Source organism: Apus apus, chromosome Z, assembly GCF_020740795.1.
Source record: "Apus apus isolate bApuApu2 chromosome Z, bApuApu2.pri.cur, whole genome shotgun sequence".
Lineage (NCBI taxonomy): Eukaryota > Metazoa > Chordata > Aves > Apodiformes > Apodidae > Apus > Apus apus.
Genome location: NC_067312.1, coordinates 44,695,596 through 44,839,774, shown reverse-complemented (window position 1 = coordinate 44,839,774; position 144,179 = coordinate 44,695,596). Strand labels below are relative to the sequence as shown.

General features: G+C 39.9%; 2 protein-coding genes across 6 annotated transcripts; one reads left to right on the top strand and one right to left on the bottom strand.

Moving 5' to 3' along the window:
* Positions 1-59,624: 59,624 nt before the first annotated feature.
* On the top strand, positions 59,625-69,818 carry S1PR3 (sphingosine-1-phosphate receptor 3). Of its 5 annotated transcripts, XM_051642435.1 has the most exons (5): positions 59,921-60,010; positions 62,545-62,684; positions 63,887-64,125; positions 65,375-66,684; positions 67,712-69,818. In XM_051642435.1, exons 4-5 carry the CDS (start codon positions 65,547-65,549, stop codon positions 67,978-67,980), a joined length of 1,407 nt encoding a protein of 468 aa, XP_051498395.1. In that variant the 5' UTR covers positions 59,921-60,010; positions 62,545-62,684; positions 63,887-64,125; positions 65,375-65,546; the 3' UTR covers positions 67,981-69,818. The 5 variants fall into 5 exon arrangements, with proteins under 5 accessions (XP_051498394.1, XP_051498398.1, XP_051498395.1 ...); XM_051642434.1 differs by lacking the exons at positions 59,921-60,010; positions 63,887-64,125 and adding an exon at positions 59,625-59,683; XM_051642433.1 differs by lacking the exon at positions 63,887-64,125.
* Positions 69,819-79,136: 9,318 nt separating this feature from the next.
* SHC3 (SHC adaptor protein 3) lies at positions 79,137-136,706 on the bottom strand. The gene is made up of 14 exons (XM_051642439.1): positions 135,829-136,706; positions 135,234-135,373; positions 133,753-134,634; positions 113,710-113,780; positions 101,479-101,542; positions 99,489-99,608; positions 96,392-96,445; positions 92,243-92,294; positions 88,362-88,488; positions 87,655-87,808; positions 86,568-86,664; positions 85,477-85,671; positions 82,365-82,660; positions 79,137-79,315 (listed from the first exon to the last, which is right to left on the bottom strand). The coding sequence occupies exons 3-14, from the start codon at positions 134,290-134,292 to the stop codon at positions 79,187-79,189; spliced, it is 1,899 nt and encodes a 632-aa protein (XP_051498399.1). The 5' UTR covers positions 134,293-134,634; positions 135,234-135,373; positions 135,829-136,706; the 3' UTR covers positions 79,137-79,186.
* Between the last annotated feature and the right edge of the window lie 7,473 nt (positions 136,707-144,179).

Here is a 144,179-nt window from a genome sequence, read left to right as displayed (position 1 = left end):
CCTCAAAACCCACACTGAGTGCAAGGGGCAGGCTTGTATCCCCATGTAGTAGTTAGCCTTTTCGATCTAGAAAAGAACCTTTAAGGGTTAACAAAATTTTTTTAATTTACAGACATCTCTTTTTGTTGTTGAATCTACAGAGAATTAATGACAAATAAGGAACAGACTTTACAAGATTATCTGGAAAACGAAAATGTTTATTGTTTCTCGTAGGTCTTGAGGGACTTCTCTAGAATTTTCAGGACTTTACAAATCAGAGTGTAATATAAATGGGCAAGTACATGTCCATTGTATTGTTTGTTGAATGGCACCACAACCTACAAGATAAAAATCAGAAGCAGCATGTCCAGAAGTATCAGTAGTACACAGAGAAATCAAAATAAATGCTCTTGTATCAGAATTTCCTGTATGGAGAACAGACTGTCATATGAATAACAAAACAAAGTGTTATTATAGTATAAATACGCTTTTAAAAGGTCTGCTCTAAAATTCTAAAATCAATCTTTCTTCACTCTAGGTGTGCACATACAGAAATGAACAAATTGTAAGGAACTGTTCCCAGCACAACATCTTGTGGTGTATTCAGATATTGAAAAGGAGGTTTGAGTAATTTGTCTCTTGGCATTTTTCCAAGCCTGCACATAAGATTTTGCTCCTTCTTGTTTGTGTATTCGTTTTGTTTTGCTTTGTTTCATTGTTGTTTTGCTTTGTTTTTCTTTCTTAAGAGGCATTGTTCCCATTGCTTATTACAATGGAGATGCTTCATAGTTGATATGCAAAATTCTCATCTTCAGTGACACCTCTTGGAAAACATTTTGCTCAATCTGATGCTGTTTTGGGGGGAGAGAAGTTTTACCCAGTCAGCTCTGAAGCATCAGTTATTTAATTCCATGTAGCTGATGCCAGAATTGTCATGAAGTTTTAAGTAGTGAAGTCTAGAGTCAGAACATGGACTTGAGTCCTAGTAAAGGGTGACATTTGCTGTTTACCAATAGTAATTTTTACCTGTGAAAATTGGCAAGCTGGCAAAAGTGATAAAATGAATTCTGTTAGTATTTTATTGGGAAGGCAGGAATTGAAAGGGATTCTTGGTAGCTAGTAGAAAATAAGTTAAATAATTGATTCTTGAAAGGTGTATGCAATTTAGGACACTGTCAGCTATTTCCTCTACAATTCTTGACCCAAATTTCCATCAGTGTATATTGTTATAGAACTTTCATAATATAAGTGAAGACATCTAGGTTTATATCAGACAGAGTCTGAAGTCTGATATGCTAACAAGCAACCTCTACTAATGCAGAAGTATCTAAGAAACCCACATGGAAAAGACACCACTGATGCATTAACAAAAAATAAACTAATCCTCAAATTTAAGAACAGGTAATATTATTAGGTAATTTAATGCATTTTTGGCTCATACATTTGATTAAAAATCACTGGCTACATTGCAGCTGACTGCCAGGGAAGCTACAAGCACCTGTGCATTTCCCAGCCCCATGTCCTGTGGACAAGGAGGGTTTGGAATATGCTGTGGTGTCTCTGTGAGATGTAAACCTGGGACTTGGTGCCTGTAACCCCACACAGGGTAAGAGAGCATCCACAACAGTACCTGGATGCACAGCTAAGAGCATCCTCAGCTTTGTATGGACACAGTCCAGACACATAAACATCATCTTCCAAGCTGCAGCAATAGTGTTAATGCTATCTGCAGACTCATGTCTGGAATTTGTGTAGCTGCATCACCGGCATTTGTGTGTCCCAATAAATCAGTGCTTGCAACATTTCCTGTGGTCATTCCTACTTACTGAAGATTTCTATTTCCTTAAGCTGGTGAAAATGTTTCTGCAAAGTTAATATTTTGGAAGTGCATTTGACTGAGAAGTATAGAGCTGCATCACATGCTGACCACAATTCTGTATGCCTGTGTTTTCAAATCACACAGAAAGAACTGTATGGAAATAGTCATTGTTGTAGTGTGGAATAGATTAAGCATTTCAGAATTCCATTCCTAAGAACATACAGATTTATGGTCTCACATGGGTTAATCCTCTGCTTTATTTAATTTAAAGTTATTTAGAAATTCAGATGCTAAGCAGATGTGCAAAGAAACACTAAGCAATTTCCCATGAGAGCTGAGAAACTCACAAAACATAATCTTCCTGAAGAGTAACTAAAAGATGGTTTTTGTACTATGTCCTGTACTTGTCTCCCCATGGCATGTTTTATGACCTATGACATGAAAACAGAGGCAGACTGCTGTCAGATGTCCATGAGAACAACAGGAAGGAGATAAATGTACAAAGGCAACCCCAACTTCACTGAGAATTTTTTAGGCTTGCATTTGTCTTTAGCTTAGTACTCATAGTCTCTCTGTGGGAGCAAGCTGGCTTCGTCTTGCATTGATAGTCTGTGAGACAGCCTGCCTAGCCACCCCTCAGCTCCACACAGCCATCTGCCTCTGCAGTTCCCACCAGCCGCTGTGGGGAGAGCACATGGAAAGGAGCACCAGAGCCAGCTCTTCCCTCCCCTCCATCCACCATGCCCTTGGGAGACATGAGAAAATAGCCACATGTTTTTCTAGTGAGGCTCTTCCCCACAAGTGCTTGCCCACATCCACCACTGAGGGCATACTTGGTCACCAGTCTGGGTCTGCCCACCACGTCAAGTTCCTGCTCAAGTACATATGCTGAGCAAGCACTGCTAAATACGTGATGTGTACTTTGGGATTTCAGCCTGATCTCCATTTTTTTAACAAAGACATTGATATTCCATCCTCACATTGAGTACTTTAGTCTGCAAGTACCTAAGTTTATCCACATGGATGGCGGGAATGCAAGCACCAGAACCATGCAATAGAAAAAATTGTATCTACTGCACAAAACAGAAAAAAACCATTATTTTTATGCCATGTAGAAGTCCAGTCCCTGTCACTTAATCAGGCTGCATAGTTATCATTGTAAGTGTTCCTAAGAGCGAAAGATTGCAAGATTAAACCACTGCTTTTGAAATATCATTACTCTAACCATAACAAGGCCAAGATGAGGAAAATGCTGCTGGCATCAGTTCACCTTAATCATAGTTCACAATGCAATCTTCATACCATATGCTTGGGCTAAAAAGTCAAAATAAATTCTCAGACAGGCAAATGGGAAGATTTGTATCAATCCAAATATTTGGTAATCTCCATTTTTTTAATTAAATGTCATGGCTTATTAGTTGGAAAATGACAGCATTTCCCAATTTTTGTGTGTGTGTCATTATGAGCAATAGGTCTGTGGAATCATGTCCATCAGATATATGAGTTGATCACGTTCAGATGTGTAATACACTTGGAGAAGATGACCTGGTTCTTGCATTCTATCAACCCTGACTTTTTTATTTTTTTTAATCCAAGATTTATTACTCCACTTCTTGGGCAAGAACAGATAAAATCACATGTGGTTTGTCTTGAGTAACATAATTTTTAATAAATACAGTGTCACTAATTTCTCTGGATTGCAATTGTGTTATCTGAAGAAGCCAACATCTATCTATAACAGTATGTGCAATAGAGAAGTGCGAGGATGGCTGAAGAGAGGAGTGAAATGCTCTTCTTTAAACCCAGTGACCTTCAGAGAGCCTTTCTTTGACAAAAGAAGTTTTGCAGTTTGTGTTGCTGCTGCTGCTGACAATCAGTTAAGCTCCCAAATAGATCTTGTCTAAACCTCTACATCCTTTGTCTGGTAGGATGATTTTCTGTTGCCACTTTACACACATGAGTTACTGAAGAGCCACAGCATCAGTATTTTCAAGAAAGAGTAAGAGGGAACCCAAGGCACACTCAGAGCTTGAAAAATGGCTCTCCTTAATGGAACAAAAACCACATTTCCAAAGATAGAAAACCCCTTGAATTTCCTTGAAAGATTACTCATTATATTTCCAAACAAAACAGATCACATTTACAGCATGATAACATATATTTAGAAAAAAAGCTTTCAAGTACCAGACAACTGGTCATTGCTAGGCCGCTCTCCACTATCTTTGAAAGGTCATAGAGAAGAGGAAAGGTGCTTGAGGAATGGAGGAAAGCCAGTGGTGCTTCAGTCTTGAATAAAGGCAAGAAGGAGGACCCAGGAAACTACAGGCCAGTCAGCCACACCACCATCCCTAGAAGGGTGGTGGACCAGCTTGCTCTGCAAGTCATCTCTACGCATGTGGAGAAAAAGAAGGTTATCAGGAATGGTCAGGAAGGATTCACCAAGAGGAATAATGCTTGACCAAGCCAATAGTCTTCTATGATGGCATGACTGGCTGGGTAGATGAGGGAGAGCAGTGAATGTTTTCTACCTTGACTTCAGCAAGGCTTTCAACACAGTGATCCATAGCATTCTCATAGGATGGCTTATAAAGAGTGGACAATGAGGTGAATTGAGAACTGACTGGATGGCAGAGCTCAGAGAGTTTTGATGGAGTGGAGTCCAGCTGGAGGCCTGCAGCTAGTGATGTCCCACAAGGCACAGTACTGGGTCCAGTCCTGTTCAACATATTCATGAATGATCTGCATGAAGGCACAGAATGTACCCTCAGCAAGTTTTTTGATGACACAAAACCTTGAGGGGTGTCCGACACACCAGAAGGCTGTTCTGCAGCCCAGCATGATCTGGACGGGCTGGAGAGTTGGGCAGAAAGGTACCTCATGAAGTGGAGGGGCCTAAACCTAGGGAGGAATAACCCCATGCACCAGTACGGGTTAGGGGCTGAGCTGCTGAAAGCAGATCTACAGACAAGGACCTGGGAGTCCTGTTGGACAACAGGATGACCATGAGCCAGCAATGGTGCCCTTGTGTCCAAGAAGGCAAATGGCATTCTGGGGTGCATTAATAAGAGTTTGGCCATTAGGTCAACGGAGGGTATCCTGCCCCTCTACTCTGCCCCGGTGAGTAAACTGGAGCACCAAGTCCAGTTCTGGACCCCCAGGTTCAAGAAGGAACTACTGGAAAGGGTCCAGCAGAGGGCTACAAGGATGATTAGCAGATTTGAGACACCTGGGTCTGTTTAGCCCGGAGAGAAGAAGACTGAGAGGGAATCTTATAAATGCTTATAAATATCTATAGGGTGGGTGTCAGGAGGATGTCAGATCTTGTCACTTGTGCCCAGCAACAGGACAAGGGGCCACGAACTGGAACACAGGAAGCTATATCTGAACACAAGGAAAAACTTCCTTACTTTGAAGTTGACAGAGCACAGGCACAGGCTGCCCAGAGAGGTTGTGGAATCTCCTTATCCGGAGATATTTAAAACCTACCTGGACACAATCCTGTGCAACCTGTTTTGAGTGAGCCTTCTTTAGCAGGACAGTTGGACTAGATGATCTCCAGAGGTACCTTCCAACCCCTGCCTTTCAATGATTCGGTCTGATTCTGTGAGCAGCAGCATACTTTATTGTGAAATGCTTGCTATCTGTTTGGTAAGTCATATAAATGAAGTTTGTCCCTTTGCATTTGTTCTTCTGACACGTTTTCTACATTCATTGTCTATTTTTTCTCCTTCCTACTCCATCTTCTCCCTTAATTCTTTCTCTCTAATCAGCCTTCCACCACATTCTTGCTGCCATAGATTGTGTGGTCATTGTTTCATTCATTTATTTTTTTCTCTTTTTAGTCTTTTTATTCTGGTTTTAACTGTTGTTTTCTACCTCCATTAGCCATAATCTCATTTGTTCTTATTTTTCTTCTCTCATCATACTCCAATTTTATCCCCTTCCAACTTTCGTATAATCAGTAGGTGAAAAATAAGCATTACAGGCCCATGTTTAGGGCCAGAGATCCTGAGACTTTACATGAAAATTTTGCTTCAAAGTCTTAAACTCCTACCACTGTTGTTGCCAAAAGTCTTGGAAGTACTGCTACAATTAGTGCAACAGTTTTAATTGATGCAACAGTGATTGGCTGAACTTTTGGAAAGTCTGAAATACTACTCCAGAAGATTTTCTTTTGCTCTGTGTCTTGCACCCACACTGGCCTGCAGGAAGGGGAGGAAAAATAATGCTGTTTTTTCATCTCGGTGTATGGAAAACGTTTGCTTCCACATTAGTCTGGCTCGCTGAAAGGTAAGTACCACCATCTCTGCATATTTGGGGCCTTGCCTAGTGTGTCTGATGCCAGGCTGCCTTACTTCCATCCTGTTCATCTTCATACCATACAGATAGTGCAGGCTTTTCCCTACCTTCCGTCCTCCAAGTCCTCTGTCACAGGGACACACACATACACGTGGCTGGTTTCAGAAGATAGACAGAGATAGCTTTTGATGTGAGTACAAGAAGAGGTGCCTGAACACTCATATTAATAGATATTTGATAGATAGCAGGTGGTGCTCCAGTATAACTGGCCCTGTTTTAAGTTTTGTAGGGGCAACTTTCCTGGGCTATTACCTTTTCTTAGTTCTCACCAGATGTAGCAGTTCAGGCCCTGCTTGAGTCTGTGAAAAAAATAAAAGAAGCAGGGAGACCACCTATTTGGCAGCCAAAAGCTATGATAGGATGGAAGATTAGGTTTGTGCAGGAGTCTGGTACATAGCCACAGCTGACAGAGGAGGGATCACTGGGGACCTTTTTCTGTAGGTTACTGCCTTAACACATGGGAGACTATCCTTTTCCCCAGCAGTGAATTCTTGGGTCTGCTTAGACCTAGACACTCTACTTCATCATTATAAGGTTGAAGCTCAGGCATATCTCTGTGTATTGTGATAGTGATTTGTGCTTCTGCAATTTACTTTATTTTGATGAATTAGGGAGTTAGCAGACTCATTTTTTTCCTACATGTAGATTTGGCTAGTTGTGCTTTGTGTACTGAAAGCAGTGGGGTGACATGTCAGGGAGGATTCTACATTGTGTTGTAATTAGTGCACATACCAGCCTTTCAGACGATCAGCCAGCTGTGGTTCATCAGGATGTTGGCTGCAGCCTGCATTTCATTTATAAGCAATGTTCTCCCCTTCATTTCTTGTGAAATCCTTGTGAAAATAAACCTCAGCATCATGTCCAGGCATCACATGTGGAGTCCTTGGACCAGCCAGCAACACCAACCAAATGTCCTGGTATGGGTGCACAGACCCAGTCATTTTGATGAGATCCCCTGAAAAATAAGATTTGCACTGATCAGTGGAAATCCTGTCAGTCGGTGGGCTCAAGTTCCCAAAGTTGCTTTATTTTGAGGGAGCAGAGTATTGATTCTTTTGTTCTAATGCCTTTTTGAAGTCAATGCCTGCCCCGGCAGAGGTAGAAAAGCCTGTGTCCTGCTCTTTGCCCACATCTGCTAAACATGGCAAAGTGCAGCTTGCAACAGTCCCCAGCAGCCCACTTCCTTGCAAAAGACTCCAGTGAAGGGCAGAGCAAGGGAAAGCACCTAGTTTCTGGCTTTCTGACCTGCCACATTACTCTGTGAGCGGCTGCAGAGGAACTGAAGGCCATGTTATGTTTAACCCTGCCCTAAACTCTCTGGAAATCCCTGAGCCACAGGCACAACTGCTGGAGATTCCAATCCACAGAGCTGAGACAATGGCTTCTATATGAGAAGGTGCATGAAATGGCAAATCTTTCCAAAACTTCTCCAACTGCCGGACTGCCATTTGCTTTCTCTGGGATCTGTCCACAAGGGGATTTCCTGTACTACTGCTACTCTGTAACAGCACTCTGAAGGTTCAAAGGGAGTTGTATTTGTGCTGGGATTTCTGCAGCTGAGCTCAGTAATTGAGATGTTCTTTTGGCTGCAGTGGGGCACACTATAGAGTTTCATTAATTTATTCTTGTCTTGGATATATAAGAAATTGAGCTGGCAAACAGCCACTATAAACAAATACCAGCATTTGCTGAAGATAAAGCCAGGCAACCAAGTTGCTTTATTCTAGGGAAAAAACAGAAAAATATATGCAACTAACCCTATCCCTTTCATAGACTTTTAAAAACTATTCCCTCAAGCTACATAAGGGCAACTTTGAACCCATTGTTAACATCTTTAGAGTGTGTTTGGTTTCCTGGTACAGGAAGTAATAACAATAAAGCAAACAAACACCTTAATTAAAACAGCACATGAGAAGAGGCAAGGTTACTGTCATAATATTACATTTGATGGTGCTAGTAATATTAATGCAGTAATAGGTAATAAGTATTTTAAGATGTGGCAATAAGTCATATATAATCAGACAGGTTTTCTACTAGAAAAATAGCACATTAAAAGGTAGTACAGCAAAGTTCCCTGGGGTGTATAGGGCACAGAGTGCCAAATGTCTTCGTTGAATAGCACCTTGGTAAAGGGACAAAGACAGAAAAAAAATCCATGCTCCATGTGAGAAAGTGTAAAAGAAAAGGCATGAGGGGTTTCCTAAGAAATTAATTCTGACTAATACATGTATTCTGTGCTACTCTCTATCCATAGAAGCATGAACAAGGGACTCGGCATACCCAATATGGGTATGTTATACTGCATATTATACCTTAATATATACTGTATGCATAGTGTCATACATTCACATTCTCTGACCTCTGCCCAAGGTAAGTGAGCAGTACTACTTTCTGACTCAGCACTTTCTCAATCATAAGCTATCAATCAGTTTATTACCACAGCCAAGAAACTGGCCACAAAAAAAACCCAAGCAGGCTCATGGAAGGAAAATACTGCCATGTTCCACAGGACATATGCTTGAGCTATGACCTTTGGCAGAGCACTCAGCGTCCTGTTCTAGGCTTGTTTCAGAGCCTGGTTCTGCTGTTGCTGCACTTGTTCCTGCACAAACAACTGCAACAACATAAAACCATGTTTCTTTTCATGACACTGTGTAGAGATATGCCACTTACTGTGTTTTTTTTCATAGCTGGCTTTCAGAAGCTTAGGGAAATAGTGATTTGTGGGAACATAACCTAAAAATATAGCAGTAGCATTGAGAATGAGGTCTCAATGGAAGCTGTATGGTGGCTGGCAATTCCTCTCCCTCTCTGCATGCATAAGAGGACACAGAGCATGGCCTCCTTGTGCCGAGTTTGCCATTGTACCCTTACTGTTGCCTTTTACCCACCTCTGCCAAGTTACAAGGTCACACGTCTGCTCTAAGCTGAAAACATCACACACAAAACCCGAAGATTTTTCTTGCAGTGGTGCTTGTTTCACAATGCAGGGGCAGCAGAAGGCTTTCAATGAATTAAAAATCTTCCTCTGCTATGAAAGAAAGTAGAAAGCAATGTTAAAAACTGGCAATCTTGCTACCAGTAGGGTAAATATCTGTATGGTTTTTGAATCAATGAGACACATAACAAATATATTGAAGAAAAAGCTAGAGCTTGATCTATGTCCACATTTTTTTTTTATACTGTTCTGTGTTTCAACGAAGCTTTATGTGTCAAGCTGAAAGAATATTTATTCTTACTGGTTTCGCCTCTAATGGAAGCAGGGCCTGGAGAACCATGTCAGTAAATCAAAACTACAGCACACTACATTTACCCATACAGTCTGTATTTCTCTCACAGCAGTCTGACAAGTTCAAAATTTTTTTTTAGTTAGTTAGTTAGTTCGGGTTTTTTTGTTTGTTTGTTTGTTTGTTTGGCCCTGCATGTTAGATCAAAAAGATTTGATAAAATGCAGATGCAGGCCATTTTGTTTTAATCCAGACCACATGAGCCATCTGCAGACAGCACAGAAGTATTTGCAAATTTATGATTTGTAAGCAGCTTTAGAGACAATATCAGATTGCACTGTGTGGCTGGCCATTTTCCTCTTGCAGTTCTGAAATTCCCCTCTCTGCTTGAATGGAGAACGATAGTCTGTACTTTTACTGTCTCAGTGGCTGCTGCAGCACTGGAGGAAAAAGGCCATGTCACTTGAGATGCTAATTTAATTTTTTTACTTCAATAGAAGTTTACTCTGACTTTTTATCTCTTGAAATATTTTCAAAGAGTTTAGTTTGTAAATCATATATTCCTCCTTAAAAAGATATTTGACAAATACTGGAAAAAAAAAATCAGATTAAGCAGGAAATCTGATTTCAAAATATGAAATAAAAGCCTCAGATTTTTTTATGCACTCAGGTGGAAACGTTCTGCTATTGCAGAACAGTCAGAAAGGACAATTCTGGGAAATGCCATGACTGTCGCAACTTTGAGTTTGTTGGGATTTTTTTCCCAAATCAAGATCCGTCAGATTTTTGTGCCTGATCTTTTTTTCTTTTTTAATTTTAAAGAAAATGTAGGTAACATTTTAAGAAGCAGCCTTTGTACATGGAGTTTTTCAACCCCAGATAAAGGTCAGAAGTACTGTCACGGGAATTTACTCTCTGCATATGTCTTTGTGCATATTTGAGTTGGTGCAAGCTGTGTTGTATGGCTAGCTATTTGATTTGGGGTTGTAATGCAAGGCTTTCATTTCTTCTGTGCTGAGTAAATTGACTAGTAGCAGTACTCACAGCCTCCACTGGGCTAAAAAAGAGCAAGATACTCCTTCAAAGCAGTGCTAGATCATTTCAAGCAGAGCTAAAACTACAGTGTGTCTTTCCCCTTCACAATGATACAGAAATTTAAGATCAGTTACAGCTGTTAGAATATAATTTTAAAAGGAAGGGGGAAAAAACACAAAAAAACCAAAACCAAACCAAAATAAAAAACAAAACCAAACAAACTCCAATGTCATGCATATGAGCAAGTGCTATGAGTTTATTTTGGCCAGCAGGCAAAGAGATTCTCAGAACTAACATTAGATATGAAAGAAAAGGAAATGGAAAGGGGAAAGTCCTGGTCACAGTTATACCATTCAGCTTCACTGGACTTATTTTTATGTACAGTGATAGAAACAAAAGGTCTATGTCTCTCTGTGCAGGTATGTTTTACATGCAAGACAAAACATGCCTGGTAGAGACTCTGCTAGACTATAAGGTTTTTCCATAAGAGGAAGAAACTCATAGACTAAGATCTGATGTGAATAACACCCATTTTGGTAGAATACAGAATATACTTTTCAGTGGTTGCACCGTTCCACCTCAAAATGTACATAAAGAAAGTTTAAAGTAATCATCAGGACAGAAAGAGCTGCCAAAATGGCCACACTGTGATGTGACAAACCAGGCATTTACTTAGGCTACTCATGATTACAGGAAATATGGAAAGATGCTGGGTATCCGGTGGTATACTGTAATCATTTGAATTGCTGTCACCACTGTGAGGAGTCAACTACAAAGCTCTTGGGGAGAGCACTGCAAACTCAGCTGGCTGGACTGACTGGCACGAAGGTGATGGGGATCCTCTCTGCATTGCTTCTGCTCTGTTACTGAGACTGTCAGTCTCCTTCCCAATTACTAGCCATTCCTTACCTACGCACCCTATGTCTGCCAAAAGCTTTGCACTCATATCACTGTCGAAGCCTGGCAGAACTTGCACACTGAGGAAGGCATGAAATGAGTGCTCAGGTTGCACTGTCAAGCATCCACATTTTCACTCTTTCACCAAAAGCTCTGCTTTAATTTTGACTGACAAGGAGAGTGGTTCATTTCTTCCCACAGAACAAACAACCAGAAAGCCAGTACTGCCGTGCTGTGTGTGCTGGCCACCAGGAAGTGTTGAGCAGCAGGGTAAGTTCAGCTCTCTCACAGGGCTGGAGTGCGTCAGCCCCCTGACACATGCTTCCTCTGGAGCCCACTCCACCTCAGAGCATCCTTTCAGAAAGGCTATGTGAACTCCACCAACACACACAGGACACTGCCAAAAAAAACCCACAAACTCCTCACTTTGGGACAGAAACAGCATCTGCTGAGTATTTTCTTGATCCTGAACATTGCAAAGTCTGCAGTTTTTCAACAACTCTTTTATTACAGGAGGGGAAAAGTCTTCAGATCTTTTGGGAAATCTCCAGACAAGTATTTCCATTAATATTTTTTGAGGAAGGCTTGAATCCCTCATTGACTAGGATAACATTCCCATAATGTGTTCCAACTTCTGCAAAAGTCATTAACACAGACCTCTTTGAGCAACACATTGCTGTTGGCTAGAATACAACATTTACCTTGCAGAGCATCTAATTGGCCCCATGTAACTTGAAAGTGTCACAGAAGAGTTGGAAAGAGACTGAAATCTTTTACCATGCTCTGCTTTACTTTTAGATATGATGTCAATGTGGGACTTGTTTAAATATAAAAGGCTGCATTCTTAGTTTGTATTTCTGCTTGTGCCTCAAATGCTATAGATAAAACAAACAAACAAACAAAAAACCTCAAAAGAATGTGTTGCACACACTGCATTCCCCACAATAAAATAACAAATTAACAACATAAAATTGGAGCTTTGTCCACAGCCTTTCAAGTACACAGGGTGTTATATAGGCAGCAGATGGGTTTTCAAGTGCTGCAGCCAGGTTTTCCAAAATGTTTTCCAGAGCTGTAATTTGGCCATAAAGATTCTGAAGATATTGCAGATACCTGAGAAAGATCATCCATACACTGAGGTATCCAAAATGAGGAGCTACTTCTGAAAAATCTGAGTGTGCTTGGTCAATTTTTCAAGTTATAATGGTATCAGAAATGCAAAGAGAAAGGGATGATGACGGGGCTCTCTAATCACTTCCACACCCTCATGTATTAGCAAGACAGGAAAGACAGTAAAATAACACACAAGGGAGCTCTGGGACCGTATGAGCAACTACTACTCTTGATGGACCCTGTCAGAGGGAAATGAACAAAAATGTACGTTTCTATTTATAGACATACTATGAATGCTGCAATTGTTAAGAATTTTCCCTTATTACAACAACAAATCATTGCCTTTGGAAATGCCTTAGATATATCAGTTGTTTCTGAAATTCAGTACAGATTTACTGGATGCTAAAGAATGTCCACAAGTTGTAAGGTGATATAAACTTACTAATGGGTATTACAAAGAGCTTTGATCTGGAGCTTCTTCATAGCAGTCCCCCTTGCCTGTGATTACCATTACTGGTAATGGTATTGCTGCCTATGTAACTTCATTAATTCCACTTTAATATGCCTATAATCTAGTATGTTTTACATAAATCAATCAGTTTCAAAGTCATTAAAAAGAAATTGAACTGTTATCTACTAGTTTGCTTGCATTTCTATTCCAAACATGCTAATAAGACAGAGAAAAATTCAGATCAGATACAGTTTTCAAAGAGGTTTCCAGGCCAGATTTAAGTGCAACAGAAAATTAAAATAAAAACAATAATGACATAAATTGTATGCACTTTGCTTGATTGTTAACAATAAGATCTGAATCAGTCTGTGTTTCACGTGTAAATTCAGAGAAGTTTTATTAAAGTGAAAATACCAGAATAATTTTATTGTTCTTTCATCAGTTATGCTTTAGTTGAACTGTTTCCTTTATGTACAAAACAGCATGCACATTATCAGTAAGTGCCTGCTTTGCATAAGTAATTAGGATATTGTCTGGAGGTGCTCTTAAAGGCCACATTCAGCTCTTAGATAAATTCATTAACTTGTGCATGTAATTGTGTTGAAATCTGTGAAACAATGAATTGAATATTCTGTATTCTCCAGAAATCTGCAAACAAATTGCATTTTCATAAAGAAATTGTGATTAAGCCTTCCACAACTTATACTTTCAGGAGCAGCAATGTCTCAATTTCAGAGTAATGTAATGTCTGATTAGCAGAGTACTCACTTCCCACAGCGCTGCCTCTTTCTATTGTCCATCTCTGATTAGTTTCTCTCCAGGACTGCTAACAATGTATGACACCATGAAATTTACACTTTTGAAATTTACTCTTTTGATCTCTTGGGACATGGAGGTGCAAGCAGTAAACCATGAAATCTTCCAGAATTTTTTCATGGGGCATTCCCCTGAAAGGCTGTAATTCCAGAAAACTGGCAGTCTGTGTGAAAAATTGGAGTCTGTTCAAATACAGCATAATTAGTCAGTCACAGTTTTAACTAAATCCTTCTGTCTCTGCTCTGAACTGTTTCTCTCATAGGTGGTCTTGGTTTTTTGCTCTTCTAAACTTCTGTGAACTAGCTTGGTAAGTGCTGCAACAGGCACAAGTGAACAGGAGACCAGCAGACAGAAGTGGACATGAGACTGAGAGCAACTTGCCAAAGAAGGAAAACATAGAAGGTGAAGCAGTGTCTCAGTTACCCTCAAGAACTCAATCAAGAGAAGTAATTTGCCTTCTGAGCCATCCCTGATGAGCTCTAAGGGAGATTTTGGAACCAGTGACACCAGAACTCTCCCTGCCCTTTCTCTGCAGCCACTGAGGAAAGAAGTGGAGCACTGAGCATCAGCATTTAAGTCCTTCTTGCCTTCTGGGATAACCTTTTTATGTATCAGGCTCTGAATTAAATGGAGGCATAGGCAAAAAAAGGTAATGATTGCATCATATTGACAGATGTAGTGGAAGTCAAATAGAAGGAAGTGATTACAAAACAGGGTATAACAAGGTTCTGGCTGGAACCTCCAGGTGTGCTGTCTAAAAGGCAAGATCAGATCTTTACAAAGTGAATATGGACAATAACAATTTAGATACAAGTGATAAGGCAGACAAAATGGACTACAAGTTCAGCAATATGAATATTATGGTAGCATCAGCAGCCAAAATAAGTGATAGGAAGAAAAGCTTCAGAAAAACATTAGGAGCTTTATCCAGTTTATATTAAATAAATTGTGATACCTGAGTATTGAGGAAGACATCTCAGACAGAGATACCAAAATGAAGGGGTGATGTCAAAGGCTATGAATGAGCAGAAAAGGGAAGACTTGTGAGTCACTCATAGACACTCACTAGTTACTCACATAAGCAGATTAACCAACTCAAAGAAAAAAGGGGAAAGGCCTGGATGTTAATGGGGAAAAAAAATTAAAGGATGATCCATAACACTGGGGGGCTGCAGCTAAATGATCTTTAAGGTCCCTTTCAATCAAAACAATTCTACAATTCCACTAACACAGAAGTAGGGTTACTTAATAGTTTTTAGCAGAATTAAGAAGATCCAAGAAAATATATGTGCTTAATCTGAAAACTGTGTTGGAAGATCCCAGCACTCCCCATCACATCCACTCAGGCAGATCATGTTATGAAGTCCAGTGTCTTCCTGCTTCATTTGTGTTCTGCCTTTTCCCCAGAATATAGCAAGTTTTGTTTGCTGGCAGTCCTATAGTGTTCGGCAGAAGCAGATTTTTTTTCAATGTACTCTTCGGTGGCTGCAAATGCTTGATGTTTATTGGTATCAATGGCAAAACACTTATCAATGGAGCTGGGATAATTCTGTCAACATGCAAGAGTGTTACAAATCCCAGCTCATACTACATATTTCAAATTGGTCTGGCCTGAAGAATATAAGGCCTAGTTAGATTAACAGAATCATAAAGACCTTGGTGAGAGCTTTTCAGGGACACATGATAAATTTATGTGAGTAGTGGATCCCTGCCCCCCTTCAGTGAAGACCCATAGTCTCTAAGAGAACAATTAAATGCCCATGGAAATAAAGAAGTGTCTTCCTAACAGCTTCAACTCAGGCATTGGTTTCAGCAATATAAATGCAGCATATGGAAACTCCTGTACATTTTCAAGATATTGAAGGTAGCTCACAAGAAAGCCAGGTGATTTATATTGTACTCTGATCTGATTTGTAAAGAATGAACAGTCAAGGCTGTGTGTGTGTGCCATTGCTTACCAGGGAAATAATTCAAAATCAACTGCAGCATTTGCTGACCTCTGTTACCAAAGAGTTCATGCTTTCATTTCTCAGCATGTCCTGCCTTTATGGGAAGAAATTAAACAGGAAAGTATTCTTTCTCACATAATTATTATGACAGTGAAGTATATTTGTTTAGTTATTTTGCTTCTCAGATCTCTAATATTTATGTTCTAAATATTGCCACTTCTTTCAGTCTTTCCTAAGGTGTTAGTAAAACATTGATTCCAAAGTCACAAAACATGCATATCAGCTGGTACTTAAGGCTTGACAAATTAGTTTCCAGCTCACACCATACAGGAAACTGTATGCTCCAGTTCCCACCAATGAGAAAAAAGCTGTGTGATTATTAAAAAATAAAAAGTCTTCTGCCTCTTAGGAGACCCTTCTCTTCATCACAATGATGAGCATTCACTCTATTGTCTGCTGGGAAAATTGCTATTCCTCACACAGTATGTATCTTTCAGTGCTTACAGTGCCACCTTGACTAAAATATTAAATATATCTCATTGAATCTACAGGAGTTTAAGCACTGTAGCTTTGTCATGTTGATTGCTGTTTCAGTATGGCAATGCTTTTCCCACATAAAGTTTCAGTGTTGGCCATTAGTTGGCCTTTTGCTACAGACAGATTCTGGAAAGACAGGGTGATGAGAAGTAGGCAGCCTTCATAACCTACATGCACATTACCAACAAGCAACAAGTTGACTGTATTTTTGTACTGAAAGGTCCTTGGAATACTTGCAAGATCTTACTGTTTTGAGGTGCTCTTACCAGGCAGAGTCACTGTAAGAGACTGACACTGAAGTACGGAGTCTTTCCTGAGTTAGACTGAAATTTGTCCAAAACATCTATGAACTGACCGGTCTTCATCCGAACTCTTCTTGCTCTGACTTCCTCCAATGTTCTCCAAACTCACATATGCATATATTAAAGAAAATCTAGTCCAGCCATCAGATTTCAAGAAGGATACATAATATTGCCAATGGATAAGTCAGTAGTGTTTTAAATATTTAAAAATCTGTTTCCAGTGATTGCTTGAATCTTCCAAGCATATGGTCATTTCTTGGACTTCCAGAACCAGTATAAATTTGTGCTTAAATTATGTTAAGTAGCATAAATGTATATTAATGCAGGGATTCTGATAGATAACTGGCAGTAGTTATTTTAATTTTATATTGCATTTATATGTTTTAATCAAACACATTTCAGTGATAGCCAGCATTACAGAATCTACTTTCTAATTACTGTTGAAAACACAAGCTACTAGTCACTTGATACTAAACACTGCTTCTTCCAAGTTATGTCTTATAAATTCTGCTTAATGCCAGAGTCTTAGTCATTATCATCAGATGTAAATCTTGCAAAAATTTACAAAAGCTTATTATTCTCAGTGCACATAGCAAACATCCCAGAAGCAACAGAAGCAACAGCAGACATTGGGTTAAAAGTTTGCTTAGCAAGAAAGCAGACATCTTGCATCTAAGTCTTTGAGGCACAGCAGTATGACTCATTTAGAAAAAATCTGAATTGGAAAAAACAAGCAGGTCAGTCCTATGATACAGCAGGTTGCAGATTGTCATGTCCATCTCCTTTATTGTCAAGTTCCGAAACCATTCAGTAGTTCCCTATTCAGCTGTTTTTGGAAACACAGAAGTTATATCTTCAAATTATTGTTTTTTCTTACACTTCAAAAAAGTGTGAAAATGCACATAGCCCCTTTTATCAGCAGGTGAGGTACAGGACTTTTGATGTAAGTGCACTTTTTTGCAAATATCCAAGGTATGCTGTGAGCATGAAGCAGAGACAGCTATTGAGAAGGATAAAGATTCCCTTTACATGAAAAAAACAACTCTAAAAGACTGTGGAGTCACTTCTGTGGTTGATGATGATCTGCAGGGAAAACTCCCCTGCCTTTGCAGCTCAGAATCTGTAATGGTGACCTGCAACACAGAGACATCCTGGCAGCCATGGCCATCTCTTTGATCCCCTTGCTCTCTGAAGGGAGTCTGGTGAATGGCAGCTTTGATGGTACTGAAGCTGCTCTTCTTCTGTACCCATCCTTCAGAGAAAGCAGTCTTAGTTAATACAGTCTTCCTTGTAAAGCTGCTAACATCACTAGATAGAGAGATACTGCAATGCACATCTTCCATCATCTGTGAAGTCCAGAAGCACCTACTGACTTCTAGTCAATGGAGAGAGATAAGCTCTAATGCAGGGAAAACCAGACTCTGTTGCTTGAGTGCTCTGGTTTGAGAATCTCTTCCTCCAGGGGACTTAGCAGCCAAGGTCTTGCAGCTTTTCTCATAAACCCCTCAAGTATTTAGCTCATAAACCTACAGGAATTGTACCAAAAATTTCTCAGTGTTTCACATTTTGTTGAGCCAATTCTTCAGCCCAGGATCCTTCTCTTTGGGCACTAGGCTATTTCTCTGCTTCTGCTTGGCTCTTTGACTTGGTGGAATTTTCACTCCATGATCCTGGGAAACTACAGGAACTATTTTTACATCTACCAAATACTTCACAGATAGACTTCAGACACCTGAGCTTCCTGAGCTTGTCTTGTTTTCAAAATTTGTAAACCTCTACTTTCTCAGGAAAAAAAATTAAAAATAGGGTGATACTTGCTGAAAATAAAAGCTGTCACTTTTCCATAGTCAGATTATACACTCACTATGTCTGAATTTCAAGTACATCTTCTGCATGGAAGAAAAAAAAAACAAAAACAAAAATCGCAGCCAACTTGCCTCCTCAAAATAAACATTTCAATTTGGTATTTCATTATTTCGTTTTGGTTAATGCAATTGGATGTCTTCTTTTAAAGTTAGGCTGTGACTACAAGTTATGCATAGACAAGTAGAGTAAGGATCCTGGCTGTCCAGAGGAGCATGGGCCTTGAGAAGAAAGGCTGAGCAGGAAAAGCACTGTAACAAAAGGTGGTGAGAACAGAGCTTTAAAGACCAAGCACTCTCCTCTGTAGCACTACATTTCTAACCAGGAAAATATCTAGGCCAAAAGATTGTTTTGGTTTGCCTCTGCTTCTATCCCATTTTGTTTCTTTGTTCCTGTTGCTGAGGAAGGGAGAAGGAAATCAGGGTTTGTTGCTCTAAGTATCACGGATTTGGTTTGGTTTGGTGGTGGTTTGTTGGGGTATTTTTTGCGCTTTTTTTCTGCACTCTTGTTTTCTAGCTACCCTTTCTCTTTTTCCTGGTCAGCAGCAATGCACTTGTTTCTCAGGGATCAAACATCTGTGTATTCACTTTTGCTGGCTATGTTGTGTTCCTTACTAAGACTGAAAAGATGACAGCCCACAGGCCTGCACATGTGAGTGACTACCCTGAAAATGCTGTACCAAGACAGCTAGTGATTGCCTTCAGGGTACCAGGTCTGTTATAAGTGAATCATGAAGTTAATTTGCTGATCAAATGTAAATGTATATGGTTGAATGTTAAACTGCAATGTTTGTTAAATGCTGGAAGTTATGTTTGCTATATGTTGGAAGTTATGTTAAATGCTGGAAGTTATGTTTGTTAAGTGTTAAGAGTTATGTTCACGTTTGTAAAGTGTTGAATGTTATATAATGGTTATGTGAGGGTTAATGTTGGAAGCTATACCCTGTTATACAATCAGATGTATCGAACCATAAGTTATATAACATTTTGAGTGACTGTGCATGTCCTGAAGAGCGGCAACCACAACGCAGAGGATGGAATTTTCCAAGAAGGGGCGGAGCTTTGCAACGGCGGGAAAAAAAGAACTCTATAAGAAAGGACCCCGCGAGGAGCGGAGTGCGCGTCTTGGTGGAGCGGTGACTCCCGGCGTGCCCAGCGCTGTTTGCTCACTTACCTCAAATAAATAAATTAATTCTAATTTTTTTTTTTTTTCTGGCTGTTTATTGCCTATTACAAGGTCCCTCAAAATATTTGGCTTGTTTGACTCTGAAGTAAGACTAAGATGTGAGGTACGATCACACCGCTATATCCATATATGTAATTACCTCACTTGCACTGAATAGTGGGAGCTAAGACAAGCTGGGGAAGGTCTGCACACCATCCACAATCTGTTTTGATGTTTCAGCCTTGTCTGCACAAGTTCTTGCTTGTTAATATTTCTCATATCATATGTGATCTAGTTTCCACACTGCATTTTGGTGCCATCTGCTACATTGGTGCCCAAGGTGATATTATTCAGGGCATTCATAGTTAAAACCAAGACCGTTTTTGGACTAGCAAACAGCACCTATGAGAAAAAAATAAAAGCAAACCACAAAAAACAACCCATGTACATTTCAAAGAAATATAGCCTAAATTTAAAATAAAGCAAGTAACTATTTGTGATCCAGGACAGTTTTACAGAAGTGAGTAAATGCTTTTGTCCCCTTTCTAGCCTCACTCAGGAGGTAAGTAAGGTGAGCAAGTAATGACCAGTGACGTCTCAGTCCATATCTCTAAAGCTCTTTCAGAGCCTTAATCCCAATGAAATTAACACCATGACTATGCAGAAGAGAAAGCAAGGTAACCTTGACCCATTCCCGGATTTTTGAGAAAGCTTTTCTGGGTAATATCTGTTTCAGAAATATTTTTTGAGGGATAACCCAGGAACATTTATTTTTACTGTGCTCTCCAGTTTTCTGCTCCAACAGAGAAATATGAATGCCCACACACATTTTCATTCATAGAAGTTTTGTGGAAGTGCTTCTTGCTTCTCATTATCATACAGCTCCATGCGTCTTTATTTGTTACCCCTAGTATTAAATCTATGTCTATTCATTAACAACAAACCAGAAAAATCACAGATACACTGGGAGTAGGAAAGAAGTTTCTCACAGAGATCTAACAGTTTAAATGTAAATATGCCCTCTGCTGAGATGTAAATTCATACCCAAGTGCAGTGGATATCCTGGAAGACATTTGCAGTCAAAGCCACTTCTTTACCTCCTTCTTGCTGGACTGGCTGTGACAGCACCAGTGCAAGGTCCAAGCACAGGAAAGAATAATTGAGTTTAAAAATTTGGCTTAATTTTTAAAGTCTTGTATGAATATAGATTCTTCAGGAAAGAGCAGAGATGTACATATCTCAAAATATATTTTGAGACTCAATACTTAGAAAGACTTCATACTATGAGACTAAAGACAGATTAAGTAAAGTAGAGGCTGAGGCATGAATATGAGATATTATTTAGCCTGAGTTATTAAAATGGTATATGTCGTGAGCTGATACCGACTACCGCTGTCAAGATGTTTCTGCGACTTCCCCCCGCCGAGTGTGGAGGGCTTTTTGAGTAAGAGTGAGGGCTCACACGTGGTGCTTGGCTCTCACAGAGGAACAACCACTGTGAGACTGTATTTTAGGATGGACGTTAGAATAACACCCACACCACCTTCACAAATTGTTACTGAGGCCAATGTTTATTTTATGAATGAACTGCTTTATTAAGGGTTAACACAAACTGAGGGATGAGGTTTAGAAAAAAATGTAAAAATGGCAAATGGTTACCAGGGATATATGCGAAAGTACTGCGGCCTTCAGAGAAGTAATGCAAAAGTACTGTGCCCTTAAGATGTTCTCTGCGAGAGAGGGTTGTGGATCAAGGGACAGGGAGGGAGGAGGGCAAGCCCAACGCAGTCCTCCTTAAAGAGGTCGCGCTGTGTGCGCAAAAATGGGGAGAGGGAGAACATGTTGTATGGACCCGTTACGCTCCCACGGCGAGGCGGCTTCTTCCCCAGCGGCAGAGGCGGCAGTGATAGTGGGTGCCCCCTCCCAGCAGGCAGCAGCAGCTCCTCGCCTTGGCAGGCAGCTACGGCAGGGTCCTGAAGTCCGTGGTTTCGGGGGGCAGCGGCAGCAGTTTGGTTTCCCCGGCAACCGGCAGCAAAATGGGAGGGGGGCCTCCTGTCCCGGCCCTGATGGCTGCGGGAAGGACCCGGTGCTCCAGAGATCAGAACCCGGCACCCACCATCACGTCTCAGGCTCCATCCCCAGGGCAGGCAGGTCAGCAGGCAGGCCCGGCAGAGTCCTGGCACCAGGCTCAGCAGGGCAAGTCCGATGAGCAGCAGGGGGGTGTCCCACGCAAGAAACGTCCGAGCAGGCCCCTCTCACCTGCCAAACCTGTCATCTTTTATACCCCAGTGACCCCCTGTCCAGTCAGTGTCACCGCTGCAATGCATGGACATACTGATGTGCAGAGCTAATTGGCATCCGTGAGCCCCAAGTTACGGCAGTAACTAGCAGGGGCAATTCGTAACTTGCTGCCCATTCTTCCTGCCTTGTACCACACCTGTTGTTTTACTTTTGTTTGTCCTTGAAGGGCAGGCCTGTTTTTTGTCTGTTAGCTGGGTATAATCAGGAGAGGCCTTCGCTGACTTACAGGCATTTTGTTTAGACTTATGTGGGGAAGAACTGTTTCCCACAGGATAGAATACATTAAATGTTGAAGGTAAGCTGAAGAAAGTCTGGAGAAAACACTGGGATAGATAAGAAGTTAAGATAAAAAACTTGTCCTGTGAGGAAAGCTTGAGGGGAAAAAATGTTTGTTTCCTCTGGAAGACACAGAGATATGATAACAGTTGTCTGATACTTTATGGTTTGTTGTTAAGAGTCTGGTAACCTACTGTTCTCTTGTGGGCTTTGGGGAAAGCAAGAGGTAAATTTGATTTGGTAGAGATTTACAATCATCTTACAATTTTTTGCTCGTGTCAGGATGGTAAAACACAGAAATGAGCTGACTAGTTCAGCAGAGAAAGCTTGGTATATTTCAGGCATAATTAATGTAATCATGCCCTGTAAATACCCTTTTCTCCCTGTGGGCTGTGAAGAAGCCTGGAGTGACTAACTCTAATGTAGTCACCCTCATTCCATCAGATAAATCCCCATCCCAGATGTCCAGTTTGGCTTGATAGTCCCAGAGCACAGAGACAGAGCACAGGGTCTGTCTTGGCCCTGTAACAAAATACATGGATGCTATTTTTTTTTCCTGAAATTTTGTCAGGACACCAGACTTTCCCTGTCTCTTCCTGTCAAGCTGCAGCCCTGAGAACAAAATAATTCCCAGCACCATAGCAAGGGAAATGTCAGGACCTCTCATGTCCCAGTTCTTGACCCATCCACACAGCCTTCTGCAAGATGTTGACGTTTCCGCCTACCTTACACCCCTTCAAGAAAAACACCATTTAGTATTTTTAAGAGGTGATCAGGGAAGCATTATTTGTGGTCAGTCTAGGTATGATTCATCCACCTTCTGTGCTGGGACTCCAACTAACTTCATCATCTGAGATCCCTTTCTTTTTTTATGTTCATAGATTTGCAAAGAGGAGAGTGATGGCAAAGACAACAGAATACTGAATTGCTAAAATATGAAAGGTTACTGGTAGTAAGATCTGTTCTACTAGCTTAGAAAATTATCTCAAGGGTAGGGGAGGAGCATCAAGGAATGACTTAAAAATTGATTGGGAGCATATTGGAATATGAACTGCGAGTAATGCTCCCAAGATAGGGGCCTGGTCCACAAGTAATCTAACAGGTCTTTTTGATCATTAGCACCTACATGTTTCAGACTACACTGATGCAAAGTATATTTCTCTCACAGATCAGAAAAAGAGAAAAGAACCCTATCAAACTATTTTATTCAATTGAGTAAAATTCCTTGAGGTAGCTATCCATATCTGTTTACAAGAGGATGTTAACACCTGTTCAGTAACTTATATGACAAATTCTCATTGTCTAGGTTGCTGCAATATTACAAGTTGGACACTCTGAGACACCTGCAGATAAAATCCTCCCATCTACAAGCTTTTACTTTACAGTAGTGTCTCTCTATGTATCAAAACAATCATAGAATCATAGAATCATAGAATCATAGAATCTTAGGGGTTGGAAGGGACCTCGAAAGATCATCTAGTCCAACCCCCCCTGCTAGAGCAGGGTCACCTAGAGCACATCACACAAGAATGCATCCAGGTGGGTTTTGAATGTCTCCAGTGAAGGAGACTCCACAACCCCCCTGGGCAGCCTGTTCCAGTGCTCTGTCACTCTCACAGTAAAAAAATTTTTTCGCATATTCACCTTGAACCTCCTATGCTCCAATTTCCACCCATTACCCCTTGTCCTATCACTGGTCATCACTGAGAAAAGCCTAACTCCATCTCCCTGACACTCACCCCTTAGATATTTGTAAACATTAATGAGGTCACCCCTCTGTCTCCTTTTCTCCAAGCTAAAGAGACCCAGCTCCCTCAGCCTCTCCTCATAAGGGAGATGTTCTACTCCCTTAATCATCTTGGTAGCTCTGCGCTGGACTCTCTCAAGCAGATCCCTGTCCTTCTTGAACTGAGGGGCCCAGAACTGGACACAATACTCCAGATGCGGCCTCACCAATGCAGAATAAAGAGGTAGGAGAACCTCTCTTGACCTACTAACCACACCCTTTCTAATGCACCCCAGGATGCCGTTGGCCTTCTTGGCCACAAGGGCACATTGCTGGCTCATGGTCATCCTCCTGTCTACCAGGATTCCCAGGTCCCTTTCTCCTACACTGCTCTCCAGCAGGTCAGCCCCCAACCTGTACTGGTGCATGGTGTTTTTCTTCCCCAAATGCAGAACTCTACACTTGCCATTGTTGAACTTCATGAGATTTCTCCCCGCCCAACTCTCCAGCCTGTCTAAGTCCCTCTGAATGGCAGCACAGCCTTCTGGTGTGTCAGCCACTCCTCCCAGCTTAGTGTCATCAGCAAACTTGCTGAGGGTACATTCTATACCCTCATCCAGGTCGTTGATGAAGATGTTGAACAACACCGGTCCCAGTACTGACCCCTGAGGGACTCCACTGGTCACACACCTCCAACTAGATTCTGCCCCATTGACTACAACTCTCTGACTCCTTCCTTTCAACCAGTTCTTGATCCATCTCACTACCTGATCACCAAACCCATACCTGATCAACTTATCTACAAGGATGCTGTGAGAGACGGTGTCAAATGCTTTACTGAAATCAAGGTATAGCACATCTACCGCTCTACCATCATCTATCCACCTAGTAATTTCCTCATAGAAGGCTATGAGGTTAGTCAAACATGATTTACCCTTGATAAAACCATGCTGACTGCTCCTGATGACCCCCATATCCTTGATATGCCTGGAGATAGTGACAAGAACAAGTTGTTCCATCACCTTTCCAGGGATGGAGGTGAGGCTGACCGGTCTATAGTTACCTGGGTCCTCCTTCTTGCCCTTCTTGTAGACTGGTGTGACATTTGCTACCCTCCAGTCCTCAGGCACCTCTCCTGTTACCCATGACATACCGAAGATGATGGAGAGTGGCCTAGCAATGACCTCCGCCAGCTCCCTCAGCACCCTTGGGTGCATTCCATCCAGACCCATCGATTTATGGATGTCCAGATTACTCAACTGATCCCTAACCCAATCCTCATCTACCGTGGCAAACTCCTCCTCTATCTTGACTTCTTCTGGGGCTATATGAATCTGGGGCTCATGGGGAAAGCCTGCAGGAGTAAAGACAGAGGCAAAGAAGGCATTCAGCACCTCTGCCTTCTTTATATCCTCTGTCACCAGGGCTCCCACCTCGTTCATCAGAGGGCCAATATTGCCTCTAGTGTTAGATTTGTTAGATATGTATTTGAAAAAGCCCTTTCTATTATCCTTAACCTGACTTGCAAGGTTAAGTTCCAAGGAGGCCTTAGCTTTCCTAATTGCCTCCCTACATCCTCTGACAACAGACCTATATTCCTCCCAAGTGACCAGCCCCTCCTTCCATGATCTGTAGATTTTCCTCTTCCACTTGAGTTTGCCCAGTAGTTCCTTTTTTAACCATGCAGGTCTCCTAGCTCCCTTACTAGATTTCCTAACCATTGGGATGCTCTGATCCTGTGCTCGCAAGAAGTGGTCCTTGAATGTTGACCAGCTATCATGAGCCCCTTTATCTTCCAGCACCCTGTCCCATGGGATTTCCCTTAACAGTTGATTAAGGAGGCCAAAGTTTGCCTTGTGGAAGTCCAGGGTTCTGATCCTGCTGGGTATTCTGTTCCTTCCACACAGGATCCTGAACTCCACCATCTCGTGGTCACTGCAGCCAAGGCTACCATTGACCACCACTGCTTCAACAAGGCCCTCCTTGTTAGTTAATACAAGATCCAGGAGCGCTCCTCTTCTAGTTGGCTTGTCCACCATTTGCATTAAGAAGTTATCATCAATGCACTGGAGGAACCTCCTAGACTGTGAAAGGCTGGCTGTGTAAGTCTTCCAGCAGATATCGGGGTAGTTAAAATCTCCCATGAGGACTAGGGCCTGTAGTTGTGAGGCTGCTTTCAACTGCCTGTAGAAAGCCTCATCAACTTCCTCATCTTGATCTGGAGGTCTGTAGTAGACCCCCACAACTGTATCACCCACACCAGCCTGCCCCTTAATTCTTACCCACAGACTTTCAACTTGCCCCTCATCGGCCCCTGCACAAAACTCAATGCATTCTAGTTGCTCTCTCACATAAAGAGCAACTCCACGACCTTGCTTCCCCGCCCTATCTTTCCTAAAAAGCACATAACCATCCATGACCACATTCCAGTCATGTGAGCTGTCCCACCATGTCTCTGTTATTGCTACCAGATCATAACCCTTAGCCCGTACACAGACCTCTAACTGTTCCTGCTTATTCCCCATACTGCGTGCATTAGCATACAGGCATTTCAGGAAGCAAACAGAGCACTCTGGTGGGACCAAATCCTCCTCAGACCACCTGCCTTCGGGCCCTGGTGTGTTCCTCTTGGGCTTGTCCCTAACAGACTCAGTTTTCTCCCCTTCCCCCATCACGCCTAGTTTAAAGCCCTCTCGATGAGCCCTGCTAAGTCCTGCCCCAAAAGCCTCTTCCCCCTCTGGGACAAGTGCATCCCACCTGCCACCATCAGGCCAGGTGTCTCATATATCAGCCCATGATCAAAAAAACCAAAACCCTGTCTTTGGCACCAGTCTCTTAGCCATTCGTTGACCTGTAACCTCTTCCTATTTACCTCCCCACCCATTCTTGCAGGAGGAATGGAGGCAAACACTACTTGCGCTCCAGACCCCCTAACTAGCCGTCCCAGGGCCCTGAAGTCTCTCTTCATTGCCCTTACGTTTCGTGTAATGATTTCGTCACTGCCAACCTGAAAAATCAGCAGTGGGTAGTAATCGGAGGACTCTACAAGATTAGGGAGTTTCCTTTTAACATCCCTAATCCGAGCCCCAGGGAGGCAACAGACCTCCCTGTGGGATGGGTCCGGTCGACAGATGGGCCCTTCTGTTCCCCTCAGAAGGGAGTCGCCCACCACCATTACTCTCCTTTCCTTCTTGATTGAAGAAGTCCTAAGGACTCGGGGTGACTGAAGAGTCCTAGGTGCTTCATTAGATAAGTCTGCTCCTTCAACTTCATTTTCCTGTCCCTGAATTTCTAAGGCCTCATATCTATTGTTCAAGGGCAATTGGGAGGGCGGGAGAGGTTGGGAGGATTTTTTCTTGCCTCTGAGGTCGGACCTCCTTCCATTCCTTCATATCTCTTAAGTCCTCTACTTCTGTCTGGTGACAGGAGGGGAGGGGATCCGTCGCTTTCTCAACCTCCTCAACCTCTTGCATCTGCCCCTGCCTCAGGGTACAACTCCACCAATCTATTTCTCTCTCACATTCTCTAATGGTCCGTAGTCTTTCAACCTCCTCTGTCAGTTCAACCACCTGCCTGAGGAGATCGTTTACTTGTTCACACCGCACACATGTGTTCTCACTGTCTCCCTCCGATACCAGTGTCAGGCTCAGGCATTCACTGCAGCCAGAGACCTGCACGGCTGCGTGCCTGCTTGGGAGCTCCGTCTGAGTCCCCACATTCTTCTTCACTATGGTTTTCGGGCGCGTTGCGACCATGATCTATCTAGCTACTAGTTTGCCTGTCTTGCTATGAGGCACCCACTGCTCCCTGCCTGCCCTCGCGCCACTTCCTGTGAAGGCCACTGCCGCCCTCTGCTCTGCGCTGCCGCGTGCTCAGAGGAGGCTGCCAAATGGCCGCTTTTTAAACCTTGCCGCCGTTCACAGCCACACCCCCTGCCACGTCAGCCTCCCTTTTCTCTCAGGATTCCCGGTCAGACTCGGGTCTCGTGGCTCTCTCCTGTTTCTGCCCCGGCTTCACCGTCTCCAGGAAGCCCGGCTCCCTCTCAAATCCTCAGCAATTTAAAGGAACAGCTCCCACCGCTGCCGCTGCCGCTGCCGCTCTCTGCTCTGCGCTGCCGCGTGCTCTTTTCCAAACCCAGTTTCAAGACATGACTATATTTTTCAGTTTTTTTGAGCTCCTGATGGAAACTGAATCATTGTCCTACAGCCTTCCAGGTTATGGACAAGCATTTGAAGACTTGCTGTCTAAATCAGTGGAAGTCAGGATGGGCTCTGACCAGAGTGCAGGAAACACAGGTTAAAAAGTAAGGCCCCTCCTTCTTGCTCCTCATTCACAGCCCATTATCCAGAGACTACTCATTACATGACTAAGTATAGGTGCAGTTCCTTCCCAGACTGATTTACAAATGATCCCTGTCAATATAGGTGCTCTAAGAGGAAGGTAGAGCCATGAATGTTTACAGGGCTGGGCTGGGTTGGGGGGGGGGGCAGAGGAGGACAGATCAGAGCTGGAAACGGCAGTCTTTTAACGCTGTTCAGCCAAAGGCAGAAAAACACAGTTAAGCCAGTATAACCAAGTACACATTTACAGACTGAGCATGTACAAAATGGAACTGAGCAGAAACACTAAAAGTATGTAAACATTATTTTTCTTCTTTATAGAACACGTATGTTATACCTACATGCTGCCAGAAGCTGCCGCCTGAGCTTTTCAGTCACTCCGGGGAAAGCTGTCTCCAGATCTATGGAGGTTTTTCTTGAACAAAGGTGTTGGGATGAGCACAACTGTTGTCAGTGACAGTGGTGCTGGTTGGTGCACCCTTTTCTTGGAGACAGCCCTGAACAGAGCTGGCCCAGAGTGATGGTGAGCCTTTCTGAAAGCTGTGAATTTGTATGTAGGGGTATTTCTGACAATTCACACTAACACAAATAAGTTTCACTCAGTAATGCTGCTTTAATTCCTCTGAATTCCTAACTCTTAGGTGTATTGGGCAGCTCTGAAGCAGTTCCTCAAACTCCTGCTAGCTTCAGGACATACTGAGATATATTCTTCAGTACTGAAGAGTTGGAGTAACAAGATGTAATATTACTTTTAATTGTTTTTTCCAGAAATGCTCCTGTGTTCTCCCCATGAGAGTCTCTGGACTGGTAGCTCAAAAGAGCAGTACTCCCTTGTTATTTGGAGGTCTCAGCAGAGGAATTCACGTGTCCTATTATAAGTATGAGCTTAAGTGTCTTGATGGATGAAAGCCAGTTTGCTCAGCAGCATCCCTGTTGGATAAGGCAACAATAAAGTAGACAGAGAAGGTAGATTTAAAATCCATCAGTCATACATAGAACATTTCAGCTATCCAGGATCCTACTCAGAATCATTAAGGATATATTTTAATTTATCAGATGCAAAGTCATTCTGCTTTTAGCCATTTCCAAATCACAAAGGACCATATGCTTGCAGTGGAACTCTTAGAGAGTATAAGATGCATATAAAGGTATACAATCAGGCAGTTATGGAAATATTAAGAATATTTGGTCTAAATCAAAAGTCTCAAAAGGGTTTTGCAGAGGCATAAAACTTTCATCCTGACTTGCACAAATGAATGCCAGATGAGAACTGCAATGTTTGTGTTTGATGTACAAACACTTCAGTAAAGTGGCAGCTAATGCAGTCATGACAACAACTAGAAAAGGTGACAAATAGTGGCAGTGCTTTGTACTAAAATGCACTTCTACTCATCATGGAAGCCCTGGGTTAAACTTTGCATTTTCTTTCCTTTGTGTTGACCTTGCATTTTTAACCACTTTCCTGTGAGCCTTCTCAGACGCCCCGATTAATGTTACTTTCACATACCTTGCACAGTACCACTCTTTATCAGGATTTTCACAGTAATTTTGTACAACAAGAAACGTATAGGTCTTATTTGAAAAATTACTTCACCAGATTTCTGTTTGCATTATCTCACTCTTATTTCAGTTGCCCTAAACTGTCACTTGAGTAACTTAATTTAAAAGTTAAACTTTCAAATTATTATGCTTTTACCACCATCAGCATCCAGAAAGAGTTTTGGAGATATTTCACAAAAGTTCATTAATTCATGTGAGTTACCATTAAATAAACATTACTGTAATGCTTTTGCAACAGAAGAAGTGGAAGTAGAAATAGGTACAGAGAGTAGCAAAAGAGAAACAGAGCAATTTTCAAGTAAATTGAACAATACTTTAGTATTGCAGCAAGAAAAATTTATTTCAATTCAAGCACAACTGAACTAAAAACCTGGGAAAATCCATCCTTTTATTTACCCACTAAATAAAACTCTCCATGTCATCTGTAAGTGGAAACTTTTTATTGAATTTGTAGAAGACTTTGCGTGGAAATGGGAGACACTAATCCCTGAAAAATTATCACAGTAAGGCTGGAGGCACAGAGTTTAAAAGGTAACAGCAAACATTTAAAACTTAGAAAGCACCCATAACAAGCAGAAAGTAATCAAATTTCTAATTGCAGTTGAATGTTGGGCAATAAGGAAGATGAAGTGGACAGGGAGCTAGTTGAGATGTACCACTCCCCATTCGCATAATGGTGGAACTTGGTAAAAAGGCAGAGCAAGCGAGGCAAAAATGGAATCAAGTAACTTCATTTGGTATTTGAGTAACTTCGATGTTAATTTTCTAAGTCTAAAGCTAAGTGATATCCCTAGTTCAAAACAGACTTCTTTTGTGCTCCTTCCTAACCTACAGGTCTAACAGTAATAATCTGATGAGACATTGGGTGTCAGAGTGTGCAGCAATGGCAGTATATTACTCCCTTACCCTATTTCCTGTTTCTCATACATCATCTTGATCTGGAGCAGGTGCTGGGATGGGTAAGTGAGTGAGAAAAAAAAGGCATAAAATAGAGAGCTTCCATAGAAGGGTATGAATCTTTAGGTTTTTCACTTATTTTCCTTAGTGGGACATTAAACTTTTAGTCATATTTTCTTTTCCTTTAAAAATGAAGCAATGCATCCTGAGTCCATGAAAACTGGGTCCATGACTCCCCAGCAGCTGTGTGTAACAAGCCAATTACACAGTCAGAGATGAGGAAAATAAAGCAGCCCTAGGATGAGGACTCCATAGCTGTAACAGTTTACAACCTCCTTACATTCAGTGGTCATCCTTGATGTCAATTAAGGAATGGATTTTCTTTAAGCAATCTGAACTGTAGTAGTTAAATATGTAATTAATCTGACCAGAGACATCAAGGGTAACAAAAAAAGCTTATATAGGTGATAAAAAGAAGACTAGGGAAAATGTTGCCCCTCTCTATAAGAAAACAGGAGATCTGGTTAATTTGCTATGGAAAAGACTAAGATACTCAGTGACTTTTTTGTCTGTCTTCACCAGCAAGAGCTCTAGCTACACCACCCAAGTTGCAGAAGGCAGAGGCAGGGACTGGGAGAAGGAAGATCCAGCCCCTGTAGGAGAAGAACAGGTTCTAAGCAAAAAAGGAACTTGAAAGTGCACAAGTCCATGGGACCTGCTCAGATCCATCTATGGCTTCTGAGGGAATGGGCAGATGAATTTGCAAAGAGACTTCCCTTCACATTTGAGAAGTTGTGGCAGTCTGGTGAAGTTCCCACTGACGAAACTCCCACTTTCAAGAAGGGAAAAAAATAAGACCTAAGGAACTGGAGGCCAATCCGTCTCACTTGAGTGCCTGGCAAGATCATGGAGCAGATCCTCCTGCAGGCTCTGTTAAGACACATAGAAAATGTGGAGGTGGTTGGTGGCAACCTTCACCAAGGGCAAATAAAGCTTGACAAATTTGATGGTTTTTATGATGGGGTCACAGCATTGGAGCACAAGCAGAGAGCAACTACAGGTAGACATCATCTACCTGGACAAGTCATACTAGTGTCTGAATTGAAAAGATACGGATTCAATGGATGGATCATTTGGTGAATAGGGAATTGGCTGGATTGTTGCACTCAAAGAATGTGGTCAGCAGCTCAGGGTCCAAATGGAGACCAGTGACAAGTAGCATTCTTCAAGGCTCAGTTCTGGGAACGATGTTGTTTAACATCTATATCAGCAACATGGACAGTGGAAATAAGTCTGCAAGTTTGCTGATAACACCAAGCTGTGTGCTGTGGTCTACGCACTGGAGGGAAGAGAGACCATCAAGAGGGACCCTGACAGGCTTAGAGGTGAGCTCGTGTCAACCTCACAAAGTTCAATAATGCTAAGCATAAGGTCATGCACACAGACTGGGGCAATCCCAAGCACAGTTATAGGTTGGGTGAAGAACTGATTGAGAAAAGCCTTGAGGAAAAGGACTTGGGGGTGTTGGCTGATGAGAAGCTCACCATGAGCCGGTAATGTGCACTTGCAGCCCAGAAAGCCAACCATGTCCTGGGCTGCATCAAAAGAAGTACGGCCAGCAGGTCAAGGAAGGTGATTCTGCCTCTCTACTCTGCTCTGGGGACACCCCACCTGGAGTACTGTGTCCAGTTCTGGAGGCCCCAGCACAGGAAGGACATGGAGCTATTGAAGCAAGTCCAGAGGAACACCACAAAGATGATCATAGGGCTGGAGCACCTCTGCTATGAAGACAGGCTGAGAGAGTTGTGGTTGTTCAGCTTGACAAAGAGAAGGTTCCAGGGAGACCTCACAGTGGCATTCCAGTATCTGAAGGGGCTACAGGAAAGCTGGGGATGGAGTTTTTACAAGGGCTTGCAGTGAGAGGACAAGATGTTCAAATGGTAGATGATAAATTTAGGTTAGACATTAGTAAAAATTTATTGCCTGTGAGGCTGGTGAGACACTGGCCCAGGTTGCCCAGGGAAGTTGTGGATGCCCCCTCCCTGGAAGTGTTCAAGGCCAGGTTGGATCGGGCTTGGAGCAATGTGGTATAGTGGGAGGTGTCCCTGCCCATGGCAGGGGACTTGGACTAGATGCTCTTTAAGGTGTCTTCCAACCCAAACCAGTCTGTGATTCTACAGTTTGAGATTCCTACATTACATTACTGTTGTTTGTCTCTGAACCTTCAAGTCCTGGGTAAAATTGATTTGTCCCATTTTGTACTTCAAGTTCATTTCACAGATCTTTGCCAGTGATAAAAATCTGAGCTTTTTTCATGTTCAGCAAGTAAGTCAAAGCATGGCTTCTCCACTGAGCACTTTTTCTGCTTCAGATCACTGTGTATACAAAGCAGAGGAAAAAGATGAAGCTCAGAAAACTTCCTTTTAAAGTCTTTTTGAGGAAAGCTGTTTATTTATCCTGTAGGAGATTTCACAATCTGGTGATACTTTTGGATGCAAAAATGCTCTTAGATATTCACGTAGCACCAAAGATCAGAATGAGGGTTTTTTTAACCTATGTCAGGCTGAGAGACTGCGACCATTTCACATGACCCCTGTCTCACTTTGAGACTGTATTACTGCTCTGCACCCTGAATTAGTCTAGCCATTTAACCAGGGGGAAATTGTAATTTGTATACAATGGAAGGACTCCTTTTCATCAATCTATTGAGGGTTGGCCCTCTGGACTCTTTCACTGTGTAAGAGCATCAAAACACTTACAGATTCAGCCTGATATTTATATGAAGAATAGCAAATCCATTCCAAACACTTTGGGAGTCCCCAAATGTGTATCACAGTTTGGATCTGAAATCTGTTGCAAATTCTATGCAACTGAATATCAATAACTGAGATATTAAAACATTGATTTTTCATTAGAGACTGCAGTTGCTTCAGAAACCATAATCTCTGATGCCAGTTAGAGAGACTGACCAAAATATTAGTAATCTAAAAAAACTTAAAAAAAAAAATCTCACAAATTTTTCTGTTATTCTTGTTCCTCTATCTGTTTTAAAAAGCAGCTTTATATTTAGTACCACAGATCTCTGGGTTTTCCCCAAAACAACCTGCTGATAGGATGAAGTTTCCGGCAAGGAAATGTTCTCAGTCTTTGGTTTAAGAACAATCATGTTCCCAAACCCTGGAAAATTCTCTCAGCCCTTGAGTAATTTGTCAGAGGCAAGATATGGCTAGTTGAAGTTTTTGCTAAAATCCACCAAACACTCCTCATCAAACAGCTGCAATGTGGCAGGAACACAAAGAGACAAAATCTGTGATGTGGCAGCTACAGCTCTTCGTCCTGGAGCTTGTCCAAGGCACCAGCCTCATGGCAGTTCTGTGAAAGCCACTCTCCTCTCTTCCTCATATAAGATTTATTAACAAGATCTGAAAAAGCAGGAGATAGAGAAAAAATAAATAAATCAGTGTATAGGACCTTTGCCTTGAGTTAAGAGGTTCTGGTTGTTTGTGAATGCCCATGAATATTAATATAAAATAGTTTGGTTTTAAACACATTTGAGTTTTCTGTCTCTCATACATGATAGAAAGGTTACTTGCTAGGTCTGACAATATTCTGGTAGTAAAAGAGCTCCTGGAAGCATAAGTTCCTGGCTTAGGGCAGAGAAATGCAAAGATAAGAGAAACGCAGGTTTAGAAGACTCTTTGCCACCCTCCTTGCACCACAGTGATACCACACAGCTGTGTGTAGCACAGTTGATGGGCTTTGTGACTAAGGCTTACTCTTGCAACTACCTGGTATGGGTGGCAGCAACTATATTACAAAGAGATGCTATTGGAAGTATGTGAGCCACTCACAGTGGTGCCTGTGGGGGTGCATAGACATGTATAAAGTAATCTGAAAACAAATTGGAGAGAAAACCCAAACAACTCCATCAACAACAATTTTCTTTCTTACATTCTTCCTCTCTCTTTTGATGGAAAGTAGACAACAGCATTTTCCATAACTGTTTAGCAGTGGAAAGTCACACAATGGAGAGTCACACATAGGGTTGTTCTCAGATAGTAGGGAAGCTGCAACAGCAATAGTAGAGAGTCCTTTTAATTGCACTGTTTCTGACACAGAGCATATTGCAAATTATTCCTGCCTCTCTTCCACCCTGAAACAAGGCATGGGCACAGCTAGCACCTATGTGATGGCATGATGGCATGGCAAAGGCTGCCTTCTGCCAAGTCAAGCCCAGTAAATGCAGATTGCAAGTACCGTACAGAGATCTGAAAAGATGCCTTACTTTTTGCTTACTAACAGAGCCCTTGGAGTACATTTTGTGAAGCTCCAACCGACTGAACTGGGTCTTAACTAGAAGTGGCATTTTTTGTACGTGCCAGGAACACAGCTCAAGACTTCTTTTGACATTGAATTTTTACTGTTAATCCAACACTTTCATTTTGCCAGATTGGCTCCTGAGCAGGGGAACAAGCACCTCAAAAGCTCTAAGCCAGAACATCAGGGCAATGCAGGCATTCAACTTATGGGAAACCAAGGCAGGACTCTGTTTTATGGAGCAGCATGTTTAAGTAAAACCCTTTGAGCCGTTATTTCCCCAGCACATGAAATGCCATGGACTCAGCAGACAGCAGATGCACTTACTAATTAATACTAATTCCTGCTGTCTAGACACCACGTGAAGACTAAGTTACCAGACTTGTTTACAAAGCAGCAAATACCTGCATACTCTTCTGATATTATTCTGGATCACTGTGGGCTAAAGCACCAATGCTGAGTTTGCATGCAATAATGCCAGAGAGAATAACGGACTGCATAATTTTTTGCACAACATTTTTGCAGTAATCCGAACAACTGCATAAAGTGAAGAGAACTGAAGAGTCAAGCCCTCTGTTGTTAACAACATTAATCTTCCTTCATAAAATCCTTACTGTGTTTATTAGTTTGTACCACAGGAGAAAGCAGTTTATTGCATTACATTCTCAGTCAAATGTCTATTAATGACAAATGCTCACAAAGGCAGCTCCCAACATGTGAAGACCTCACAGAGTTTTTGTAGCAGAAAACATTTTATTCAACCTGTTTAAAAACTGGTCACGTGATCATCTTAAGGGTCTTTTTCAGCCAAAACAATTCCATGATTCTACAGAAAAAGTGAATCACTCAGTTTTGTACATTTCCATTTAAACTGATACCAGTGGAAGTAGATAACATTAGTACCAATCATTTTGCTGAAAACATCTCATTGTGATTACTTGCACAAATAAAAAAATACAACGTTGTCTGTCTCAAAGCTGAATCTTTCTGCATTGCCTTTGTATGTGATTGTTTGAAGTTGTGAGACTGTAGAGATTCAGCCTCCACCCAGCTTTCCTACAGAGACTAATATATGGATAGGAGCATTAAGAGTAGCAGTATCAAACTTATACATGACATACATACAGTCTAGCATCTTACTTCAACTGTAAGCTAGGGCATCTACCCTTGTTCTGCTTTATGGTGTTTTTTTCCTTTGTAGTTGTCATGAATACTAAATGCAGCATTTCATGCATCAGATGAACAACATCTATAATAATCTACTAATGGCACCTGCACAAGAATGTCCTACCTGCATAACACTGGTCTTGCACAAGAAAAACTTCCAAATTGAGACTGCACAACAGAGAAGGCTCAGACTGAGTAATGAGAGTAGCAAATGAAAACAGAGTAATGTGGTGGTACATGGAAATCAAAGAAGTAGAGAGTAGTTTTGGAAAACTAAAGAAATTGTCAGGAGGGGCCAAGTTCATGTATTGTTCTTTACATGGAAGTCGAGATCTTTTACATCAATTTTCTTCTCTAAATGGGAGAAAAGCTGACATCAACAAACTGCCAGAAGAAAAAATGAGCCTGAATGTAAATTGGAGTTATTGAAACCAAGGTCTTTCTTGAAGTGTTAGACTATTAATGCAGACTCCATTTCTGCAGACTGCACTCAAGACTTAGATAAGGGCTAACAAGAAGATACTATAGGTCTGGAGAACAGTACATAGTATTATTATTTGAACACAGTTGTGAGCTGAATTAGGTGACTCAAGGCTAAAATTATCTGAGTCAGCATATAGGCAAACCATACTCAGCAATCAGCCAGACAAGCACAGATAAAGCATGCTTTGGGAAATGGTGCAAGCTGAACTGTAAGGTCTGGGGTAGCTTATCTTTAAATTGCCCAGGAGAAGTAACAAACTGGTATAACCAGTGACAGGCTCCTCTGTCAGTACCCCCCAGCCAAAATATCCTCTCTGAATGATGCATCTGTATTAGTTAGTCTTGCCCTTGTCTCAGGCCATGACTGAAGGCAGGATATTTGCCCAGCACAAATGACAGGCCTGCAGCATCTGCCTGCACAACTGTGTATACAGGGGGAAGGATGTTCAAGGCATCAGTTCTCTATGCATGCTTTCCCTCCCTACTGTCACACATTTCCATACTCTTGCTTTTTTCCCTCCCTCTCTTTGCTGAAGTACAATTACTGTGAAACACCAATGTTACTTCTTTTCCCTGACTAGCTCAGCATATGGAGATCAGGGACTTATTTGATTTAAAAAGAAAGACTGGTGACAGGACATGGGATTTCTGGACACACACAAAACCCCCCCCTGTATTTCCAAGAATAAGCAAATCCCTGCTTTCCAGGGCACACAGGGGACCCAACATCCAGGAAGAGCTTTCCAGCTGTTGGCTTCGTGACTTCTTAAGAGAAATCTGAAAAAAAATGTCCTTTGTCAAGCGCCCCTTTAGTGCCAAACTGATGTCTTTTCCAAAAATTTAGAAAAAAAATATCTCTAACTTTGATCTTTGTGCCTTTCTCCCTTCTATCCTCCTTGCTTCAAAATTCCTTTTCAAATCTCTTCTGCCACAGCCATCTGAATTTGTGAACAATTTCTTATTCACCATTTGGTTTGGTTGTAATTATTTTTTTAATTGTCTCTTATAGCTCTCTGAAATGCAGTACATAAAAAGAAACTTAGCATTTCCAAATAAGTTCAACCTACTCTGTCATTCTTGAGATCCTTCTACTTCAGATCAAAGAGCATATTATCTTGTTTTTCAAACCTTAGCCCACATTCTCTTAAAAACAACCAAAAAGAAAGGGGAAAAAAAAAATAATAACATGGGCTGATGTTCAAGTTCACACACTCCCTCTGTCCACAGCTGGCCTCTCTCCAGCTCTCACAAGTCCCAAGACACATCTTACTTACTCTTGTTCTTATTATTTCCATTGATGCCAGGTGACCGTTCTCTTCTCCTACATGTGAGAACTGGGCTTTTCAGTGCACAATTATGTCCCTACAAAGCCAAAACATTCCTCAGCAGGAATCATAAAGAAAAAAAAAATCAGACAAAAAACCCCAACATGTCACAAGCTGTACTCAGGGTCTGAAAGGGTGGAGAATAACCCTTTATGAAGGTCAGAAAAATGGCATTGAACCAGCTGTCTTTGGTCAGTTATATAATACTTGGTCATTATCTTATGAATAAAGGCTTTCTTTTGTTTAAGTAAAACTCAATATTTCATCATGTGTTTCATCAAGGCTATTAATAAATCTTGAGGTATCCTCGTAGTCCTGCAACCTGAAGAACCCCCGAATGCTTTCTAACACAAACACAGGAGGCAGATGAGGTTACAGGGTATTTGAGAACTTAAAATAAAGCATACCGGAAGACTGTGAAAAACCTTCCTAAAATAGCCAAGGCAAGTAAACTAGAATTTATATGGATTTTCTTCCTCTGTGTTAGCACCATGAAAAAACCTACCTCGACTGCAGGTGTTGACCCTTGCTCACTTTAAAATGGAGGCTGTATTGAGCTTTCAGAAGGGCTTTATAAGGGAGAATTAAGAGTCAAATCAAATAGCTCTGCAGGAGAAGAGAGCAGAGAGCAGTGCTGATCATAATTCCTAGGGACTGGCAAGTGAGCACTTGTCTTGAACTCAGAGTCAACAGAAGAAGATTTATTGAAGCTGAATTTCCATCCAAGTTCACAGAGATGTTTTCTTGTCACCTTCTTGGCTGGAACTGTCTCCAGTCACAACTCAGTGCTGTAGGATCCACAAACCTGAGATTACAGCAGCCATTACTCAAGGCAGGCACCTTCAGAGGACAAAGGGTAGTTGTGCTGCCACAGCATCATATTGTTTTGCACCCCACTTTGCCCAGACTACTGCTATACTGCACAAGCATATCAGGGCAGAGATTGTTTCTATTACGAAAATATCATTTGGAGTTCAGTTTTATAAGCAGTTCAAGCAGCACCAGCAGTGATACTGAAGGTAGTCAGGTCAGATTAGTTTCTTCCACTGAGAACTTTCCGAGCACCTTTTCTCAAATCCCATAGAAATGAGGTCCATTGTACTAGCCATTTGATTTTTAATTTTCTGCAAAAGGGAATGCCAATAACCTTGTAGGAGTAGCTGAAATATTCCTTGTTAGTGGCTATCTCAGACTTATTGAGCGAATATCCAGCTCAAAGCAGAAAATGCTGGATGCTGAAGAGGTTGGAGTTCTGCCACCAGCCATTTTGTTGGCCACACCCAGGGCCTGCTGCTGTAGACTCTCCTCACGCAAACTACACACCCAGGCAATACCAACTCCACGTACATTCTCTCAGTCCCAACACACAGTAAACGTGTGGAGAGGTCTGCCTTTCTCCGCTGTCTGTCTTGTGAAATTATAGTCTCACTTTAGGAAACACCCCTCAAGGACCTCGAAAGCATACCGCTATCTGTTAAGGTACTTAATCATCAGCAGAAACTTTGGTCTAATTAAGTGGGTGCTGAACCTTAACCTTTCAATACTTCTTTGACACATCTATATTTTAGCTTGGTTCCGGCTGGAAAAACATGTTTTGCATTCTTAGGCCATTGTCTTCCACAGTCCTGAAAGTGAACAGAGGATTTGCCCTACTGCAGCTTCCAAATATAATTCTGGTGTCACCTAAAGGACACAAGGTCAATTACTTGTCGTAATTATTACATTGATAAACAGCCCCAGGCCATGCTCACAGCACGTGCTTAAGCTGGTATGAGCAGCAGCAAGGCAGGCAGCTGCATTGATTGTGGCACAGAGCATGAAGCTTTATTCTTTGCTTGCTTCATCTTGGGTGATCAAACATCAGGCACTTCAGTGCAAGACCCCATCCATGGGGTAGTGGGGGGACAGCATGGCATGCTCCTCACACCCAGGCACTGTGGGATACTTGCCTTTCTCCTCTGGTGACTGCTCTAAGCGTGGACACAACTCCTGGGACCAGCAGGTGTTTATGGAGGCAATTTTTTTTGGCAGAAACAGCTTCCAAGAGATTGTAGCTAATGTTTAGAGCCTGCTAGCACCACAACAATGTGTAGGCAGGATACATTAGTGCCTGATTCCCTGACTTCAGCCATCCTCCTGGTGAGGCTCTCCCTGGGGTGTGTGTGGGGGTAAGATTAACAGAAAAACCAGCTGATCAGACAGGCAGGCCAAACTTAGCTGCCACCTGAGCTAGTGTGTCTAGGAGTAGAGAGCCACCAGTCAGATACCACTCTTGCCCCAGGGAAGCCGTTGACCCTGGGTCAGCACCAGGGAGGAATACTGTCAGGTGAGGAAATGATGGTCTCCCTGATGGTTTGGAGGTTTTGAACAAATGACTCCTGAGTTGCACAGATATAACCAGGGGTGCACAAAGCCCCTCTGTCCCAGATGCTTGCTGCAAGAAAGTAGATTTGTGGTAGATACCCTTCTTTCTTGTTTTTGTTTTGGTCCTTGTGAGCTGCTCTGGAGACTCATGCAAAATGCAGAGTTTATACAATCCAGGGAACACAATGAGGACCGGACCAGAGCACATGCCCACAAAATATTATAGTGGTGGGTACTGTTCCCACCATGATGGTAGCCAGCTGGCCTAAGTATAGCCTAGTGTAGGTACACAGATTCAGAGAAAGCAGTAAATCAGGATATGCTGTAGCTAATCCCAGACACTCAGAAATAATGAGTCATGCCTAGAATAACCCAGAGATAGCTTTAAAATTTGTGTGTTTTGAAAAGCATAATGACTGTTTTACTGCTTTTATTTTCCTACCATTCTTTAATATTTCACATGCACTTTGCTTGGATATTAAGTAACCATATGTTTTAAAACTGTGATATTTTAAAAGATCTGGAAACACCCCATAATAACCTGACTGACAGAGTATGACTTTCACCAAAAAATCACCATTAACAGTGGGAATTTCTGTATAATTTCAAAGGCTGGAGACTGCAAAATGGCCCCTAAGCTTACCCTTAATGTAGACTACAACAGGAACAGCTTCCCTGACTTGGTGTCAGGGTAAATATGCACAGAGAAGTCACTATGGTACAGTTAATGTCCCTGCAGCACACCAGTTTCTAATACAGCAACAACTTGAAAACAACCCTTCTCCTCCAGACAGCTTTTACTCCTTTATCTTAAAATAGGACTGTGTATTCCTGTGTTCCTGGCTTTTTAGGAAACACCAGCCTGGACTTTTTAACCTCCCAGTCCGAAGACACCTAATAGTTTATGGGGCATAAATAAACCACATGCTTTTATCTCTCAGCTTCAACTCCTTAGTTTTTGCTAGTACTACAGCTAATCAATGTCTGAGAAAGCTGAGACTTAAATAAATATGCACACATTTACTAAGATGCAGCTCCTGTGATGAAATCTGAATACAAGGAAAACTTGGACAACCTCTGAACTACTGTGGAATGAGTATAGTGAAATGAGATACAGCAGCTGATTTGCCTGGGGCAGCCATAAAATAACTGGCATCCCAGTCATTTGTCATTCAGGGTGATGGGGCTTCAGGTTTAGCTACTCCAGCTAAACCAGTCCTTTTCTAAATTTCCTGTGTTTTTGTATTTAAACACAGTCCAGCTCTCTCAGGCCCTGTGAGGAGCAGCAAACTTGGTGGTCTGGGAGACACTGCTGTATTTGCCCCCCTATAACCTATGCTTTCCCTGTACTTTGCATTCCCAGCTACCTCAGCTGTTGATCCCAGGGGAACTTCCTCTGTGTATACTCCCAGGAATAGAAGACAGTTGTAGCCAAACTGGTAGCAATTCTGTGGCTGTATGCATGCTTGTAAAATTTGTTTTGTATAGATTTAATCTGAAGCAAAGCAACTGGGTGAAAGTTTCTGCTACTTCAGGCTATGCACAGATGTTTTGTCTGGGGTCTCCTTATCTTTGTCTGCAGATCACGTGGCTTTACATTCTGAATCAACATGATATTCATAATTTGAATATTCAAAAGAAGAAGAAATGCTTAATTATTTTTCTAACTTTTTAAATACTTCAGACTCTATAAATCTTCAGAGGAAAAAAAAAAATTTAAAAAAGGGAAAAAAAGCAAAAAAAAAAATAGGCAAAAAAAAGGCAAGCTTATGCAGGGCTAAAAAACAAAAGAGTTAATTCTCTCCACAATTCTTCTCCACAACCGCTTGCCCCAGAGAAGAGGACCTCTCCATCTCTATCTGGCAGAGAAAGGTATGACTGAAAGGAACCAACATCCAGTCCCAAAGATTATTTTACAGAAGCTGCTGAGCAGAGCTCAGGCAGTACTTCTAGCAAAGAGAAAGCAGGAAGCCACATCACAGAGTGGCAAGTTCACAGCAGCCATGATCAGAAACCTGAGCCACTGACAGACATGCAGGTGTGCCCCATGTTAGTGGTTCACTTCTTCAGGAAAGAGCTCCTGGCCTTGACACCTACAGGGTAAAAGCAAAAATAAGACAAAAAAAAAAAATCCATTTAGGAGTCTTCAGAGGGCAGAACAGATAAAGATTCAGTGCTACAGGGAGCTTTGTAAAAGATCTGAAATAGCTGGACAAAGATGCTGCTAAAGCACCTGAAGTGGGGCAGTAGTGCAGGGAGACTGGTGGCATGTGCAGTGGTGTGTGGAGCAATGTGTGAGGCAGGGCCTTGTGTGGGGTGCAGGGGCTGGTTCTCTGCATGCAGCCAGGCCGATGCCTCAGCAGGAACAGGAGAGGAAAGCAGGACTAGAAACAGCTACAGATGTACTTTGTGTGAAGAGTAATCCAATGTGGCTATATTCATTCCTTTATCTTCCTGCTGGTCTGGCCTCATAATTTTTAGCAAAATACTGTTTGGCAAGGCAACTGATTATCCATTGTAATGGGGAAAATTAATTAAGTGGGCAGCAAGTAGTTTAGTTTTCCTAAACATTTAGGTGAGAGCTTGAACTGGTCTTTTGTTAGTGATCCCACAAATTTGATCCTGGCCCTGGGAAATCCACAGTCAAGTCAGGAGATGGGACTATTATATCTGTGAAGATGCAGCTAGTGTCCCTGAACTGGTAACAGAATTGCCAGCATAGCACTGCTTGATTAGCATGTTGGTATCCATTTGTATGCTTTGCAGTATATGGTGATACAGCATTCCAGTACTTCAATAAACTTGCCCCACAGCAGACAACACATTAGCATTATTTTTCCCCTCATAACTTTTTTTCTCTTTTCTTTTCTGATTTATGTAAAGCTTCCAGTTCTGTATATCTTCCACTGCCAAAATACAATATCTGTTTAAGAGAGTTCTGTTGTTTCTCAGTGTGTTGTAAGCAAAAGGAAGCTAGCAATTTCTCGTTTTTGTCAGGGCCTGCTCACAGGACAATCTGCTTTTATCTTAAATTTGATCCATTATGATGGTGCTTTCCATTACTGCAGTTGTGAGGCTGCTCTAACCTCTCAAGCAGCAGCACTGCTTTTGTGTAAATGTCCATCTGCATGTTCCCCTAAGAAGTTAGAAAATTTAGATGGTATATCACCCATTAAAAAGAGGGTAAGATCAGTCATATTACCCATACAAATTCATTCCTCTTTCTTGTATAGAATTCTCTCTTTTTCCATAGATTTCTCCTTTTGCCTGTGAACTACATCCTGCCCTTTCACAACAGCGTAATTCCTTTGACCTCAGCCTGATTGTAAAATGGAGTCCAATTTTGTGTTGCATAGTTTTTATCAGTTCTCAGTTTATCTCTCCTCCTAGTTACACGCTTGTAAGATACTCATTACAATATCTAGACATTTTTATTAGCTGTTCATCTATAGGAAATTCTAGTTATACATGTATTTTAGGTCTTTCTGGACTATCTCACACCTGAGGAGCAATGCGTAAGGTAATTAATTGTAACTGGCAGGTCTTTGCCTAAATGCTGTCCAGACTGCTTGCATTTCTCGACACCACTGAAGCTGAGCTCTCAGATACCTGTTTTTCTATAAGATGGGAAAAAAGAAAAACAAAACAAAACAAAACCTGGATCAGCAGCTTTTAAGGCCAAGGGCTGGATCCCTTTTTTTCACTAGTGCAATGACATCCTGCGTTTTAAGCATTACTGCAACATAAACATTAAATAATTATAAGAATAATTTTTTTAAAAAGCAGCTACATATAATCAGTTCCACCCTCCACAAAAAAAAAAAAGTTAATATCCTTGAAATGCTGTGAGAAAAACATTTGCCCAGTGGAAGATTCCAAAGGAAATACAAAAAATCATCAGCATTTTTACATGACTGTCTAATTGAACTGTTTCTATTTGCATGGGAATTTCATAAGTATTAGAAGCACTTCAGTTTGTTAGTATGCAACAGATGAAACCAAGGACCCTGGTGACCAACCCTCAGAGTAAATATTTGTAAATGTTAAGGCAGCAAATGGGGTGTTACTTAAATGAATGCACTCTGCAAAGAGTCCCTAAACCACACAACTTTACAAAACCACAGGCTCCCTCTGTCCACCAGGTTTATTCAAATACCTCAGACACAGCTGGCCAAAACCATCTCCTGTCCAAACGACAGCCTTCAGATTCATGGGAAAATAGATCTAAAGCACAATTCACCTCTCCAGGTACTGTCTCAGGAAAATTATTGCATTAAAAATAACTTCTTTTTTTGCTACCTCCTTTTTTACCTAAATGATTTCCACAGTGAGGTTAGCCCCCCAGCCACCCAAACCTGTGCATGGCAGGGTTGCTGGACCATGCTGTGGAAGGACAGAGCAGGCAAGAACCAGCAAGGAGGGGGGAACAAGCAGCAGCTGCTCAATCTAGCCACACAGCCTGAAGAAAAGTCCATGGATGTGTGCTCTCTGGGTGTAAGCACTTGAAATGTCACTGCTCCCATAGACCTTCATAGACTTCATGAGTGTGAGAAACGTTTGTCGTGCCAATGAGCAGGCCCACACAGATCCTTCAGCGAAGCAGAGTTTATTTACACTCTTGCAAGAATGGGTGACCTAAACAAGTAGGCACACCCATAGTAAGGTGAATAACAATTTATATTCGCTATTCCTGATGCAAAGTTCCCTCCCCTGTTTCCCCACTGGTTTGGTAGTCCAGGATTTACAGCCTATCCAGCACTTCTAATTATCCTATAAACTTCCCACTCCTGTTTTCACATTCCATTATAGGAGTTTACTTTTTACCTTTTAAGGTATAACTCTGACCTTCCTTGCCCCCTTGGCTGTCTTCCCAATTACCAAGATGATCTATACCTACTGGTGTCATCCTGCCCTGAGGAGCAAGATAGAAGTGGCTTTGTTTGGTCTTACCTTGGCCATAAACCCTGCTGCATGTTTGGATCCCCCAGATGGAGTCCAATTAAGTCCCTCAGCTTACTGGACCATAAACCACCCCAGGTGTCATTGGAATGTGCAGATATCTCACTTCTCTCTTAAAAATACTATTATATTCCTAACACTAGGGTATATATATAAAAAAAAACCCAACAACCCAACAATATGTTTCTAACACTAGTATGTGAAAACAACACTAAACCAAACACTATGCTTCTAATACTAGGATGCAAAAACAACACTACTTTTCATTTCTAACATGAGCTTAAGATAAGGAGCAAGATTTGCAAATCATTGTTAGCTCTCAGCTGAGAGCCCACAGCAGTGCTCTAAAGTTCTGAGCTAATCTCTCTGTGTGCCCTGCTCTGTGCTATGAAGGCACTGGAACATTGTACTTTTCCCCAGCAGAGACCCCAACATCACGGATGCACTGCTCAGTCCAGTGAGACTTACGTGTGGCCTCTCCACCAACATAGCATTATGTGTTTGCATTTATTAATAAAAAATATTGACACTCAAGGCAAGATCTTGCTGCAATTATTTTTGGTTAAAGCTAGGGGCCATCTTTAGCCAAGTCTTTTATCAGAGTCCCACTGTTTCAGCAAATTATTTTACTAACAGAACAAACCTGCAGCCATTACTGAAGAAAAAAACCAGTTCCATTCACAAACCAGAGGCAAATTTCTCAACAGTGGTACAGTTACAAACTCTTAAGTATGTATCATAATGTATATTGATGGCTATGCACAAAATACCTAGCAGAAAAACTGTGATAAAGAAAGGAAACAGATAGATACATGTAATGCGATGGATGCAAGCCAGGGGTCAGCAGAGTTAGGTGGGCTGCTCCCTGAGCCTTCTCATGTAGCAGGGTACTCACTCTTATGCAGAAACTTTATGGGAAACATTGCCTTGGCTTGGATGCATATGGTTTTTTATGGTTGACTTATTTCACTGTCTCCCAGTTACAACTTCAGTAAAGCAATGAAACCAAAGAACTTCGTTTTGAAAATAAGTATAAGCAGTGTTGCAAAGCAAAACCTCAGAAAACAGATTCAAAAAGAATGTGGTAAATATCTGTCAGTCTGCATGCTTTTAAAAAAGTACCCAGGGGAAGCACATTTCATTAGTGACTATGAGTATTTACCACAGGCTTAACCTTTTCATTGAATAATTGAGTAGCCTTTATATTCTGAACCAGATGAATGGTTTGGAAGAGTTGTTAGGAAGATTAAACTGCTTGCAAATAATTCTGGCATCCAGCCATTCTGTTCTCCTCTTTAGAGAAGTCCACCAGTGAAAGAAGATCACTCCAGAAGGATCAGTTTCAGAGTAGTGGTTTAGGTACCCACAGTTGCAAATAGTTGATAATGACTGAAAAATATGCCCTATATTTATTTCAGAATATCCTGAAGAAAGCTAACAGTCTTTTCTCACTTCCTATGTGAAAGAAAGGATTAAGGCTGATTGGATTTCTATTCATATTAGTTGAAAACTTCCTGTCCATACAAAGCATTATATTTTGACAACTACAACATTCTTGTAATATACCAGAAATTATGTGTGTATATACTCTCCAGCTTGACATCATTTTAACATCATTTCTCTTTGAAAACTGAATGGATTCATATGCCAAGAGGATGGAGGTACACTCCTCTGGATGTTTCTAAATCTCAAGAGGGTAGTTGTGTCCCTCCAATCCTATTTGGTTTGCAACCAGCCTACTTTTAAAAGTCTTCTGCTTTACTATCAGATGAAGTGGTCATTAGTGAGGGAAGGAGAGGATGCCATTGCCCGGTTCCTATATATTTTCCTTTTGTATAAATTAGTTTAAGGTTTTCATATATTGCATTTTTTAGACTAAAGTAACAAAGATGAGGTGCTATATAAGCCAGCTAACTTTTGGATAGATAACTGGGGTAGCTAAGATAGATGCATTGTCATCTGAGATGGTCCCACTGCGATTGGTAGAGGAAGACCTACAGGAAGGCTTGTTGACCAGCTTTTGTGATGTATGTGCACGCATGCACATACATATGTCTGTGGCCCTCTAACTGAGTGGCTGCAGTCCCAACCAACCACCTCAGCTAAACACCTACAGTGGTGGGGGACAAATTTGGCAGTGACATACCAGTGGCTTTCCTGCCCCAAAAGGACTCAAAAATGCATGTAGGAAGTATTGGTGTTATATCTATATACTTAGTAGCCACTAAGAATCTGCAGAAGGATGCAGACATGATTTACAGCTTTGTATTTATTTCTGTACAAGACTAAGAAGTTAGGACCTCTTTTTATACCAATGAACTGTCACAGCCATGGTATATGTTTGCAAATGGCATGAGGTCAATGAGCCTTGAGAATAGAATTTGCTCAGATGACTGTAGTGTAGGGACATTGTAAGTAACCAAAGCCCTTACTTCAGTTTTGCTCTTAGCATGCTGATGCTTAATGAAAGGTGAGCCTTAGTTTCATATTCTGGCATTCTGGCCCAACCTGTTGGGCATTTCTGCAACCATGGCCAGAAGTATGGAATTGGATTCCTTTCAAAATCAGCAGTTGAAATCTGGTCATTGGGATGCATCCACCTATGCTATTTCCCATAAGCATGAAAAGAAACTAATACAAGTCTAAGGTGGATTTGAAGTGGCTGGTTGCAATGTACAACCATTTAGCCTAAATTCTATAGGCTGAAGTTGGAACTGGACTAGGCATGGTAGAAAGTCTAAAACTTACTGTGTTTTTCAGATATTGTTAGATAATTCTGCTCCATCAAAGGATGCATCACTTCCATTGCAGGTGATAGTGGGCAGTTGTTATGTAACAAAAAACCTGCTATGGTATTGCCTATCTGTTACAGTTTCATAAAGCACACCCTCTTATACTTTCTAGAAAATAAATTGGATTATAATGGATAACCCATGCTACTAATTTCATTCTTGTGTCTTTTTTTTTTTTTTTTTTTTTTTCCTAAGGGCAATATATTTTAAACCTTACAAAGTCTTAAAAGCAGCCCCACCATGTAGGAGCAAGGTATTTATTTATATTGCAGAACAGAAATGCTTAAGCTCTGGTGGATCTGAAGCAGGGAGCAATGTAACCACAGTTCTGCTGCTCAATGGGCCTGATTAATTTAGCAAAACAAATGCAGCTTTTCAAAACAAGGTACTATCCATCCAGTGTAGATATTCCAATTAAGACTCATGTTAGAGTCAGTATTTGCATCACTCCTATATTTATGTCCAGAGTCATCTCATCTAGCTTCAGTCACCTGATTGAAACACATTTGTTAGGATCATTGCCAGGATGAAGAGAGAGACACTTTCCATTACCCTTCGATACTTGGTGAATTCTAAGACACAAGCTCCTGTTTACTTAAGTCCATTGAAAACACTGTACTTTCATTCTAACTTCCCTGGTTTTGAACCCAGACTCAAAATTAAAAGATGGTTAAATTTGCTTCCATATGCTATATTGCTTTCCATTTATTTATCAATTTATTAATATATTATGTACATTAATAAAAATAGCATGTGAAAGCTTTGGACCACCTATATATTCCACACGGTTTGGTACAGAAATTCAAGGGCAGTGCATCAAAACATATGGATTTAATCTGTGGTCCTGCCCAGAGCCTAACTTCTATTTGAGACATTTTCTTTGACCATTTTTATTTCAGAAGCAACAAACAAAATGCCAACTCCAGTTTCACACTTACAAATTCCAAAGGCCAGTGGAAGAAAACAGTCATACACTGCAGAGAGGAACAATGCGTTGGACACAGATTGTACTGAATATTTAACGCTGAAGTAATTGTTGTAACGAGTTTAGAAAGCAACTCCAGTGTCTGGTGTTTGTATATCGTGTGAGGGATGATAGGACAAGAGGAAGCAGCAGTGTTAATTTCAGAGGGCACTGCTGCCATGGGCTGCCTTAACTCTTGCTCCAACCTCGGCATCTGTGATTGCAGCACTTCAGGCTGTGATTAATTCAGAAGTCCATGTGGCATTTCATCAAAACCTAGATCTTAATCTTGAAAATAGTAAATCAAGGGAAACAAACAGACAAACAAAACAAAAAAAAACCCCACATGACAAAAAAACCACACACAAAAACAAGCAAACAAACAAACCTGCTGTTAGGGACTTTGATTAGCTGAAGCTCACCACCAAGCCAACAGATTCATGTGGCCCTTAATTGACATACCATGAATATATGATGCAGGCAACTTGTCAGCAGGGTCTGAAGCATTAGATGAGATAGGAGTGATCTCGGAACTGTATAGCCCCATGCTACTGCAAACGTGTCCCTGAGTGGCCAGACATCACATCTCCACTGTGCTGCCAGGGTTGGGAAGCTGAAGTCACATGTGCAGCTCTTTAGACCACATTAATTGCAATTTTTCCCACTGGAAATCCCAAAACAGAAGGTAGGAAGTATGCTGGGGTCTTCACTTATGTGTGAGCCAGGTCAGCTTACGAAAATACAAAAGGAAATTCTTCCCAGGACACCATGGAAGGAGCTATTGGGGTTTCCCGTTAAATATTTGCTTGCTAGCCATGAAGCACACTCCAGGCAGCATTATGTAACATCAGGGATTTGTATGCCTTTTTCCTACTTCTTCCACAACCATCTTGAAGACATTTTGAGAATTACTCCAACCTGTTTGTGTCCAGAGCTGGCTCTAGCATAAAGGGTGAGCCAGAGAGATCTGTGCTTCATTCCAAAATCAAATTCCTTAAATATTTCTTTCAGGCGCATTCCCAGGAAGCCAGAGACTCAGATATAATTGCAATCTGCTTCAAATTTATTGCAGGTTGGCAGTTCAGATTGCATTTTTAATGCCTAAGTCCAGAACTCAGTCAAATCATGCTCTGCACACTCATTGCAAGAGCAAAATTTATTTATCAGAAGAATAACAAAGGCATTTTGCAACATGAAAAACTGAATGTCAAAGAAACTTTAGCAAACCCATCATACCTTACCCTCATAGCCCCATGGCTGCTGATTCTTACCTCATTTTATGCTTTAAACTGTTTAAAACCAACAAGCAAACAACTCCTTATGAAGAAAAATGAATATTCTTTTTCACACAAGACTTCTTCCTGTGCCAAGGATCACAGCAATCAGCAAAGTGGTATCATTGCATGCCCCCACAGGCCTCCCTTCTGCATTTGGTGCATGCTAGCTGTATGCAGAATTAAATAGAGATTAGTACAAAGAGGCCTTGAAAGCAAGCTTTAACACAGATTTATTTGGCTGGTTGCTTTTTGCCTGCCACACCCTTTATTTGGGATTATGCTGTCAGATTTAATACCTGTTGGACTGTGTCTGAAGATGCCTCTGGCTCTCCCTGTGTAAGGGGGTGTGTGTGGAGGGCTCAGATGGCAGATCCTTCAGAGCTAGCCCTGGGTTTCACCTCCCCGGGTGGCCAGGGAAAGTGCCACAGCTATGCTGCTGCTATGTTATTCCACACCAAAAACCTCAGGTTTACGCTTTAGCACTTCCCCTCCGAAATCCCAGCAGGGTGCAATGGTCCCAAGAAGCTGAAACCTTCCCTCTCCCATGGCAATGTGCGGCCCTCCCTGCATGGGCACTGTGCCAGGGTAGCAATTGTGCTGTGTTTAATCCTAGTTATTTTTCCGGCACTTCTTGTAATTGTCAGACTCTTTAGGTGTTTACCCTTGATTGTGGTAGTTTGATGTTGTTTGTTCAAAAGCTGTGCTATAAGAGCCAAGGTTAATCAATTTTTTGCATCACTTCATCATGAAAACTTCCATCATACCACCTTGGCCAACTTGCATGCTAATTGGGAATTTTTTAAATAAAACTAAAAAGGCTCAATGGAACTGCCTCTGTTATTGTTTTAGACATAATGGTCATATAGGAAATCACAAAAAAAAAAAAAAAAAAAAAAGAACAATTCCACAAATAGAAACTCCTTGGCACCTTTAAACTGTTTAACACAATTTACAAAATACAATTAGTGAAAAACTGGCAGTTTGTAAAATATCCTCAAATAATTTTGCCCTCAGATTAACCATTAAACAGGAACCAACCCTGATTCACTGTAGACAAGCAGTACTTTAAACAAACCTTATTTCAAAAGCTTTGAAGCTATCTTTACTTCTGTAGTTTTGCATCTCAAGCAATTTGTTGTATCCCACTTTGAGGAGCATAAAATACGAACATGATTTACATAAAAAAACCCACATGTAATATACTAAAATACCCTTAAACAAACAAACAAACAAAAAACAACAAACAACACCAACAAAACAAAACACCAACAAAACCCAGCCAAACCTAAATACATGATATTCGCAGTAATCACCACCAAAGGCTGTCACATATACCTTGTTCCCAGGTGTCCTCTTTACAGGCAGAAAGGTACAAAGCATCGAGGACTCAGCTTGCAGGAGCTGTTAAAGCACTTTCCAGGGCAGTTCAGTATGATTGATGGAGCTTCCCAGCAGCCAGCCAGCCTCTTCCTGCCTCACAATTTCCCCTGCTTTTGAAAAAAAGTTTTTCAAACTACAGCAAGCAGCACTCATAGTAGGCAAGTATTTCTGAACAACACAGAACCATAGCAGAAACACCTGTCCATCTTTCGAAAGATTTTTCTGCAGGTATGCAGGTTGAAATTGCCAGATCATTTTTACCAGCCAAGTGCCCAGCAAAAGATTCACAAGTTGTAGAAATAAAATATAAGACCACTGCCCCAGAAAGAATCTCAATTCCATAGCTCTTCCTGAGCACAGATCTTCCACTTGCAGTCTCAAAAAGCAGTTCAGATATTTTAGTTTCTGATACAGATATTCTAGGATGTCCTAAAAAAATCATAAGGACATCTTCCATAACAATAAAATAGCCTTTAAAATAGGTAGGGTTAATAACCTTTTCTGTACATAAACAGATGTTTCTCAGCAAAAAATAGATATATGCTTTTTATCAGTAGTCCTAATATTACTCAGTAATTCCCACCGTGAAAATCTAAAAGGGTCCTAGGGTGAAAGGCTAGTCCTAATAGACAGGACAACAACAATGCATACACCTAGTCCCATAGAACCACAATATTGCCTACTCACGCCAAACAACTTAGCAGCTAATTAATTATAATCAGAGATGGTAACTTTCTAAATTATTATTACGCTTTCCTTCACACCAAACAGGGCTCCTGTGAAGGTGACCATTGGGGCAATGCTTGGAGGAGCTCTGCACATCCCTGATAAAGTAGTCTTTGACATCCACAAATCAACCTGCTCCTGCTCACTGCACCAGGTCTTTAGCCTCCTCCTGCTCACTGTGCCATTCATTTTCAGCCAAGCACGGAAGCACTTCTTCAGAAAGTGCAGCCACTCCAGAAAAGACCTAGGAGAATTTTTCCTTTGGTTGCAAGCTCTTCTTGCATGTTGCTCATACCACACATGTCCTGAAGCATCCTGAAAAGATTCATTTGCCTTTGCACTGCATTCTTAATGAAAAATGTGAAGGACTAATGAATGACTGTAAAGAACAAGATATTCACTCCACAGGCGGTGGAAAAGATGAACAACACAAAATTCAGGGAAGAGCAGAACACAAGAGTTATCACTGTCTGCTACAGAAAAATAGCAATTTCTGCAATTCTGCCACAGTTGATACATTAAAGCAGCCACTCTCAGTTGAGTCATCCAACCCTGTGTATTTATAGAACTTATTTTATTATTTCTCTTTTTGTGGGTGATCTCTTGAGATATGCCTCTCCCTACATCCTGTTATTATTCATGAGAACTATAAATACACAGCTGAGTATGTCAGCACATCTCTTCCTCCTTTCTGAAACAGATCTAACCTACCCAGATGCTCTGGTCCATGTTTTCTGAGTCAGGACTTTTTCACTGCCAGGATACAAATATTGCTGATGATATTGCTGAGACTACAGTATCTGTTGAAATAAAATTAGTGAGGTGCCTTTCTCCAGTTCTCCTGGGGAACCGGGAGAAAAGGAACAGAGGCTTTTACAAGAAATATAGGCAGATGCTTTCTCTTTGCAGCCTCACATGACCCACAGCACAGCATCCATGGGGAAAGCTTCTCAACTCCATTATCTCTAACCATCAGCCACATGGTTATTTATACCTGGAATCGTGCCTCATTCAACAGCAGCTTCTAAGATGCTCCATCATTTCTTCTCCTTCTGTGCTAGGAAATAAAGCCCAATTCTCCACTCCTCTAACAGGTGTTAACTGATAGGACAAGAACCAAGGTTCAACAGAAAACTCATCAAACAAGCCTGTGAAAACATCATCCACTGTTCGAATGACCATTAGTTAGTGCAGGATAGCAAATGAGGATCACAGAAATCCTCCAAAATAAAATCTTCAGAGCTTACAGTCCTAGGCAGATGCCTCACTTTGTATGTTCTGGTATCTGTTGCTATTGTTCACCTTCTTGACATATTCATGTATCTGAGAAAGGCTTTTTACACTGTCTACCATAACAACCTCGTGAGCAAGCTCAGGAAGTATAAGGTACATGAGTGGACAGTGAGATGGACTGAGAACTGGCTACACAATAGAGCCCAGAGGATGGAGTTCTATGGTGCAGAGCCCAGCTGGAAATCTGTAACTAGACATTAGTGCTGGGTCCAGTCCTCTGCAACCTCTTCATCAGCAATGTGGAGGAGGGGACAGAGTGTATCATTAGCACATTTGCTGATTATACAAAACTGGGAAGACTGGCCAATTCGCAGATTTGGACAGACTGGAGAGCTGAGCAAAGAGGAACCTAATGAGGTTCAACAAGAGTAAGTGTAGAGTCCTGCACCAGGGGAGGAACAACAACATGCATCAGTACAGATTAGGAGCTGACCTGCTAGAAAGCAGGTCTGTGGAGAAGGACCTTGGAGTCCTGGGGGCAATAAGTTATCCATGGGACAGCAATGTGTCCTTGTGGCAAAGAAGGCCAATGGTATCCTGGGGTGCATGAAGACTGTGTCCAGCAGATCGAGGGAGGTTCTCCTTCCCTTCTACTCTGCACTGGTGAGACCATATCTGGACTCTTGTGCTCACTTCTGGGCTCCCCAGTTCAAGGGGGACAGGGATTTACTTGAGAGAGTCCAACGGAGGGCTAAAAGGATGATTAAAGGACTGGAACACCTGCCTTATGAGGAAGGGCTGAAAGGCCTGGGGCTGTTAAGTCTGGAGAAGACTGAGAGGGGATCTTATTAATCTATATAAATATCTGAAGGGTGGGAGTCAAAAAGGAGGTGCCAAACTGCTTTCAGTCGTGCTCTGTGATAGGAGAAGGGGCAATGGATGCAAACTAGAACATAGGAAGTTTCACCTCAACATGAGGAAAAACTTCTTTACTGTCAGGTTTCCAGAGCACTGGAACAGGCTGCCCAATGAGGTTGTGGAGTCATCTTCTCTGGAGACTTTCAAGACGCATCTGGATGTGTTTCTGTGTGATCTGCTCTAAATTCTGTGGTGGTCCTGCTCGGGCAGCAGGATTGGACTCAATGTTCTTCAGAGGCCACTTACAATCCCTAACATTCTGTGATACTGTGATTTTGTGATGTGTTTGGTTACTGTAGTTATTGATAATTTCTAAGACAAACTGCAAAATGGTGTATTAAATAATGTCAGTATTTTAAGGTGCTTTGAATCAGAAAACTATTTTTTCAAAGATACCAAATTTAAATATTCATTCAAACACATTATGAGACAAAGTGATTCAACCAACATTTATGAAAAGCTAGAAATGCTGAGGTAGCAGGATTTGCAAGATCTTGGCCTCAGACATTCCTGTGATGGATTTATAGAGTTAGCATATCAGCTTTACTGCTTTTACTGCTTTACTGCTGCTAAAGAAAGGAGAAAACATATCTATAATATAAATAGAGAAAGTAAAAAAAATTAGCAAGTACATAGTCATGACATACAAGTGCATGAAGATGTGAAAAAGTAATTATTTTTGAGGTTTCCAAAATCGTCTCTGCCTATCCTTAAGAGCGATCGACAGATGCCTTATTTGAAGTAACAATCAATTTTATTCTGATCACTGCAGATTATGGTTCCATAACACTCCAAAGAAATGTTGACATTTTTAGTTGGTTTTATTTAATTTTATATTAAATCAAAATACTAATAAACTTAGTTTTTCTCTTTTAATATTTCTAAATTAAGCTATATTGGCTTATAACTGATCTGGAGGTAAAGAAATAAGCACAGAAATGGAGTTAGAAACAAAAATTTTTTGCAGCACTTTATCACCTAGACATAACAATGCACAATACACCTTGTTAAAAATTAATAAATAAATAAAATAAATAAATAATAGCTTAGCAGCAGTAGGAAAGTAGAGAGATAAAATATGTTCTAATAGAATCAAATAATTATCCTACTGTTTTAAAATGAAACTTTAAAATTGCTGCTGTTTTGTTTACGTATCAAGATGGTCAAAAATAAATGACCAGTTCTCCAAATGATGGAACATTCCTTCAGGAACTTCAGGAAAGTAAATCAATATCAGACATGTAAAGCATCAGATTAATATAAGTATGAGGAAAATTATAACTAAGGTATTAATAAAACATTGCATTCATGATTTTTTAACTTTTAAGCATGTGCTGAAAACCCATCTGTATCAATGGCATCCATCTTTCACTCCATTCATTGGATCAAATGCCACATATGGAAGTAGAAAAACCTTTTTAAATCAGTTATTCTCCATGTAATACAACAAAACAAAAAAGTCAAAGGCTGTCACAGTGTGCTGTGAGATCCAGGACCATTCATAAAACTTCACTAGGTAATTTTCCAAGTCCATTGCTTTAGCTGAGCCACTTCTCTCTGAGTCACTCTGCTGACTCTTTTGCCACACGAAGCAAAAATTCCCTACCAAAACCTCTCTTTTTTTCAGTACCCACAAAAGTGGGCAATAATTGTGCTGTTACCTGTGCCCCAGCTTACCCACTTAGCCAAGAACGTGTCTTCTTGCAATACAAAAGACCCCAGGCAGGATTCAGCCCCTGCTAACTCTGGAGTTGGATGCAGGCAGGGCACCTACTGCCCCTGTTTGGGTCTTCTGGCCTTCTCATTGTGTGCGTTCAACAGCCACTGGTGGGCCTCTGCTCCATGTGGTTTGTTTAACTACTTTTTTTCTTCTGCAGCAACATGATCCACACTTCTATGGTACATGGACAGAAATTTGTTTCCTTTTTGTTTTAAACTATTGTTTTGCTTCATTGTGGTTTTTGTCTTTCCTTCAACCATTAACTAGACCTAGTCAACTTGTCTCTTCCTAAAGGGGTTACTTTTATAATTAATCCACTGTCTTTTGTGCCTTTTTTTGTTTTATTGCATTCATAAGAAGACGAAGCAAACAGAGGCACCTGTGGTACTCAAAGTGCAGTGCTCACAGAAGAGCTTAACCATGTTTTCCATTCTGTTCTTAATTCCTTTCTTAATCAGTCCTAGCATTCAGTTTCCTTTTGACAGTTAATGAATGTAGGATATTTTTTAAGAACTATTCTAGACCTCTATTCTGAGTGAATGTACATTTGTACATGTATCATTAGAGTTTTTTGTTCTATGCCTCACTAGGCAACAGGGAAATTAAGACCCCATTTTATCAGCAGGTCACTCAGGATCTTCAAGTCTCAGCAACTTCTTATCCTCAGTTTTAGTTTCACTGACAAGTACCTCCAACAGCATCAGCAAACACTGCTCTTCCATTATTCATCCTGTTTGACCACTCATCAATGACTTTCCAGGGCAGAAAAGACTCCTGATCCCCAAGAAATTCAGATGTTAACTTTGTATTGCCACAAAAATTGATCATTGTTCTTGGCCCTTACCTTCTGTCTCTTACCTAGTTATGAATCTTTTTATCCCACAAAAATGCATTTTCTTATAAGAGTACTGCAACAGGGTCAAGAGCTTAATGGAAAGCTCAGTACAGTATGTGTGTCTCACAGGCTGTTGTGTGATGTTCAGAAATGAACCAGTGGATTGTATCAGCTATTGCTGTATAGGCTGAGCTCCTCAAAGGTTATTGCCAACAGCCACTGTTGTTCACCTGGGGTGAATTCCTGGCAGCCTCTGTGCAGGAACTCTCTGCCACCCTTTGCTCCTGGGTGGCTTCTGCAGCTTGCACTGCAGTGTTCTGCCACCCACCTCCTCCTATGGCATCAGCAGCTACCTCCACCACAGGGGCTGAGAGACAGTTGCAAGAAAACACTGACCCCTAGCAAGCTGGACATGCCTCTAGGACAGCTGTGACTGGGGCCTCTTTCCCATGATGGAGAAGATAGCTGGGGTGAAAGACTGCATTTCTCAAGGTGCTTTGCAGCAGAAGGGCTTTCATATACCACCATGTCAGACACTACCATCAAAGGTCTCAGACAGAGATAACATCTGGTCTACACCACCTCTCATGCATATTCCTCCGCAGAGGAAAGTCCTTGCACTATAGTGAGGCCTTACTGTGGGCTGCTTCTATGGGCAGTGGCAAGCCTGGCTGAGGAAGGCAAACCAAGTGCATCACAGGCAGCAAGGCACAGTGCCACTTCCTAGCATTGTAAAAAAATCTTTCTGGTGCAGCATCTTGCACCCTTACCTACTACAATCTGATCAGAATGGCTATTATTTCAGGCTCTGCTCCACAGGTAGCCAAAAGGTAGTAAAGAACAACAAGGATATAAGGGAAAAGAACAAGGAATAATAGCAGACCACAGAGCAAGGCCAGAGGCTGCTTAATAGAACATCTGCTCTGTAAGAACTGAGTCTTGAGAACAAGTGAGTGGCTACCAGCTTCCAGGACTGCAGAGCTTCCTGGGGTGCTTTACAGGGAAACTGTTGGACAAGACTTTTCTGTGTGATGGGAGAGCACTGAGACACCAACCCGGGCCCCCCTTTGCCAAAAAGCAGTGTATGCTTTTACAAGGCATGGAAATTTTCCACTCCCCTTCCACAGAAGAGATCAGCTTTCACACAGCACACGTGTTGGGAGGACAAGGAGATAAGGCTCAGACCACCATACATTGTAGTATATTCCTATCCGTAGCTAAAGGCAGCTGTAATCCACTGGGTCCATCAGCTCTGAAGTTATTTCACCAGCATTTTGCCCTGTGTAGTACTTATTTCCTATCAAGGTCCTAAACCAGAAGATTTTCATTACATATCTGCAGCAGACAAAAAGCAATTGCAGAAACATACCATTTGTTCTGCTACATCAGCTTAAACTTCTTGCTATAAAAGATCTAGTTCTGCTTTCTTTCAGGACTTTTCTTCCCTACCAAGTAGCAATACAGGCAACCCAAAAATCGAGCCCGTGGCACGAGTCCCAGTGTGACTATGCTCAGCTCCAGACAGGAGGTTCCCGATAAAAACACTGATTGCAACAAGATGACTGGGCAACTCTACATGCCTGCCTGAGCTTTGCAAGGCTGTTGCAATGTTCGTGTTACTCAGCTCATTGTATCCGTTTCTGACAGAAAGCTTTGCTGTACCCACAGGCAAGCGTCTTACAAGTATGTTTAAATTAGATGGTTGTAGGGTCCAAGTTTCAACTTCTTTTCCAAAGCACTGTTCCGGTCACTGAGACAACCTTCATGCCTATTGCTCCCCTTGAGTTCCTATTCACTCAGTAACTTGGTCAAGAGGTACCTTACTAATAACATGTTGTAATTGGCAGCTCAGGGTCAAACAGCCGTATTTTTGCTCAGGATTTCGGAATGCTTCACCCTATGTCACCCCTCTCAATCGCATTGAAGCTCACATTATTAGATCCAGTAAAGCAGACGGGCAGAGGCAGGAGAAGTAAACCTCACTCAGGCATGCTAATAGCTCGAGCTGAGTAAGGACTACCCAGAATTTCCTCCCTCCCCACCGCGTTCTTACGGACGTTACAAGTAGTCGGCGGCGTGTTCGCCGTTTCCCATTTCACCCCGGCTGCCCGTAACCCTGGCGCTTCACCGGCGGCCGGCTTCCCCTGACTGCGGCAGCCAGCCCCCGCAGGTCCACCCCCTTGGGCACAGGGCACGAGTGGCTGGCAAGGGGCGAAGGGGCGGGGGCGAAGTGGGGCGGGCCAGGGGCAGGAAAGGACCGCCGGAGTGGAGAGCTTCACCGAGGACGACGGCTGCGTGGGAGCAGCGAGCCGGAGGCAGGAGCTAGGGGGGCGGACGAGGGGCGAGGGTGGGGGCAGAGGAAAGTCCGGCGGGGAGATTGGGCTGTCGGGCGGGGGTCTCTGGGCGGGAAGGCTCCAGGCAGCGGCGGCGGGGAGCACGGAGCCGCGGGGAGTGGCCACGGCAGAGCTGGGCCGGGGCGATCCCAATCCCGGCCGATTTGGCCTTTCCCGGCCCGGCCCAGCGCAGCCTGGGAGCTAAGAGTCGCCGTGCAGCCGGCCAGGTCGGATGCGGCGGCTGCAGAGAGCCTGGGGGAAGCGGCGAGGACGCAGCAGGTACTTCGCCTTTTCCTTCGGGACAGCCCTGCGCGCACTCTGCCTGCCCCTTTCCCCATCTGCCCGCTACCTGGACGGCGGGCTACTCCCTGCCGGTGCCTGCCGGTCCCGCAGCCAGCCCGTCCCGCAGCTAGCCCGTCGGGACTGTCGTCGGGACTGTCGGCGCTGCCGCGCCATCTCGCTTCGGGGTGCCCAGCGGGAGAGCGGCCTGCTTTGTCTGTTGTCGTGGGAGGGTGAAGGACACCGTGCAGGACGTTCCTTCGGCGTGTCACGTAAAGGCGTCGTGGCAGGCACAGAGCAGCGGCAGACTGAGTAGAGCTCAAGACTGTGAGTGGAGTAGTGTCTCCAGTGTGGGACGGTCACGCCGCGGGCACGTCGGGGACATTCTTGGGTGGTTTAGAGACTATGTTTGTAACCCAGAAAAGTTCACGTCGCTGCAGCAATGCAGATACGTGAACAGAATACTGGAGTTTGGAGTCGGGGTGGGGAGTAGGTCGGGAGAGCTGGGTGGGAGAGTGAGGGGGAAGAACTAAGTGTGCCTTCCTTTCACGTGCAAGAATTAAACCAGCCGGGAGCTCCTGTGCTAGATAAGCATATGTGTGACTCGGAATTACAAAATACAAAAAAATCTAAAAAATTCTAAAATCTAGAAGCCAAGAAAAATAGCCACTTACTAGTTCATAGCGTTTCTGAGGCTGTAAGCTGCCAGCGCATTCACTTAAAAGAAAAATAGAATTTAAGTTTATTTGAGTTGTCCAAGACATTGTTCTGCAGCAGATGTTTGTTATCGAAACTTCATTTGCAATTAGCACAGCTTAGTTTTAGAGTGGAAATGTGTATTGAAATGTGCTGCTGATCTCAAAAGCCTTTTCTGTTCTTAAAGTTAACTCTACCAGGGTGTGCCTGATAAATTACACGTGTTTATTTTTTATCTGGAAAGGCTTTGAAAATAAATAAAACATACAAAAGTTTGGCTTCAGATACACATTCTTGACTTTTCCCTTGCGTTTCTGAAAACTGTTAGTGCTGGCCAAAACATATGGCTGTCTGTGTGGTGGTGGTGAAGGTGGAATATGGTGTCATTGGTAAAGTCTATTAATGGATATTTGGAAGGCAGGGAAAATATTATTCCAGCTGAATTACTGTGAGTGTACTGAACACATAGAATTGTGTGTGCTTGTATAGGCAAAAGTAGTCAGTGGAAAGCTGAGTCCTGTTCTCACTGGTGCTTTATTATCACTTGTTGCTTTACCTTCAAGATATCATGAAAATTGAGAGCAGTTTGGCTCACTGTTTTGAAAACATAAATGTCTTATTTTTGTAGCTGAGAAGTACCTAGTGACTCCTGAGATGGTAAAAGGCTTCAGCTCCCTGTGGGAGTTGTACCAGAGTGCTTGCTGGGGGCACAGTGGGTACATTCTAAGGATAGTTGCTGAAAGGCTTTGACATCCCTAATATCAGCAGTTCCCCTTTGCCTCCTGGGAATTACACATTCCCAGAGGAATGCTGCAGGGTGACTCCACTGCCTTAACCTGAGGCAGTATCTGTGGGGAGCCTGTAGAGGTACAGCCCTGAGTCCCTGCCTGTACCACTGTGTGGTGGGGCTGGAGAGGGCAGTGGAGGGTTGCTTTGCCACAGGGCATATTGAGGGGTTGTGGCCTCCCGCACAGCATGGTCCTTTTCATGGTACATGAGGCACAGGGAGTATACAGATCCTGTTAGACCCTAGGGACATGAGCCATGGTGGAGAGACCCTACTCAAACCTGAAAGGGTGCTCAACCCTATTAGGATCCTTGACCTCTGCAGCAGAGCACACTAACCACTGTGGAAACCCCTAGAGCATGGTGGTGGGCAGGGACATTTTCCAGGCAGGGTAAATGATGGAGCTCACTGCTGACCACAACTGCTTCCTCCAAGCACAGAGGACAAAGGTCAGCCAAATAGCTGAACAAGGCAACTGGATTGTCCTCCACATGGCTGTGGTTCTTGACATTATACCTTTATTTGAGTAATTTAGTTACTGTTTTCACTGTAACTTCCATGAGGAAGTATAGTGAGATTGCCTCTGCACTGCCTATGTGTTTATCTTTCTAGTGCTACGTGGTGGTGCAGTGGCTTGCATTAGAGGGAATAAGACTGATTTCTAGTGATTTCAAGAGCTTGGAGTGTTGGAGGCAATCCTCAACACACTGCATGCTACAAATGGGCTCTTGAAGTCCTTTTTAAATATTTTGAGCTGAGGTCCATTAGAGCTAGTGGCTACTCCTCTGTATGTGACTGGAACAAAGGTGTTAAGAGGAATATGTTGTTGAGCTGTCAGGAAACAGTGGCACAGGTATCCTGGACCTAGCTGCTGTTGTCTTGTTGCTATAATATACAAGCAACTTTAATTTTTCTAACTCTCAAAAAATTAATGTGTTTTCTGAGTTACTGTGTTACTGCCTACAAAGCAGGAGGGAAAAAAGTAGTACGGCTGAAAGATACCTGGAAATCTTGCTGCCAGAAGAGGATAAATTTTCATTTATTACATTATTTTTAATATTAACTTTAAATTTACTTGTGAGTGATTTTCATTCCTTGAGAGTCCTGGCAGTTAACACTGTTGCAGCCTCCATTGCCTGCCACTAGCCAGTCAGAGGCAAAGATTTACTTTTGTGATACTATTTGCTGTAATAATTTTAAGAGAAGAAGTAGTTACGAGCAATGAAAGAGACTTGGTATGATTTCTGCTGATTGAGTGTATCGTCCATGCCTTCAGCTAGGGGAACAGGTATAACACCATTGCCTGTAGTAGCATCATGACGGTTTACAGCTGCTGAGTTGTTAAAGTTCTAAGTCTGGCATTTAATTCTCTTCACAGAAGGAAATATATTTCTCCTTCGATAGACCAGTATGATATTCCGTTTGGAAGAGACTTGCAGAAACATTTATTTTGTTGCATGTGGTGCTCTTAAATGCTATCGATATAATGATTCTCTCAGGCAGCCATCAGCAAGCCTGGTGAGTATTGCTAGTTGAGTTATGGTTAAGAAATGCTTTTATAGTCAAATGTAATTGTTTATTTTACAGTGGAAAACAGTCACAATTCATATGGATAAAGTGGCATTTTGTTATAAACAAATACAATGAAAGATTGTGATAGTTTCTGTGATAACAGCATGCAGATTGTAACTGAATTACAATTAGACTGAACCTTAACTGAGGTGAAGTTGTTCTGTTGAAGAGCTTCACTGTTACCATGCTTTAAAAATGAGGTGAACAGCTCAAGGGCCCAGTTCTGCTCCTGGGAAATGAATGAGATGTTTGCTGTAAACTTCAGAGGAAAAAAGACCCAGGACACCAAGCATCAACTGTGTTTCTTGGCTAATATGTATCTCCCAAGCAAGACGCTTCAACAAAGTAGTTTGGACCTAAGAACTAGAGTGGGGAAATAACAATAATAATGGGATAAATAGTAAATTATTTTCTCAGAAAATGATTTTACAACATCCTGAATGTACTAAAGAATTTAATTCAATTTACAATAGGCTTTTGTGAGATCACTTCTTTTCTGAAGGAGGGAACCCAGGAAAAGGGAGGGTGGGAAAACTGAGTGCAGGTCATCTTTTAAATCCATTTACATTAATCTGGGATCTGGTTTCCTCCTCCCCTCTTCCAGAAAGGCACTTGAGAATGCATCTCTCATTTTTCAAGTGCCCAAAAGAGTGTGCTGGAACAGCAGTGGCTCACATCACAGAATCTCAGATAGAAAGGGACCTTAAGGATCATCTGGTCCAACCTTGGCAGAAGCACAACCTAGAAAAGATGGCCCAGCACCCTGTCCAGTTGAGTCTTAGAAGTGTCCAATGTTGGGCAATCCACAACTTCCCTGGGGAGATTATTTTGTGATCTTAAGAAACCTGTATATAAGAACCATAGAACAGTTTGGGTTGGAAGTGACCTTAAAGATCATCTAGTTCCAAGTCCCCTGACACAGGCAGGGACACCTCCCACTAGACCAGGTTGCTCAATGTCCCATCCAATGTGGCCGTGAACACTTCCAGGGAGGGAGCATGCACAGCTTCTCTTGGCAACCTGTTCCAGTGTCTCTCCCCCCTCACAGTAAATAATTTCTTTCTAACATCTAAATCTAAATCAGTTTAAAACTGTTAGCTCTCATACTGCATTCCCTGATAAATATTTCCACCCCATCTTTCCTGTAGGGTCTTTTCAAGTACTGGAAGGCTGCTATTTTCCAAGGAAAGTACAGACACCTAAGCTTGCTTGCAACAAGCTGTCTCTTACCCAGAGAAAATGAAATGTTTCTTGGGATGTACAGGCTGCAAGCAGAAAACTGTTGGTGTGTTGCTCTCTAGCAGAGGTTGAGATCTCAATTTCTTCCCTTGATACCCATCCTTTGAAAGAGTCTTTCACATGTCTGGGAGATGATCATGTCCCTCAGGTAAATAAACGGTTAGGTCAAGAGCTGTAGCTTTTCAAAAAACTAAGCTATTTAATTTTAGGCCAATGGAAAATGTCCTCCCACCCAGCACAACTTTTTGTTTTCTTACCTTTCCCATTAAAAAAATGAAATATTTACAGATTTGGCTCAGATGGAACCAATTCTCTCCTCATCCCCATCCTAGTTTGTTTACTGAGCTGAAAATTTGGCTGTCTGTTCATCCTCAGTATATACATTTGGGGCATGAATACTGTGCAGCAACTGAACTGTAACATTTCTCGTAAAACAGCGAGTGCTTCTGACATCTGATATTTTCACTAAGTTCTGCAAAAATCTTCCAGTATGTATATGTCGCAAATGAAAAAAGGTAGCTAGAAGGATCTGCTGCAAAAATGCAACCTATTGAAGTCCCTGGGAAAATGTTGCAGTTAATCTAAGGCACAACTTAAAAACAGAAGTAAATTGAGAAGGACAATTACAACTTGGTATAAAAATTTTTTTTATTTTAAAAAACCCAACAACTTTAAATGTATGTCTTGCATACACCTGGAGAGAGGGAAAAAGTGAACCACAAAGAAAGCAATACTTACAAAGTTGTGACTTGCCATGTTTATTTTAAAAAGGGTAGTAGAAATCCAACTAATTTGATTAGGAAGTAGGATTGGTTTTATGATGACTGGCTTTTAATTGTAAATAGCATGATTTTGTACCATTAAGGTTAGGAAGTTATTGTAGGCATTGGCGATATGCACACTGGCATCAAGACCTGACATCAAATTTCTCAGGTTCTTTGCTACCTGAAGTCTGCATATGGAACCAGGGCAAGCTTAGGAGGCAGTGAGTTTTCCCTGCTACTGCTCAAGCAGTGATTGTTGGGTGGTGTTTTGGTAGCTCCACGTACACTTACATCTTTCTGAGAAGTTAGCCCATTGCTGTGCGTGCTGGGTCTTGCAGGGACTGTTGGCTAATCCTCACCACTCTGCTGCAATTTTTTCAGCATGAAAATTTTGTAGGGAGACACACCTACGAGCAGTTGTCTGCATTGCCCTCATATTTCCACAGCAGAGTGTGACCAATAACTCACCCACAGTGACCTTGCTAAGCATGCAGCAGTGCTAGACCTTGGTGCCCCATTGTAGTCAGCATCCTTTTCAGCTCTCTGGTGGATGTTGCAACTTGAGCACCTGCAAGGGCCATGGGTGACACTGGAAGACAGTTAGATTTATGTTGCACTTGTCTTTATTTTCAGAGCCTGGTTTTTGAGCCACTCTCCCGAATTAATATGCGAGGCTTGCTGGAGCAAGGGATACCTACTGCCCACCTAGAGGAGTCCTCCAAGGAACGTGGCTTGATCTCCCTCTTGTGGAAATTTATCAGAACTAAATTCTTGTGATATTGAAAAGTCCAGCATCAGCAAACAAATGATGGCAGCAGTTACCATACCACCTGATGCTCTTGTTAGCCCTCAAGGAAATGAAGAGATGGACTCTCTGATCGTACTACATTATAATTACACAGGAAAGCTCATTCTAAGGGAAAAAGCTACTGATAACATTGACCTGCCTGCTATTGCATTTCTTATCCTATGTAGTTTCATAGTCCTGGAAAACTTGATGGTATTGATTGCCATATGGAAAAACAATAAATTTCACAACCGCATGTACTTTTTTATTGGCAATCTAGCTCTCTGTGATCTTTTAGCTGGGATTGTTTACAAAGTAAACATTCTTATGTCTGGGAAGAAAACCCTGAGTTTGTCCTCCACGGTCTGGTTCATTAGGGAAGGCAGTATGTTTGTTGCCCTGGGAGCCTCCACTTTCAGTTTATTAGCAATAGCTATTGAGCGGCATTTAACCATGATTAAAATGAGGCCTTACGATGCAAATAAAAAATATAGAGTGTTCCTTCTCATTGGTACATGCTGGCTTATTTCAATTTCCTTGGGGGCCTTACCCATCCTTGGCTGGAATTGTATAAACAACTTAGCAGATTGCTCAACAATTTTGCCTCTATACTCTAAGAAGTATGTGGTGTTCTGCATTAGTATATTCATAGCCATTTTGGCTGCCATTGTCATCCTTTATGCTCGTATCTACATCCTGGTAAAGTCCAGCAGTCGTAATGTCACTAATCACAATAACTCAGAGAGGTCCATGGCACTCCTTAGGACTGTTGTGATAGTTGTTAGTGTCTTTATTGCCTGTTGGTCACCGCTGTTCATTCTGTTCCTTATCGACGTGGCCTGCAGAGTCAAAGAGTGCTCTATCTTGTACAAAGCCAACTGGTTTATTGCTCTGGCAGTCATCAATTCTGCAATGAATCCCATCATCTACACTCTGGCCAGTAAAGAAATGCGTCGGGCTTTCTTTCGCCTTGTTTGTGGCTGCCTGGTGAAATCCCAGGTGGCCAGATCTTTGCCTATTCAGCCCACGCCAGATCACAGTCGAAGTAAATCCAGCAGCAGCAATACCCAGAAGCCAAAGGAAGATTTCCCACAAATTAATGTTTCCTCATGTATTGCTGAGAAAAATGAATCTTCATTTCACAATGGAAACTTCTGTAAGTAAAGGACTCCTTGAGACAAGTACTTTTATGTGGCTTTCAGATTTAAACTACAAGTGTAGTTTAAGCATTCATGCACTTAAGGCAAAGGGGAAAAGACTAACCGCTTACGTAACTTTGAGGACTTTTTAATCAACGATCATTTGCTTTGGGTGTTTGTTCAGTAACACCTTTCATGCTACCCAACAGCCAGGACAAAAGTCCATGCATATCTAATGACATTGTGCACCACGATGGTATTGCATGGTGTGGCTGCGTTTATCAACTCCTGATCTTGCAAAACATCAAGAAAACCTACTAGAAAATTCAGCATTCACAAAACACTGCTGACGATCGGAAAATTACACCAATTACTGCCAACTGGGAGAAAAGCCCATTGCAGATGTTGGTGCTTACAGTTCTCTATATCTTGCGGTTATGTTAATGGCCTTACATGTATGTGGTATAAATAGCTGTATATTTGTGCAATTACTTATTAAAAGTCATTATTTGTTAAACGTTTACAGTATGCTAAAGATTATATTGCAATGTGCAGTGTAAGTTGGCAAATTATACAAATAGATGTGCTTCAATGGGGATATTTGAAAATAAATGAAGTAGTAGCTTCTAATTGACAGGAACTTCAACATGGCATATCAATGCAGTATTTTAATTTTTTTGAATGTTAGTCAGACTTTTCATGTTTAGTAAAAGACAACATGGCAGTTGTCACTGTGACATTTCTCAACTTGTTTTAAGCAAGTAGTAAATAACCAGTAAAAGAAGCTATATGTGTTTGCTATTTAAAGTAGTTAAAATGTGACCCATCAATACATGTGTATCAAGTGTTTGTACTGTTTTAATACATATATTTTTACTTAATTTTTCCAGTGTATTTTAAAATGTATGCCAAATGTATGTAAACCTGTGTACATTGTGAATGCACTACCTAGGCTGAGATCTTTCTGTTCTGAAACAGTCATATAATTTCAGAAAGCAGTGAACCACCAACAGTTCCCCATGGAGTTCCTTCTTTTCACTCCAGGCACTGCCACAGCATGGGGTTGTGTTAGAAATTCTCACTGGGAAGAAGTCCAGCGACTGGGACAAGATCTCATTTTCTGGCAATGGGACTCTACACTCTTACCATCTCCAAGCACTTTTGCAGATGAAAGAGGAAAGGTGCGGTACAAGAGGATCATGCTGAAGGGCATATCTCCATGTATACCTGACCCTGTCTTGGGTGTGGAAGGAAAGCCTCTTCAGTTTGGAAGACCTTTCAACTTTCCTGGAGCCCCAGACTTACTCTTTTGAGAGGCTGTTCCAGGGAAACCTGTATGAAAATAACTTTGTGATCTATCACTGGCTTACTAGCCTCAGTACTGGCTATTCATTGACATTCAGCATTAGAGGTCTTCCCTGAGACCTAGAGCAGTTAAGACTTCATAAACACCTGGTTTCAAGTCCCCATGGAAGTGGCCTGTAGTATTTCCATCAGTAATACTTTATGGCTCAAGGCTTCAGTGAAGGTTGACAGGAAATACTGAGATTAGTTCCTTTGTCTTTCAGTAAGAGTGTAAGGGTCTAACTTTATTGGCCTGTTTCAAAGTGTGATGTCTCAAGCCACACCTTGCCTTATGCACAATCAGTAGTTGAGGCTTTAATACACAGCCTGAAAGAGCCTTTAGCTTTACTCTGGTCTTAATCGTTTAAAGCTGCAGCATTAGACTCTTCTTAAGTATGTACAGTGTATAAGTTGTGTAATGGGTGTAGTAAAAGCCTTTAAAATGTAGAGGTTTCATTTTCATTATCTTTTACAAGTTAAGTCTTATGGTGTTAGCAGCGTAAGAACAAAGGTGATCTGTATTTGAATTATATAACTGTGAAAAAACAAAATTAATTACCAAAAATGTTGAAAAGCAGTGCACTCAGAGAAGAAGAAAAAGCTAAACTATGCTGAGCATGATATAACTGTACAAACTGTACGTACAGGCTAGGTCAGCAGCTCTGTAGCTTTGTGAGAAATAGAACTGGTGACATTGTATTGCCATGGCTTGCTTAAGTTTTTAGATCTTAACTGTGCTATTTGGCTGTATTTTCAGTGTGGAAATTCTCTCCCAAAGTTATGTCTTCAAAAATTGCCAGCTAAAATATTTGGATAATTCTAAATGTTAGGTCATGAGGTGGTGGCATGTGGCAGTCCTTGCTATTGTAGAGCAGAAAGGCCTTAGAAGCACAATGGTTTGAGAAAACATTGTGGCTGACCAACTTTTATGTCATGGATGTTACATTATTCTCACAATATAAGTGGAAAAAAATTAAAATAAATTAATAGCCCAAGTCCAAGAATATGGACATGAAAATGAGTTTTAACATCTAGATTCTAGCCTTAGCTATTGTCAGAGTTGATGCAAAGTACAGGCAATGCAAGCGACTCCACTGTTGGAGGCTGTGCGATTGTGTGTCAGTACAAAAACCTTTCACTCTATTTTGATTTCCTTTTCTTATTTTGAAGCTGTGGGGATATTTTGTTAGGTCATTACCCTACTGTACCTGAAGCAGGCTTTTAAGATTCATGGGTACACATGTAACACTGCTAATAATTTACAAAGTACTTAAAGCTGAAGAGGAAAAATCTGTTCTGGATACAGTCTTCAGTGGGTACTTCCCACTGGGATGTATTATGTGGAGTACAGATTCTAGAAAATTCCAGAGCAAAATTTTATAGTAGGGCAAGTCAAGTAGTGGACCATAAACAACTGGAAGATATTCTATCATTGAAGGTGGAAAAAGATGAAGAATAGCTTCTTCATCCTAAAATATTAGAACATTCCTTAAAATCTATCCCAGAATCCAAGCTTTTTATAATTTAGTCCTATCTGAGAACACAAGAATCAGGTCTCCCTCTCCCAATTGGTTTTACATAGAGCAAAAGCCACAAAGGAGATGAACATTTCATTCATGTTATTTCATTAATTGGAATATTTATTATGAAGGAAATGCAAATCAAACCACCTAAGTAGAAAAAAAGCTTTCATAATATGCTTTCCAAGTGTCTTTTATTGCCAACAGTTTTTCAGAGTATTTTTAACACTTTAGGTACCACAAACACTATGAAAACTTTTAATTAAATCTCAAACCTTTGAACCAAAGTTGTGTAGCAGTCATTTGTCAAAGAAATGTGAAAAAGGTTTTGCCTTCTATGGAAAATGCATTTAAACTCTTCTGGGTACCACGTGTCAAAGCAGTACTTGTGACAATGCTCTGCAGCCAAAAGGTGGTAGGCTCTGCCTCTTCTGCCTGTGGAGTCAGAGGAAGGCTTTGCCCCTACGTTCCTGGGAGAAGTCTCAGTCCTTGGTTCACTTGCTCTGAGGTCTGTTGGCTCCAGCAGTACTGCACTGCTTGCTGTCTTGAGACCCCAGATGGATTTCTGTGTCCAGTTCTTGGGCCTCCTACACAGGAAGGATGTGGGGCTGTTGGAGCAAGTAGTCCAGAGGAGGGCCATGAAGGTGCTCACGGGGCTAGAGAACCTCTCCTATGAAGACAGGCTGAGAGAGTTGGAGCTGTTCAGCCAGGAGAAGGCAAGGCTCCAGGGAGACCTTACAGTGGCCTAACAGGACCTGAAGGCATTACCATTTTCGGCTTGCTCCCAAAACACAGACAAGAAGACTATGTTTAGGAAGGAGGTATTGTTCATTACTGCTTTGTATAGAGCTGGGTGCTCGATGGACTCCCACAAATCAGGCACACCTTTCTTGTAATACAGATTTCTTTTATACATCAAAAACTCAAATTCATCTTATCCCTCAAGTACACCAATATTAACATCTACATACTTACGTGTTGAGTTCTTTTGTGAGAATAGGGTTCTTCCTGGTAAATTTAATGTTCATTGTTCTCTGCTACCTGGTACACCCATCTCTTATGGCTACAGACATTCACACCAAGATACATTGTGACCAAAGAAGCACCTCCTTGCCTTGGTCCTGCCTGTCTGTCTCTTCCAGTATCAATGGAGCCTACAGGAAAGCTGGGGAGGGAATTTTTGCAAGGGCATGTAGTGATAGGAAAATGAAGTGAAGTGGGTTTACACTGAAAGAAGGTAGATTTAGGTTAGATATTAAAAAGAAATGCTTAACTGTTAGGATGTTGAGACACTGGAACAGCTTGCCCAGGGAAGCTGTAGATGCTCTCTTCCTGGAAGTGTTCCTTGCCAGGTTGGAACGTGTCCCTGCCATGTAGGGGGTTTGGAACTAGAGGATCTTTGAGGTCCCTTCCAAACCAAACCATTCTGTTTCTATGATTTCACAAAGAGCAACTATAATTAGTGTGTTGCTTTGCCTACAAGTTTGTAATTTCGAGCTGCTCCAGTGAGGAAATGGAAAGCACACCTGTGCATGCCAGATGCCAAAAAGCTTGGGTACCGGGAGCAGCCAGCCTGCCCTTTATGAGCAGAGCTGTGCTGGCATCTGCCCTCACTACTGCCATTTAGCTCACCAACACAACCAAGGGCACAGCTCAGCCCTGTGACTTTACTGGGAGGGGTGAACACCAAAGACCACTCCAGGCCTGGGGACACTCCCTTCTTATGGCAAAATGCATGGGGGACAGGCACAGCAGTATTAATCAGTGATTTCTGTTTGGCCATCATTGAGCCATGAGGTTTGCTACAGCCCTGAGGCCTCCCAGCACCTGGTATGGTCTGGAGACACTGTGCAGAGGCATGTTGAGGTGTGCTGATGCCCATGCTGCTATCAGAGCTGCATTACTCCTCCCCAAGAGCAGTGTAACTTCCCAGGGCATCTCCAGGTTCCGTTTTTCTCCAAGTGGGTAAGAGGGAAGGGTCTTAGCAAGGAGACACTTAGGCAGCGGAGGAATAGGGTTTGGGGAATATTGGCCCTGCTAAGCTTCCTTCTGATGTGGAACCTTTCTCCTGTCTACAGTACACTAAACACCTGCTTTTGCACAGGCATCTTTTCAGGCAAATTGAAAAACCCAAAAAAACCCAAATTAGGCCATTAGGGAACTTGGGCATAGGAGAACAGACTCAAGTTCACCTTACATGCATTTCAATGTGATAGTAGTGCTCATTATTTTATTACTTTGGTTAATCATATACAAACTGAATAACAGTTTCATGACACTAACATTCCAAATTCTGTTGCTCAAGACATTCCTCGGAGACAAAATTTGCCTCTATAATCAGAATACCACAATCAGCAGACAGGCAAAATCTTGAGACTCACAGAAGTCATGGGGAATATAACAATTCTTCACGATATTTCCACACACATTATTTTTCCTGCAATTCTCATTTAAAAATGTTTCTAAAAGTAGTAAATATTAATAAATAACAAATGTTATTTTACAGCAAAATAGACACTTCTATGTTTTGTTGTTGCTGCCAACAGAATTCAAAGAAAAACATGTACCTCAAAAGAAGAAACATGTCTTCTCTTGAGATTTAACTTTGCAGGAATTTACTGATAAGTAGTTATCACATCAATCCAGCCACAAAGGACACAAATATATACCAAATACAATGTTTACATTCTTATTTTAATTTAAAAAATCACTTATTTTGAACGTGTATTTGTCTGGGTATGTTTGATTATTTTTTCCTCACAGAAGAAAAAGGAGGACTGATGGAAAAATCTGTCATTTGACCTGAATGTTAGTTGACCTTCACGATAGCTACAGAAAATGGAAATACACATCTTAATCTCAAAATCTGAGGCTACTTTACTTTTCTGAATCATCCATGCTGTCTGCCACAAAGCCGAGTAGCAGAATGACTCACCCTGCTTTAGCCTCTTTTACTCTTTACTTTCCATGGCTTGTTCTGTTGTCAAGTAAGGTTTAATCACTCTTTATTTAGCTTTTCCCCTATATGGTGCTTGTGGTAGAAATGTGTAGCTCTGAAATCTTATCCCCTTTGCTGAGACAAAACAAAACCAAGCCAAACCAAAACCAAAAACAAACAAGCTTGCTTTTTTCCCTTCCTTTTTCTCAATGGAAACCATACAAGTTGCTTATGTTGGAGGATGCAGAGGAACAGATCAAGTCTTACATGTCAAAAAGAGGTAAGCTGTAGTCATTGCCTAAGTACTTTTCAGTTCCCCTTCCCAGAGTTTCTGCTTTAACACTTTAACCAATTAGCCTGTTTATAATTTGGCAACAGCTCTCTTTTCATTAGTGACTTACATGTGTTTTGGCTTGTGTTTCCAGCCTTTACTTTTCTTATACTTGGGTTTTTCAAAGAATCACACAGAAACACAGAATGTTAGGGGTTTGAAGTGACCTCAAAAGATAATCTAGTCCCCTGCCAGAGCAGGATTCCTTAGAGTAGGTTACACAGGAATGTGTCCAGGCAGGTTTTGAATGTCTGCAGAGAAGGAGACTCCACAACCATTCTGGGCAGCCTGTTCAGTGCTCTGTCACTCTCAGAGAAAAAAGGTTTCCTCATGTTTTTGTGGAACCTCCTATGCTCCAGTTTGCACCCATTGCCCCTCATCCTATCATTGGACATCACTGAAAAGAGCCTGGCTCCGTCCTCCTGACACTCACCCTTTAGGTATTGGTAAACATTGATGAAGTCTCCCCTCAGTCTCCTCCAAGCAAAGACATTCAGCTCCCTCAGCCTTTCCTCATAAGGGAGATGTTCCACTCCCTTAATCTCTTTGTGGCTCTGCACTGGACTCTTTCAAGCAGTTCCCTGTCCTTCTTGAACTGAGTGGCTCAGAACTGGACACAATATTCCAGATGTGGCCCCACCAGGGCAGAGTAGAAGGGGAAGAGAACCTCCCTTGACCTTCTAACCACACTCCTCATAATACATCCCAGGATGCCATTGGCCTTCTTGGCCACAAGGGCACATTGCTGGCTCATGGCCATCCTCCTGTCCACCAGGACCCCTAGGTCCCTTTCTCCTTCACTGCTCTCCAGCAGGTCAGTCCCCAGCCTGTACTGGTACATGGGGCTGTTCTTCCCCAGATGCAAGACTCTGCACTTGCCCTTGTTGTATTTAATTGAATTTCTCCCTGTCCAACTCTCCAGCCTGTCCAGGTCTTGCTGAATGGCAGCACAGCCTTCTGGTGTGTCAGCCACTCCTCCCAGTTTTGTGTCATCAGCAAACTTGCTGAGAGCACACTCTGATCCCCATCCAGGTTGTTGATGATTATATCAAATAGTACTGGCCCCAGTACCAACCCCTGAGGGACTCCACTATATACAGGCCTTCAACTAGACTCTGTCCCATTGATCACAACTCTGTAATTTCTTTCCTTCAACCAAATTCCCAATTCACCTCACAACCCAATCATCCAGACCACACTTCCTTAGTTTAGCTACAAGGATGCGTGTCAAATGTTTTACTGAAATTAAGATAAGCCACATCCACTGCTCTACCATCATATATCCACCTGGTTATGTCCTCATAAAAGGCTATCAGGTTGGTTAAACATGACTTCCCCTTCATAAAACCATGTTGACTGCTCCTAATGACCCTCTTATCTTAATATGCCTAGGAACAGCACTGAGGATAAGTTGTTCCACCAGTTTTCCAGGGATGGAGGTGAGGCTGACCAGTCTGTAGTTACCAGTTCCCATTCCAATACAGCTTTTCGCTCCCCGTGCAAGACTCTGGTTTACTGCAGGCAAATTGTACGTCCATGTTATCTTTTCCATGGGTCTGCCCTCATTCCAGCTGCAACCAATGGACATATGAACAAAGTCCACAGACACTGAGTGCAAGTGAATAGGTAAGTAGAGCTGAGCACAGAGCTTTTAGTGGGCACTAGCACATATCCTGACAGCTTTTAGCAAGCATAGGTTTGTGGAGAGTAGAACCTTAGGTTTGGGTCAAAAGACCAAGCAAAACAAAATATTATTGACAGTACACTAAGGTAAATTTGGATTTGGATTTTTTACAGGCATATTTTTGAAAATGTATGGAAGATAAAAAGGGAGGTGTGTCTGTTACTTCAGCTTAGACTTTGTTTATGCAAATATGGTTCACTTAATATAGATTAGTTCACTTAATATAGATTATTCGTTCTGCCACTTGCTTGAAATAAACATTGGACCCTAAGAACAAAGGCTTGAATGATGTTGTCACAACATGCACAAGTTCTAGACTTTTAACTTTAGAACTGTGCATTTCTTGGAGGCTGCAAAACTTGGGTAGTTTTCAAGTGAAGCATTTGCTACTTACAAATATCTAAATATGCATTAATGCTGCTATGAACACATTGTAGCTGGCATATGGCACTTGATGTGCCAGCACCTATCACACTGCAGTGTAAATTTTATAAATTCTCCTCATCTTACCTCACAGCATGATGCCTGAAGACCATGATAAGAAACATGAGCACATTATTCCACAGAGGAGAAAAAGAATGAACCCAGGATACAGAAAATTTAGTGCGGACAGGTGACACTTACCAGGCTGTTAGTAAACGTTTTCTTCCACTGTCAGTACACATATTGCACTCAAATCCTGGTTCCAGGACTATATCCTTTGTTCAGGCTTGTATTGAAACATGTGAGAGATAGGTTTGGCAGAACCAGTGCTACCTTCCATTGTGAACCCTGTAGAATGCGGAGGGCAGCTACTGTATAACCTTCTATCCTCACTGTGTGCAAAGCTCTGGGCAGAGATGCTGGCAGTGAGCCGTGGAAAATGCCTCTCCTATGGTCATCAGCCAGCCATGGCCAACTTGAATGTCCTTTTCTTGCATTAGGGAAGGGAACCTGGGAGTTCACACAATGAGAAAACATCAAGTTAGGATGTAATTCAGTTTTCAAATCACATTTTCTGAAGCATCTGAAAGAACTGAAAGCTTGGGAACATGACTGTACCTCAATGCCCATTCTATCACTGGAAAATTTTATTGTCCTATTACTCTAGATTTGCAACAAAACTAATGAGAAGCATTTGGTTCACTTTTGAAAGTTCTTTGTTTAAAGGAAGCAAATGCATTTTCATTGTCAAAAATTTCACATAGTTGCAACACAAATAGAATCAAATCTGATAATCAAATAAGAGCCAAAATCAATGTAGACAGTCTTGCAGGATACTTAGTTTCAATTCTGACTTCTAACCTATCCCCTGAAAAAATATCAAAGGATACCATAACATTGTGTAATCTCAGTGATTTCTATTTAATCTAGTAAATTTGTTCTTTCAGTAAGATCCCAGTTCTTGAAGTTGTGGAACTGAATTACATCACCAGCAAGTGTCTAGTCCTTAGGACTGAAAAGAAGAGGATAAAAAAAAAGATGAGGGGACTCAAAACCAAAGCCAACCATTAAAAGGCTCAGATTATTACACTGTCAGATTTCTGGTTTTCATAGAATCATAGAAATAGAAACATTTGGGTTGGAAGTGAGCTTTAAGGGTCATCTAGTCCAACACCCCCTGCAGTGAGCAGGGACATATTCAAGTAGATCAGGTTGCTCAGATCTCCATTCAATTTGACCTTGAATTTTCCAGGGATGGGGCATCTACCACCTGTCTGGGCAACCTGTTCCAGTGTTTCACCACCCTCAGCCAATCCTTGATTGATTTCAGCCAATCACGCACTATTTAATCCCATCTTGTAATTTCTACATCTCTTAATTTGCTGGCAGTGTTAACTCCTCACAGAAATGAGCCCTGCCTCTATAGCAGGTTCAATTTGATGTGGTTGAGCTCAGTGTAAAACGGTCTTTGACTCTAAACAGAACACATTTGGAACTGCTATCTGAATGACTATACAGTTTTTATAGCATTTTCATATAAGGCAAAGCCACATCTACTAGAATAAGTGACAAAAGCAATGGCAGGTTCCATAAAAAGAGCATTGGTTGGTCCACATGCCCATTCGTCTGGACAGCTTTGAGATAATTTGTTTCCCGGTAACTTAGAAAAGCCTCTGGTTCATCATACCTGGACAGACAGAATCTGCTGGCCTACTGTGGCAGCAGAGCATTGTTGCAGCCCAAATGCACTACCACTACCTGGGACCAAACTGTGTCTGATCAAGTTATGTGGAAACTTTGTATCATCAATGGACACACTGAGATAGGCAAATTGCTTGTGGTGGCGGATCAACTTAAAGTAGACATATTTTCCTGGAGGCAGACTTTGTGAAATGTAGGAATTTAGTATTTCTGCTAAGCTGTTTCATTTTGTGTCTCCTTGCCACTTGCTTTAATTTCTAAAACATTTTCCTGCTAAGTTATTAAAGCTACATCTAGGACAATGGTAAAATTTAGATGCTTATTTCAGTGTATGTTTAATGCCTTCATTCATACACCCATATCTTGTCTGATTTTTCCACACGTACACTGACAGGGTATTTAGGAATCCAAAACAGACATAGGCAGCAGGTGAGATTTCTGAAGGCACCTCAGGTAGTTAGGCACCTGGGTCTTACTAAAGTGGTATACAGCATTCAAAGCATAAAAGAGGACTTCTCTTACAGTGAGTGATACCACACAAAAAACTTTCCAGGACTGTAGGGAGGTGGGAGAATGGAATGAAAATGTTATATATTACAAAAAAAGTGGCAACTGAGATACTTCAAACTGGAATATGGTGAGACATGCATGCTCTTACATGGAGTAAGTTTGAAAGATACTGCATTGGGGTATAAGATTTTCTTGCAATTTCCCACCTGGTGAAAGGACAACACACATTTTAAGAATTCCATTAACCTCAGAGCTGTACTAATTTTGGTTGCAATCCAGCATTTATTTTTTTTTCTTTGTTCTCAGCTCCCACCCAGACCTAGAAATATCAACTAATCTGCTATAAAATTAATTACAAGCATTTGGTTCACTAATATCTTAGTTTGGCTTTTGAATGTCTGGATTACAGAATTAAGTTATTTTATTGCACAGATAACATTATTAGTTTTAGGTACCTCAATCTTTTCCGTTCTTGAGATCAACCAAAACCAAACTTTCAACATTGCAACCTCACCATATTTCAATGCAGAAAGTACAAGAACATGGTTCCAGATGTTTAATATACTGATCCTACCTGAATGTATTCTAAGTGAATTCCTAAGTCCTTCAGTTTGGTTGTTGTTTGACAAATCTTTAAACTTAGCAAATTCTTAAAGCCAATTCTAATTTTAAGTAGATTTAAGTATTGACTAGTTCAAGGTAGGTAGATGCTCAACCTAGGCTTACCCTGCTGAATCTTGGCCTTCGTGAATCAAGTCTGAAGATTTTATTTGAGATACTAACGCTAGAGAAGACCTTGGAACGCTTGATGGCTATATCCTGACTCTAGCACAAACTGTCTTTACAGGAATTGTGTCAATTGAATTTGTCTTTTGATAAGCTTGATAGAATAGTACAAATTTCTCTTAAAATGTTTCCCACTACCAAAATCCAAGCACATTTCTGCCAGAAATGCATTTTTAGTATATGTGTATTTTTCAACTTGATATTTAGAGAAAAGCAATATACTTGCAATACCCATCACTTGCTGAAGGCCAGAGTCACGTTATGTTTTGGTAGGTAAATGCAAATGGCATCACTTGCAAAACTAACCACTGAGTCATGAGAGTTTTCACTGCTTATACAAAGAAAAGATTTTTCAAATATGTCTTTGAACAGCCACATACATCTTGCAGTAAACCCATTCAACATAAAATATTTGAATTGCCTAATCAGTATGTAACATCTCATTGCAAACTGGTAGTCAAGGACACCAAGATCTTCCCCTTAGCAGAGAACTACTCATTAATAACCTAGGAACTCAAATTAATAAATTAAAGTTGCAGAATATTGTTACATTATTGTTAGAAAAATCAAATGTAGACACTTTGTACACAGTACACCAAATCATTGTTAAAGCAAGGTATAAATCTTTTTAGTATCATATAAGACTTCAAAGTTGACATCAGAAAGATAAAATGCTTTTGATATCAGTGACACTGAATAATGCTTTTTAAAATTATTTTATGCTATATTTCTGAGTTGGAATACTAGTTGCTGAATGCAGACTTCTTACATGGTTAACCATATGATCCACCTGTTATCCCCAAAGTTGTGCTTCTTAGGTAAAGTCAAAAGTAAAATTACAAATATTCATTTTCTCAAGAAATTGAGACTGCTGAATTCTATTTTTATCTTAATAATCACAATTGGTATTTTTCTTCTGGTAAAAACACATGGCACAGAAGACAGTTCTATGCTATCCACAGACTGACCTGAAAAATATATATACTGTATTTATATATGTAATGTGTGTATATATACTCTATCGATATTCACACTAGAAAATCTGAATAATTTTATTGAAATTACTTTTTAAGAAAGCCTTCTGCTGTGACGTCATTTCTACATAAAGCACTGAGAATTTTCAAGTGTACTGTGTGAAATGGGGTTTCTTAAATCTAAAGAAAACACAGTGGTGAAATACATGTACATATGCCACTTTTTTTAATGTATGTATTTTTTTCAGATCCATAATTTCTACCAGTTATAGCTTGCAGGTTACAAAAACTAAAATAATTGTCTGGAGTCAGTGTTTCCTCTCAGCAGGCTGCTGCAGGCAGAGTTCACTTCCGGAAGAAACTATAGGTAAGTTATTCTCAAGATGATGATTGATGAGATGACTTATGCTGTCAAAGACACGATCTTTTGTACGAACCTTCAAAAAAGGATGCAAGAAGATAGATTAAAGAGCAAAATACTTTTTCTTAACTTCGCGCTGAACTTGTCTAAGAATAAAACGACACAATCATGTTTTAGAGACTGATCCCTCTCCCATGAAAAACACAGTGGAAATCTGGCATTTCTGGAGATTTTCTTGTTTTCTCTCTTATTCCATCTCTTCTTGCCAAAGAGGTATTTTGCATGCTACCTATGGGGTAATCTACTGCTTTTACTCTTTCTGAACAAGTTTGCATGAAAATTTTCTGTACAATATTTGGTTTACTATAAATCAGATTTTTAGATCAAAATTTCTTCAAGAGATCACCTGCTTCTTTTAAGTGTTTTCACCACTTTCATTAGAAAGAACTGTCCCTTCAGAGATGCCAGAAACAAACTCTTCTCTCAGCACCTGAGCACGTTTGTGCTTTCCTTATGAAAAACCTTCTTCAGACACTGGAAAACTCCTTCCCGAAAAGTGATCCAGCCACCACGTGTGCTTGGCTTGGGTTTATTCTGTGCTGCATGGTGCATGCCTATGCCTTTGAAACTGAAACATGGCAGGGTAGGGAACATCATTTTTCTAGCCCATTTATTAGCCCTCTGCACCAGCATCCTTCTAAGTCAATTATTACACCCATGATAAGAGGAAACTGTTCTTGCAAGGTAAAACAGTTGAAATGATGAGGACAGGCCAAAACGTAATCTATATTTAAAAAAAAAACAAATAAACCACACTTTAATTATTTAACCACACCTTCAAAAAAATTTCATTCCCATGTTTAAAATGAGTTACGTGTACAGCTTCCACAGGCAGAGCAGAGGTCCTCTCAGGCAAATGTCATGCTGCAGTAGAGTTTTGTATTGGGATGGCTCTGCACCACCTCAAGCAAAACCCAGTCAACACTGCTCTGAAGTGAGGCACATCATCTGTTTTCCATGAACTTTTCTGAGACAGAAAGAACAACTTTTGTTAAAACTTGCCAAAGCTAGCTTATGTTGTGATGGGCACCTTGCTTGAATTATTTTGGTCTTCATCACTAAGACTGGCATTCTGATTAAACTGCTAGAAACTTAGCACAGATTAAGAAAAGAAACTAAGAATTTTGGTGGCAAATGGTGCTATCTGCTCAGTTCACATGTAGCTGTGTCACTGAACAAAAACAACAGGGTCTCATGATTTCTGAAATATACCACTTTGAAACAAGACTTCCTGTGATTATTCAAAGCTGAATTTTTATAATTAAAAGATATATGTCTTTATCAATAAATTTTCAGCACATTTAACTCAGATGAGATTTTTCCCACCATAAGCAATATGCCCTGCCATCACCAGAGTTCAAGCCCTAACTCTAAATCCAGCAAAAATCCTGCAGTAATCATTTGAAGCATCCCTTACCTGAACTAGAAACGTATTTAGGGTTTTTTTGGTTAGCTGGAAGAGATCAGAAGCACTGCACACTTAACTCTGCCCTGAAAATATGCCATTAAAAGCTGTAATGTGTCACTGGTAATTTATGTGTGAAATGAATTTTCAGGCAGCTTTTGTGTGAATTGGGTCTTACAAATAATTATGCTGAGGCCACGCAGAAGAGATGCAAGCCACCAGAATTCTGCTGTGGCTGGGCACACACTGGCATTTCATTGACAATTCTCTGCTCTGGCAAGTCACAAATAGGGCTGCTCAATAGATGTGCCAGGATCCCACAAATCGTACAGACAGCACAGCTAACCTAAATAAAGTGCAGAAAAGCTGTTCTTCTCAAGTGATGCCTCCTAAGGGAGGAGCTTCAGAGATATTTGGGCCATGATGTCACATCACAGGTAGGCTCCTGAGGGAGAGGATAGGTGTAGGGAATGAACAGGTCCCTACAGAAGACGAACAGCAAACTAGTGCTGGTCTTAGAGGCAGTGCAGAAAAGATGAAGGGCCTCCATTCTTTGCAGGAGGAAAATGTCCTAGGAGTCATAACCATGCCTAAGTACTCCATGCCAGTCAGCAGAGTAGCAGTGCAGTCAGTGAGACACAGCCTCCCTGCACTCAGGATGTCACACAGCAGTATTTTCTATTGGTGGGTTTATGTAGGAGGGAGAATTAGGAGGCCCTGCTGCAGGATTCACAAAACTGCTGGCGAAAGTTTGGCGAAGGAGACCGTGCCCCAGAGGCGCAGGGTCAGGCTCCAGGCTAGAGTACCAGTCAATCCCAGCAGCAGGCAGCTGCCACTTAGAAAGTGCAAACTCATTCTTTGACTGCCCTCATGTGGCAAATATGATCACAATAAGCACCACGGACATTCCTCACACCAGCATAATTCTGCCACAGGTTTATCAGCTGAAACAGATGCCAACAGGCCAACGCCTTTACGTTACATTTACTTTTGGAACTTGCCATCTACAGGCATCTTTTACAAAAGAAAAGGAGTTGACCACTCTCAGCTATCAGGAGTGAAGAATAAATCACGTGGCAATGCTTTCATCCTCTCAGAGGAGACAAAACGTGCCCAGAAGCAGCATGGGACAACTGCAGAAAACTGGAGCTCTCTTGCCCTCTCTGTCCTGCTGCTGGGAGGCTGCCTTTGTCAGCATAAGGGAGTCCTTGTACAGCACAGAGGTGGAGCAGCTTTACCCCAGTTCTCTCCAGTGCTTATGTGCAAGAAAACACAGCGGGTCTGGTCTGTATCCTGGCTGACAGGGGTGTCATGTGGAAACTGCCACACCCAGGCTGGTCAAACTATGACAGCCACCAGCAGCTTCTCAGTAGAAAGGCTAGAGAAGTGGCTTAGATGCACTTTTGACTAAGACTGTACTGCAGTGGCCAAAGCTTGACCTTGCCAGTGAATCAAGTACTTAAGGCTGCCTGCAACATGCAGAAATCATGGAATGGGTCTTCTGCTAGACATTGCGAAGAGAATTAGAGATGTTATGGCATATTAGAAATGAGGCTGTACTTGTGATCAGTTGTGAATAAACTGTAAAGAAGATTAAACACATTTAGAGAAAATGTGTACTGTCAGAAACCTCCTGTATTACTGATGAGTCAGCACTTACAGTTCCTTCTGGATCCACCAGAAGAAGATGCTTGGCCTGTCCATTATGCAGGCCTGTCAGCACATAGGAGCCAGGATTTGTGGTACTCTTCCTCACCAAGAAGTCTCCGCATTTCTTTAACAGCTGTTCTGCATCTTTCCTGCTCATCTCTCCTTGATACCATGGCTCTGTACTTAGCTCTTCAGCTACAGTCCAGTCAGCTCCTCTGGATAAAAGAGGACTGCTGCATCCCATGGAGGTGGATTTCCTCAATGCAACCTCAGATGGCTGGTTCTTGAGAGCATCTTCAAATGGTTCTGGTTATGGCAACAGAAACAAGGGCAAGATCATTCAGAGTTAAATCATGTTACCAAAGGGTGATATTCTGGTAACTTTTAACTGGATTTGTTTTGGTTTATAGCCACTTCTCTTTATCTTTATTTAAAAAATGAAGATATACTGCTAGACCTACTGATTTATGGATTAGGTTTAGACTGAGGAGTGTAATATGTTAAAAATGTATGCTATGCATAGAAGGATGTTCATAAAAATCAGAGCGAACCTTGGCAGAAGGTTTTGAAAGGTACTGGTTTTATTGCAGTAATGGCTTTCATTAATGTTTATATTACATGCTCTGGTACAGGGCAGTTCTCCTTTTGTCTTGCCAGGTACATCAGACAGTTTTGTTTCAAATAAACTGCATACTAGGGGTACCCAGTGTCTTCAACCACAGTCTGGACAAAGGACAAGGAGGGTTCTTCACTGATTAAGGTCCCAGGTACCAGGCAAAACAGACTCAACTTGGGGAAAAATAATAATTTAATTGCACACTAATCAAACATGCACAGGACACAGACAACACAAAGAGCAGGGCTTGCATATGTTACCCCACCCCTCCCTTCTTCCTGGGCCCAAATTACTTTGTTTTCTGTTTCTCTCCCTCCTTCCCCCCAGCAGCACAGGGGGACAGGGGATGGGGTTTAGAGTCAGTTCACAGGCTGGTGGTTCCTGCTGCTCCGTCCTTCTCAGGAAGAAGGATTCCTTACAGTCCTTCCCTGCTTCCCCATGGAGTCACTCCCATGGGAGAGAGTCGTCCGTGAACCTCTCCTTCATGAGTCCTTCCCACGAGGTCCAGAGCTGCTCCAGCGTAGGCTTCCCACAGAGTCACAGGCTGCTTCAGGAATAGTCACCTCCCCTGGCATTGGGGTCTTCCAAAGCTGCATAATCATCCACTGGCAGCAAATCCACTAGCCACAGAATTCAAGTCCACTGGCCAAGCTCACGCCTCCAGGTACTTTCAGGGAATGTTCCACCATGTTTTTCCATGAGTGCAGGGGGACAGCTGCCATCTCGCCCTGGGTTGCAGGGAAACCTCTGCTAAGGCACCTTATTCCCCTTCCTCCTTACCAACCACCGGCACTGCTCTCCTTCCCCAGCACAGCTCTTCTCTCCCGCCTTCTCTGCTCAAGTGTTAATACCAGTTCTTCCATACGTTAATTGCTGAGGCACATCTGTTGTCCCTCTAATGGCTCCTTGGCTGGTTTTGGAGCAGGGGGAGCTTCTCAGCTTCTTAGCAGAGCCACTCCTGGGGTCCCTCCCCTGCTACCAAAAAACCCACCAAACCAAACCAGAACAACATCCCAACAGTCTTACAGAAATAGTAAGTAGGTCAGTGCATGCCTTCATTACACGCCGCACCAACCTATCAGAAGATATTTCACCTTGCAAGACCTTCATCTGGCCAACTACTGCGTATTAAAAAGAGAAGACATCTGCAGAGCAGTACCGTGAAGCAATACAACAGCTCTATATAGACAGTTCAGATGTAGAGTATGTAGCCATGTTTGCTTGGGACCACAGAGAGGCTGATTTAGCTCAGAAAAATAGAGTAAATACTGTACTGTCACAGCTTATTGGTATCTCAGCTAATTCTTAAAACCAGCTTAAATACCTCTTCACTACATTTTGGTCTGTACTAATTGCATCACCTGTTTAGCTTGACAAACCACTAACTTAGGGCTAGTTATCACATTTTCTAATACTATTTTCCCTGATGATCCAAAGGTTAATAAAGAGTAATGAAGGCTGGAAGATAGAAGTCAATTTTCTCTATGTTTAGGAAAAGAATAAATGTGTATAAAATAGCAGTAGGTGAGTGCATGTTTTATGGGCATGGCATGTTCGAAATCAATGTTAATATCCCTGATTTCAGACATCACACTTTTCTTATTTCAGATCTATATTCACAGACAGATAATCTCTCAGCTTTCTTCCCCCCCCCTTCTTTCAACTCAAAACTTCCCTAAACTGTGGAATTACAGCCATATCTCAGCAAAAATGTACAAGTAAGATAATTTTATATATTCTGAAGTAACAGAAAAGTAGTTATGTTATTTTAGAAATAATATACAGGCACCAACAGCTTTGTCCCTCTGCCTTTTAATTACATTAAATGAATTAAATAAATCATGTGTCAGCAATTGATTTGAGGTAGAAAGATTAGAAAAACAAATAAAATATTCTGTGCATCTATCTACTTTCCCCTTATTTTCTGTTAAATATCTCTTCAAGGCTGAAAAAAATGTATATCTGTAACACCAATATCAAACTATGACTGATGCTTAAACCATCATTTTATGGCTATGGCTATGATTCTAACTTTGGAAAAGCTGACATCAAAGCTGGAATGGATAGCTAACTAGGCTAGCAGGCCTACCCAGTGCAAGGGATTATCCAGCCTTTTAATTTGCCTCCCAGCTTCCCTGTTGCACATTTTTTTTGTACTATCATTCACAGTACAGGCTGGAGCTAGTTCTCCAGCCATTCACTCCTTCACTTCCCTGCATGACAAGTCTCCTAATTTATTTTACTTCTGACATCGTTGCCTGTGATGCTAAGGATAACATAGACTGCAACTCACCTTAGCTCAGATATAATACAAACTAGTTTCAAATCTTCAGCCACCCTTATTTTAACTTGGTCTGATATGAAACCGCTATTAATTCTAAAATTTACCATAATTCCACCAAGAATACTAAAATTTGCAAAATTTAAAACATATTTTTACACAGTACTAATTAATAAACATATCTGAATGCTTGTTACAAAGGGAGTGAATAGAAAGAGCACTCACTCATGTCAAACAGATCTGTTCCTGGGCTGCTCTCTTTGGTATCATCTGCTGTTCCACTGAAGGTACATTCAGCATCTGCCTGAAGTGCCAGTAGAGCTGCCATATTTATATGCTGGGTGTTTACATATGTTGGCATCTCTGCTGTTGGAGTTACTTGTGATTTCCCTTCCAGCATACTACAAATATCCAGAGATCCTAGAAAATTCAGGATTTTTTTTTTTTAATTCTTCTTTTTTGTATTTGAGAAAACAGTGTTAGATAAGCAAATAACATTACCCCCCTACCACAGGTTTAAAATTCCCTGAAATGGGAGATGTAAAAACATTACTGCAGGATCTAGTAGTAAAAAATGAGGATTATTGGATTCAGAATTGTGTTTCCATGGGGGCTTTGGAGGAGTGGGTCATTATTCAGGGGGAAAGGAAATATTTGTAAAGAAAGATTATCTGATTCAAAAAATTATATTCAGTTTGGGAGTCATGAGAGGAGAGAATGGAATAAATTCTTCAAATCTGAGCAGATTGATAACAGAAAACACATTCTGGCATTGTAAAAGAAAGTGTTCACAGAAATACAGTAAAGGTGTCAAATAAAAGTGGATGGAGTCATGTTTCATGCTTTTTGATGTGACTTGCTTAAAATACATAGACAACAAAAATAGCATGCATTATTTCTTATTTGTAGAGCAGAGATCATGTGCAAACACACAGATTTAAAAAAAAAATCTGACTTTAAACTCTTCCTTTGGAAATTGAATATTGAATACCGTATTGGAACATATTTTCAGAATAGACCATATAGCCCGTATTTAAGAACCATGGGGTTTTTAGACATGGCACGCTATAGAACTAAAGGTTTGGGGCAACTCTATTTATCAATTGCTCTGCAAAAGATAAGATTCTGCGAAGGTGTGCATTTAGTAATTTAACCAGGTGTAAATACCAAACACTTCTCACTGATCAAAGTCGGACAAAGGGAATGCATCATCTAAGTCCAATTCATTACCATAAGACTTCAATGCATCAGTCATACACATGCCTTGGCTACCTAAGATCTCCAGCAGTCTTACAGCTAAAACTGGCAAAACTTACCTTCTTTAACGGACCCATGATGCCAGTCTTCACAGAGTTTGGCTCCTAAGTGATGACTCTGGTAATAGATTTGCTCTCCTCCCACTCCTGCTGCAGACTAGAATGGATACATGTGCAAAGAAATTTTCAATTACCTTTAAAATGTTCAGATATCTCATCAGTGGCTTTGATAATTTCCTTGGCTGTATACTTTGTACTCGCACTCTTCACTTCCCATTCATCATCATGCCAGAATATATATTGCACGAATGTGTTTGTGTAGGAGTAAGATAATGCCAGTGACCTTCACGTAAAGTTCCCTGTTTCCTTCTTTTATTAACCTCTGCAATCTCAAATGATCCATCATACCCTCTAGTATATTTGCCTTCTCATAGCAAGCCCTAACAAATCACACCTGGGAAAAACATTCCACAGAAACACACATGGGACCAAGAGACACCTCCAGCACCTTTCAAAGCATGAGCTGAAAGATTCACATTGTCACCAGGGAATGCACTCAGGTACTAAAAGGAGGATGTTGTTTACAGACAAGGCCCTTCTGGACGTGAGCAGAGTTGTGCGGGATCTGAAAACTCTTCTTAGATGGCTACAATGATACTGCAGTCAAACTGCTGACAGCAATGTTGGTAGAAATAACTAAGCTGACCTCAGTACAACAGGAGGTGGAAAACCTACCTAGGAGCCTGACTGAATAATGATAGTTGCTGAGTTATTAACATAATGAACTCTTGGTAACGACTGCACTAGATTGTTTAAACAGTTCTGCATCAAATATTTCCAAGTTAATGTGCACTATTTGATACTATCTGAAGCAGACATGGTTTCTACAAATGTAGTAACCCTCAATGGATTTCTCTTCCTTGGACCTGCATAATCTTTTAGCACCGTGAGGATCTCACCTCCTTTTGTTTGTTCTGTGTCTGCCTAATCTGTTGCCCTTTGGATCTGCAATCCTCATTCAAAATGAAACTGGCCATACACAAAGGACTGTGAGCTAGAAATGGTCCCAATGTGTCCGTCCTAAATTACACTTCTTCAAAAACTTTTGGATCCATCAGCAGGAGAGCAGAGATGTAATCACACTGACCTGAGCTGTATCTGTGGTGGTAAGAAGTCTTGCTTTGAGTCTGGCATCAATGAAGTCACCAGGGGGTGGCGTTTTATTTGGGATGTTTTTGTAATAGGGATGTTCTGTTGCCTCGTTGTCTTCCTCCATCCACGGCTCACCAAAACTCTGCAACCTGTAAGAAAGAGAATGCTTTATTTTGCCCTCTGCTTGCAAAGCACTTACAGTTACTTGCAGCATCTTAAGACTTGCCCGTCAGGGGATCATTATTGCATATTATTTTGGCAATTCAGCTACCATTATAAGTCAGGGAGCATGACAGATCATGCAGCAGACCTTCTCTGTTTAGATAAACTAATCCAAGCCTCCTATGCAATGGACAAAATTCTTTATACTGAGTAAAGGATGTATTTATTTAGCTTTAAACACCATTATAAACACCATTAACAAACAATTTTTTTTAATCTTACAGCAGGTACGGTTAGCTCTGGCTAATAACTACAACAGAAAACACATGAGCATTTCAGTAAGTTCACTGTGAAGTCCATATTTAGCTCATTCTTTTAAAATGACTATGATCCCTTTGTGTTCTTCAGGCAAACACTACTTTGCTAATTCAGCAGAAATATCTTTCTAAAGTATTTAAAATCTGTGTGTCTCCAGCATGTTTTATTAAGTAAATACAAGCTAACAAAGACCCTTTGGCAGTCTTTTGCAATTGTACTCACCTATCATGGAAAGCAGGTATCTTAGAGGGGCATTGCAAATATTGTTTAAATCGAAGCTCGAATGCTTGTCCTATGGCATTGATGACATCCTGGGCCAGGCCATCACAGCATTCCAGTATATGACAAGCTAAATGAAAAAGATTTGACACATGCACATGCAAATAATTGTTTATGTTATAGTGGGATGCACTGACTTGGGATAAAATACCTACACATCAGACATATTTGCCCTATTCATGGTGTGAGTATTTCAATAAAACCCAATTCTGGCACAGAGGATTTCAAGCAATGGAATCTTTCTAAAGGTTAAATAAAATGTCTCTGATGTGTTACTGCAATAGGCCAGACCCCAAATCAGTTCTACAGTTTAGCAAGTCCAGTAAGAAAGGAAATCTCTAAAATGTCATCTGTTATTACCTGAATGCAGGAGATTGTATGGGAATTCTAAGTTTTAAATTAAAATTACAAAAATATTAGTAGATGGTAACAACCAAAAAAGCTACCTATGCTTTCCTTATTTTTATTACCACTACTTTGTGTCTAATCACTCCAAGTTTGCAAGCTCTTCACCTCTTTTGAGTTTCCAGAATTTCTCAAATTACAGGCTGAGGGAGGAGGAATAACTAGGGTACTTCCTAGATCCCAGGCTCTGATCTGACTCCAGTGATAGAGAGGCTGGTGCCTTTTCCTTCTTGTCTGTATGGAGACACTCAAAGAAAACTGCAGTATCACTGAGAAGCACAGAGCCAGGACCCTGATTAACTTCAGCAGACTCCCACGTGCCACCTCTCTGAACTTACTGTGAGAGAGGCAATATGGAGGAAGGCTGGCAACCACATGCTCTCTTACTGTGGGAGACCAAGAAACCTGTATCAGCTGTCCAAGCAGCCAAATCCACCCCAGTTTTAAATTAGAGAATGACTCAGAGGTATCAATTCATGTGACAACATAAACAGGTGATCTCATTAAGATTTCACTTAACACTGCAGGAAGATAAATGGGTATTAACAGCTGGAAGCTTAAGATCTGAATGAACAACACCTCAGTGATACTCAGAAAAGCCCAGGAAAGATGACTTTCCATATTCTGTGCTGGACACCCACTTGGCCTACTGGTTGGATTCAAAACCTGCAGTTACATGGGTATGGAATGACGAGGGCACCAAGCTGTCTCTGTCAGCACCAGCAGCACCTCACACAGCATGAGGTAGCACCAGTCATAGTGTTACATGGCTAAACATGTCCACTGTTGCTCTTTTCTCACCTTATAGCACCTGCTGTGTCAATTAACATGCTGAGGCAATGCCTGATTCAGGGAAAATGTTCTTAGCAGCATGTTTATTTGGCAGCCTAAAATAGGATCTCTATGTGTTGAAAGGCAAAGGCACACATCCCTGGCTAGCAGCAGGTTATTTGCTGTTTATCCCCTCTGCACCAGTGCTGGTGGCAGTGAACAGGTGCAGGCTTATCTCCATGAACATGAACCGAAAGTAGTTATGACAAACAAAGGTCTAATTTTTGCGCCCTAGACCTACAGTGGGAATTTAAGGAGGATATATTGCCCACTGCTAAACCTGTCTTAAGCATGAGTCATTAAGCAGTTTCAGTAGGTGAGATAATGAGTAACGTGTTTCTGTGGATACATTAATGGACTTTCAGCAAGCAGGTAGGAGATGTGCTTCCTGTAAAAAGATGAGAAGTTTTGGCTTACACAGAGATTATTTCATTTAAATGTTGCAGCAGAAGACAGACAGCTTTTAGCTTGCTATCTACAGAATATAAGGCATGAAGAGAGCTTTTCCATCTTTGGGAAAAATGAGAGATGAAACTGAAAGCTATGCTACAGCATCAGTTCTAGCGTCAGTAACAGCAGCAGTAACATTTACACTATAAACAGAAGTAAATTTGAAGTAATTTCTAAACTAATCTGCAGGTAACACAAAGACTGACAGAATGGCCAGTGGTGGTGAAAAAGGGCAGTCCAGATCCCTTGGTAAATAACACCTCTTAAAAAATGTTTTAATACTAGTCACATACAAAGTCACTGATCTGCAAATCACTGATATACACACTTGAGTGGGGAAAGGTCCCATGGAAAGTAGGAACACAGAAGGCTTAAACAGCACAGCATGACAGAATTTCGTGTGAGGTAACAGTGCAGCAAAAAGGGCTTATTAGACACAGGCTAAAGACAAGGACAAAAGGAATTAAGAATAGGAAGGTGCAATCTCTGTTATAGATTGCTGACATTAGATTACTCTGAACAGTAACAGTCATGATCTACCATTTTTACACAATGCAGGAAAATGAAAGAAGGACAAGAAATTATCTAATGGACAGAAGCACTGCAGCTGGAGACCTACAGAGTTCACTCTGTTAATTTTTTCCTAAATAAACAAAGCAATTACTTGAACTAAATATACCACATGAAGACAAAACCAGGTCCTTGATCTAGGATGGACTAGCTCAGCAAGGAACAGTGACAGGAAAGTAAGCTCAAACACATTCAACTTAGATAAAAGGGACATTGTCCATGAAAGAGTTTTTATAGAAAGTCCATTCATATGGGAACAGATAACAGAGCACAGGACTCCTCCACACTCTACAGTGCCAAGATCTGGTCTGTGATGCTGGTCCACTAGATTGCCACTGAATCTCTCTGAACAAGTAAATCAGTCTCCAGTTTAGCAGTAGGGTACTGCTAAAGCAGATGGGGTGGAAAGCAGCTCTGTAACACACAGCCAGAGTCTTTCTTCTGTGGGACACATGATGCTGGAACATAACAAGCCTGGCAAAGAACTGGACTATCTTCCTACCTCCCACTTCCCTAAGTTTTCTAAGTGTTTCACTGATATTCAGCATATTAGCATGTTTAGTGCAGGTCATTTATGAGCTAATGTTCTGCAGTCTGGACATCGCTGGACATGGCCACAACAGATTGATGAGGTATATAAAATCATAAAAGGTTACAGAATACACAATCTGTTGAATCAGTGGTACATATGGCAAGGTGGCAGCTCAGGGTTTGTAGGGTTGGCATTTTGGAGTTACAATGTTTTATTTCTGTATAAATCTTGTTGGAAGTGCTTGAGTTTTTTTGGAGCTAGTAATTTTGTCTTTACTCAGCCATGAATAATAAATAGATTTTTAGGTACATTGTACAATACTTTGTATCTAGCATTAAGACTTAGTGATGCTTCCTGCATTACAAGCAGGAATATTTTCTGTACCTATTATTTCAGCTTGTAATTTACATTTTTTATAATTCACTTTTATTTTTGAAAATCTGAACTGGATCTGAATCTTTGAAGACAATCAACAAGAAGCTCCTTTTTCCTGAGTGATTGTTCATAAAGCAATACAGCAATGATTAAAACTTCACTAAGAAAGAGTGTTACAGCTGCCAGCAAGGTGACTCAAAAGCTCACTATTTGGTGGAAAATCTGATTCTGTCAGTAGAATTAGGCACTAAGAAGACCTAACAGATTCAGCCACCTCCTCCTCAGACTTAATCAGAGGACTTCTTACTTCTCACATAGTGACTTGGTGAAGGTAAGAACTGGCTGTTGCCTAGAAGCTCACACAGCCAAGTAAGGTCAAGTTTTGATTTAAGAGATGAAGAGAATGAAAGCATTATTTGGAGATTAACTACAGGCAAGACCTGTTCCAAGTTTGAGAACCAATTTGCAAATGGCTGTTCCTCATTGCTACACAATCTTTCCATTACTCTGTCAAAGGCAATCTTCATATTGGTCTGCATTTGTTGTTTTGTTGTTTGTTTGTTTGTTCCTGGGGAAAAATATAAAAGTCAACTTAATTATACCATGAATAATTCATCTTTCTCAAAGGAAAAAGGATGCCAAATAGATACTTCTAACTTACCTCTCCGATTAACAGGATCCTTAGCTACATATGCAACATAGTCAGCTGTATCCTGTCAAAAAATTTAAATATCTATAGTGAATGCAAAAAATCTTTGCACTGATCATAGCAAAATACTACAGTCCAGAGTGTGCCTATTCCTGTGGAGATAGCCACAAATTACATGTTTTGCTCTACAGTTGTATACTACTTAAACCCTATTAAAATAGTTATGAGTTTTGGTACTACTCCCACCACTCTGCCTCCTTCAGAGTGTGATCTATTCCAGAAGAAATTAAAAATCTCTTCCAAGGCTTCTGAAAATCAATTAAACAATTTCAGTAGGATTTGAATCAGGCCTCATTTAGAATGGAGTAGAATTACAAGTCCTTATCTTCAAACTCTCCAGAGACTGTGGTTCAGAACATGAATAATCAACTGGTTCAATGACAGAAAGAGTTGGAGGAACAGTCCTGTTCTCCAGCAATACTGAGTAATGGTGTTTATTCATGCGTGACACACAGGTGTGCTTACTTTACTGACTACAATGCCATACTGCCTGGAAGTGCTCAGCCACTGCTTTGGCTGTAACAAGCAGCATCTCAGGAGGATCTCCCTCAGCACATGGGTGCTCCTAGTCATCCCTGTTGCCAGGGATGGATCCACACCAGGTGGATTCTCTGTCAAGAGCAGGCTGATATAATCTTTGAGAATTTTTTACGTGCTCTTCTGCCACTCTCATGCTTCAGTACACAAGCAGCACAGACTTCTGTCGTTGTACAGATGAAATTGAAAGGTTGGTACTTCTGGGAAATGTGAGGCCTGCTGGCACATCTGGAAAATGCTATATATTCTTGATATAATGGTTAGTCAGGTATAGGTAAACCTGAGGTATATATAGGATACACTATGGCTGGCTGCATAATCTACCCAAATGTACTTTTCAGGTGACTGATTTAAGAATCATGTTGAGATCTAATGTAATAACAAACATCAATCTTCAGTTAAAAGATAGACTTCTTTAGTTTAGCCTTCTCTAGGGCAAGCACACACAACCACCACTCACCCAAAACAAACCACTGTGCTCTATATATGCTAAATGTGCTTCTTAAGGGGAGGGCAAAGGAAATGATGAAGCACATTCATAGTTCTGGTGACAGATGTGTAGCCATATCACTTAATGCACTATTGGAAGGCACTCACACACAGCAGTAATGAGGCTGGTCTGTAAAAATACCAGATCAGGGAAGAACAGCCCTAGTATTTTGTCCAGTAGTTTCCTAAGCACCCAATGACATAGAGTCTGGGCAATGACTTGAGTGGAAGTAATGATGCATATCAAGAAGTAAGTGGGTGAGAAAAGTAGCTATGTCTACAGTAGCAAACAAATCAGAGCCAAGGCAAAGGCCTGAGAGTCATCCCACAGATGTCCATATTGTTTAATATTGCTAGTCTCCCTTGCCTGGCTGAGCTCGGTCCCCACGCCATGACCTGGAACTCCCTGAGGGACCAGAGCACACTGGGCATCAATCCCAAAAGACCACTGGGAGGGAAAAGAACGAAAGTGTGGATGCAAATTGCACTTCACTGTTTACTTTTCGGGCCATAAAACAGGTCACAGATAATTTTATTCACTAGTACAGACATATCTAATGGACACATTTGTGCCTGAGTAAATCATAGATCTATCTCACAGCTAGCATGGGTGTGAGAGACTGGAACCACCTACTTTTTATTTCAACTAAAAATCTCAGATTCAAGGTGACTATGACAAATAATTAATTACCTAAGGTCTTTCACACTGGCTAAATTAAAGGACTCCCACAAAAAGGCTATACAGGGCTAGGCTGATGTAGGAAAGTGGTCCCTGATATTTAAAGACTGAAGATAAGTATGAATGAGCTAAAATTTTCACATCAAAGAAATTGCATTGAAGCGTTAAAATCTGGAGGCGTTTGAAAATTTGAAACTGAAAAATGACTGCCTTCAGGGACCTGTGAGAGACCTGCCTTATTAGACCTTAGGAGATCTGCCTCTCTGAAATTTCAGCAGTCATCTTCAAAATAGGTATCTTGTCTAGCAGACTGGAAACAGCCACCTGGAATTACTATGAATGAAAATTGTTTAGTGTCTCATGAGGGGCTGAAGAGAGCTAAAGCAGTCTTGGAAGTGGACTAAAAATTATTCTAAAGTGGTGTGTAAAAGGATTTGGTGGAAAAGGTTTTAAGCTGTCATGTACTGACACTGCCAGAAACATTCTAATTCACTGCAAAGGGAATATTACAAAAATATATATGGTACTTAAGGTGTTCTCCAAGACTGTGGAACACCTCTCTAGTTGATATACTTTTAATGATGAAGGTAATTAATACTAAGGGAGTGGGAAAGAAGATGCTAAGCTAATTGCTGGAGTGTTGCAGACATCCAAAGCAGAATAGTGGATGGGGTGAAAAGTAGGGGCAGTAATGTCATGCTTCTAAGTAAACCAAACTTAAAAATTCAAAAAAAGGGAAGTATTTCCTGAAGAAACATGGACACAGATCTTGGTTCCTACTTCAGCAAGGCCCTTCTCCATCCATTTTAAATCTCATCTGATGAGATGAGTTTATGAGCTGGAGCCCAATTGCTTTCAAGGTATACTGTGTGCTGGTGGCAGTCCTCCACCAAGTGGAAATCATTAGGGACTGATGAAAGTTATGTCTGGGTGATCCTCAGATGGGTTAATCAAGCTGTGGCTTAAGTCACACCCTTGCATCTTGTCTTATTCCATGTGTGTGCAGGACAAAGTAACCACTTGCTTTATGACTAAGCTTTTGATTTAAAGTTGTGCCAGGTACCAGCCCACTGAGACAAGCCTGTGTAGAGCATCACTAGATACTCATAACTACCCTCTGCACTCCCAGAATGAGATCACAGTTAAGTGGTCTTATTTGGAATACAACTTTACAATTTCACTGCCTCTTGTAGGCTCCCTTACACCATGCAATTTTACTTCTCTGGTAGCTCACTGACTCAGTAGCATGATTTTTGTCCCTATAACACTTGGAAGAGCTCGATTACTCCATATCCAATCTCTACTGCTGCTCCTCTCCTCTTTCCTGGTAAATCACTCTATCAGTGGGCAGTGTGCAATGGTGTTTCCAGGACTTAGCATTTGGGATAGCAGACGGGGAGCAAAGAATCTTCTGATGGAGTCAGGAAACTGTGCTAATTACTCCTCTGCCCACTTCAGGTATTGTTCATTTACAGCATCTGCTGCAATCTGTTGTATTTCAAAGCCGCTGTTGATCAATGTTTAGTTTCCCAAACTATTATGATCTGGTGTCCTTTTTCCTTCTGGAACTGAGCTGAGCTCAGCAGAGCTATACCTTTAGTAAATGACTGATAAATTATAAATAATCATATGATGGAGGAAAAGGCAGACACATTCAATGACTCTAAGTTTAAAAGCTTTGCACACCTCTTACCTTAGAGGTTTGAAGGTCCCTGTTTTATAATTCTCTCATTGCTTCCTAGGTGACAAATATTTTTTAAACACGTTTAATATGCCTTTGGATGGACTGCTTATAAAAACAGGGAAAAACTGCAACAAGTAGGAGTCTACCCTTTCATCTAAAAGAACCAAATGTGTAGGTATATCTGAAAGCTTTGCATAACAAGAAAGAAAGATCTGAGCTTTTCCTGAAAGCCTGTCTTCAAGCTGCATGATTGCAACAAATAGAACTGAAGGCAGTGTTTAACACAGTCTTCTCAATGTGCACTTAAAGATTAGAAGAAAAAAAAAATTCATACATCAGTATAAATATAACTGCAACCTAGTATATTACTGTAAAAATACAAAATAAAAAAACATTTAGGACAAAAATTAAAAAATGCTACCCATATGACTATACTACCTTACTCTGAAAAACAGAGCGCTGCTCATCAGTTATCATATGAATGTTCACAGCCCTTTGATACCTTTTGTTTCAGTCATTCAAAGAGAATAATTTATGACTGCTTGTCACTTGTTTCCCTCAAAAAGAGTTTGATGGCAACAATCAAGAAGAATTTATGAAACAAGAAATAGGAGCTATTGTGGTTAAATTTTTCTTTCAGTAGGCTATGCAATAAATTTTGTCACTCAGTCCTCCAAAAGCAATGCGGAAAAAGCTTTAAAAGAATGCTTACCTGATCCCCTCCAGATGCAAAGGAAATTGATTGCATATGGTGATTTGCTATGATCTGTACGGATCAGAAAGGGTAAGTATGAGTCACTAGGTTTTCTTACAGTTTATCCTTTTGATTTCTTTTTGGTTTATATAGGTGTGAAAATCCAAAACCAAAAAGTTACCTCTGCATTTCATTTACAAGGAGTGCAAAGAGTAATATGATAATAAAAACAAACTTATGGATGAATGTATCTATTCTGGTGTTTTTTAAAATGTAGTAGGCCATGGCAAAACACCAATAAACCACATAGATCTGTCATACAGTAGCTCTGGAGAATCTTTAGTCTGCTAAACCTCACTGTCTTTATTACAGATAGTGATGAATGGAGAAAAAGAGTCCTATTAAAATACATTTCTGCTGATGCCATTCTGGTGAAATCAATTAAATAATGTCAAACTGCAAACCAGCTAAGGATCCTGACATTGCTTCCAACATCTACTGTGTCATTTTCTGTTTCACCAACACCTAGATGTTTGCAATATGCAAACAAAACTTTGAATCTTGCTGCGACATAGCATTGTGGACAAAACATCAGGCATGCTCCAGGGTATTTGAAATTATATTTACTTGTGTACAATTTGAACTAATATCATATTTCTCTGGGAAGAAACAAATTCTCAGGAGTGTCTAACACAAGAAGAAGAGCTTTGCTCCACTGCTGTGTTCTGTGATTTAACTTAAGAAATCTTTTAACAAAGAAATCATGCAACAACCAGGGGGAAAAAAGGTAATTTGAAAGACAATTTCCCTTGCTCATTTGAGTCACAGAAACCATGCCAAGGAATTTGTCTTGCATTGGGCAGGCCCTTATTTAGTACCTCAGGGCATGTGATAATAGTGATTTGGACCTCAATTGCTCACTTTGGATAGCATACCACATAGTTTAAAAACTGGTTTTGGAAAACATGAGGCTAAAAATATATTCTCCAGGCTGTTTTCCCCATCCTGTATCTTAAAGCCCTGAACTAGCAACTATCTTCCTTGGAAAGAAAAAAAGACTGACATGAATTTCTCTGGGTCTTGCTGCCTTACTAAGTCAGAGTTGACAGCTATCTGTAGTGCTTCTTTCATATAAAAAGTACTTAATTCTCAATGCTTGTCCCACAGCAGCCTCTGAAGATGTGGTTAATTTTGAAGTGTCCAATGATGAACCATTGTTCACCATTGTGAGGACTTCCTTCTCTTTTTCCCATCAAGAAATGATCCTAACAATAGAGATTAGTTAGTGAAGATTAGTTCCACATTTAATATTTCCCTATCTTGAATTGGGCAAACCATCCAGTCTCTTAGGTCATCATCATAAAAACCAAAATATGTTTCATATCACTTCAAAATTTATTTCAAGAAAACTGAAAAGTGCTTGAAACCATCAGCTCATGTCAAATGCTTTAAAAAAAAAATAATAAAAAAAAATCCACAGCTAAACAATTTTGTTTAGTTTTAGGCAAAGGTATTTCCCCACCTGCCCCCACCCCATCACCACTCCTCCACCCCACATCACCCTCCCAATACCAAAATATTGAAACAAGGCATATCAAATGACAGCATTGCTTAAAATGAAATTATTCACTCTCATTGTCATGTAATTTGAAACATTTTGATCTACCCTGATCTGCACTTTACATGAACGAGCAAACTGAAACAAAATAATCTTTCACTCATCCTGAGCTGTGGTGCAGGGATACATGCAGTTGCTTTCCTGCTATCACAAGGGCCAACAACACTGTGCTGTCTTTTCTTTCCTTTCAGTCCCTCTGGGAAAAAGAGGCTATTAGAGAAGTTCACAGCCATCTTTCTAGGGGGCCTCAAAGGGCAAAGCTGCTGGGCCATACTTACTTTCAAATCAAGCACTTGGCACAAACAAGAAACATGGGAGAACACAGCCTGACTAATCTTTGATAAACCAGGCATTTCCCAGGCCTGCAGCACTCAAACCAAGTCTATCTCAAATAGAATGATGTGGGAGAAAGATAAACAGTTTTGTCAGAGAAAAGGCAAAATATCTAGGGCAGGATTCATCCCTGGGATAAATCAGCTGAACACCATTTCCACCCTGATGTTAGTTGAAGACAAGGCAACTTTCAGGGTTTGGCTCTTTATTAGATCTAATTAAAATCAAGTTCCTATGCTTCTGACTGGGGACAACTGTCCTTATGAAAAGTATTGTTGTGTGTGTTTCATAGTAAAGCTCCAAACTAACACAACCAGCCATAACAGTGCTCCCACAGGCTCAGTGCTCACTGCATTGGATTATGTTTTCTAAATAAGGATAAGAATAAAGACAAATAAATGAAAATATAACAGTAACAGCAAGTTTTTAAACAGACAATGTATGTATTTTTTCTTATTATTTAATTCTGGGCCTCCTAGGGACAGCAGGAACTGCCTCTCTAGCTGTATCTAGGCAGAAAGTTGCATGCTTTAAGGGAGTACATCACTCGCAGCAAATATCACAGCAGTGACTACACGTCTGTCTGCTTTATGTACCTTGAGCAAGGTATTTTCTCATCTTATACATTGTTCCCAATCCACTGCAGTGATTTCCTAAGTCTTTCTGTTCCTTCAGCAGAAGAAAGAAGAAATGGACTGCTGGAAAAAGGCCGCCTTGTCTTTGTAACAAACTGGCATATCCCTGTACTGCAAAATCCTGAGGCTCTATTTTAGCAGTGCCTCAGGAATAGATTTCCCTTAAAAGCTCTAAGGAACAACGGTAACAAAACTGGGGATGCCCATTTAGTCCTTTAGTCACTTACTCCAAATACATTGGTTTTAACACTCTGAAAGTTTGTGATCGTACCAAAAAATGCCATGTCAGGTTTTTAAAACCAAAACCAAGATAACTGAAACATGGCAATAAGAAAATAATTAATCAAAGCTCTGTTGAATACTGGAGCAAACTATGTTTCTCAGCCTACTTTATATCATGTTTTCATTCATTTTATAGGCATTATTGCAGAATAATTTTGAGCAACTGAGTATATTGGCAGACAGCAAATAACTGTGCAGTAGGCTGTTAATTTAAAGCCTCCCAAATTAATATGGCAGTTACACTTACCTGTTTTGTATCAGGAGTCATTAGGTTTAAGCTGGTGGTGGAGATATTCAGCATTATGCTCATTCCTGCAAACTGAAGATTGCTCTTTCCCAAGATGCTAGAAAGAACTTTGCTTGGTGGCTGTGAGAAGTGGGAAAAAAAGACATTTTTCTTCTCTGTTTATTTGGGATGAGCTTTGTTATGTGTGGAGCTAGCTATAATCTTAAAGGTTTCTAAAAAGTTGCTGATTTTTCAAAAATAAAAAAATTGCAACAGGTGTTCTCCTCTGGAGACAGTTTCCCATTTATATGACTAGAACTACTACTACTACTAGCTAGGAAAGTTTTGTCCCTAGCAGGATGGACACACTTGCACTTCTTTACTCCTTGAAGCTTACATAAATATTCAGTTTCAGCTTCCTTTTGTTCTGTTCAAGCTATTAAAAATATGCTATCTACATATTGCTGATATGTAACATTTGTGCTTCACTATTTTAACTTTGTCATTTTACAGACCTAGAACTTCATTAACTTTTGTTTAAAATAAGGTTTTTTAAATATTCTTGTTTCTCTTCTTTCCTTACACCTTCATATTTTACACCTAATGTCTAAGGAGCACCTGCCCACAGTGTGGGTAAGGAGTGAAAACTTGGCCTCAAGAAGTACATGCCATCTTAACCAAATTCAGAAGCCACTACCTGCATAAACATAATGAAAGTGCAGACTGACAGAAGATATCTGTCTTTAACATATGTCTGAAATTCTGTTACTGGAAAAATTTTCATCTTAGCAAGTAAACTTACTTTAAAACACTATTTCTTGTCAATAAACAATAAGCAACATTGCATCTAAAACCAGTAATACAGCAAGGTGTCTCATTCCAATGATAATTTGCATCATTTTTCTTTCCCAAGAAAAAAGTGTTTTCCTCTTTAAGGTTTGAAAACAAAAGCAAGAGAACATAGAAATGGCAATGAGATAAATTTGGCAGTGGGGGCAGAGAATCCACTACCTTAATGCCTGAGATTATTTCATATTTCACTGTGACATATGTTGTCACATATGCCTTATTGTAACAGGGGAAGATTCTCCATTGTAAACTAGTGGCATTTCATCCTATCCCTTTCTGCTGGGGTTCTACCTAGACAGTGGAACAGCTGGGGAAGCAGGCAGACTTTTTCCTTCACCTGCCCATTCTTCTGCAGTCAACAACATACACAAGGATTACAATTAACTGCTTTCTATACTCTTTACCTTACAGTTAGCATTCAATCCCAGCTTTGCTAGCAGGCCCCTGAAAGAGCAGGCAGTGCAAGACTGCTGACAGCTGTCAGTGCAGGAGCTCAGCTGAGGCTTCCTCCACTCCTTTCCTGCAGATCCTAACTCCTACTACACAAATAAGAATAAGCACAGTAATAACCATGTCAGGCCAACACCCACGGGACCTGCCACCAGTCCTGACCACCAAGCATTGGCCACAGGTGTTTATGGAAAGAGCATAGGACACAAGGCATCATCAGCTGGTATGTTCTCACAATTCCCCCAAACCAATGACTTCCAGACTCACTAACTGTCACCAGTAGAGTTATGCTCCAAGAACAGATCTAATAACTTTCAAAATTATGTATATGTTTGGCGTCTGCAATAGCTTCCAGCACCTATTTCCACAATTTACTCCTGCATTTTATGAAAAGGCATCCCTTTTGGATTGTTTTAAGCCTTTCACCTGCAATCTACAAGAGAAAGACAAGAAAAAGGAGGGGATTTCTACAGTAGGAACACAAAGGCAAGGCACAGCCTTTTCACTGGATGTAGTCATACTTCAAGATACCTATAAAAGAAAATCCTGACAAAAAGGGTGAAAGGGAACCTGAGGTGGGTGAAAACAGCCAATACTTTAAATTATTAACTATATGCAAAGCTGCTTTAAAGTCATCTACCTGCTGCACCTGGTCTCCCCTGTGTCGAACTAAGCAAATACAGTCACCTGCACTACAAGAAAAGAAAAATACCTTTCGTTTCTTGAAGGCTCCTTTGGCACCAGGCACAGCTTCACAAACACGACTGATTGCTTCCCTAAAGAGACAGAAAAAAGCTTTACAGCAAATCAACGTGTAGGTTTCTTCATGATATTTGAAATGCACTGGTAGAAAGCAGCGTCAGACTGTAATTCTGTTCCCAAGTGAGGATAGTTAGCAGGTCAGTTAGGTCTCTTCACAATGCTGAAACAGGTGTCATTTAAATTTAGATTATTTCGGTGTGAAGCAGAAGAGAGTACATAGTCAGCCTTAGTGTAAGGAAGGGTACCTTGAGTACTACAAAGGATAAAAATACTTTCTCACACTATTAAAAACACCTTTTCTCACCATAGATTAGAATATTAGTATTAATACCTTCTTTCAAGTGTCATTTTTGTACTTTATAAAGCCATGAAGAATCTGATTATATGTCTTTAATCAGTATTTCTTTGCACCTTCTCTTTCAAACCTTTCTTGTAATGTAGGGGGTAGTAAATATCATTTTTCTTACTGCCTTATTAGGCACTTTTCCCATCAGAATAAAATCACCTGGCTTTAGATAATATCAGAACCCTAAAATATTCCTGGTAATATGCGTGTTGTATACAATGTACAATGTACAAATTTAAATTTATATTTGTTCAATGCATTCTGAATAATTTATTTGTGGCCTTGTTTTTATTTTGCAAACAAAATAGTGCCATTAACATTTTTATTCAGTTTTCTGATTATCTTTGTTCTTCCCATTGCACTCAGATTGAATGAAAGAAATGCATGTTGAAAACTAATTTGATTAGCACTATCTCATAGGACAGTAACTGTAAAGTACAAAAACTCTTGAAATCATACTGCTATACACAAATCTTTTAGATTCTTTTGGTATTTAACAACTTACCATCTGGACAGTAAATCTTTTCTGTATTTAGAATTTTCTTTTTTTCCAGCACAGACCTTCCTGTGAAAATTAGCTAAAAAGCTGCAATAGACCTGTCCTGTTGATACTGTAAGACAGAGCAGTAGCACAGGGACAAAAAAAATGTGACCTCAAACCTTGTTTAAGTGTTTTAAATATGTATTGAGACTAACAGTACATTATATTTATACCTAAACCATACAAATAACATGTATTTTATTAAAACCAAAAACAAACAAACAAACAATACAACACCAAACCTGAATTGGAGACAATTAACTTCAAGAACAGTCAAAATAACCAAAACCTTGATACATTACCTGAATAAAAACATAAATTATTTCAGTTTTAAGGCATGTGCAGGATGATATTTCAACTACACATTTGGTGAATGCAGAGGATCAACAAGTGAATCCCTACAGAAATGTCATACATGTATCAGCATGAAACATACAATGGCTCAGCAAATGTCACAGATTTATCTGTTTTCAGTACGTAATTGCTATATAGCTATGCCTCAGGTGCTTTCACCTAGGGCACAATCCAAGTTTGAATCATGTCAAAGAACGGTATGAATTTTAGATTTGTTGGGGGTAGGTGGATCATGGTGGAATCAGCCTTGCAGCCAGTTAAAGTCCAATCATTCTGAAGAGGCATGAGATTCATAACAAGAGAGAGTAAAATAAGCTTTCAGGCACACAATCCTTTCTTCAGGTCTTGAGGATTCCACAGCTTGTCTTTGTTTTTTCCCCAGCTACATCTGCCCATGTAATGAAATAACCTCCCATTACAAACAATGCCCTCAGATAATCACAGCTACAACAGCATCCATTTCACAGTTCAGTGCTTGTATTTAGTTCCCACATTTACCACAATCCTTCTTTGACTCCAAACAAGTGTTCCAGTTAACGTAGCTACTAACCTTTCTTACACAGCAAGTAAAAATCTACTGGTTAAAAAAAGCAGCCCTGGTGCATCTAAGAAATACAGCAAAGCAAGCATCACACATTTTGATCATGATGATACTGAAAGATGGGTTAAAACTGAAAACGTAATCAGGGTAAAGAAATATTCTTCTTCTCCACCAGAAATGCATTTCTCTGACTCAGGAAAAGCAAACAGGCATTGTTATACAGAGCCACAGCCTCAGGCTTGCTACTGAGCTAAAACTTGTGGTTTCTCTTATCTTTACTTCACTGAACCAAATCCCTTAGAGGCGATAGGGTGGGTAGTCCAGACCTGTGGCAGTTGCCAGCCCACAGCTTTCTTTCAGACCCTTTTTCTTGCTTCATCAGGTGTGTCTGAAGTTTCTAGACATTTTGGCTGCAAACTGCTGACACAAAGACATTATCTGCACTTCATCTTCTTTGCCTTCTCCAGTGATTTGATTAACACATCAAGATTCTTCATAAGATTTGCCTCTCAAAAAAGGATTTGCATTTCAGAGATAGAAACTGTGCTTGAGGGCTAAATTCACCTGTAACATCCTTTGTTTTCTTATTTGCCCATCTCATCTCTTTCTAGCAGCAGCATGGACAGGGAATTTTGAGGCCACCTCATCTGACAAAAAACATTCACAAGCTTGTTATTTTTCTGGTGCAAGGCTGGGATTTGTAGTGGTTTTGCTACTACCTCTTCTGCCTGCCAGCTCGTGATAATCAGACATAAAGCATGTTGATCAAAACTGCCATTTGAGTGCAGAAGAGGAAATGCACCACCTGAAAAGGCTTAAGCTGAGGGGCTGGGTGTTAGAAAGGCAGCCTTGGTTACTATTTGGAAAGCCCTGCATCACAAGAGCACAGAAAGTACTAAGCAGCTGAAAAGCTAGGATATATGTCCTCTCACTCAGTAACAAAGCACTGTAGATTTTCCAATTACCTGTCTCCCTTTTAGTAAAATATCTCAGTTTTAAAAAACTCAGTGTTCCCAAGGTCTGCAGGAAGACTGGCATTGGCAGGAAGGACCCAAGAAAGGTCTCATTTGGTTGATATATACATGAGATGAAGCAGGACATCTGAACTTGAATTTGACAATTCTTTTAGCATCTGCTTTTGAAATTCTATGAAAACTGAATGTACTCAAGCAACTGCAGGGTTTAAGTTAACAATGATGGTGAAAATGCTGGAAACTTCAGAAAATATATTCAGAGCAATTGTGCCTAGGCAAGGTCAGAGTAGCCTGGCAGCAACTCCTTGTGCACCTGCAACAAAAGGCACAGTGCTGCTCCCACTGGAAAGTTAAGAAGTTTTAAAGAAGCACCTGATGGAAAAAAAAGGAGCATGTCTGAGTATATGCCACTGCTCTAATATGCACTTTTTCCAGGGGCAGGTTCCTGGATCTCTCTGTTCAGAGTAATCTAGATCACTGGGGGTGGTGGTCTTTACACAGATAGCCTGATGATGTGGAAAAGACATCCTAAAGACTTCTTTCTAGCTTGCCAGGCAGCACAGGGCAGACGTGAGCTTTTTTTGCAGCAAATCAATTTTGCAAATGCCTCTGCAGCACAAACACTTGAGTCACAAAATTGCTTGTCTAAAGAAGGCAAAAGCAAAAGCTCTGGACATACCTGCATGGCTAAACAGCTGGACAGACTTTGGAAAAGTTGGATGTGACTACATGTAACTCCTTTCCAATAAGAAAGTTATTTGACACAGACACTCATTACACCTTTCTAGGCCACATGCTGTTTCATTAGCTAGGCTCAGAAAAATACCAGTGTGGAATTATCTTGATCTCTTGTAGAATTAGCTACCATGCTGTCTGCAGTAGAGACCACATGTTGCATTCTAAATCTGTCTAAGAGTTATTTTCTGCTTTGCAGATGGTCATACTTTGGAGTCATTTTCTTGGCACAAAATATGTTGTGTATTTCATACACAATTTCAGCACAAAAATGTATCCAGTGAAAAAATTACCAGTATGCACTTTCTGAGGCTGACCCATCCTGCTTTCAAGTGACTTGACATCTCTCGGAGACAGAAAAAACCCCACATTTTATATTGCCATTTTGTTCCATTAAAAAGGCTAATGCCCTGGTATTTTTCATAGCTTTAGTCATATTTTACTGTTATATAAAGTAGCTCACTCAGGAAGCTCTAATCTGTTCCCTTATGAAACACCATCACCTGAAAATACCCTCCCTTCTTGAGGTTTCAAAAATTTTTGGGGGCTGTGATGCTAGGTTTTGTTGATCTTGTTTTTAATTAATGCAATTTAATTGATTAAAAAACAGAATTCTGGTACTCATGTTTCAGATAAATGATAGGCACATACAAATTACACAGATTTCTCAACATATCTGGAAAACATATAGTCACCTCAAATATTGAGATGAGAAACTGTGGCTAGGTTTTAGTCTGAAATATTTTGTATGGCAAGACTTAAAACCTAACAATACTCTCTTGTTACTATCTTCTAGTATCCTATAGTTCCAAAGTTTATCTTTTCCACCTTCAAAGCGTAGGGCTTCACAGTTTAAATGGCAAACAGCACAAGATAGACTTTTTAAATGAAAGCATGACATATCTAGAATAATTGTATTAGAGGCTTCCAGTTATTTCTTAACAGTATTGTACTCCTGCCAATTTTAAAAATAATTTATAAATCATTACCAAATGTTGTACCAGTATTTACTAAGGAGAAATAAAGTCTATACTAAATATAAAAATAACTTACTTCTGAAAAAAAAAACCAAAACAGAGACCAAAAATATATTTTTATAAATCCATTTAATAATTGAAATATTATTTGTCCATTTGCAAAAACAAGTAAAATGAGCATGTGCTGTCTGAAGTAACACAGAGGACATTCACAAGCTCTGAAGACTTAAGCTATGTATTTCTCTTTACAGAATTTTAAATACCAACTGGCAAATTGGCCATTTCTGAAAGATGTAAGACTGGAGATGTAGCTAAGCAAAACAGAACAGAGAGTGTGAATAGAAAGTGGAGGCTGTGTGGCATAGACATGCTTACTGCCACGAATTCAGAATAGCATGCAGGGAGCACCCCTGCAGGGGAGTACCCCCAGAAAGTGACACAGAGACAAGAGATGCCATTTTTCACCCCAGCCTGACCAAAGCGAAGACTGCTGACCACAAAACGGCAAATCCTCCTTTTCTTCGCCTCAGTTCTTCATTTTATTTCTGGAAATGGAGTTTTTTCACGTGTAGAAAATCTACAAGCAGAAAATGAAAGGAAGTTTGCTGACTTCACTTTTTATTTATTGAATAAACTTTATACAGTAAAAGGGTTGGCTTTGGCAACAGTTAAACATAGAGTACCACATGCTATTAGATATGTAGTATGCAATCTATCTAGTGCTTGTTATTCTTGTGCTCCTGCATCTTCAATGTGGGACTTCCATCAGCTTGCTAACAAAATTCAATGCATTTTGCTCTTACTGCCAAATAAACTTTTTATCCATTGGTATGTTCAGTGACAGCTCTGTTCTCAGTATTTATAGATGTTCTAACTTTAAGGAATATTTGAGGCAATTTCAGTACAATCTGTACCTTCTTCTCTAACATGCAAGTAGGTTTCAGAAACTTTGTTTCATTCATCAGTTACAGAAAAGATCTTGACGACTTCTAATAAAATAGACCTGGATAATGGTCTCATTTTTAGAAATGTAGAGTGAAATTGTTTATCCAGTAACACACCTCATTTAGATGTATCTTTTCATTGTGCATGCACAAACAGTCAGATTTCTGTTTAGCAAAACTGAGGCAACTGTAACCAGTTTTTTCTTAGAGCTATAACAAATGTATGCCACCAAGTGATGTCAAAGAGGCATACATCTGCTCCTCCACTGCTGAGAACAGTCATATGTATCTGCAATTAACTATTATTTAGACATTCATAATCTTGGTCTAAAATTTGGTTTACCTTTCAAAGAGGAAACCTCTTGAATATTGGTTACAGCTTTTATGATCATAAAGTGAGGGTATATAAAATCTTGGTGTTGCATGCACACCTACAAAAGCCTTCCTTCTGCACAAACCTCCATCTGTCAAAAGCAAGGTCAATCACACCAAAAACTAAAGAAAAAATTGTTTGGAGGTTTCAATCTCTTAGGTAGCTCAATCCTTCAATGTCTGCTGTGACCTTCAGACTTTTTTCCACTCAGCCTGTTCTCTAGCAGGGACATGGAGAATGAGAAATTAGAACTGTCCTACTACTCAAACAGGACCACAGTAACCTTCAAACTGGGTCCTGTCTCAGATCATTCAGTATAGTATCTTATCTCTCAAAGCATAGCCCATAGGAGGTATTTCAAAGGAAGGCTTAGGAAGCCTTACAGAAGTAAAAGTAAAACATTCAGTCCATTGTATATTTTTCTCCAACCCCTAACTGGCTTGATTTTCAAAGCAGGACTTTGGAGATAAATACCTTTAAAAAACTGATTTTTTGTTAGAGGATTAAAGTTCTGACAGTGCTCTTTTGAATTACTCCAGAGCATGTGTGACTTTTTATAAATATATAAGCTGTATTGGCCAAAAGAACCACCTAGTGATGACGGTCTTGTGCGACTGCACACTCTTATGAAGGACATTCCGATTCCTTATGCCTTCATTTCTCTGTGTAACCGATCTGCTAGGTGATGTTAGCCAAAGAACTTTAGAGTGTCTCTGTTTCCAGTGTGTTAGGCATTTGTTAACTTTGCATTGTGATTTGCATTTAAAACATGTTAAGACCACTGTGCCTCAGTCCTTCTGCTTCTGCAGAATGACAAGGAGTCAACAGCTTTCTAAAATCCATGGTACAGCTATATCCATAACTGCTAACCTGACCATTTGGCTTTCAACTCTCCACTTTCCCCATTTCTGAGAGGCTCTTCCTATCTTACAAAAACAAGTAGAATGGGGCACCTCAATTAATTATCCCCACTCAGACTTTGCATTGCCATATATTAGTCTAATTAACCCAAATACTAGCTAACATTTTGCCCACTAATACTACAATGGAAATTTAAAGATTTCAATACTAAGCATAAAACCCCCTACTTATTCTAACCCAGTTCTGTGCTGAACTAGCAAATGTAAATTATTCTGACAGTATCAGGCACTATAGCTGTCATTGCTCCACTTAGAGGTGTATCATGTGAATTATAAGGATGTCACCATCCACTTTTGAGAATCCTGTTTCCTGTTGAACTAAGCAGTAGTCAGCACCCCATGCTTCTTAGAGCTTTGGCCCTGAAGTAACTGTGGACAGGGAAAGAGGAACCTTGTTCACACTCCTTCCTGCACACAAAGCCGTGTATCCAGACTGCAGTGAGGGTCTGGGTGTTCTGCCATCCTCTAAGCATAATCATCTAAGCATCCTCTAAACACCATCCCACTAAGCAGTGCTCCAGAGACAAGAATCCACATAGCAGAAAGGAGGGGTGAACTCACGTTCCAAACAAGAGAGAATGTTAAGGAGATTGAATACAGAATTCAATGCAGATAAAACATTACCTGTTAGCATTCAAAAATCACAGGAGAAACATACTTCCTTTTCAATGTCTTCCATCCATTTTTCATTGATGTTTGCTGACACTGAATTTCTGCAAAGAATATAGATACTGTTGAAAGAAACACTACATCAACTAAACTTCATTCATATTGTTTAGCATTGGACTCAAACCCAGCTCTAAAATCTGGATTTCCATCATCTCCCCTCCAGAAGCTTGGGATATTTGCATAAATGTATTTGGTTTTCATGATTAATAATCATGATTCTCTTTCAAATTGTTCAGCCCAACAGATCCACAGAAAGGACTGGGATCAGAGTTTGGATTTGTGTCCACTGCTGATACAAAGTATTTCTGTCCTCTAATCTACTTGCTACTAACAGAGCATGCAATGTTTTGCTTAGCACAGGGAGGTGTGACTTTCTGAGGCTGCATGCAGTAAATTGATTGCATTCAATTAAATACCAATGAACATGCAGCCCTGTAGTTCATACACTGCTGTACAACAAACAGTGCATGCAACATTAGTCTAATTCAAAACAGTGCATAGCTACACTCATGCATACAACACAGTGAAGACTCATTACACTGGAACAGATTTAGCAATAACCATACAAACACAGTATGCGGATTGTAAACACTGTGTGCTGCAAAAGTTTTTTACCTGACTTGTTTGTTTGTTTGTTTTAATAAACAGCCTGAATGCACAGAGAGCCTGGCAACACAAGCTTAAATGTGGCCCCTTTCTGTGACGATGTTGGTAGGCTTCAGATGAATTTAGGACCACTTGCCACCTGAAGTTAGCTCAGCAGTCGTGCCTGCTAGTGCTCCTGTTACTCCACTATGTTGAAAATTAAATGATTCTCTTCATCTTGCTGCCCAAGAAATTTATCTTGTCTTCACATGTATGACAAGAATTATCACTGGATAATTAATGATACAACACGTAGATTCAGCTGGCTTTTATTTATTGTTATGCATAACTGCTGATCCTTGGTTTGTGCATCCATTTATTTGCTCAATAATTCATATGACATTACATTATTTACAGAAAATAATAAATACAACTGAATAATATTACTCTAGTTCTCCTATTTCTCCTGTAGTGAAAGTATCTTCATATTTCAAATGTGTAATGATAAAGGGAAAAATCAGTTATTAATTGTACATAGCTGTTCATTTTTCCTCAAAACAGATCCAAAATTAGGACAACACCTTTTGTCACGCACCACCAAAGTTAAGATCTGATGAGGAGTATGACAAGTGACAGTGCTTGCTTACTGCTTTCACACAAAGATAAATGTATTGCTGCAAGATTTAACACGTTAATTTACAGAAAGTGAAAAAGCAAAGCAAAAACAGGTTACAGGCCAGCTACAACAGTGTTAGATGGCACAGGCAGATTTTTCACATGACTGTGACAAGGAAGGGAAGACCATTGACCACCACTTACACTGGGGCTTCAATCCAGTTCCTGAAGTTGAAAGTCACAGTTCTTTATTTGTCAGACTGGTCCATGAATACACACTCATATATATACTTTCCAAATGTATTAATTATAACAGCTGTGATTTTAAAAGCCATTCAAAATATCTGGACAACCCTTTCCCATTAACTTCTTACTTTAAATGGGTGTCCAATTTGCTAGATGATTGGAAAACGTAGCCTAACCTTAAAGTAATTTCTAAAGATTCATCCAACAATTTAAGTGGCCTTTACAAGCACCAATTTATTTAATTACATAGTTGTCTGTGACTGGGGCTAACGGTTTCTCTAAAATAATGACCAACGTTTGCAGCAGAAACAGAGACTACAGATGTCACCCGCCCATGACTGAGCCACAGAAGTTTTTTTCTTCTAGGAACTGGTCTTCATTTTAGTTTGGGGATTATTTTCCTCCTCAAAGTTAGCAGAGAGATAAAGTGACATGTGCAATAACCAGAAGACAGAAAAAAGGGGAATGTAAGATTCCTAATGGCTGGCTTCCTATATTTGATCTCTGCAACATGAAAGAAAAGCAAAGGTAAGAAAACAGGCAGGGAAAAGGATGTGATGCAGTGCTAGAAAGGAGGTAAAATGTATATGTCAAGCACAGTGCATGCTTATTAGAAAGAGATGTATCCAGATTTCCACACTTAAATCAGCAAACTTGGCTTATATAATTTTTTTTAATTGTACCTAGTAAATACTGCATAATAATGGAAGTCATTGACCCTAGACAGATTGCTTTCTTTTATGACTAGTTTTGCAAGGTCTTGGAAAAAATTATAGATTACATAGGTGTGATGCATGCAGTAGGATAAATTTCTGAAGTAATGAGTCAGAAAGTGATCAGAGCTCCCTTGACATCTGTTTCTCTACTTATGGGAAACAGCACAGAGAAGTTTACACAGCTCCATACTTTTAAGAAGAAGCTTTTACTACACCTGTGGATCTAGGTTCCTCAGCTGGAGAAGTCACAGCTAACATTAGTAGATCTACAGACTCAAGCCTCAGTCACAGTCCATCACAAGCCATCAAGGTATAAATATAGTTCTCTTACTGGAGGCTGGCTGCACAGAAATCAGCAAGGGACATACTTAAATATAAATGTATGACATAGCAGACAACTTTCTGTCTGAAATATTAGAGCATCAGCCTTATTAATTTAGTTCATATATTGAGGCCTGTGTTATATTTCTTACTGTGCATGAGCAAGTTAATTAGCAAATGTGAATTTTAATAATTCCTTAATATATTTTCTTAATAAAGAACAGGCTTGTACATGAAATGTTATATGACAAAGCATGTCATAGACTGTGTTCTGTGGCTACTTTAAGCTTAAGTCATGGCATGGGGATTTCTAGAGCCAGGTGAATTAATTAAATGCAGATTAAGACACTAAATCCTGATCCAAAAGTCACCTTAAAACTGCTACTTTCAAAAAAGCTTTAGATCAGTGGAACGATGAGTCTTCATTGTTTTATGATAAATTGAAAATTGCAAATGCAAAATAATAAGCAAAACAGGAAGACAGGGCTTCCTGCTTGAAAAAATAGCCAAGAAAGAAAATGCCCACAATGTAACTTAAAAAAAAAAAAAAAAAGTTTGTTTCACTGTAAGAGGCAAGAATAATTTTCCTATTGAAAGAACTATAGGGGAAAGATATTTTGCTTTTGCAGACCATTCTGCTTTAGATCAGTAAATATGCTTAAGTATTAACACAGAGTTGTGTCTTTAAGCTAGATAATAAGAAAAATGCAACACTATTCCAATGAAGACCTATAGTGAAAGATTAATTCAGTTCATGTTCAGATGTAGAACACAGAATGAGTAGCTATCATAACTGTTTCATAAACCAAGACCATTTACTTTCCAAGTTAAAGTAGTAAACACGAATGTGCTACCAGCATTCGAACTACAAGTCTGCTTAGACATGAAATTATTTTAAATACTACAAAAATATACACGAGTTTTAAAAAGCACAGTAGTAAAATTCTCAAATGCCTCCATAGTCTACCTTGCCTGAATGCCAGAATTCTGTCATTCACCTGTCCTTCTGCTTTTCTGCCCCTCATTAATGCAGTACTTTGACAAATTAATGACTTACAGTTTGTGAGGACTTGCAGGGTCCAGTTCAAAGCTGTTGCATTCAAGTGTAACTACAAGTCAACGCGTATGGATTTAGACTAGACATACGGAATAAACGGGTGGTGAAACACTGAAACAATTTGTCCAGAGAGAAGGTAGATGCCCTGGAATTATTCAAGGTCAGGGTGGAAGGGGCTCTGAGCAACCTGATCTATTTGAAGATGTCCCTGCTCACTGCAGGGGTGTTGGACTTCTAAAGTTCCCTTCCAACCCAGACTATTCAATGATTTTGTGATTCATACAGATGATATAATCAGCATCCAAGTCTAAAAATAAATATTTTTTATATTTTAATAAAATAAATACTTGGCTGTCTATGGTATGAAAAACAGTTTATGACAGACTATCAGCAACTGTAAGATGTTTCAATTAAGTGAAATTCAAGCACTGTATCCAGTCATACCACTTTACATGTGTTCCTTTGAAAAGGGTTAGTTCACTATTTTGGTGCCAGAATTTGAAACCATGGTCTTCAGTTGCTAGAAGACATCAGTGCTACAGTTCTGTGAAATAAATGAGCTCCACGTTTCAAATGGAAAAGCCTGCACACCACTATTTCCTATAGTTCTCAGAAACTAATCTTGTAGAAAAAAAATATCATTCATGGACACTTCCTAAGACAGTGTTATACTCAGGTACCACTGTTACAAAAGTATTATGACAAGTTTATAATAATTGTAATAAGAACCTAGTACAAGCTTAATGTTTCTTACATACATACTGGAAAAGCCAACATTTGTTTCATTTGTCTCTGGTATCATTATGGATATGTATTTTCATTTGTATCCTTTGTACAGTCAGTTTGTAATCTGATGTATTTTCATAAAAAATTACTGTAAAAACTTAGAAACATGTAGCTCCAAACCAGCTCCCTAAAGTAATTTTGACAAATGAATTGTAGATTTTAAGCATATTTTAATTCTCACTGGCTAAAATGTCATGAAATTACCACACAGAGAAGTGCCTTATTTAGATAATTAGCAAGCAAACATTTTCTAAAGCAGTTCCTGGCACATCAAAAGACTACAAATAAAATATCCTTTAAGCCCTGTTGGAGCTTCAATTATTAATAACAAGTGGGAGATTTACCTGTTAAAACAAAACTAAAAAGTGGACTTATGATCGCAAAAAATTATTTTTTATGTGTTTTGCCATCTTCTGGCCTTTCCACTTTGGGGACACAATTCAGAATTTACCTTAAAGAACATACCTGTAAAAAGTCTTACCTGGCAATCTGTGTTCTAGTATTGAAGTCCAGAGATCTCATTGAGCGTAAGACTTCTATACACCCCAAGTACTGTAAGGAAAAAGAAAGAGCTGTAAAGTGTATTACAATTATTCTTGAGTCCTGGGAGAAAATGCAGCTAACCATTAAAAAGGCATTGTACAGCTCTTAATTTTACATTTTATTTATCCGATGTGTCAGGTAGGGTTTTATGGTTATGCTCTTGTATGTCATGGTTTTGTTCCATAAACATTTTATTTCATCTAAGTTTGATTCAACATATCTTTTTTATCTTAAATGTAATCACTGTGATACACCTAGTTCATAATGTGTTGATGTGCTTTTTAATTTTCCTCTATCTTGATTGTTCCGTTTTAGTTATAAAACCAGTCAAAGTCAAAAATTACATTAATGAAAAAAGGAAGTGGGGTAAAGCATGTTCATCTAGCACTGGTTAGTAGAAGCATCTTATTTAAGAGGGAGAGAACTAAGCTCCATTAAAACAAAAAAAAAAGTAAATTATGGCAGGGAAAGCTGAAACGGACATCAGCAATCCAAGGAAGATTCTATAATAACCAGCTCAGGAACTGATTATATTTAATATTTTCATTCATGAAACTAGTGTAAAGCTACAGGAAGTTGCTAACAAAATATACTAAAAATTCATGCTGAGAGATAGCTTCAGTAGGGTCATTCAAGAATGGAATCACATGAAGGTTAGCTAAAATGAGGAAATAACCAGACTTATTCACACAGATTGTTGCCCTGTGTCTCTATGAAAAAGAGGGAATACAGTTGAAATATATGTTACAACATAACAGCATCTATCGCAGGAGTGAGGAAAAACTCAGGTGAATCTTCTAGACTTGCTTTGAAAAGTGGGCATAATTTGCATATGCTAAAGTCTACATGCAGCTACAGCTCTCGCCAGATACCGGGGTCCTGTGGCTTGGTACTATGGCTGGCATATCCCATGGCAGTATCTTTGCACTTGCAGTGTGGATTCAACCACATACTTGACTTTCGAAAGTCAGGGGAAACAGAGATGAGACTTTTCATAATAAGCCTGATAATACTGTTCTAGTATTGTGGTTTAATATCACTTTTTATATCTATTTTGCAGCATAACAGAATTCATTTGGGTACAAAACTGGCGCAAAAAATCAAGTGAAGCTACCATATTGTGTTTGCTTGGGAATTTTATGTATCTTGAAAAAACTAGAGAATTACTACATCAGTAACTATTCTATCTAGAATTTCAGCAATTACCTTTCTGTAGAAATACGTATGTCATGAACTATTTACAAACACAGGGAGTATCTAGTTTGTTTTTATATAACCATTATTACCTAATCTCTTGCTTTCAAATGGTATGAGGTAATTTTATTCAGCATTTAATAAAATGAATTCAATATCAAGTGACTTGTCAATTATAAAGGCCCACACTTCCTAGGAAGGGTTGTGTAAAGATAACCCTTGTATCTTATTACAAGTAGATTTTTTTTAATTTTTTTTTTTATTATTTTTTTTTTTTTTTTTTTTTTTTACATATACTTCTGCCTGAGTACGTGAAGCATCCAGAACAACATTTTCATGTTCTGATGCAGGAAGTTCAGTCATTAACTCTATTTTTACGTAACTCAGAGAGTGATTTGATTTGCTCGGAGATTAAGTTTGTTAAACATCAGTTGAGATAATTGGTTTAAGTCAGTTAACTTATGCCAATATGCAGCAATGGAAGATGTTTTCCTGTACTCTTTTTGTGTCATTTTATTTTAGTCCTACGATGCTTTTATAGATAAATTTTCCCAGATATTTATTTCATGTGAGATACTTGTATAACTAAATGTGCTGCAAATGGTAAAATTAAATGTATCCCCGTGATTTTTTGGTGACTGAAATACTTGTTTTTCATTATGTCATTAAACTGTTGATACAAACTGTTGAATACCAAAACACTCTTGGATTGCACTTGTTCCTCCACTGATCTGTATTTGTCACAAGTTTTTTGAAGTATTTATAACAATTTGAGAACTAGGTCCAGCATTTTAGAAGCAAACTCTTGAAGGCAGCTTGACAAGTACAGGCAGGCATGCAAATAATTACACAAACATGTATGCACACAAGTCACTGTCAAAATAAACATACAAATAATTAGACAAATACCCATAAACATACTCAGAATGTGTGCACTTACAACTCCTGTGATTCCTATTACCTGATCTGCATTAACAAATGTAAAGACAAAACCAGACTGAAGGAAGATCACATGGGAAAACTACCCTGTACTTGTTTTATGTATAGCATGGAGACAGCTGAACACAACATAGTAAGGCTTGCAGTATTCCTGACCGATCAAGGCAAAGGTGGCACCTGATTTTCTGGGATAAAGGATGTGAACACTTCACCACCATGGCATGTTTTCAAGTAACAAAACTACTATAAAAACGGACATTCAAAAGGTCCAAAGGCCAACTACAGGGACATATAACTCACCTACTGCTATGCTTCAATTATTCCCCAAGACCAACATTGCTCTACAAAAATATCCATTTGAAGTACATCCTGACAAGGATCCACAAAAAGGAGATATACAACCAAGATAGCAAGTAAATAAATTACTCATTTATTTCATAAGATAAATATCCTGATTAAAAAGAAATGGTATCTTTTGCTTTAGGCATTCCATGAAACATTTAAAATATAGTTACGAAACAGCCTACTTCTAAAAAAGCTCTTCTTCAACAAGCACTTAATGTACATTGTAACCAATCAGCTGCTGTACAGTATGATACTTGTGAGCTCCAACTAGCAACATGCCTCTCATAGCTCAGGAAATAAATATACTGCAGACCACCTTGAATTAGGAAGATTTGGGACTACCAGTTTCACGCTCTCGTGGATAATATTCTGCCTTCTGTACACTTTCTGATATTTGAATGAGTTTGCAGCTTGATTACTTTCATTGAATGGGAGTGTGCCCCAAGGAAAAAATTTTTTGTAAGAATGAATACTTTCCCATTCAGAAGTTCTAGATTCATAACTAGTACTTTGTGTGTTCAGCACCTTGCAGGCAGCTGATGTAAATTCAAAAGCAGAGTGCCACATACTCCTAGGACTGTATCTCTCTCATTGCATGAGGTTCCAACATCCTTACTAGTTACAATTTTTCGATGTAAATGTAGGAGAATGCCATATATTCCAGGTTCTGGTTGGTCTCATAGGTGAAGATTTTTTCCATATTCTGTAAATTGCCTCTGTCTTACCTATGACTCAGTCAGAAAATTGTTTACTGTGCCTGTGTAAGAAAGGATATTGAGTTCTCCCATATTTGACAATTCAACACACAAGTGCTGAGTTCATCCATGTGTGTGGAGGGAAGGGAAAAGGCAAACAAGAGTAGTCACTGTCAGAGATGTCTTTTGCTTCATGAACAACCTTGTTCAGTATTTTCTAACAAGCTCTTCAAAACACCAGGTTACTGCAAGAAATCTTCCATTGTTTGACTCAGAGGCTGGTAGTACCAGCAATAAATATTTTTTATTAAAACATAGCAAGGTGTAGTCCCATAGAGCACTGCAGCAGTCCAACCTAGAAGCTTGAATGCTTGAACACTTTGACACTCGAATGGCATATAGACTTCTAATAGTAGACAAGTGCCTGCCCAGAACATGGGTGGCAGGAAAATCTCACCACTTGCTCTCAAACAAGGGACTCCTAATCTCTCAGTCTGATCTACTGGAATATCATTAGCTCACCAAAACTGCATCAGAGGGCTGGAGCACCTCTCCTGTGAAGACAGGTTGAGAAGGTTGGGATTGCTCAGCCTGGGGAGGCGAAAGTTCTGGGGAAACCTCAGAGCAGCCTTCCAGTGCCTGAAGGGGTCTACAGGAAAGCTGGGGAGGGACTTTTTTTAAGGGAATGTTGTGATAGAACAAGGGGCTATGATCTTAAACTAGAGCAGGGTAGATATAGATTAGACATTCAGAAGCAGTTACTTACTATGAGGGTGATGAAGCACTGGAACAGGTTGCCCAGAGATGTGGTAGAGGCCCCATCCCTGGAAAAATTCAAGGTCAGGCTTCACCAGGCTCTGAGCAACCTGATCTAATAAAAAAGATCAAAAAGGTCTAGGTGACCTTTAAAGGTCCCTTCCAAGCACATATATTCTATGATTCTATGTGTGGGTATTCTAAGTAAATTAAGATAAACTTGGTTTAATCCGTGTAACCAGATGACCATCATCAAATCTGAGTGGTTCACAACATTCTAGATTGTACCTGCAACACATACAGCCTCCTTAAAGTTATATAAGTGATATCATGGTTACATCAGCAAAGTGGTAGGCTCTTGCATTCTTATCCAAAAAGTAGCTACTGCCTTCAAGTATCTGAAATCTGCATAATGTTGCATAGCTGCTAGTAACAGGCTGGGGGCTCAATAAATCAATTCAGATTCCAAGGTTCTGGGTGGTGTATGTAAACCCATTTTTTTTAAATAGAGATCTCTGTAACATAAGATTTCCTGTAATAGGCTGGTCAATTCACTGCAAGATTCTCATCCACAGGCTTAGGCTACACTTTTACATGGCAAGTGCAAACTTGAGTATCTTTTTTTTACTGTTCCTCATGTGTATCTCAAGTCATATGCCTACATTTTCATGACTTGTTTTGTTTTGTGGGTGGAGGGTATTTTTATTTTATTTTTTTGGTAGGGTTTTTTGTTTAGCCTTTTATTCTTATTAGCTGAAGAGGAAGTCTAGAACTAAATTATGCCCTGAAAACAAGTGATTAGTTAGTATGAATTTGCTAGCGCTAGTTAATTACAGTTGAGGAGTCCCTTATTTAAGAGTTTTAAATTAAATTCAGATTATATTGCTTCTACTGCAACATGCATTTATTTATGCATCAAACTGACAGTTCTTTCTAATTTCAGATATCATTGTTAACAGCTAAAAGGGCTGGTGAAATGAGCACTGAGAGTTCCACAATGTTCCACAATACTTTAAACTTACTGTCAGGTTTGCTCTTTACCCTAAATAATAGTAAGATTCAAGCCCAGAAACACCCTAACAAGCAGGGCATAATACATAAATAGTAACTGCCCAGGACTTGATTTCAAAATTTTTTGTCCACATGCCACTGTGGACCCTGTCAAGATTCTTAATACCCATATCAATACACCAAAAAAAGAGAAGGAAAAAACACAGAAGCAACCCAAATCACAGCCAGAGACTGCAGGATTGATAATTGCAAGTATCTTACAAAATGAGTTCCTCTCTTTAGCAAGTTAATATGAATCAGTAAACCTGAATGATTTTGTTATTCAATTAGATGAATTTCCCAGCTTAACTGAGTTTACAATATCCACCTGCTAAACAACTGAAATGAAAAAAAAACTACACACCCTAACAAGGAATTGTAATCAGAAGGTGGCCCCTTTAATGAAATAAACTAAGCAAAAGAAAGATAGTAAGTGCCACAATATTTCTTAACTTTTAAAACCATGCTTTAACTGAACATTTATTACCATGAATACCTTACTAATTAGACTGATACTTACACCACAAATTACTTAACTCAGCTAATCAGCAGGAAAAGGTTCCAAAAAGAGACAACAGTTATCATAATATACATTTGCTTCTTAACTTCGTAAGAAGATCACAGTGTAGTTATATGTATTTGATTAAACTACATAATACCCTATGGCAGTCTAATTTACTAATGTTGTGAAGACAGTGGAATCTTGGAAGCATTACAAATCCATGAAAATGCTGAAATTTTATGTTGAAAGAAAAACATTTTTTTGTCTGAAATACTTCAGGCACATCTGGCACCACAAAATCCTTGGCAATCCTCAGTTGCCAGTAGCAAAATGCCTTACCCTACAGTAAAGCACTTCCACAGAAGGTTGTAAAGATGCTGGGACATGGCAGGAGGACCTTTCCTTCAACATCTTCAGGAGAAAAAGTAACTGCTTGGCATTTTTTGCAGACAAATCTTCTGTCCTTACTCATGCAACCCATAAAAGGTGGACATAAAGCCTCCACACCCATAGTTTTGCACCCTTTGAATTTGACATAGTGTGCAACCCCCTGTATCAGGCTAGCTCACCAGATCTGTATGAGGCAGAGAAGGTCTGGAGGCATGGCTCTGCAGTCAGGTAGTTGTGGGAATCCTCTGTTTAATATGAAATAGTGGCTCCTCATCCTAATCACAACAAATGGCCCAGATATAGAAACTGACCTCCCTGAGTTCTTCTTCACCTAGATTCTCCCATTAGCAAAGCAAAATGAAAAGGAAATAAGAAAAGGACAGGAGAGTCTGTTAAATAACAGTGGGGATGCTTTGCATGTTACCCACAAACACAGCATGCTTCTTCAGGGTCTATCCTCTCACGCACCATTACCTTTAAATGCAATCATTTGCTAATACAGCTTAATCTTTAACAACAGCTAATACTGACTGGTATTTACAATGCTCCCATAGTTCGTATAAAATTTTGTTTCCAATAGTAATGATATTATAAAATATTATGTGCTTATACAGCAGCTTGAAAAGCATAAATCATCTCACCAGTTACCAGAAAGACTTTTAAACCTTTTCAAAACAGGTAAATAGTTTATTTAATCAGGCTAAATATGGAGGCAACCTATGTTTTCCATCAGGCAAAAGAGGCAGCCTTTGGCAAATACTGACTGGTCTTAAACGCACACAACCATTCAGATTTATGTCAGTGTACCTAGATATTTTAAGCAGAAGGATGGAACAGAAGATTAGTACTGTGACATTTCTAGTGTATGGTGGGTTACAATATTATAAAAAGCTGTGGGCAGAAGCAACATAGAATCATAGAATCATTAAGGCTGGAAGGAACCTTAAAGATCATCAAGTTCCAACCCCCGGCCATAAGCAGGGAACCCTACCACAAGATCAGGTTGCAGAAAACCTCATCCAACCTGGCCTTAAACAGGTCCAGGGATGGGGCATCAACAGCCTCCCTGGGTAACCCATTCCAGTTTCTCATCAACCTTATAGTGAAGGTTTTCTTCCTAATATCTAACTTAAATCTCCCCACTCTCAGTTCAAAACTGTTAGCCCTTGTCTTATCACTATCTTCCCTGATGAAAAGCCCCTCCCTCGCTTTCCTGTAGGCCCCTTTCAAGTACTGGAAGGCCACTATAAGGTCTACTTGGATCCTTCTCTGCTCTAGGATGAAACAGCCCCAATTCTTTTAGCCTGTCTTCATAGCAGAGGTGCTCCAGGCCTTTGATCATCTTGGTGGCCCTTCTCTACACCCTTTCCAACAGGTCTATAACTTTCTTGTGCTGAGGGCACCAGAACTGTACACAGCACTCCAGATTGGATCTCACCAAAGCAGAGTAGAGGGGCAGAATCACCTCTCTGGCCCTACTGGCCACACTTCTTTTGATGCAGCCCAGGATGCAGTTGGATCTCTGGGCTGCAAATGCACGCTGGCGGCTCACGTCGAGCTTCTTATCAACTACCACCCTCTGGCCCTTCTCCTCAGGCCTGCTCTTTAGCCATTCTTTCCCCCAGTCTGTATTTGTGCCTGGGGTTGTGCCAACCCAGGTGCAGGACATTGCACTTGGCCTTGTTGAATTTCATGAGGTAGGCATTGGCCCACCTCTCCAGCCTGTCAAGGTCCCTCTGGATGGCATCCCTTCCCTCTTGGGTGTCAACCACATCACACAGCTGGGCAAATTTGCTGAAGATACACTCAATCTCACTATCTATGTCTCCAACAAATATGTTAAACAGCACTGGTCCCAGTGTTGTCCCCTGAGGGACACCACTCATCACCCACCTCCATTTGGACATTGAGCCATTGACCACAACTCTCTGGGTGCGGCCATCCAGCCAATCTCTTATCCACTGAGTGGTCCATCTGTCAAATCCATGCCTTGTCAGTTTGGAGACCAGGAACACCAGGTATTCAGAGAGAGATAAATTTGTATGACCAGTAGTCATAGAGCTTTAAGTTAGCTGTGAGATTTCAGCTTCTTTGCTAGTTTGGGATATTAATTTTTGCCCCTAAGTGCTCTGCTTAGCTATCAAGTAACATGACATTGGGTTATTACCTAACAGGAACGTTATTCTCCCAGCCATGCCATAATCTCCTGCTCTCTCTCCCCTTGGGCTAAGACAAATCTTCAGGAATACTTGAAGATGCAGGTCTCTGAGGATACCTGATGACTGTGCTCTAACAATGTATGCTGAGGGACCTGCTCTGCGCCCCTGCCCAGTGCTTCCCTGGGCATACCTGCTCAGGGGAGCAGCAATCCTGCATGAAAGAAACACTGGCAGCCTTGCTCTCAATGAGGAAAAGGCCTATATTTAAACACTGTGAGAATCTAACAGCAAAATTGTGTCATAAACATATATTGCTGTGAAAAAAGGAAAGGCACTCTTCTGTGCTTTCATACTCAGGCAGGTGGTAATTTCTATACCAGTAAGTAATCATGTATTGAGCTTTACAGTGAATCATTATTCCCCCAAATGTTTTTTTTCTCATTAAAGACTGCATGTCCTAATCCAGACAGAAAACTCTAAGTAAGGATTAATTGAATTAAAATTGAAAGGGAAATCTAAAAACAAGTCTTCCACATGGTTCAACTACAAATAAGCCTTGGCTATTCAGCCACAAATTTATCATCACAAATTGCTCCATGAGAGAAGTAAATCAACAGAGCTCCTGAACTAGTACAAATTATGATGGATATGACTGTCAGTTCCATTTGTCTTGAAAACAGGTAGTTCACTTCATCAATAATGGATGACAGGAGAACAGAATTCTCCCCAGAATACCTCAAATTTTGGCCACCTCCTACTCTTTTCCTTTTGTACTGGAACTGGCTTTTGCAGTATAACAATATTTTAAATGTCTCTATATATGCAGACTTTAGTAATTCTTAACTGATTAATGTTAGCCTACTCTTTCAATGAATAGCCTTACCCTATCTGAACACAAAGCTTAGGTGTGCAGAACTGTAATAAGAAAGGGATTTAGGAGGCAAACACATGTATTCCATGCATGAGATCAGTACATCCCAGAAATTACTTCTATGATTTATGTAATTTGATTGATTAATTAACATAGTATTTTTAGTATAATTGCTATTTTGGCAACTTGCAATGTTTGCAAGTTATTGCTTCTTAATTTTTTTTTAACTGAATGCCTGGATTTTCAATAACAGCAATACTGCTAAAATTACGCTATTAAAACTATTTTGGTTAAACAGGTAACCTTCATAAGTTCTTGATTTAATTATTATAGTAGAGTTATAAAACATTTTCACAAGAGAATGCAGGGAAATAAGACTTCCTCTGTATATCTTTGCTTTGATATATTTTGATTCACTTCACAAAACAGAAAGAGTGTTTGTTTAGCATCCACAGTACAAAATAATAAAAAGAAAGTTCACATTTTAAAATTTTCACTGCATGAGTCACTGCATATTTGCTAGACATCTCACTTTAATCACGTAAATCCTTTTACAGTGAATTTCCTGAAGATTTTCATAAAGGCTTTCAGTCATTAATAAAGTGAGACTGAATTCCAGAGGGATTTTGGGATCAATTATAAAACAAAGTGCCTAGCATTGACTAATTAATGCTGGAAGGCTGTGAAAGTTTTTAATCTAAATAAATTCATCCTAGGTCTAATCCTCGGCCACAAGAAAAATCGGCTTCTAAACAAAGGAAGGCAACTAAATTGTTCTATTTCACACACCTTCCTTGCACCTAGTTAAATGATAAAAAAGAACCAATCAGCCTTAACGTTACAAAATATAATTTTTATTTATATATACATACATACCTTTATATATATTATATAATTGCATGCATGTATTTTTTATATATATACACTGACCTTGAAATCTTGTATCTTGACTTCAAGCATGCACAAATATACAGTGCCACTGTTACTAGGAACATTTATCAAGCATCCATACATCTAAAAAATGCTAATTTTTTAAATCTTTCTGAAATGCAGTATAAAAATATTTATAACTATTCAAAAGTTTCAACAGGGAACTGTATATACCTATTAATAAATTGACAAATATCATACAGAAAAAGATACAAAGATTTGCAGAAACTCTGCAAAAGCTGGAAATAGCTTATTCCTTTTTCTCCCACAGAAAACAGAAAACTGGTAAAGTCCTTCTTCAGTAGCTTGGAATTCATATAAATAGAGAAGCCTTCATGTTGACAGGACACAGAGAGAGCACAGCATTTGCAAATGAAAATATGTGTTACTGATATAAGTACAGAAGGTACAACATTAGGCAATACTTTCCATGTCTATTAACACAACTTTGAAGTATGATGAAGATCTTATGTGACTAAATATTATTAACTGTTGGGGAAAGGAGATATCTGAAAAAAAATGGTGCTACAATGTGCAATATTCTTACTATATTTCAGAGTATAGTTTCCCTCTGTTATTAGAATGTATTTTTAATTGATTTTACTAAAATAAACTGGATTTTTTTTTCTACTTCTCCTGTATCAGAGTTGGAGACAGGAGCAGCTGTAGACATCTCCACACAACGTGAGAATATGGGGCATCTTACCATTAAAAAAACAATTTAAAACTCTATGCCATGAACCACTGTAAGAAAAGCAGGATCCATTCTATTTGTGATATGGCTGCAATTCTCACTAGAGATTAATGGTTTTATAGGTTTGGTTTTATAGATATTAGTGGTTTTATATTTTCCCCTGTGAAAACATTCTGGCAGCTTGTCACAACCCAATCATAGGCTAAGAATTAAGAACCTCTTCTTAAAAAAACAAAGGACTCAGCTGGGGGAAGAGGAATAAATTTTATCTTATCTAGAGAAGCAATTTCTTAAGTCAACTCTAAGGTGTCATTTCTTGCTAGTAAGGAGAAAGGTACCATTGAGAAGCACATTTTGCACCTGACAGTTTTCTAATCCCCATCTCAAATGGGGTCAAAAACCACACATCTTCCAGGAAAATACCTTTTTCTTATTTCTTACTCATATTGGATGGAATCAGATTGCCAATATCATGATAAAAAATATTCAGTATAGCAGTATAATAGGTTTATATATTATATATTATATATATATAAAATAGCAGTACAGATTCTAAATGGGATTTCACAAGATTCAACGAAAATCCTATATTGGTAATTTTGCATATGCAATAGTTCTTACTCCTTATTTTACAGGTGCATGTTTTTGCATGCAAAAACTCAGAAATGCTAGAATCAAAAGGGCATACATTAGACAATGAATGATTCTATTATTCGAAGTGTAAACACATTCTGCATTATGTGTCAATTTTTTGTATGTACCAAAAGTATTCTTTAAAAAAAGGCTACAGTGAGCAAAAAAACCTTAGTTCTATACTTCTCAGGTTTAATTTTAAAAATACATAATATGAGGTAATTGCAGTGTGATACTAATCAGCATGAACCACTTAGACTATGCACTGCAGTATGACAAATGAATAGTTTCATTTTCATAGTTGCATACTTTAATTCAGTGAACACTTTCCCCTAAGATATATTTCCTTTTAAAGCACCATGCAGATTAGCTCTAGCGGCTTGTGTTCAGCTCAGAATTCCTTTAATACAAACATGCAAAAACTTCTCCAGCTACAAAGTTATGATTCAATAGCTGAAAATCGTAATTACACATTTGAAACCATAAATTTGGACACTGTAAATGTATCTAGTTATTAAAGAACTGATGTTACCTCAGTCACTAAGCAGAACTGCTTGATCAGAAATATTTTTAAAGCACAGATGCAGAAGATGGAAGATCTAACAGGTGCTTTTTCACTATGAGAAATACAAATCTATGCTAAGTATCTGAAATACTATATGATTATGTTTTCAAAATTGCTTTTTTGGAGGTGTGATTTAGGAAGGACCTGTCACTGTTAAAAACTGAAAATCCCAAACATACAGGGAGGGAGAGGAAGTATTTTTCTATCTGACTGCTACATATACCTCTGGTCTTTGTCACAGGAGACAAGTAATGAAAACACGTATTTTCCCTGAATCTTTATCAATATTTAACTTCCTTGTGTTTAAGTGATAGTTACTTGTGTCCACACCAAGACTGCCCAAAAGATGTCCTCCAATGTGCAGAACAGAAAAATAAGGTAAGAAATGCTCCAGGCTGCATTTAGACCATTAAAAAAAAATGAAATAAATAATAATTAAAAAAATCTCTAAAATGTTTTATTGCAGCATAAAGGCCAAGAAGAATCCCAGCAGAGAAGTTCTGTGTGGCTGAGGGAATCATCAGACCGTAATGGCCTCAACAAGCCTTGCCTGGGACCCCTCCCCACCACCACTGCCCAAAAGACCCAAGGTCAGTGTCAGCTCAGGATGGGCACCCACAGCTCCCTACACCATACAGCCCTGCTCTTCCAGCTCCTTGTCAGAAATAAGTGCATTGTCAGAGAGCGTTGATACAACGTTTTTATTTACTTAGTGATTTCTGCTTATATTAAGAGTATAAAATAAAGTTTCAAAAGATTCAAAATGGCAGAAAGATACATCTTCAACAATCAGTATTTTAAATTTTCTTCTCCAGAGTGGCTATTAATACGGAGGCTATTTATCCACTCTTGCGGCTAACTATTGCCATGGCAAATGAATGGTTACAGCACAGTCTCAAATCCAGTGGTAATCTACACTACATAAATAACAGTGTTTTAAGTAGTGTCAATCGTATTTCAACTTGAAAAGTCTGCTGCACCTAACTCTACAGGCTGCACATCAATTCTACTTCTTCAGATGTCTCTCCCATAGCTTACTACTCCTTCTGCCTGTCACTGAGTAAATTCAATTGCAATTCATAACACTGATGTAAAAAATACATTAGTAAATGTTGCTCACTTCAAGCTCACAACATATACAAGACAAACTGTCTAATATTAAAAAAATCTATCTTGTATCTAGGGTATTTTCCACAACTCTAATCCTGCAAAACATCTATGCGTCATATAAACACTGAACTTATTGATTGTTTTTTATAAAAGATTTTTAGGTCTGCATTTCATAGGACATTTTCTATTCTCCCTGTCCACTGTGGCATGCACTGTATGCTGGGTGACCTTCTTTGACAATCATTACAAATGCATCACAGAAGATCATGATTCAAAGGTGGCATCTGCTGGCCTGGGCAAAGTGGTCTTTCTGTCCCTCCAAAATTTTTACTCCAATTTCTGTCATAATACTGACAAATTTTCTTGTTTGCTTATTCTGCCTACCCAGCTAGAGAGAGACCTTTTACAGGAGATCTTCAGTCTAGCAGCTTTACAAAGCAGCTGGGTCTGGTGGAAGAGCACTGTACTTAGTGTTGTACTGCCTGGACACTCTCAAACAAATAACTTAAATCCCCTACATCTTTACTAGCTCTTCAGTAAAACCAAGAGACTGATCATTTGCACTGAATAGTACTTTGTATTAAAATTTGTAAACAAGTCACTTTGTACAGCATGAAGATCTACTAACAATGAGTGTTCCATAGGTGGTATTGTTTATATTAATATTCCTACAGTGCAGTGAGCCAGACTTCATTGCCTTCTTAATGCTGCTGAAGTGCTGTAAGAGAAACAGGTTCAATGAATCTGCTAGTGCAGCTTGATTTCATACCAGGCCCTTGTAAAGCTCATTAATTCCAAAGGTTTTTAACATCCCTGAGTGTTGTCAAGGTCATCTATGAACCAGACCATACTGGGGACTGCCTTCGTAATTTCTGGCTGTGACCCTAGAAAAAGCTTTGGGTAGATTCAAAATACTTGGCTGATAAGTTTTTAACAGTTTTTTGTAGTGTTTGCTGAGCATTCACATTTCCTCTAGAAAGAGATTCTGCACAGTTTATCTGCCTGGACTTGTCTCTTCATTCCTGCTCAGACTTAAGAAAAAGTAATAATGAAAGTCACTGGAGCATCTGCACTTAACATATGGCAACGAAACATGGTCCCTACATGTCATAGCAAACGTGCTATGTCTGAAACATTCCAAATTCTCAGGAAGTTAAGAAAAATTTTAAAACATCCTGTGGTAAATTAAAGCAACTTATCTATAAGAAGAGAGACAATTTAGTTTCTGATAATTGTTCTTTCAGTGGTATGCTTCGTCAAATGTCAGTCAGGATGCTGGTGTCCAATGACACATGCACATCTTTCTCTAATTACTATGGTAATACGAGCCAAAAATGGGAATAAAGGCATAGCAGTACAACAACATATCCAGAAGGATGGAAACAGTGCCGAGCAACTTAAAACAGTATCTTAAGATGAAATGCCTCTTCAGACTTGACATTATTTAAAGTATTTGGTCAACTTCTGTCTCTAATTTCAGGATTTTCCCCAAGATAACAAAAAAAGGACAAAAATCCTTAAATCATCAGATATAACTTGATGACGCTGTGGAAAAAAAAAAAAAAAAAAAAAGGCCTAGACAGCTTTTTCTTTTTACCTCACATTATTTTTTGTTGCATGTCCCTATACCCTCTTTGTTTTTACCTTCTACCTTTTTGTTTACCATTCCTGTCTAACTTTTTTCAGTCTTGAAACTTTTAGCTGTGACTTGGATTGTCCAAGTCAACTTTTTGAGTCTTAAATCTTTCCTGGCCTGATTAAAACTACTTTAAAAAATTTAGGGGAATCTTCATCACTTACTAAACAAACAATTCATATTACTTTTTGAATGGTACCCATTCCCCCTCTGAAAACAAGTGGTGACAAGAAATGTGGTTGCACCGAGTCCCATCGTCATTCTCATCATAATTCGAACAGCCAGGCTCTGCTTCAGACTTGCCTGGAGCAGCCAAAGGTACAGATGCATTGCATTTTATCATAAAAATATATGTTAAAATGAAATACTAATATTGCATGGCTATGCAAAACTGCATAGAAGCAATACTGAACGCCTCTTCCTCTATGACTATGGAATGTTTCATTGCTGAGGGGAGTAAATAACCCTGAGTGTCAGTTCATCTTTGTACTTTTTTTTATGTTTGTAGTGGCAGGTGTTTACATTGGGCACATGTTATTCTTACTGTAACCGTTATTTGAAGTCAAGTAAAGAAATCAACAATTCAATTTTCAAGGAAAAACAGAGAAAAATTCCTGGATTCATGTGGTTTTGCCTCCTAAACGAATCAGCTAAATTAATCTGTGGATTATAAAACTGTAAATAACTAGCAGAACTGTATAATTTTTGCTTTAAACAAACACAGTTCTGAATTTTAACTATTCAAATTAACATTAAGAGCGACCAAATTGTGTCAGTCACGAAAGAGCCTTAGGTGTGAAAATGATGCTAAAGCTTAGAAGGCATTTTGCAGACACTCTAAATATATTGCAGAGCAGACATTCAGGTTGAGAGTTGAATTCTTCAGCACTGAAATAATCACGGGCTTTGCTCCTATGAAAGGTGTGCAAACGCACAGTAATCATACTTGATTCATGTAATTAGAATATTACAATTAAAGACTACTGCACAATTTCTGCTCATATGATCTGATTTAATTTCTGTGAGAAACACTCTTCATATCAGTGGGGTGTGCAAGAGACCCACAGTGTTTCAGATCCATGGAGCTCAAAAAACAGGTATTCAACAGGGAAACAGGCATTAATATTATACTTTCATAGCCCAAGTAACAGTGAAAGAAACTGCAAAGAATACTAACTGATTGCAAATTACTATTTCATGCTAGGAGGGATTAATTGCTAAAACAAATGCTCTTTGACACTTCTCTTTCCCCTAATCTGCATGCATGCAGCTTCAAAATCCACACTGATAAACCAGCTTCCTAAATCTCTGGGCTCTGGCTAACACTGTTTGGATACCTGGATTGTGGATAGAAGATTGTAAGCTAAAAGTATTCAGTCCTATTATAATCATATGGCTGAAACACAAAACTCACTTTTTAAGCATGTAATACCTCATTACAAACAGGATACTTTGGGACTGTATTCCTTATTAGCAGAGTCACATGTGGGAAATCCTACTGAATATGGTTTTACTCAGGCCATTTCAAATTATCAGTGATTAACAATACTGCAATTTGACTGATAGTAGCAGAATTTAAAGCTGATTCAAAACCCCCAAACAATCAAGCAAAAAAAACCTTGCACATTTTTTTCCTATAATGAAGGAAAATAAGTACAGAGAAATTAACAAGTCTTTCTGTAATGTTGATATTTTTATGTGTTTGTTTGTTTTTTTTTTAAATTAAGAGGATTGTAAATTTTACTTTATTTAAGGGAGTAAGAAGGAAGCAAGAAAATCTTTTTCTTACAGGCTACACTAGCTAGCCTTCAGAAAGGTGGGCAAAAGGTATCACCAAAAAGCCACAAAGCATTGGTATCCTGCTCCTACTTTAAATGAGCAGCAAATCTGTTCTCTTTAGAAGAAAAAGTAAAAAAGAGTAACATCCTTCTAAAGACTCCTGAATTCTTTTAGAAGGCCACATATGTTGCAGTTCCCACAATGTTAGCTCCATTTGAGGTTGTGATTAGCAGTCTGGGTTAACCACTAAACATAAAAGTAGTTTTTGTAAATTCTGTGTCTGTTTCCAGAGATCTGCTAAAATCACAGCTGCCCTGCATATACACTGAAGGGAATACTATAGTACAGAATAAAAGGATGCAACAAGAGCACATAACACAGCAATTCAGTTCATCCTTATGTACATATGTAACTCTCAGCATATAGGAGTAGCTTCAATTATTTAAATGAGAATGTTCCCATAAACAGTATCATGCAGAAATATTTGCAGAACTGAAGTCTTTACTTGATGATGTGCTTGAACAGCTTCACAAAATATATCTGTTTCCCTCATCAGATGTAAATTGCTGTTATCCCCTCCCAAGACAGGGGGGTGTTAAAGAAGTAATTGTAGCTAGCAATATATTCTTTAGATACTTTGCTATAATATTAACTCAATAGGCTTTTCACTGAAGCATTATTTTCCTGGCTTGCAGTGTTCCTTTTAGATGAAGTTATTTTTCTTTCCTATCTCTTGGATACTATCTTTATGTCTGTATTTTAACCCTAGACTGTTCAATACCACTGTCTTGCTTTTATGGCTTTCAGTTCTTCACTGAGCTCTGAAATTACTTCCATTACAGCAAAACATTCAATTTATTTTCATTAATCCTTAATTTGTTAAACTGTTCAGCAGTAGTGCTAAGTAAAATATCAGTACCTCATCCCTTTATATGCCCTAATATGGCTATTGTCATTGTCTAATTTGTTAGAAATATGTTTTTCTCTTTGTGACAATTTTCCATTAAAATTGTATCTAAACTACAATTTAAAATCCACATGGGGGAAAAATACAGGAAGTTCTAGTATCTTTATGGCTGAAAACAATTCAGTTGCAGCAAACCAAAAGGGCAAGAACACAGATCCTGTTCACATAATCTTACACCCACTTTGAAGCATTAGATTTACACTATCCATTTTTTAAAAAATGGGTAATATGTGAAAACATGGAGACAGCAGTAAAATTACAGATTTGTCGTGCATTGCACATAGGAGCTTTGTGTCTGTTACTTCAAAAGATTTCCATGTGAGTTATCAAACTGCCCTGTAGTTACAATTTACCGGGTCCTGTGGATAATTTTCATTATCTGAATGTGGATTAATGAGAAAATAGTAACCCCATGCACATTTACATGCAAAATGATAGAAGCTTTGCTGGTTAACAAATCTAATTTTTGTCTCATATAACAAATGGCATATGGAATTTTCTGCAAAGCTTATGGTACTAATTAAACATTGTATGGAGTCCTCCAGTTAGTCAATACAGCCATGAGGTATCCAAGAAATGTTTTCCCTCAGTGTACATTACCTATGTCTTGATTTGATAGTCTGAATGCATAAAAACCCTGGGAACTAACAATGTTTAACAATGTAGGAACTGCACTTCTGTTCTTATCTATATGAATGCTGCAGTTGCTGAGGAAAATCAGAGATACTTAATGAACAGTCAAATTATGAACTAACCAGGACTGCTTTCTTTTTCATTCATACATTAACCACTCATTTTTTATTTATTTTAACCTTTTTTTTTACATTTAGAGCAGGGTTCTATGACTCTACGCCAGAGAGCATGATTACCCTATTTTTTAAATAGAAATAATAATCTAGATTCCATAAATTTACTGACATTAATACACACCTAAAATGTAAGCTGTATGGTGCTAATTATTTCTTTTGAAAATTCTAATGTACATAATGTACATATATTTTAATAAATTTTTAATATTTATATTTATAAATTAATACTTTAAAGTGTTTGACACCTGCTGCATTATTAAAATATATATTCTAATAACAACATTAGATACGGGTTGATTTTTATCTTTAAATGTAGGTCCACTTGAATGGAATTTTTACTCTCTTTTCAATTCAAGGGTATCAGCTTCTTCTAGCATACAGAAGATTGACCACTGAAAAAAATAAGAAAACTAATACAGTGCTTATTCTGCTTCATAATGATCATGTCGGGTAACACAAACAGCACCAGAGAATTCTCACAGTTATTATCTGCCTACTTAAAATATTCTAAGCAAAATAAAAAATAAAATAGTTGCATTCCCTCAGCTAATGGAAATACAGTAAATGACCTTCTGTTAACAAGAATATTTCCATGCAAAAGAACAACAGGGTCTTAACACCACTATATCTAGCATAAGTAGGGTTTTTATCAAGACACTTCTCAAACAGTATCAGAGCAGCAGTTTGTGTTCTGAAAGGTAGCACTGAATCTTTTGTAGTTCCAGTAAATTCTGGAGTAGTAGAAAAGACAGTACAATTTCAATAATGCTCTGACTTGGCCAACTTATTCCAGCTACCATCACTTGGCAAAATCTACCATCACTACTAACAGAAGTAACTAAAACTGCTTCCTAGTGCTCCAGCTGTAAAATATGAACTCTGCTTTTGGTAATGAGAATTGAGGAAAAACTGTGAGAGTTAAGGAGCAAGGCTGTCACTCAGTTTTAAAGCATCCTGATATAAACTCATACTGTGACACTTATAACCAAAATTGTATTTAAAATATATTAATCATATTAATAGTCTGCTACAAAACAGTTTAACACTGAAGATACATAGGCAGACATGGCAAATAAAATATGACAACTGAAGAACACATTCTGGACAATTATTTTTACATTTTTCTGAACAGTGGGTTGAAAAGTGTAACCAGATTCTTACCTGACTATATAAACAGTGCACTCTCAAAGGCTCTAATTTAACAGATAATTTCAAAATGCTTTCAAAGTGTATGGAAATATTACCCTGTAAACTCTGGTTTCTCTGCTTTTCATATGCTGCATCAATGAACTGAAAAGAGTAATAAGGTGGATGAATTCTCATTATGTTAAACAAGCTGCATTGTCCTGCTCTGCCCACATCAGTATTTCTATTGCTGAACAGGTTATGAATTGCCTTACTGCTGTAAGATTTCAAAGATAATTTCACTTTAAAAACACATGTTTTTTCATGAAGTATTTTCAAACTGAAACATCATGCAAGATTAACTGTTCTTTACACATCGAGGAGACTTTCTTCCCTCCTGTATGTTGTAGACATATTGAAAGCCTGTATATCCAAGATACATATATACAATATGCTAGATAACACAGAAAATCTAAATTCAGAAGAAGGAAAAAAAATTACCAACCCAACAAAAAAACAAAAACAAAACAAAAAAACAAACCTAAAAGTAAGAAAACCAGACTTTATCTTTGGAATAGTATTTTTACACAGCTGTAGGACATGATTATCTGACAAAGAACCTATTTGCAGGTTTGCTCTAATTTAACAAATTTACACTGCTTCCAAACCTTGCCTTCCTGCTTAGCATACCATGCATTATGCACCAAAAAAAAAAAAAGAAAAGAAAAAAGAATATATAAATAGAGATCATTTTAGCTTGACTAACATGGCATCTAAACCAGTAGAAAATTTTTCATTGATAAAAACAGAGAATGGAAGAAATCAGACCAACCTTCACGATGTACGTCACACCAGGACCCAGGATCTTCTCATTCAAGTGCAGCCATCCTCGAGAGGGTTTATTGACAAAGCTGCTACGTTGATTACAGTCTTCACATCCCAGGTGCATTTCCTCTGACCGTGATTTTTTCCCCATACTCATCTTGCTCACGTCCTGCTGAGAACACGAAGTGGCAGAGACAAGGTTACATGTATTCTCTGAAGCCCCAGCTGCTGAGCTGGAAGCACTTGAGCTTCCCTGCAACTTAGAGACAGCAAGCTCCTTTACTGCAGATGAGAGGTTTTTGATACCCAAAAGGCTGCCTGTGTTAGAGAGTTTCAAGTGGGACACTTTATGGATGAGGGTACACAGGGTGGTGGGTCCATCCTCTTCGTCCTTGTGAAGAACCTCTGGTGATACCAAGTACGAAGATGCTGTTGAAGTCGTAGTAACTGATGAGACTTTGCTGTTCATGGACAAATTGTGAAGAAGATCATCAACTGATGTCACCGAATCATTCCTGAAGCGGTTATACTTGGTACGTTGAAGCATGCCCTTCTATCTGGTTTCCTGCATATGTTCTGGCAAATCTGATGCCAATGGAGGAGATGCCTGTGCTAACATAGCAGATGATGCATAACAACATGGATGGATAACAGGATTTGGGGGTAAAAAAGCAACGAGTATAAGGAAGAGCAAAAAAATATTTTTCTAAATAAATTTCTTATGGTTCCCTGTTAAGGCTGGGTGAAATAACAGTTTTCTGTGACAGAGATCCCAGTCCTACTTAGAGCTGCCAACTCGCTCACAGCAAAAGCATGACTCACACAAATGAGAAGGATCCTCTTCAACAAAAGGCTCAGTGAACACTGCAAATCACTTCCTGTAGCAATTCTAAAAAAAAAAAAAAAAAAAAAAAAAAAAAAAAATCATCCACCCACTTACAGCACACTAGCACCAATCAATTCTCAAATTCCCCTTTTCTGTCTTCTCAAACAGATACTTCCTTCCAGCCTTTAATTCCACTCCCCTCCCACTGCTGCCACCACCACCCTTTTGGTACCAAAGGCAATTACTTTAAAAACTGGATTAACAGCCTTTATGAAACACCACACTTTATTCTTCTGCTTAAAGGTTCTTTCATCTCACATATTTGTGAATATATAAAGGCACAATTGGATAGCAAATATCCAGATAATATTTACACATCTGTATCCCCTCCTGGCAAAACAGAGACATGTTAAAGGTTTTCAGAACAGATGACAGAACTAAAGAATATACACATTTTCTTATACAAAACCAGCCTAACAGATTTTTTAAGTGTCTTGTGTCAACGCCGTCTCTTACGAAAACTGTTATATCCGATTTTTGATAGAGAAAGAAATCCTTCTCCCCTGTTAGTCCACAACTATATACTTAAATGCAGGAATTATGTAAGTACCTATGTGTGAAAAACAGTATTTTTCTGACATCCAGCAACAGGCATAACAGACCTTTTTTTCTTTCATCACAATATTCATGCTGAAGAAAAACATGAGGAGGACCTTCAATTCACTCGTAGGTTTGGTTTAATTCTGAAAAACTGAAAAAATCCTACAGTATTCAGAACTCAAGGTAGCAGCAAACTGACATCCTGCAGTGAAAAATAGGAAAAAAATATACCAGGTTTTACTAAGCATAATTGTCAGCCACGAACACTGATCTGAGAAGTAGCAAAACATGCAGAAAACAGGTGTTTTATTTCCCCTACATTTTTTGAAAAATACAAAATGTGTACAGCATTGTATTACACAATGCCCATTCAGAAGCCCTGGAGCAATTCTATAAATTGATCTTCTTTGCAAATCATCTTTTGAATATAGGACAATACATTGCATTATAAACAAATTCAGAAAAGATGCACAGTGCAAGGTTATTGTTTAAACAAATTACGAACTGCAGCAAAATTTAAAGGAAGAATCCTATGGAATTCCTTCCCTCTCCCATGACTAAGGGCTGCAGTATAAAAAGTACAAATATGATTAAACAGCCAGCTCAAATACAGCTATTCAATTAGTATATTCATGACACATTAAATTAAGTCAGCACCTTTTATCCAGCAGTGATGAGCAATGGCAATGTCCTAATCAGTGTAAAAGCAGGTTTGTAGTGATGTGCAGAATAGCCTTCCATCAGTACACTGCAAACCTGACACAGCATCCACACAGCATTCATTTCTCTTTTCATCCTCCTAGCATAGCAACAGCAAATATACACACCACAGCGTATTTTTACATGTTTCTACTGCCAAGAAAACCCTATTTCTCCCAAATGGCTCTCTTGATTAGAAGCGGCTAGCGAAACTGCAAAATGTGAATGAAATTTCTGTGTGTGTGAATGAAAGGGCTGGCTAGCATCCTCACACTTCTGTGAATGAAGCCTCTGCCAGGCAATCCCTTGGGTGCTCACCAGCCCAGCCAATACCAGCCGGTTGTGATGAGTCATTCAGGAAAGCTTTGCTAAATAGTGGAAGATCCCATTTTCAGCACAGGAGGCACTTTTTTTGCAGCAACACCATAAAATTAAGCTGGCATCTGAGCAAACCAGGGTGGGTCGCAAAGCCCCTGTAGAAGAGAGGGTGGTGCCGGAGAAGTGCGTGGGCTGTTCACAGGAGTGGCAGGAGAAGAAAACTGAGGAGTCAGATCTCATTTCCTCCCCGACGTGTTCATTCAGCCAGTTCCTTTACATCCAGGATGGAACATGAATGCGCACACATTTCGCTTGGTGTTACACTGCTTTCTGTGTCCTCCAGCAGATTCACAGATTTTACAGGTTTGCCTGCAGAGACCTCCGATGCAAAAAAACCACAAAAAACCAAACAAAAAACCCCAACAAAGCACAAAATCAAAAATCACAAACAAACAAAACCAAAAAAAGCAAAACCACACCAAACATCAACAACAACAACAAAAACCACCACCACCCAAAACCCCCCCAAACCAAACAAAAAAACCCAACCACATCAAACCTGCCTGAAAAGAAAAAGAAAAAGAAAAAAAAAAAAAAAAAAAGAGCAAGCACCATATACTTATTTACTCTATTAGCAAAGTACATATTTTAAAACAGTATGATCATCAGTTCACTTAAAGAGAGGCAGAGGGAAAGCTAGAGGATAAAAGCTTCTCAGAGTACCAGCAAAAGGACTGATTTCTGACATAGATTCACTGGCACAAAAACACTACCATGGCATCTGATGGATGTTCAGCTCCTCTGGAAATCTGGTATTAGATGCTGCAGAGGAGTAGCAGCCACTGAACAACGCAGTGGTGTAAATTTGGCACTCATTTCAGCATCTGATTGGGAACTGGTCTCCTTTACAAATCTGGCCCCACATGGGGAGAACTGAACATTGTAAAACCTTGCCTTTTATAGATTTTGGAAATAGAAAAGGTAGATAATTTTGCACTACAGGCAGCATGGTAAAACCCAATTACGAGACCTTGTAATAGGTATAAAGTGCAATTAAAATTAGGATCTAGTTAATCTTAGCTATTGCCAGAGTTTTATAATGTCTTTGGCATTTCCAACAACATGCCTCTAGCTTGCATAATGACTATACCATGCTAGCCTTAAACAACAAACTTGCTACTATTGTTATTATAGCACTACTGACAGAAATACACTCAAAATGCCATTTCTCTAACTGCACCTATAACAGGTCAGCTAGTAAAGTGGATCCACATTGAAAAGAATCTTTTTTCTTTTTTTTGCAGGGATATGAACACTGTCACCATGAGTAGTAACAAATTGCCATGGAACAATGGGTTCATTGTTGACTCAGCAATAAAATGGCAGCTGTAAATTCAATGTGGATAAATGCAAAATAATACATAATAATACATAATCCTAGCAATAACTTCACAGCAAGGGGGTGTACACTGCCTCTGATGAACTATAGCTTTTCTGATGAACTACTGGTAATATTGGCATCTCTGACTAGTCCTTCTTTTATACTTTTTTAATATTTTTCTCCCTCCATTGTTTTTTTTTAGTTCTTTTTTATCATGGATCCTCCTCTCACCCTGATGCAATCTGTGTCTCATGTGACTCTTCATCCTTTTATCCCTCCAAGTGGCTCTCATGGGCTCATCCTTAGCTACCAACATTTTTTTCCTCTGTATCTTAACTCCCTCTGCAGTCCATATTTCATAAGCAAGTGAGTTTTGTTAACAGCAAAGGGGAGAAGAAAAAAAAAACAAAAAACAAAACAAACTTACTAGGGGGCAAGATTAGAGGGAGGAAAGGGGAGAAACTACATTTTGGTTTCCATGGCTAGGATGAGGTCTAAAAGGATTTAAATTGCTGCAGATGCAAAACTAGGAGACATTGTCAATAGATAAGCTAAACTGGCTAAGACGGTGTCATCACCATAAAGAGGAAATGCAGGTAGTACAACTGTCTTCCATGATCTGTATTAAGAAATTCTCCCAAATGAAAAAAAAAAAGACATTCAGTGATCCATATTTAGAGAGATATAAAGCATAAAATCAGAATCAGCAAAAATATCTAGTTCCAGTAAAGCACTATTGTTAAATATGTGCTCTATACAAACAAGTTCTAGAAACTGTTAACATTCTGCTGAAAGACAATTTGCATTTCAACAGCTTCTGTCCAGTGGCAGTAAATTGCTTGTGGACTAAACTGATTTTTTTAAAAAATAAGCATGAGAAACACAATTTGGGGGAAAAAAATCCAAACTGAATGTGAGTAAGCTAAGTTATAAGAAACAGTTGAGTTTTAATAGCGGCACACAAAAAGTAGCCACAGGGCCATGGTAGTTGACATTCCTCTTTACAACAAGCCTTAAACAATTAATATTATTATGATACAGCATTAAGTCATCAGCAAATAGGATGCTGTTCCTCACATTGTAATATGATGGACATAAACATTAATGTTCAGCTTTTGTACATTGCCTTGCAGAAGCTTTAATATCACAAATGGTCAATTCCTCACATAAAAAGATGGCATTTCAATATTACAAAGATTTCAAATATCCTGTGTGGACATTTCTTCTCTTGATTAGTTAAGCGAGACAGAGAATATGACCTTGTTTTCCATGATCTAGGTATTTACCAGATATTTCTAATCCATGTATTAATCAGCCTAACCCAGCTTAATTTCTGTGAGACATCCTCTGATGATGTATTACAGAGAAGCAAGATAACATCAAGACAAGCAAAAAAAGCATTATGGTCTGACCTTCTCAAGAAGGCATGTAGCTTTTTAAATAATAATAATTTTAAAAATCTAAATAATTTGGATTTATCTATTCTGTCTGTACATACTTACTACATCATATTCTGTCTTGCTCTGTGTCTCTGATACATCTGCACACAGACCTTGGTTACAGGCTCCTGTGATTTCAACAGAGAATCATCACATAGCTGATAGAAATACTGACAGGCACTGAAGTTTCCGTCAGTGTAATTAAAAAAAGCCATTACTATATATCTATACTTCAAAACATTTTGCAGAAAGAAAAACATCAATTGGCCTCACAGCCATTAGATTCTTTTTTTCTATACTGGGTGTTTGAGTCAGTCCTCAGCTTATTATTCCATGAAAAAAAAAAAAAAAAAAAGAACGAAAAATCCCCAACAAAAAATCCCCAAGGCCTGTAGGCAAAGGCTGTAAGCTCTCCACTAGAAAAAAAACCAAACACCAACCAACGAACCACACAAAAAATCCTGACCAAAAAAACCCACAAGCAAAAATAACAAAGAAACAACAAAAAACACAACCTATTTTAACTAATTCTGGCTGATTTATTAAATAAAAAAAACACAAACAAACCAACAAAATAAAACAAAACAACAAACAAACAAAAAAAAACCCACAAAGACAAAACTGTTGCAAATTGCCCCCATCTCCCTTTAACTCTCACCCCTTGTCTCTCACCCAACCAGAGTTTTGCTGTTTCCATGGCAACCTTATTGCTATGGGTGTGCTGTGCCAGTAAATGGGAGCATAATCTGCACTTTGCAAGATTTTTCTTTGGAAATCCACATTGCTGGGAGTGCTACTGTTTAAAATCAGTGATCATTTATCAGTAATGATCAATTTCAAACTTAATTTACATCACGGTAATGTAAAATCAAGATTTGAAGTATGCCTACAAATTTCTGTGTGGATGTTTAGGTTTTCAGCCAGAAGCTGCCCTTAAAAAAGGACAATGTTTTTCTATTAGTTCGAAATACTGAAATAATTTTGTCTTAAGACACTAACACCCTGCAAAATATGACATTAAATATTTGGAAGAAAATTAAACTTGTAACTCCTTCTGCTCCATTAGTGGTTCCTGGGGAGCTATTGTTAAAAGTCAATGTACTATAAAAGTTCAGAGTAAAGATGGATCTGAGATAATACCCAAATCTGAACATGAAATAAAGCTTTTGCAAGACAGGATAAGAGAGGGGAGTGCATTAAAATCTGCAGTCTACCACTAAATCAACTTTGTAGCATGGGACCTACTCTTAAGAAAATCCAAATTTTCACAGTAAATTCTTCCTTTCTCTAAGCCAGCCCTGTGAAGAGCAAGTGAAGTAGAAGCAGTGTAATAAGGCAGTATTTTCCAAGTTCAGCCTAAAGTTCAGCCATGTCTGTGGGGCTGCCTACAGCTGCCACAGCTGCACTCTTCCCCTTTCTCCCTGTCCCAACTTACTGCCAGCTCTCTGTGCCAGAAGCCACACTCCAGCTGAAGCATCTCCCTACATGGGGACTGTGCTTCCCAAAGAACATCTCCCAAACATGTTTTTCTTCTGTTTCCACAAACTATCCCATGACAAACTGTACCGTATTGTAAGTAATGTAGTAAGAGGGCCATAACCTTCTCTTTGGTCCTGTGCTGCACTTACACTGGTTGAAATGTCAGTTCTTCTGCACATATAGACATTGATGTCCCAGTGTCTCCAAATGTTTTTATTTTAAACAACCAGAAAAAGAGAAGCAACCTGGTTCACAGACAAATTATTGAAGAATGCTTTTCACTGTCTTCCTTTGATGGGGAGCCATTTACTTGTTTATTAACCCAGCATCTTCTTGGTTCTCATTCATGAGATGTGTTTAATAATTCAGTTGTTTTCCTTTCTACTTTGTAATACGGTGTCTATTTTTGTCCTGGTGGTTTTGTTTTGTTTTCTTTTCTTTTCTTTTGTGTGTGTGTGTGTACTTGCTTTTTATTCTGTTTGTATCGTCTTTTCCTAGTAATGATTTTCAAAGTTGCTTTGAAAAAAAACTGTATATGAAGTTCTCACTGTACAAGTTTCCTACTGGTTTCAATAAAAGTGAAATTTTATCACAGATTTCCCACTCAAAATGCAAGCCTGTGAATTTTAATTGCTTCTGAATTTTTGTACAGATTTTCTTTGGTAAATTTATTAAAATGTAGAAAAATATCTATGAGTTATAGATTATGAAAATAAATGTTATTTCATTGGTTGCCATTCAAAAAACATGTTTGTATTTATGAAAATGTAAATTGTTGTATTGGTATTTTCCTTTATAAATACATGAAATAAAACAATTTATTACATATACAGTATACATACAAATAACGTGTTTTACCACCACAAAAACATTTAAAATCCAGTACCTACTTGTTATTAGGATAGCTAAATACTGGCAAGATTAGCAATAGAAAGGATGATGTGGAAAAATGCACAATGCTATTTTTTGTAGCTTTTGGCATCAGGCAAGGCTAATTGTATCTTGTCTGAGCAGACAGCAGTACATTAAAAATACTAAGCTTTCTCAAACCTGTACCTTCACACCCCATCCCCATGAAGAAAACAATGTAACTGAAATTATAAGAACTGAAAAACAACAAAGTATTAAATGGCTATCTTTGCCAGAAACGTGGCAGTATATGCAGAGATTAGGTGGCAGTGGCAGAGCTGTTCAGTCTGCTGTTCCTGATTGCATCACCTTTGTTGTTTTGTCAACAGGCTGTGGATATGGCTGAATAGTAACACAAGAAAAAGCATTGGGTTTTTTCAACCAGATCCGTTCTAGACTCTGATACACTAAGCAAATTGAACTGAAGGCAAGGGAAGGATAGGAATGTGAGCCATCAACTGTGAAGAGGGAGGGAAATGTATTTATTGCATAGGCCAGGACACATGCATAATTCTCACTAGCATCAACTTCACCCTGAAACACAACCCACCAACTTCTGCCACCAAAGCACACTGATTTTCTGGGTAAATTGTTACACAACAAATTGTATTTATAGCAAAGCTATTACCAATCAGTGCTGATATTGAAATAATTCTGGCAATTCTGCAGCAGTGGATAACTGTGGCGGTGGAGAGTTAATTGCAGACGCACTCATCCCATTGAATGCAGAATTTGAGTTACTTTTGCATTGTTTGTACATGTTGCTGGTATGAATCACTGTACCTGTTTTTGTTAATGCTGCTTGTTATCTGACCTGAAGTGATGGTTAATGTCTTTCTGGGTACAGTAAGGCGGGAAGAGGGAGATGCAGACACATGTACACATGCATGGTCACAGACAAGCACACCTGCATGTATTAAGTATGTATTCTTGGCTAGGTTGCTTGCCTTCCTTACATCTGAGTCAGACTACCTAGATAGGACAACAGGTGTGGCAAACAGGGTGGCCAACTTGCAAAAGACCCAGTAATGAAGCAGGGTTTGGTGACAGGATTTAAGTAGCTATTTAAATGACCACTTAACTGGACTGAAATTTACAGATTTCATTGCTAGTAATGTGAGGAAAGGCAAGAAGTAATTGGCTGTAGATAAGAAGACTGAGAAACTGTTTTAAGCTATGTGCATTGAAGCAGACCAGAAGGGAAGTAAGCATCCTTCACTCTGAAAAGCACTCCAAAATTAAAAAATGTTTAGAGTGACAGAGGAATGGAGATGAAGATGTGTGTACTGCTCTACTGTCATCCACAGCAGCTTGTGTATTTCTTTGCTGTAACAAAAGTATATCGTGATTTCCCTTAGGTTTTATTTGCTGAAGCAGGACCAGGCCTTGAAAAGCTTGAAATCCTTGAGAAAGGATGGAAAATACTGGTATTTTAAGGGTCAGCAGCTGTCCAAAGTACTTTGGGCACATGAGCTAGGATGAAATTTTGATAATAAGAAAGACATGTAGCAAGGATGTACAGCAAAGAGGGTTGTGAGAGGCAAGTGCCGCATGCAGATCTCTCGGCAGATTCTGATAAATTAATATTAATATTTTAAATCTGGTGTCTGAAGTGGGATTGGGGAGTAACTTGTATTCACTGTGTTTCTAATTTAAGAACAAAACCAAGTAATAAAGGCAGCAAAATTCAGCTCTGATGCCGTCCATGGTGCTGCTTGCACCACAGAAAGGGAGGCTCAAAAACCGTTAACTGATGGTTTCCAACAAGAACTTAAGCGGTGCCTCTTGTGCTCCCTTTTCAGGAACACCTGAGTGCCCATGGTTACCTTCCCACACCCCACTTATTTTCTATTGTATTAAATAAATATAAAGAAGGGAAATTAGCTGAATTAGCAGAGGATTTACATGACCTGGAGGGGGGAATCAAACTTTCAAAGTCTATCAAAAAAAGAAATTTAAAAGTGGGGTACTGCACAAGCATTCTTTACCCTTGCTATAGTAATTTGGAGAGAAAATTAAGAACTTCATAACAAATTGGCCACTCTAAACTTGGTGATTTCATTAAATATCAGGAAGGCTCACATTCAAGTGGGGCTGACTTTGAAAACTTCTCTGATGTTGAGAAATGGCTGCCTCGCAGAAAATACTGTCCTTCAAAGGAGGAGCTAAGCTCTGACAATACTACAGAGGAGGAAGAACCAAGATCTTCCCCAAAAAAGACTATAATGAAGAGGGTGCACTTTGCAGTGAAAATTGGCAAATATGGGTCCTTCGTTAAGGACAAACCTGAAAAACAAGAAACACCCCCACCTCCTCCCAGCAGGGCAGCAACTCCTCCCACAACTCCTCCCACTACCCCTCCCACTACTCCTCCATCCCCTCACCAGGAGGCAGTCCTTGCCAGATTTGAAGCCACACTCACTTCCAAGGCTACACCCACTGCACAGGAGGGGCAACCACCAGCCCGTGTACTGACACAAAAAACACCACACCCCTCTGCTTTTGTGCATGGTAAGGCAGAGGGAGGACTGGAAACACATGTGAGATGACAAGACTGATCAATAAAAGAATTGACAATTTAGAAAAGAAATTTATTTACCTGGCTACTAAATTAAAAGTGCCTCTTCTTTCTCCTCTTCCTGCTATAATACTGATAGCTCGGAAGAAGAAGGAGAAAGGCACAAAATAAAACAAACGTCTTCACCCAGTCATGCACACAGCTATTTCATACCACAGCAAGGGTGAAGCCAAACGGAAAAGTGTAATATATAAGGAAACAATGG

What these genes read in the sequence shown, in the direction of transcription:
- SHC3 (XM_051642439.1), bottom strand. Translation starts at nt 134,292, where the DNA reads ATGCTTCAACGTACCAAGTATAACCGCTTCAGGAATGATTCGGTGACA. An exon ending in GAGCCTTCAAGAAACGAAAG is followed by an intron (nt 99,609 to 101,478) that starts GTATTTTTCTTT and finishes CACTTCTCACAG; the next exon opens with CCACCAAGCAAAGTTCTTTC. An exon ending in GGATCCTGTTAATCGGAGAG is followed by an intron (nt 88,489 to 92,242) that starts GTAAGTTAGAAG and finishes TTTTTCATTTAG; the next exon opens with CTTGTCATATACTGGAATGC.
- S1PR3 (XM_051642434.1), top strand. Translation starts at nt 65,547, where the DNA reads ATGATGGCAGCAGTTACCATACCACCTGATGCTCTTGTTAGCCCTCAA. An exon ending in ATTTCACAATGGAAACTTCT is followed by an intron (nt 66,685 to 67,711) that starts GTAAGTAAAGGA and finishes TTTTCACTCCAG; the next exon opens with GCACTGCCACAGCATGGGGT.